The sequence below is a fragment of the Nicotiana tomentosiformis genome, unplaced genomic scaffold (genome assembly GCF_000390325.3).
Source record: "Nicotiana tomentosiformis unplaced genomic scaffold, ASM39032v3 Un00004, whole genome shotgun sequence".
Classification (NCBI taxonomy): domain Eukaryota; kingdom Viridiplantae; phylum Streptophyta; class Magnoliopsida; order Solanales; family Solanaceae; genus Nicotiana; species Nicotiana tomentosiformis.
Genome location: NW_027174563.1, coordinates 977,911 through 1,122,089, shown reverse-complemented (window position 1 = coordinate 1,122,089; position 144,179 = coordinate 977,911).

Here is a 144,179-nt window from a genome sequence, read left to right as displayed (position 1 = left end):
CCAATTCTGCCTACCAAAAGAAAAACTACCATTACCATCTCTAGGAAATGATTGCCATGTTCCAATCTTTCATCCTTGAAACCTAAGTTGCATGAACCACCATCATCAACACAATATTGCCTTGAAAGTTCAACAACCGCTCTGCCCACTATGCTTGCATGTTCAGCAAACTTAGCCGCTGCTTGACTAGCAGAGGTAGCATCCTTAAACTTCATGTTCCAATTCTGCCTGCCAACCGAAAAATTACCATTACCATCCCCAGGAAATGATTGCCCATGTTCCAACCTATCATCCTTGAAACCTAAGTGGCATGAACCACCATCATCAACACAATATTGCCTTGAAAGTTCAACAACAGCTCTGGCAGCTAGGCTTGCATATTCTACAAACTCATCCCGTGCTTGAGCAGCAATGGTAGCATCCTTAAATTTCATGTTTCAATTCTGCCTGGCAACAGAAAAATTACCATTACCATCTCTAGGAAATGATTTCCCATGTTCCAACCTTTCATCCTTGAAACCTAAGTGGCATGAACCACCATCATCAACACAATATTGCCTTGAAAGTTCTACAACAGCTCTGGCAGCTAGGCTTGCATGTTCGTCAAACTCAGCCGCTGCTTGAGCATCAGAGGTAGCATCCTTAAATTTCATGTGCCAATTCTACCTGCCAAAAGAAAAATTACCATTACCATCTCTAGGAAATGATTGCCCATGTTCCAACCTTTCATCCTTGAAACCTAAGCACCATCACCAACACAATATTGCCTTGAAAGTTCAACAACAGCTCTGGCCGCTAGGCTTGCATGTTCAGCAAACTTAGTCGCTGCTTGAGTAGTAGAGGTAGCATCCCTAAATTTCATGTTCCAATTTTGCCTGCCAAAAGAAAAATTACCATTACCATCTCCAGGAAATGATTGCCCATGATCCCACCTTTCATCCTTGAAACCTAAGTGGCATGAACCACAATCATCAACACAATATTGCCTTGAAAGTTCTACAACAGCTCTGGTAGCTAGGCTTGCATATTCTGCAAACTCATCCCGTGCTTGAGCAGCAGTGGTAGCATCCTTAAATTTCATGTTCCAATTCTGCCTGCCAACAGATAAATTACCATTACCATGTATAGGAAATGATTGCCCATTTTCCAACCTTTTATCTTTGAAAACTAAGTGGCATGAACCACCATCATCAACATAATACTGCCTTTAAAGTTCTATAACAGCTCTGGCAGCTAGGTTTGCATGTTCTGCAAACTCAGTCGCTGCTTGAGCAGCAGAGGTAGCATCCTTAAATTTCATGTTCCAATTCTGCCTGCCAACAAAAGAATTAGCATTACCATCTCTAGGAAATGATTGCCCCTGTTCGAACCTTTCATCCTTGAAACCTAAGTGGCATGATCCACCATCATCAACACAATATTGCCTTGAAAGTTCTACTATATCTCTGGCAGCTAGGATTGCATGTTCTGCAAACGCAGTCGCTGCTTGAGCAGCAGAGGTAGCATCCTTAAATTTCATGTTCCAATTCTACCTGCCAACAGAAAAATTACCATTACCATCTCTAGGAAATGATTGCCCATGTTCCAAGGTTTCATCCTTGAAACCTAAGTGGCATGAACCACCATCATCAACACTATATTGCCTTGAAATTTCTGTAACAGCTATGGCAGCTAGGCTTGCATATTCTGCAAACTCATCCGCTGCTTGAGCAGAAGAGGTAGCATCCTTAAATTTTATGTTCCAATTCTGCCTGCCAATAGAAAAATTACCATTACTATCTCTAGGAAATGATTGCCCATGTTCCAACCTTTCATCCTCGAAACCTAAGTGGCATGAACCACCATCATCAAAGCAATATTGCCTTGAAAGTTCTACAACAGCTCTGGCAGCTAGGCTTGCATGTTCTGTAAGCCCAGCTACTGCTTGAGAAGCAGAGGTAGCATCCTTAAATTTCATGTTCTAATTCTGCCTGCCAACCGAAAAATTACCATTATCATCTCCAGGAAATGATTGCCCATGTTCCAACCTATTATCATTGAAACCTAAGTGGCATGAACCACCATCATCAACACAATATTGCCTTGAAAGTTCTACAACAGCTCTGGCAGCTAGGCTTGCATATTCTACAAACTCATCCCGTGCTGGAGCAGCAGTGGTAGCATCCTTAAATTTCATGTTCCAATTCTGCCTGGCAACATAAAAATTACCATTACTATCTCTTGGAAATAATTGCCCATTTTCCAACCTTTCATCTTTGAAAACTAAGTGGCATGAACCACCATCATCAACACAATATTGCCTTTAAAGTTCAACAACAGCTCTGGCCGCTAGGCTAGCATGTTCTGCAAACTTAGCCACTGCTTGAGCAGCAAAGGTAGCATCCTTAAATTTCATGTTCCAATTTTGCCTGCCAACAAAAAAATTACCATTACCATCTCCAGGAAATGATTGCCCATGTTCCAACCTATCATCCTTGAAACCTAAGTGGCATGAACCACCATCATCAACACAATATTGCCTTGAAAGTTATACAACAGCTCTGGCACCTAGGCTTGCATGTTCGTCAAACTCAGCCGCTTCTTGAGCATCAGAGGTAGCATCCTTAAATTTCATGTGCCAATTCTACCTGCCAAAAGAAAAATTACCATTTCCATCTCTAAGAAATGATTGCCCATGTTCCAACTTTTCATCCTTGAAACCTAAGCACCATCATCAACACAATATTGCCTTGAAAGTTCAACAATAGCTCTGGCCGCTAGGCTTGCATGTTCAGCAAACTTAGTCGCTGCTTGAGTAGCAGAGGTAGCATCCCTAAATTTCATGTTCCAATTTTGCCTGCGAACAAATAAAATTACCATTACCATCTCCAGGAAATGATTGCCCATGTTCCAACCTATCATCCTTGAAACCTAAGTGGCATGAACCGCAATCATCAACACAATATTGCCTTGAAAGTTCTACAACAGCTCTGGCAGCTAGGCTTGCATATTCTACAAACTCATCCTGTGCTTGAGCAGCAGTGGTAGCATCCTTAAATTTCATGTTCCAATTCTGCCTGCCAACCGAAAAATTACCATTACCATCTTCAGGAAATGATTGCCCATGTTCCAGCCTATCATCCTTGAAACCTAAGTGGCATGAACCGCAATCATCAACACAATATTGCCTTGAAAGTTCTACAACAGCTCTGGCAGCTAGGCTTGCATATTCTACAAACTCATCCCGTGCTTGAGCAGCAGTGGTAGCATCCTTAAATTTCATGTTCCAATTCTGCCTGGCAACATAAAAATTACCATTACCATCTCTAGGAAATGATTGCCCATTTTCCAACCTTTCATCTTTGAAAACTAAGTGGCATGAACCACCATCATCAACACAATATTGCCTTTAAAGTTCAACAACAGCTCTGGCCGCTAGGCTAGCATGTTCTGCAAACTTAGCCACTGCTTGAGCAGCAAAGGTAGCATCCTTAAATTTCATGTTCCAATTTTGCCTGCCAACAAAACAATTACCATTACCATCTCCAGGAAATGATTGCCCATGTTCCAACCTATCATCCTTGAAACCTAAGCACCATCATCAACACAATATTGCCTTGAAAGTTCAACAACAGCTCTGGCCGCTAGGCTTGCATGTTCAGCAAACTTAGTCGCTGCTTGAGTAGCAGAGGTAGCATCCTTAAATTTCATGTTCCAATTCTACCTGCCAAAAGAAAAATTACCATTTCCATCTCTAGGAAATGATTGCCCATGTTCCAACTTTTCATCCTTGAAACCTAAGCACCATCATCAACACAATATTGCCTTGAAAGTTCAACAACAGCTCTGGCCGCTAGGCTTGCATGTTAAGCAAACTTAGTCGCTGCTTGAGTAGCAGAGGTAGCATCCCTAAATTTCATGTTCCAATTTTGCCTGCGAACAAACAAAATTACCATTACCATCTCCAGGAAATGATTGCCCATGTTCCAACCTATCATCCTTGAAACCTATGTGGCATGAACCGCAATCATCAACACAATATTGCTTTGAAAGTTCTACAACAGCTCTGGTAGCTAGGCTTGCATATTCTACAAACTCATCCCGTGCTTGAGCAGCAGTGGTAGCATCCTTAAATTTCATGTTCCAATTCTGCCTGCCAACATAACAATTACCATTACCATCTCTAGGAAATGATTGCCCGTTTTCCAACCTTTCATCTTTGAAAACTAAGTGGCATGAACCACCATCTTCAACACAATATTACCTTTAAAGTTCAACAACAGCTCTGGCCGCTAGGCTAGCATGTTCTGCAAACTTAGCCACTGCTTGAGCAGCAAAGGTAGCATCCTTAAATTTCATTTTCCAATTTTGCCTGCCAACAAAAGAATTACCATTACCATCTCCAGGAAATGATTGCCCATGTTCCAACCTATCATCCTTGAAACCTAAGTGGCATGAACCACAATCATCAACATAATATTGCCTTGAAAGTTCTACTTATTGTAGTAGCTAGGCTTGCATGTTCTGCAAACTCCGCCGCTGCTTCAGCAGCAGAGGTAGAATCCTTAAATTTCATGTTCCAATTCTTCCTGCCAACAGAAAAATTAATATTACCATCTCTATGAAATGATTGCCCATGTTCCAACTTATCATAATTGAAACATAAGTGGCATGAACCACCATCAGCAACACAATATTGCCTTGAAAGTTCTACAACAGCTCTGGCAGCTAAGCTTGCATATTCTGCAAACTCAGTCGCTACTTGAGCAGCAGAGGTAGCATCCTTAAATTTCATGTTCCAATTCTACCTGCCAACAGAAAAATTACCATTACCATCTCTAGGAAATGATTGCCCATGTTCCAACGTTTCATCCTTGAATCCTAAGTGGCGTGAACCACCATCATCAACACTATATTGCCTTAAAGTTTCTACAACAGCTCTGGAAGCTAGGCTTGCATATTCTGCAAACTCAGCCGCTGCTTGAGCAGTAGAGGTAGCATCCTTAAATTTCATGTTCCAATTATGCCTGCCAATAGAAAAATTACCATTACTATCTCTAGGAAATGATTGCCCATTTTCGAACCTTTCATCCTTGAAACCTAAGTGGCATGAACCACCATCATCAACACAATATTGCCTTGAAAGTTCTACTATATCTCTGGCAGCTAGGCTTGCATATTCTGCAAACTCAGTCGCTACTTGAGCAGCAGAGGTAGCATCCTTAAATTTCATGTTCCAATTCTACCTGCCAACAGAAAAATTACCATTACCATCTCTAGGAAATGATTGCCCATGTTCCAAGGTTTCATCCTTGAAACCTAAGTGGCATGAACCACCATCATCAACACTATATTGCCTTGAAATTTCTACAACAGCTCTGGCAGCTAGGCTTGCATATTCTGCAAACTCAGCCGCTGCTTGAGCAGAAGAGGTAGCATCCTTAAATTTTATGTTCCAATTCAGCCTGCCAATAGAAAAATTACCATTACTATCTCTAGGAAATGATTGCCCATGTTCCAACCTTTCATCCTTGAAACCTAAGTGGCATGACCCACCATCATCAAAGCAATATTGCCTTGAAAGTTCTACAACAGCTCTGGCAGCTAGGCTTGCATGTTCTACAAGCTCAGCTGCTGCTTTAGAAGCAGAGGTAGCATCCTTAAATTTCATGTTCTAATTCTGCCTGCCAACCGAAAAATTACCATTACCATCTCCAGGAAATGATTGCCCATGTTCCAACCTATTATCATTGAAACCTAAGTGGCATGAACCACCATCATCAACACAATATTGCCTTGAAAGTTCTACAACAGCTCTGGCAGCTAGGCTTGCATATTCTACAAACTCATCCCGTGCTTGAGCAGCAGTGGTAGCATCCTTAAATTTCATGTTCCAATTCTGCCTGGCAACAGAAAAATTACCATTACCATCTCTAGAAAATGATTTCCCATTTTCCAACCTTTCATCCGTGAAACCTAAGTGGCATGAACCACCATCATCAACACAATATTGCCTTGAAAGTTCTACATAAGCTCTGGCAGCTAGGCTTGCATGTTCGTCAAACTCAGCCGCTGCTTGAGCATCAGAGGTAGCATCCTTAAATTTGATGTTCCAATTCTACCTGCCAAAAGAACAATTACCATTACCATCTCTAGGAAATGATTGCCCATGTTCCAACCTTTCATCCTTGAAACCTAAGCACCATCATCAACATAATATTGCCTTGAAAGTTCAACCACAGCTCTGGCCGCTAGGCTTGCAAATTCAGCAAACTTAGTCGCTGCTTGAGTAGCAGAGGTAGCATCCTTAAATTTCATGTTCCAATTTTGCCTGCCAAAAAAAAAATTACCATTACCATCTCCAGGAAATGATTGCCCATGTTCCAACTTATCATCCTTGAAACCTAAGTGGCATGAACCGGAATCATCAACACAATATTGCCTTGAAAGTTCTACAACAGCTCTGGCAGCTAGGCTTGCATATTCTACAAACTCATCCTGTGCTTGAGCAGCAGTGGTAGCATCCTTAAATTTCATGTTCCAATTCTGCCTGCCAACATAAAAATTACCATTACCATCTCTAGGAAATGATTTCCCATGTTCCAACCTTTCATCCTTGAATCCTAAGTGGCAAGAACCACCATCATCAACACAATATTGCCTTGAAAGTTCTACTATATCTCTCGTAGCTAGGCTTGCATGTTCTGTAAACTCCGCCGCTGCTTGAGCAGCAGAGGTAGAATCCTTAAATTTCATGTTCCAATTCTTCCTGCCAACAGAAAAATTAACATTACCATCTCTATGAAATGATTGCCCATGTTCCAACTTATCATAATTGAAACATAAGTGGCATGAACCACCATTATCAACACAATATTGCCTTGAAAGTTCTACAACAGCTCTGGCAGCTAAGCTTGCATGTTCTGCAAACTCAGTCGCTACTTGAGCAGCAGAGGTAGCATCCTTAAATTTCATGTTCCAATTCTGCCTGCCAACAGTAAAATTACCATTACCATCTCTAGGAAATGATTGCCCATGTTCCAACGTTTCATCCTTGAAACCTAAGTGGCATGAACCACCATCATCAACACAATATTGCCTTGAAAGTTCTACAACAGCTTTGGTAGCTAGGCTTGCATGTTCTGCAAACTCAGCCGCTGCTTGAGCAGCAAAGGTAGCATCCTTAAATTTCATGCTCCAATTCTGCCTGCCAAAAGAAAAATTACCATTACGATCCCCAGGAAATGATTGCCCATGTTCCAACCTTTCATCCTTGAAACCTTAGTGGCATGAACCACAATCATCAACACAATATTGCCTTGAAAGTTCTACAACAGCTCTGGCAGCCAGGCTTGCATATTCTACAAACTCATCCCGTGCTTGAGCAGTAGTGGTAGCAAATTTAAATTTCTTGTTCCAATTCTGCCTGCCAACAGAAAAATTACCATTACCATCTCTAGGAAATGATTGCCAATTTTCCAACCTTTCATCCTTGAAAACTAAGTGGCATGAACCACCATCATCAACACAATATTGCCTTGAAAGTTCTACTATATCTCTGGCAGCTAGGCTTGCATGTTCTGCAAACTTAGCCGCTGCTTGAGCAGCAAAGGTAGCATCCTTAAATTTCATGTTCCAATTCTGCCTGCCAACAGAAAAATTACCATTACTATCCCTAGGAAATGATTGCCCATGTTCCAACCTTTCATCCTTGAAACCTAAGTAACATGAACAAAAATCATCAACAAAATATTGCCTTGAAAGTTCTACAACAGCTCTGGTAGCTAGGCTGGAATATTCTACAAACTCATCCCGTGCTTGAGCAGCAGTGGTAGCATCCTTAAATTTCATGTTCTTATTCTGCTGGCCAACAGAAAATTTAACATTACCATCTTCAGGAAATGATTGCCCATGCTCCAACCTTTCATACTTGAAACCTAAGTGGCATGCACCACCATCAGCAACACAATATTGCCTTGAAAGGTCTACAACATCTCTGGGGCTTGCAGGTTCTGCAAACTTAGCCGCTGCTTGAGTAGCAGAGGTAGCATCCTTAAATTTCATGTTCCAATTCTGCATGCCAACAGAAGAATTACCATTACCATCTCTAGGAAATGATTGCCCATGTTCTATCCTTTCATCCTTGAAACCTAAGTGGCATGAACAACCATCATCAACACAATATTGTCTTGAAAGTACTACAACAGCTCTGGCAGCTAGGGTTGCATGCTCTGCAAACTCAACTGTTGCTTGAGCAGTAGAGGTAGCATCCTAAAATTTATTGTTCTAATTCTGCCTGCCAACAGAAAAATTACCATTACCATCCCCAGGAAATGATTGCCCATGTTCCAACCTTTCATCCTTGAATCCTAAGTGGCATGAACTACAATCATCAACACAATATTGCCTTGAAAGTTCAACAACAGCTCTGGCCGCTAGGCTTGCATGTTCTGCAAACTTAGCCGCTGCTTGAGCAGCAGAGGTAGCATCCTTAAATTTCATGTTCCAATTTTGCCTGCCAACAAATAAATTACCATTACCATCTCCTGGAAATGATTGCCCATGTTCCAACCTATCATCCTTGAAACCTAAGTGGCATGAACCACCATCATCAACACAATATTGCCTTGAAAGTTCTACAACAGCTCTGGTAGCTAGGCTTGCATGTTCTGCAAGCTCAGCCGCTGCTTGAGCAGCAGAGGTAGCATCCTTAAATTTCATGTTCCAATTCTGCCTGCCAACAGAAAAATTACCATTACCATCCCCAGGAAATGATTGCTCATGTTCCAACCTTTCATCTTTGAAACCTAAGTGGCACGAACCACAATCATCATCACAATATTGCCTTGAAAGTTGAACAACAGCTCTGGCCACGAGGCTTGCATGTTCTGCAAACTTAGCCACTGCTTGAGCAGCAGAGGTAGCATTCTTAAATTTCATGTTCCAATTTTGCCTGCCAACAAAAATTACCATTACCATCTCTAGGAAATGATTGCCCATGTTCCAACCTATCATCCTTGAAACCTAAGTGGCATGAACCCCCATCATCAGCACAATATTGCCTTGAAATTTCTACAACAGCTATGGTAGCTAGGCTTCCATGTTCTGCAAACTCAGCCGCTGCTTGAGCAGCAGAGGTAGCATCCTTAAATTTCATGTTCCAATTCTTCCTGCCAACAGAAAAATTACCATTACCATCCCCAGGAAATGATTGCCCATGTTCCAACCTTTCATCCTTGAAACATAAGTGGCATGAACCACAATCATCAACACAATATTGCCTTGAAAGTTCTACAACAGCTCTGGCAGCTAGGCTTGCATATTCGACAAACTCATCCCCTGCTTGAGCTGCAGTGGTAGCATCCTAAATTTCATCTTCCAATTCTGCCTGCCAACGGAAAAATTACCATTACCATCTCTAGGAAATGATTGCCCGTTTTCCAACCTTTCATCCTTGAAAACTAAGTGGCATGAACCACCATCATCAACACAATATTGCCTTGAAAGTTCTACTATATCTCAGGCAGCTAGGCTTGCATGTTCTGAAACTCAGTCACTGCTTGAGCAGCAGAGATACCATCCTTAAATTTCATGTTCCAATTCTGCCTGCCAACAGAAAAATTACCATTACCATCTCTAGGAAATGATTGCCCATGTTCCAACGTTTCATCCTTGAAACCTAAGTGGCATGAACCACCATCATCAACACAATATTGCCTTGAATGTTCTACAACAGGTCTGGCAGCTAGGCTTACATGTTCTGAAAGCTTAGCCGCTGCTTGAGCAGCACAGGTAGCATCCATAAATATCATGTTCCAATTCTGCCTGCCAACAGAAGAATTACCATTACCATCTCCAGGAAATGATTGCCCATGTTCCAGCCTTTCATCCTAGAAACCTAAGTGGCATGAGCCACCATCAACAACACAATATTGTCTTGAAAGTTCTACAACAGCTCTGGCAGCTAGGCTTGCATGCTCTGCAAACTCAACCGATGCTTGAGCAGCAGAGGTAGCATCCTTAAATTTCATGTTCCAATTCTGCCTGCCAACAGAAAAATTACCATTACCATCCCCAGGAAATGATTGCCCATGTTCCAACCTTTCATCCTTGAATCTTAAGTGGCATGAACCACAATCATCAACACAATATTGCCTTGAAAGTTCAACAACAGCTCTGGCCGCTAGGCTTGCATGTTCTGCAAACTTAGCCGCTGCTTGAGCAGCAGAGGTAGCATCCTTAAATTTCATGTTGCAATTTTGCCTGCCGACAAATATTATCATTACCATCTCTAGGAAATGATAGCCCATGTTCCAACCTATCATCCTTGAAACCTAAGTGGCATGAACCACCATCATCAGCACAATATTGCCTTGAAAGTTCTACAACAGCTATGGTAGCTAGGCTTCCATGTTCTGCAAACTCAGCCGCTGCTTGAGCAGCAGAGGTAGAATCCTTAAATTTCATGTTCCAATTCTGCCTGCCAACAGAAAAATTACCATTACCATCTCTAGGAAATCATTTCCCGTTTTCCAACCTTTCATCCTTGAAAACTAAGTGGCATGAACCACCATCATCAACACAATATTGACTTGAAAGTTCTACTATATCTCAGGCAGCTAGGCTTGCATGTTCTGAAACTCAGTCGCTGCTTGAGCAGCAGAGGTAGCATCCTTAAATTTCATGTTCCAATTCTGCCTGCCAACAGAAAAATTACCATTACCATCTCTAGGAAATGATTGCCCATGTTCCAACATTTCATCCTTGAAACCTATGTGGCATGAACCACCATCATCAACACAATATTGCCTTGAATGTTCTACAACAGCTCTGGCATCTAGGCTTATATGTTCTGCAAGCTCAGCCGCTGCTTGAGCAGCACAGGTAGCATTCTTAAATTTCATGTTCCAATTCTGCCTGCCAACAGAAGAATTACCATTACCATCACCAGGAAATGATTGCCCATGTTCCAGCCTTTCATCCTAGAAACCTAAGTGGCATGAACCACCATCATCAACACAATATTGTCTTGAAAGTTCTAAAACAGCTCTGGCAGCTAGGCTTGCATGCTCTACAAACTCAACGGTTGCTTGAGCTGAAGAGGTAGCATCCTTAAATTTCATGTTCCAATTGTGCCTGCCAACATAAAAATTACCATTACCATCCCCAGGAAATGATTGCCCATGTTCCAACCTTTCATCCTTGAATCCTAAGTGGCATGAACCACAATCATCAACACAATATTGCCTTGAAAGTTCAACAACAGCTCTGGCCACTAGGCTTGCATGTTCTGCAAACTTAGCCGCTACTTGAGCAGCAGAGGTAGCATCCTTAAATTTCATGTTCCAATTTTGCCTGCCAACAAATAAACTACCATTACCATCTCCAGGAAATGATTGCCCATGTTCTAACCTATCATCCTTGAAACCTAAGTGGCATGAACCACCATCATCAGCACAATATTGCCTTGAAAGTTCTACAACAGCTCTGGTAGCTAGGCTTCCATGTTCTGCAAACTCAGCCGCTGCTTGAGCAGCAGAGGTAGCATCCTTAAATTTCATGTTCCAATTCTGCCTGCCAACGGAAGAATTCCCATTACCATCTCCAGGAAATTATTGCCCATGTTCCAACCTTTCATCCTTGAAACCTAAGTGGCATAAACCACCATCATCAACACAATATTGCCTTGAAAGTTCTACAACAGCTCTGGCAGCTAGGCTTGTATATTCTACAAACTCAGCCACTGCTTGAGCAGCAGAGGAAGCATCCTTAAATTTCATGTTCCAATTCTGCCTGCCAACAGAAAAATTACTATTACAATCTCTAGGAAATGATTGCCCATGTTGCAACCTTTCATCCTTGAAACCTAAGTGGAATGAACTACCATGATCAACACAATATTACCTTGAAAGTTCAACATCAGCTTTGGCAGTTAGGCTTGTATGTTCTGCAAACTTCGCCGCTGCTTGAGCAGCAGAGGTAGCATCCTTAAATTTCATGTTCCATTTTGCCTGTCAACAAAACAATTACCATTACCATCTTCAGGAAATGATTGCCCATTTTCCAACCTATCATCATTGTAACCTAAGTAGCATGAACCACCATCATCAATACAATATTGCCTTGAAAGTTCTACAACAGCTCTGGCAGCTTGGCTTGCATGTTCTGCAAGCTCAGCCGGTGCTTGAGCAGCAAAGGTAGCATCCTTATATTTCATGTTCCAATTTTGCCTGCCAACAAAAAAATTACCATTACCATCTCCAGGAAATGATTGCCCATGTTCCAACGTTTCATCCTTTAAACCTAAGTGGCATGAACCACCATAATCAACACAATATTGTCTTGAATGTCCTACAATACCTCTGACAGCTAGGCTTGCATGTTTTGAAAACTTAGCCGCTGCTTGAGTAGCAGAGGTAGCATCCTTAAATTTCATGTTCCAATTCTGCGTGCCAACAAAAAAATTACCATTACCATTTTCAGGAAATGATTGCCCATGTTCCAACCTATCATGATTGAAACCTAAGTGGCATGAACCACCATCATCAACACAATATTGCCTTGAAAGTTCTACAACCGCTCTGGCAGCTAGGCTTGCATGTTCTGCAAACTCAGTCGGTGCTTGAGCCACAGAGGTATCATCCTTAAATTTCATGTTCCAATTCTGCCTGGCAACAGAAAAATTACCAATACCATATCTAGAAAATGATTGCCCATGTTCCAACCTTTCATCCTTGAAACCTAAGTGGCATGAACCACCATCATCAACACAATATTGCCTTGAAAGTTCAACAACAGCTCTAGCAGCTAGGCTTGCATGTTCTGCAAACTCAGCCACTGCTTGAGCAGCAGAGGTAGCATCCTTAAATTTAATGTTCCAATTCTGCCTGCCAACAGAAAAATTACCATTACAATCTCTAGGAAATTATTGCCCATGTTCCAACCTTTCATCCTTGAAACCTAAGTGGCATGAACCACCATCATCAACACAATATTGCCTTGAAAGTTCAACAACAGCTCTGGCAGCTAGGCTTGCTTGTTCTGCAAACTCAGCCACTGCTTGAGAAGCAGAGGTAGCATCCTTATATTTTATGTTCCAATTCTGCCTGCCAACAGAAAAATTACCATTACCATATCTAGGAAATGATTGCCCATGTTCCAACCTTTCATACCTTAAACATAAGTGGCATGAACCACCATCATCAACACAATACTCCCTTGAAAGTTCTACAACAGCTCTGGCAGCTAGGCTTGCATGTTCTGCAAACTCAGCCGCTGCTTGAGCAGTAGAGGTAGCATCCTTAAATTTCATATTCCAATTCTGCCAGCAACAGAAAATTTACAATTACCATCTTCAGGAAATGATTGCCCATGTTCCAACCTTTCATCCTTGATACCTAAGTGGCATGAACCACCATCATCAACACAATATTGCCTTGAAAGTTCTACAACAGCTCTGGCAGCTAGGCTTGTATATTCTACAAACTCAGCCACTGCTTGAGCAGCAGAGGAAGCATCCTTAAATTTCATGTTCCAATTCTGCCTGCCAACAGAAAAATTACCATTACAATCTCTAGGAAATGATTGCCCATGTTGCAACCTTTCATCCTTGAAACCTAAGTGGAATGAACTACCATGATCAACACAATATTACCTTGAAAGTTCAACATCAGCTTTGGCAGTTAGGCTTGTATGTTCTGCAAACTTCGCCGCTGCTTGAGCAGCAGAGGTAGCATCCTTAAATTTCATGTTCCATTTTGCCTGTCAACAAAACAATTACCATTACCATCTCCAGGAAATGATTGCCCATTTTCCAACCTATCATCATTGTAACCTAAGTAGCATGAACCACCATCATCAATACAATGTTGCCTTGAAAGTTCTACAACAGCTCTGGCAGCTTGGCTTGCATGTTCTGCAAGCTCAGCCGGTGCTTGAGCAGCAAAGGTAGCATCCTTATATTTCATGTTCCAATTTTGCCTGCCAACAAAAAAATTACCATTACCATCTCCAGGAAATGATTGCCCATGTTCCAACGTTTCATCCTTTAAACCTAAGTGGCATGAACCACCATAATCAACACAATATTGTCTTGAATATCCTACAATACCTCTGACAGCTAGGCTTGTATGTTCTGCAAACTTAGCCGCTGCATGAGCAGCAGAGGTAGCGTCCTTAAATTTCATGTTCCAATTCTACGTGCCAACAAAAAAATTACCATTACCATTTTCAGGAAATGATTGCCCATGTTCCAACCTATCATCATTGAAACCTAAGTGGCATGAACCACCATCATCAACACAATATTGCCTTGAAAGTTCTACAACCGCTCTGGTAGCTTGGCTTGCATGTTCTGCAAGCTCAGCCGGTGCTTGAGCAGCAAAGGTAGCATCCTTATATTTCATGTTCCAATTTTGCCTGCCAACAAAAAAATTACCATTACCATCTCCAGGAAATGATTGCCCATGTTTCAACGTTTCATCCTTTAAACCTAAGTGGCACGTACCACCATAATCAACACAATATTGTCTTGAATGTCCTACAATACCTCTGACAGCTAGGCTTGCATGTTTTGCAAACTTAGCCGCTGCTTGAGTAGCAAAGGTAGCATCCTTAAATTTCATGTTCCAATTCTGCCTGCCAACAGAAAAATTACCATTACCATATCTAGGAAATGATTGCCCATGTTCCAACCTTTCATTCCTTAAACATAAGTGGCATGAACCACCATCATCAACACAATATTCCCTTGAAAGTTCTACAACAGCTCTGGCAGCTAGGCTTGCATGTTCTGCAAACTCAGCCGCTGCTTGAGCAGTAGAGGTAGCATCCTTAAATTTCATGTTCCAATTCTCCCAGCAACAGAAAATTTATAATTACCATCTTCAGGAAATGATTGCCCATGTTCCAACGTTTCATACTTGAAACCTAAGTGGCATGAACCACCTTCATCAACACAATATTGCCTTGAAAGTTCTACAATAGCTCTGGCAGCTAGGCTTGCATGTTCTGCAAACTCAGCCACTGCTTGACCAACAGAGGTAGCATCCTTAAATTTCATGTTCCAATTTTGCCTGCCAACCGAAAATTTACCATTACCATCTCCAGGAAATTATTGCCCATGTTCCATCCTTTCAACCTTGAAACCTAAGTGGCATGAACCACCATGATCAAAACAATACTACCTTAAAAGTTCAACAACAGCTCTGGCAGCTAGGCTTGCATGTTCTACAAAACTCGCCGCTGCTTGAGCAGCAGAGGTAGCATCGTGTTCCAATTCTGCCTGACAACAAAACAATTACCATTACCATCTCCAGGAAATGATTGCCCATTTTCCAACCTATCATCATTGAAACCTAAGTGGCATGAACCACCATAATCAACACAATATTGCCTTGAAAGTTCTACAACAGCTCTGGCAGCTAGGCTTGCATGTTCTGCAAGCTCAGCCGCTGCTTGAGCAGCAGAGGTAGCATCCTTAAATTTCATGTCCCAATTCTGCCTGCCAACCAAAATATTACCACTACCATCTCCAGGAAATGATTGCCCATGTTCCAACGTTTCATCCTGGAAAACCAAGTGGCATGAACCACCATCATCAATACAAGATTGCCTTGAAAATCCTACAACAGCTCTGGCAGCTAAGCTTGCATGTTCTGCAAACTCAACCGTTGCTTGAGCAGCAGAGGTAGCATCCTTAAATTTCATATTCCAATTATGACTGCCAATAGAAAAATTACCATTACCATCTCTTGGAAATGATTGCCCATGTTCCAACCTTTCATCCTTGAAACCGAAGTGGCATGAACCACTATCATCAACACAATATTGCCTTGAAAGTTCTACAACAGCTCTGGCAGCTAGGCTTGCGTGTTCTGCAAACTTAGCTGCTGCTTGAGCAGTAGAGGTAGCATCCTTAAATTTCATGTTCCAATTTTGCTCGCAACAGAATATTTACAATTACCATCTCCAGGAAATGATTGCCCATGTTGCAATCTTTCATCCTTGAAACCTAAATGGCATGAACCACAATCATCAACACAATATTGCCTTGGAAGTTCTACCACAGCTCTGGCAGCTAGGCTTGCATGTTCTGCAAGCTTAGCCGCTGCTTTAGCAGCAGAGGTAGCATCCTTTAATTTCATGTTCCAATTCTGCCTGCCAACAGAAAAATTACCATTACCATCCCCAGGAAAAGATTGCCCATGTTCCAACCTTTCCTCCTTGAAACCTAAGTGGCATGAACCACAATCATCAACACAATATTGCCTTGAAAGTTCAACAACAGCTCTGGCAGCTAGGCTTGCATGTTCTGCAAACTCAGTCGCTGCTTGAGCAGCAGAGGTAGCTTCCTTAAATTTCATGTTCCAATTCTGCCTGCAAACAGAAAAATTACCATTACCATCTCTAGGAAATGATTGCCCATGTTCCAACGTTTCATACTTGAAACCTAAATGGCATGAACCACCTTCATCAACACAAAATTGCCTTGAAAGTTCTACAACAGCTCTGGCAGCTAGGCTTGCATGTTCTGCAAACTCAGCGACTGCTTGAGCAACAGAGGTAGCATCCTTAAATTTCATGTTCCAATTCTGCCTGCCAACCGAATATTTACCATTACCATCTCCAGGAAATTATTGCCCATGTTCCATCCTTTAAACCTTGAAACCTAAGTGGCATGAACCACCATGATCAACACAATACTACCTTGAAAGTTCAACAACAGCTCTGGCAGCTAAGCTTGCATGTTCTGCAAACTCAACCGTTGCTTGAGCAGCAGAGGTAGCATCCTTAAATTTCATATTCCAATTATGACTGCCAATAGAAAAAGTACCATTACCATCTCTAGGAAATGATTACCCATGTTCCAACCTTTCATCCTTGAAAACAAAGTTGCATGAACCACCATCATCAACACAATATTGCCTTGAAAGTTCTACAACAGCTCTGGCAGCTAGCCTTGCATGTTCTTCAAACTCAGTCGCTACTTGAGCAGCAGAGGTAGAATCCTTAAATTTCATATTCCAATTATGCCTGCCAACAGAATATTTACCATTACCATCTCTAGGAAATGATTGCCCATGTTCCAACCTTTCATCCATGAAACCTAAGTGGCATGAACCACCATCATCAACACAATATTACCTTGAAAGGTGTACAATAGCTCTGGAAGGTAGGCTTGCATGTTCTGAAAACATAGCCGCTGCTTGAGCAGCAGAGGTAGCATCCTTAAATTTCATGTTCCAATTCTGCCTGCCAACGGAAGAATTGCCATTACCATCTCCAGGAAATGATTGCCCATGTTCCAGCCTATCATTATTGAAACCTAAGTGGCATGAACCACCATCATCAACACAATATTGCCTTGAAAGTTCTACAACAACTCTGGCAGCTAGGCTTGAATATTCTGCAAACTCAGTCGCTGCTTGAGCAGCAGAGGTAGCATCCTTAAATTTCATGTTCCAATTCTGCCTTCCAAGAGAAAAAGTACCATTACCATCTCCATGAAATGATTGCCCATGTTCCAACCTATCATCCTTGAAAACTAAGTGGCATGAACCACCATCATCAACACAATATTGCCTTGAAAGTTCTACAACAGCTCTAGCAGCTAGCCTTGCATGTTCTGCAAACTCAGTCGCTACTTGAGTAGCAGAGGTAGCATCCTTAAATTTCATATTCCAATTATGCCTGCCAACAGAAAATTTACCATTACCATCTCTAGGAAATGATTGCCCATGTTCAAACCTTTCATCCATGAAACCTAAGTGGCATGAACCACCATCATCAACATAATATTGCCTTGAAAGGTCTACAACAGCTCTGGCAGCTAGGCTTGCATATTCTGCAAAACTCGCCGCTGCTTAAGCAGCAGAGGTAGCATCCTTAAATTTTGTGTTCCAATTCTGCCTGACAACAAAAAAATTACCATTACCATCTCCAGGAAATGATTGCCCATGTTCCAACCTATCATCATTGAAACCTACGTGGCATGAACCACCATCATCAACACAATATTGCCTTGAAAGTTCTACAACAGCTCTGGCAGCTAGGCTTGCATGTTCTGCAAGCTCAGCCGCTGCTTGAGCAGCAGAGGTAGCATCCTTAAATTTCATGTTCCAATTCTGCCTGCCAACCAAAAAATTACCATTACCATCTACAGGAAATGATTGCCCATGTTCCAACGTTTCATCCTTGAAAACCAAGTGGCATGAACCACCATCATCAATACAATATTGCCTTGAAAATCCTACAACAGCTCTGGCAGCTAAGCTTGCATGTTCTGCAAACTCAACCGTTGCTTGAGCAGCAGAGGTAGCATCCTTAAATTTCATATTCCAATTATGACTGCCAATAGAAAAATTACCATTACCATCTCTAGGAAATGATTACCCATGTTCCAACCTTTCATCCTTGAAAACAAAGTTGCATGAACCACCATCATCAACACAATATTGCCTTGAAAGTTCTACAACAGCTCTGGCAGCTAGCCTTGCATGTTCTTCAAACTCAGTCGCTACTTGAGCAGCAGAGGTAGCATCCTTAAATTTCATATTCCAATTATGCCTGCCAACAGAAAATTTACCATTACCATCTCTAGGAAATGATTGCCCATGTTCCAACCTTTAATCCATGAAACCTAAGTGGCATGATCCACCATCATCAACACAATATTACCTTGAAAGGTGTACAATAGCTCTGGAAGGTAGGCTTGCATGTTCTGAAAACATAGCCGCTGCTTGAGCAGCAGAGGTAGCATCCTTAAATTTCATGTTCCAATTCTGCCTGCCAACGGAAGAATTGCCATTACCATCTCCAGGAAATGATTGCCCATGTTCCAGCCTATCATTATTGAAACCTAAGTGGCATGAACCACCATCATCAACACAATATTTCCTTGAAAGGTCTACAACAACTCTGGCAGCTAGGCTTGAATATTCTGCAAACTCAGTCGCTGCTTGAGCAGCAGAGGTAGCATCCTTAAATTTCATGTTCCAATTCTGCCTTCCAAGAGAAAAAGTACCATTACCATCTCCAGGAAATGATTGCCCATGTTCCAACCTATCATCCTTGAAAACTAAGTGGCATGAACCACCATCATCAACACAATATTGCCTTGAAAGTTCTACAACAGCTCTAGCAGCTAGCCTTGCATGTTCTGCAAACTCAGTCGCTACTTGAGTAGCAGAGGTAGCATCCTTAAATTTCATATTCCAATTATGCCTGCCAACAGAAAATTTACCATTACCATCTCTAGGAAATGATTGCCCATGTTCAAACCTTTCATCCATGAAACCTAAGTGGCATGAACCACCATCATCAACACAATATTGCCTTGAAAGGTCTACAACAGCTCTGGCAGCTAGGCTTGCATGTTCTGCAAAACTCGCCGCTGCTTAAGCAGCAGAGGTAGCATCCTTAAATTTTGTGTTCCAATTCTGCCTGACAACAAAAAAATTACCATTACCATCTCCAGGAAATGATTGCCCATGTTCCAACCTATCATCATTGAAACCTAAGTGGCATGAACCACCATCATCAATACAATATTGCCTTGAAAATCCTACAACAGCTCTGGCAGCTAAGCTTGCATGTTCTGTAAACTCAACCGTTGCTTGAGCAGCAGAGGTAGCATCCTTAAATTTCATATTCCAATTATGACTGCCAATAGAAAAATTTCCATTACCATCTCTAGGAAATGATTACCCATGTTCCAACCTTTCATCCTTGAAAACTAAGTTGCATGAACCACCATCATCAACACAATATTGCCTTGAAAGTTCTACAATAGCTCTGGCAGCTAGGTTTGCATGTTCTGCAAACTCAGTCGCTGCTTGAGCAGCAGAGGTAGCATCCTTAAATTTCATGTTCCAATTCTGCCTGCCAACAAAAGAATTAGCATTACCATCTCTAGGAAATGATTGCCCCTGTTCGAACCTTTCATCCTTGAAACCTAAGTGGCATAAACCACCATCATCAACACAATATTACCTTGAAAGGTGTACAATAGCTCTGGAAGGTAGGCTTGCATGTTCTGAAAACATAGCCGCTGCTTGAGCAGCAGAGGTAGCATCCTTAAATTTCATGTTCCAATTCTGCCAGCCAACGGAAGAACTGCCATTACCATATCCAGGAAATGATTGCCCATGTTCCAGCCTATCATTATTGAAACCTAAGTGGCATGAACCACCATCATCAACACAATATTGCCTTGAAAGGTCTACAACAGCTCTGGCAGCTAGGCTTGCATGTTCTGCAAAACTCGCCGCTGCTTAAGCAGCAGAGGTAGCATCCTTAAATTTTGTGTTAAAATTCTGCCTGACAACAAAAAAATTACCATTACCATCTCCAGGAAATGATTGCCCATGTTCCAACCTATCATCATTGAAACCTAAGTGGCATGAACCACCATCATCAATACAATATTGCCTTGAAAATCCTACAACAGCTCTCGCAGCTAAGCTTGCATGTTCTGTAAACTCAACCGTTGCTTGAGCAGCAGAGGTAGCATCCTTAAATTTCATATTCCAATTATGACTGCCAATAGAAAAATTTCCATTACCATCTCTAGGAAATGATTACCCATGTTCCAACCTTTCATCATTGAAAACTAAGTTGCATGAACCACCATCATCAACACAATATTGCCTTGAAAGTTCTACAACAGCTCTGGCAGCTAGCCTTGCATGTTCTTCAAACTCAGTCGCTACTTGAGCAGCAGAGGTAGCATCCTTAAATTTCATATTCCAATTATGCCTGCCAACAGAAAAATTTACCACTACCATCTCTAGGAAATGATTGCCCATGTTCCAACCTTTCATCCATGAAACCTAAGTGGCATGAACCACCATCATCAACACAATATTACCTTGAAAGGTGTACAATAGCTCTGGAAGGTAGGCTTGCATGTTCTGAAAACATAGCCGCTGCTTGAGCAGCAGAGGTAGCATCCTTAAATTTCATGTTCCAATTCTGCCTGCCAACGGAAGAATTGCCATTACCATATCCAGGAAATGATTGCCCATGTTCCAGCCTATCATTATTGAAACCTAAGTGGCATGAACCACCATCATCAACACAATATTGCCTTGAAAGTTCTACAACAACTCTGGCAGCTAGGCTTGAATATTCTGCAAACTCAGTCGCTGCTTGAGCAGCAGAGGTAGCATCCTTAAATTTCATATTCCAATTATGCCTGCCAACAGAAAATTTACCATTACCATCTCTAGGAAATGATTTCCCATGTTCAAACCTTTCATCCATGAAACCTAAGTGGCATGAACCACCATCATCAACACAATATTGCCTTGAAAGGTCTACAACAGCTCTGGCAGCTAGGCTTGCATGTTCTGCAAAACTCGCCGCTGCTTAAGCAGCAGAGGTAGCATCCTTAAATTTTGTGTTCCAATTCTGCCTGACAACAAAAAAATTACCATTACCATCTCCAGGAAATGATTGCCCATGTTCCAACCTATCATCATTGAAACCTAAGTGGCATGAACCACCATCATCAACACAATATTGCCTTGAAAGTTCTACAACATATCTGGCAGCTAGGCTTGCATGTTCTGCAAGCTCAGCCGATGCTTGAGCAGCAGAGGTAGCATCCTTAAATTTCATGTTCCAATTCTGCCTGCCAACCAAAAAATTACCATTACCATCTCCAGGAAATGATTGCCCATGTTCCAACGTTTCATCCTTGAAAACCAAGTGGCATGAACCACCATCATCAATATAATATTGCCTTGAAAATCCTACAAAAGCTCTGGCAGCTAAGCTTGCATGTTCTGTAAACTCAACCGTTGCTTGAGCAGCAGAGGTAGCATCCTTAAATTTCATATTCCAATTATGACTGCCAATAGAAAAATTACCATTACCATCTCTAGGAAATGATTACCAATGTTCCAACCTTTCATCCTTGAAAACTAAGTTGCATGAACCACCATCATCAACACAATATTGCCTTGAAAGTTCTACAACAGCTCTGGCAGCTAGCCTTGCATGTTCTTCAAACTCAGTCGCTACTTGAGCAGCAGAGGTAGCATCCTTAAATTTCATATTCCAATTATGCCTGCCAACAGAAAAATTTACCACTACCATCTCTAGGAAATGATTGCCCATGTTCCAACCTTTCATCCATGAAACCTAAGTGGCATGAACCACCATCATCAACACAATATTACCTTGAAAGGTGTACAATAGCTCTGGAAGGTAGGCTTGCATGTTCTGAAAACATAGCCGCTGCTTGAGCAGCAGAGGTAGCATCCTTAAATTTCATGTTCCAATTCTGCCTGCCAACGGAAGAATTGCCATTACCATATCCAGGAAATGATTGCCCATGTTCCAGCCTATCATTATTGAAACCTAAGTGGCATGAACCACCATCATCAACACAATATTGCCTTGAAAGTTCTACAACAACTCTGGCAGCTAGGCTTGAATATTCTGCAAACTCAGTCGCTGCTTGAGCAGCAGAGGTAGCATCCTTAAATTTAATATTCCAATTATGCCTGCCAACAGAAAATTTACCATTACCATCTCTAGGAAATGATTTCCCATGTTCAAACCTTTCATCCATGAAACCTAAGTGGCATGAACCACCATCATCAACACAATATTGCCTTGAAAGGTCTACAACAGCTCTGGCAGCTAGGCTTGCATGTTCTGCAAAACTCGCCGCTGCTTGAGCAGCAGAGGTAGCATCCTTAAATTTCATATTCCAATTATGACTGCCACTAGAAAAATTTCCATTACCATCTCTAGGAAATGATTACCCATGTTCCAACCTTTCATCATTGAAAACTAAGTTGCATGAACCACCATCATCAACACAATATTGCCTTGAAAGTTCTACAACAGCTCTGGCAGCTAGCCTTGCATGTTCTTCAAACTCAGTCGCTACTTGAGCAGCAGAGGTAGCATCCTTAAATTTCATATTCCAATTATGCCTGCCAACAGAAAAATTTACCACTACCATCTCTAGGAAATGATTGCCCATGTTCCAACCTTTCATCCATGAAACCTAAGTGGCATGAACCACCATCATCAACACAATATTACCTTGAAAGGTGTACAATAGCTCTGGAAGGTAGGCTTGCATGTTCTGAAAACATAGCCGCTGCTTGAGCATCAGAGGTAGCATCCTTAAATTTCATGTTCCAATTCTGCCTGCCAACGGAAGAATTGCCATTACCATATCCAGGAAATGATTGCCCATGTTCCAGCCTATCATTATTGAAACCTAAGTGGCATGAACCACCATCATCAACACAATATTGCCTTGAAAGTTCTACAACAACTCTGGCAGCTAGGCTTGAATATTCTGCAAACTCAGTCGCTGCTTGAGCAGCAGAGGTAGCATCCTTAAATTTCATATTCCAATTATGCCTGCCAACAGAAAATTTACCATTACCATCTCTAGGAAATGATTTCCCATGTTCAAACCTTTCATCCATGAAACCTAAGTGGCATGAACCACCATCATCAACACAATATTGCCTTGAAAGGTCTACAACAGCTCTGGCAGCTAGGCTTGCATGTTCTGCAAAACTCGCCGCTGCTTAAGCAGCAGAGGTAGCATCCTTAAATTTTGTGTTCCAATTCTGCCTGACAACAAAAAAATTACCATTACCATCTCCAGGAAATGATTGCCCATGTTCCAACCTATTATCATTGAAACCTAAGTGGCATGAACCACCATCATCAACACAATATTGCCTTGAAAGTTCTACAACATATCTGGCAGCTAGGCTTGCATGTTCTGCAAGCTCAGCCGCTGCTTGAGCAGCAGAGGTAGCATCCTTAAATTTCATGTTCCAATTCTGCCTGCCAACCAAAAAATTACCATTACCATCTCCAGGAAATGATTGCCCATGTTCCAACGTTTCATCCTTGAAAACCAAGTGGCATGAACCACCATCATCAATATAATATTGCCTTGAAAATCCTACAAAAGCTCTGGCAGCTAAGCTTGCATGTTCTGTAAACTCAACCGTTGCTTGAGCAGCAGAGGTAGCATCCTTAAATTTCATATTCCAATTATGACTGCCAATAGAAAAATTACCATTACCATCTCTAGGAAATGATTACCAATGTTCCAACCTTTCATCCTTGAAAACTAAGTTGCATGAACCACCATCATCAACACAATATTGCCTTGAAAGTTCTACAACAGCTCTGGCAGCTAGTCTTGCATGTTCTTCAAACTCAGTCGCTACTTGAGCAGCAGAGGTAGCATCCTTAAATTTCATATTCCAATTATGCCTGCCAACAGAAAAATTTACCACTACCATCTCTAGGAAATGATTGCCCATGTTCCAACCTTTCATCCATGAAACCTAAGTGGCATGAACCACCATCATCAACACAATATTACCTTCAAAGGTGTACAATAGCTCTGGAAGGTAGGCTTGCATGTTCTGAAAACATAGCCGCTGCTTGAGCAGCAGAGGTAGCATCCTTAAATTTCATGTTCCAATTCTGCCCGCCAACGGAAGAATTGCCATTACCATATCCAGGAAATGATTGCCCATGTTCCAGCCTATCATTATTGAAACCTAAGTGGCATGAACCACCATCATCAACACAATATTGCCTTGAAAGTTCTACAACAACTCTGGCAGCTAGGCTTGAATATTCTGCAAACTCAGTCGCTGCTTGAGCAGCAGAGGTAGCATCCTTAAATTTCATATTCCAATTATGCCTGCCAACAGAAAATTTACCATTACCATCTCTAGGAAATGATTTCCCATGTTCAAACCTTTCATCCATGAAACCTAAGTAGCATGAACCACCATCATCAACACAATATTTCCTTGAAAGGTCTACAACAGCTCTGGCAGCTAGGCTTGCATGTTCTGCAAAACTCGCCGCTGCTTAAGCAGCAGAGGTAGCATCCTTAAATTTTGTGTTCCAATTCTGCCTGACAACAAAAAAATTACCATTACCATCTCCAGGAAATGATTGCCCATGTTCCAACCTATCATCATTGAAACCTAAGTGGCATGAACCACCATCATCAACACAATATTGCCTTGAAAGTTCTACAACATATCTGGCAGCTAGGCTTGCATGTTCAAAAATCATAGCCGCTGCTTGAGCAGCAGAGGTAGTATCCTTAAATTTCGTGTTCCAATTCTGCCTCACAACAAAAAAATTACCATTACCATCTCCAGGAAATGATTGCCCATGTTCCAACCTATCATCATTGAAACCTAAGTGGCATGAACCACCATCATCAACACAATATTACCTTGAAAGTTCTACAACAGCTCTGGCAGCTAGCCTTGCATGTTCTTCAAACTCAGTCGCTACTTGAGCAGCAGAGGTAGCATCCTTAAATTTCATATTCCAATTATGCCTACCAACAGAAAATTTACCATTACCATCTCTAGGAAATGATTGCCCATGTTCCAACCTTTCATCCATGAAACCTAAGTGGCATGAACCACCATCATCAACACAATATTACACTGAAAGGTGTACAATAGCTCTGGAAGGTAGGCTTGCATGTTCTGAAAACATAGCCGCTGCTTGAGCAGCAGAGGTAGCATCCTTAAATTTCATGTTCCAATTCTGCCTGCCAACGGAAGAATTGCCATTACCATCTCCAGGAAATGATTGCCCATGTTCCAGCCTATCATCATTGAAACCTAAGTGGCATGAACCACCATCATCAACACAATATTGCCTTGAAAGTTCTACAACAACTCTAGCAGCTAGGCTTGAATATTCTGCAAACTCAGTCGCTGCTTGAGCAGCAGAGGTAGCATCCTCAAATTTCATGTTCCAATTCTGCCTTCCAAGAGAAAAAGTACCATTACCATCTCCAGGAAATGATTGCCCATGTTCCAGCCTATCATTATTGAAACCTAAGTGGCATGAACCACCATCATCAACACAATATTGCCTTGAAAGTTCTACAACAACTCTGGCAGCTAGGCTTGAATATTCTGCAAACTCAGTCGCTGCTTGAGCAGCAGAGGTAGCATCCTTAAATTTCATATTCCAATTATGCCTGCCAACAGAAAATTTACCATTACCATCTCTAGGAAATGATTTCCCATGTTCAAACCTTTCATCCATGAAACCTAAGTAGCATGAACCACCATCATCAACACAATATTGCCTTGAAAGGTCTACAACAGCTCTGGCAGCTAGGCTTGCATGTTCTGCAAAACTCGCCGCTGCTTAAGCAGCAGAGGTAGCATCCTTAAATTTCATATTCCAATTATGCCTACCAACAGAAAATTTACCATTACCATCTCTAGGAAATGATTGCCCATGTTCCAACCTTTCATCCATGAAACCTAAGTGGCATGAACCACCATCATCAACACAATATTACACTGAAAGGTGTACAATAGCTCTGGAAGGTAGGCTTGCATGTTCTGAAAACATAGCCGCTGCTTGAGCAGCAGAGGTAGCATCCTTAAATTTCATGTTCCAATTCTGCCTGCCAACGGAAGAATTGCCATTACCATCTCCAGGAAATGATTGCCCATGTTCCAGCCTATCATCATTGAAACCTAAGTGGCATGAACCACCATCATCAACACAATATTGCCTTGAAAGTTCTACAACAACTCTGGCAGCTAGGCTTGAATATTCTGCAAACTCAGTCGCTACTTGAGTAGCAGAGGTAGCATCCTTAAATTTCATATTCCAATTATGCCTGCCAACAGAAAATTTACCATTACCATCTCTAGGAAATGATTGCCCATGTTCAAACCTTTCATCCATGAAACCTAAGTGGCATGAACCACCATCATCAACACAATATTGCCTTGAAAGGTCTACAATAGCTCTGGCAGGTAGGCTTGCATGTTCTAAAATCATAGCCGCTGCTTGAGCAGCAGAGGTAGCATCCTTAAATTTCATGTTCCAATTCTTCTTGCCAACAGAAGAATTGCCATTACCATCTCCAGGAAATGATTGCCCATGTTCCAGCCTGTCATCCTTAAAACCTAAGTGGCATGAACCACCATCATCAACACAATATTGCCTTGAAAGGTCTACAATAGCTCTGGCAGGTAGGTTTACATGTTCTGCAAACTTAACCTCTGCTTGAGCAGCAGAGGTAGCATCCTTAAATTTCATGTTCCAATTCTGCCTGCCAACAAAAAATTTACTATTACCATCTCCAGGAAATGATTGCCCATGTTCCAACCTATCATTATTGAAACCTAAGTGGCATGAACCACCATCATCAACACAATATTGCCTTGAAAGTTCTACTATATCTCTGGTAGCTAGGCTTGCATGTTCTGCAAACTCAGTCGGTGCTTGAGCCACAGAGGTATCATCCTTAAATTTCATGTTCCAATTCTGCCTGGCAACAGAAAAATTACCAATACCATATCTAGGAAATGATTGCCCATGTTCCAACCTTTCATCCTTGAAACCTAAGTGGCATGAACCACCATCATCAACACAATATTGCCTTGAAAGTTCAACAACAGCTCTGGCAGCTAGGCTTGCATGTTCTGCAAACTCAGCCAATGCTTGAGAAGCAGAGGTAGCATCCTTAAATTTAATGTTCCAATTCTGCCTGCCAACAGAAAAATTACCATTACAATCTCTAGGAAATTATTGTCCATGTTGCAACCTTTCATCCTTGAAACCTAAGTGGCATGAACCACCATCATCAACACAATATTGCCTTAAAAGTTCAACAACAGCTCTGGCAGCTAGGCTTGCTTGTTCTGCAAACTCAGCCACTGCTTGAGAAGCAGAGGTAGCATCCTTATATTTTATGTTCCAATTCTGCCTGCCAACAGAAAAATAACCATTACCATATCTAGGAAATGATTGCCCATGTTCCAACCTTTCATACCTTAAACCTAAGTGGCATGAACCACCATCATCAACACAATATTGCCTTGAAAGTTCTACAACAACTCTGGCAGCTAGGCTTGCATGTTCTGCAAACTCAGCCGCTGCTTGAGCAGTAGAGGTAGCATCCTTAAATTTCATATTCCAATTCTGCCGGCAACAGAAAATTTACAATTACCATCTTCAGGAAATGATTGCCCATGTTCCAACCTTTCATCCTTGAAAACTAAGTGGCATGAACCACCATCATCAACACAATATTGCCTTGAAAGTTCTACAACAGCTCTAGCAGCTAGCCTTGCATGTTCTGCAAACTCAGTCGCTGCTTGAGCAGCAGAGGTATCATCCTTAAATTTCATGTTCCAATTCTGCCTGCCAACAGAAAAATTACCAATACCGTGTCTAGGAAATGATTGCCCATGTTCCAACATTTCATCCTTGAAACATAAGTGGAATGAACCACAATCATCAACACAATATTGCCTTGAAAGTTCTACAATAGCTCTGGCAGCTAGGCTTGCATGTTCTGCAAACTCAGTCGCTGCTTGAGCAGCAGAGGTAGCATCCTTAAATTTCATGTTCCAATTCTGCCTACCAAGAGAAAACGTACCATTACCATCTCCAGGAAATGATTGCCCATTTTACAACCTTTCATCCTTGAAAACTAAGTGGCATGAACCACCATCATCAACACAATATTGCCTTGAAAGTTCTACTATATCTCTGGCAGCTAGGCTTGCATGTTCTGCAAACTCAGTCACTGCTTGAGCAGCAGAGGTAGCATCCTTAAATGTCATGTTCCAATTATGTCTGCCAATAGAAAAATTTCCATTACCATCTCAAGGAAATGATTGCCCATGTTCCAACCTTTCATCCTTGAAAACTAAGTGGCATAACCACCATCATCAACACAATATTGCCTTGAAAGTTCTACTATATCTCTGGCTGCTAGGCTTGCATTTTCTGCAAACTCAGTCGCTGCTTGAGCAGCAGAGGTAGCATCCTTAAATTTCATTTTCCAATTCTGCCTGCCAACAGAAAAATTACCAATACCATCTCTAGGAAATGATTGCCCATGTTCCAACCTTTCATCCTTGAAACCTAAGTGGCATGAACCACCATCATTAACACAATATTGCCTTGAAAGTTCAACAACAGCTCTGGCAGCTAGGCTTGTATGTTCTGCTAACTCAGCCACTGCTTGAGCAGCAGAGGTAACATCCTTAAATTTCATGTTCCAATTCTGCCTGCCAACAGAAAAATTACCATTACCATCTCTATGAAATGATTTCCCATGTTCCAACCTTTCATACTTGAAACCTAAGTGGCATGAACCACCATCATCAACACAATATTGCCTTGAAAGTTCTACAACAGCTCTGGCAGCTAGGCTTGCATTTTCTGCAAACTCAGCCGCTGCTTGAGCAGTAGAGGTAGCATCCTTAAATTTCATATTCCAATTCTGTCTGCCAATAGAAAAATTACCATTACCATCTCTAGGAAATGATTGCCCATGTTCCAACCTTTCATCCTTGAAACCTAAGTGGCATGAACCACCATGATCAACACAATATTGCCTTGAAAGTTCTACTATATCTCTGGCTGCTAGGCTTGCATTTTCTGCAAACTCAGTCGCTGCTTGAGCAGCAGAGGTATCATCCTTAAATTTCATGTTCCAATTCTGCCTGCCAACAGAAAAATTACCATTGCAATCTCTAGGAAATGATTGCCCATGTTCCAACCTTTCATCCTTGAAACCTAAGTGGCATGATCCACCATCATCAATATAATATTGCCTTGAAAGTTCAACAACAGCTTTGACAGCTAGGCTTGCATGTTCTGTAAACTCAGCCACTGCTTGAGAAGCAGAGGTAGCATCCTTAAATTTCATGTTCCAATTCTGCCTGCCAACAGAAAAATTACCAATACCATCTCTAGGAAATGATTGCCCATGTTCCAACCTTTCATCCTTGAAACCTAAGTGGCATGAACCACCATCATCAACACAATATTGCCTTGAAATTTCAACAACAGCTCTGGCAGCAAGGCTTGTATGTTCTGCAAACTCAGCCACTGCTTGAGCAGCAGAGGTAGCATCCTTAAATTTCATATTCCAATTCTGCCTGCCAACAGAATATTTACCATTACAATCTCTAGGAAATGATTGCCCATGTTCCAACCTTTCATCCTTGAAACCTAAGTGGCATGAACCACCATCATCAACACAATATTGCCTTGAAAGTTCAACAACAGCTCTGGCAGTTAGGCTTGCATGTTCTGCAAACTCAGCTGCTGATTGAGAAGCAGAGGTGGCATCCTTTAATTTCATGTTCCAATTCTGCCTGCCCACAGAAAAATTACCATTACCATCTCTATGAAATGATTTCCCATGTTCCAACCTTTCATACTTGAAACCTAACTGGCATGAACCTCCATCATCAACACAATATTGCCTTGAAAGTTCTACAACAGCTCTGGCAGCTAGGCTTGCATGTTCTGCAAACTAAGCCGCTACTTGAGCAGTAGAGGTAGCATCCTAAAATTTCATGTTCCAATTCTGTCTGCCAATAGAAAAATAAACATTACCATTTTCAGGAAATGATTTCCCATGTTCCAACCTTTCATCCTTGAAAACTAAGTGGCATGAACCACTATCATCAACTCAATATTGCCTTGAAAGTTCTACTATATCTCTGGCAGCTAGGCTTGCATGTTCTGCAAACTCAGTCGCTGCTTGTGCAGCAGAGGTAGCATCCTTAAATTTCATGTTCCAATTCTGTCTGCCAATAGAAAATTTTCCATTACCATCTCAAAGAAATGATTAACCATGTTCCAACCTTTCATCCTTGAAAACTAAGTGGCATGAACCACCATCATCAACACAATATTGCCTTGAAAGTTCTACTATATCTCTGGCTGCTAGGCTTGCATGTTCTGCAAACTCAGTCGCTGCTTGAGCAACAGAGGTATCATCCTTAAATTTTATGTTCCAATTCTGCCTGCCAACAGAAAATTACCAATACCATCTCTAGGAAATGATTGCCCATGTTCCAACCTTTCATCCTTGAAACCTAAGTGGCATGAACCACCATCATCAACACAATATTGCCTTGAAATTTCAACAACAGCTCTGGCAGCAAGGCTTGTATGTTCTGCAAACTCAGCCACTGCTTGAGCAGCAGAGGTAGCATCCTTAAATTTCATATTCCAATTCTGCCTGCCAACAGAATATTTACCATTACAATCTCTAGGAAATGATTGCCCATGTTCCAACCTTTCATCCTTGAAACCTAAGTGGCATGAACCACCATCATCAACACAATATTGCCTTGAAAGTTCAACAACAGCTCTGGCAGTTAGGCTTGCATGTTCTGCAAACTCAGCTGCTGATTGAGAAGCAGAGGTGGCATCCTTTAATTTCATGTTCCAATTCTGCCTGCCCACAGAAAAATTACCATTACCATCTCTATGAAATGATTTCCCATGTTCCAACCTTTCATACTTGAAACCTAACTGGCATGAACCTCCATCATCAACACAATATTGCCTTGAAAGTTCTACAACAGCTCTGGCAGCTAGGCTTGCATGTTCTGCAAACTAAGCTGCTACTTGAGCAGTAGAGGTAGCATCCTAAAATTTCATGTTCCAATTCTGTCTGCCAATAGAAAAATAAACATTACCATTTTCAGGAAATGATTTCCCATGTTCCAACCTTTCATCCTTGAAAACTAAGTGGCATGAACCACTATCATCAACACAATATTGCCTTGAAAGTTCTACTATATCTCTGGCAGCTAGGCTTGCATGTTCTGCAAACTCAGTCACTGCTTGAGCAGCAGAGGTATCATCCTTAAATTTCATATTCCAATTCTGCCTGTCAACAGAAAAATTACCAATACCGTCTCTAGGAAATGATTGCCCATGTTCCAACCTTTCATCCTTGAAACCTAAGTGGCATGAACCACCATCATCAACACAATATTGCCTTGAAAGTTCAACAACAGCTCTGGCAGCTAGGCTTGTATGTTCTGCAAACTCAGCCACTGCTTGAGAAGCAGAGGTAGCATCCTTAAATTTCATGTTCCAATTCTGCCTGCCAACAGAAAAACTACAATTACAATCTCTAGGAAATGATTGCCCATGTTCCAACCTTTCATCCTTGAAACCTAAGTGGCATGATCCACCATCATCAATACAATATTGCCTTGAAAGTTCAACAACAGCTTTGGCAGCTAGGCTTGCATGTTCTGCAAACTCAGCCACTGCTTGAGAAGCAGAGGTAGCATCCTTAAATTTCATGTTCCAATTCTGCCTACCAACAGAAAAATTACCATTACCATCTCTAGGAAATGATTGCCCATGTTCCAACCTTTCATACTTGAAACCTAAGTGGCATGAACCACCATCATCAACACAATATTGCCTTGAAATTTCTACAACAGCTCTGGCAGCTAGGCTAGCATGTTCTGCAAACTTAGCCGCTGCTTGAGCAGCAGAGGTAGAATCCTTAAATTTCATGTTCCAATTCTGCCTGCCAACTAAAAAAGTACCATTACCATCTCCAGGAATTGATAGCCCATGTTCCAACCTATCATGCTTGAAAACTAAGTGGCATTAACCACCATCATCAACACAATATTGCCTTGAAATTTATACAACAACTCTGGCAGCTAGGCTTGCATGTTCTTGAAATTCAGTCGCTGCTTGAGCAGCAGAGGTAGCATCCTTAAATATCATGTTCCAATTCTGCCTGCCAAGAGAAAAAGTACCATTACCATCTCCAGGAAATGATTGCCCATTTTCCAATCTTTCATCATGGAAAACTGAGTGGCATGAACCACCATCATCAACAATATATTGCCTTGAAAATTCTACTATATCTCTGGCAGCTAGGCTTGCATGTTCTGCAAACTTAGTCGCTGCTTGAGCAGCAGAGGTAGCATCCTTAAATTTCATGTTCCAATTCTGTCTGCCAATAGAAAAATTACCATTACCATCTCAAGGAAATGATTGCCCATGTTCCAACCTTTCATCCTTGAAAACTAAGTGGCATGAACCACCATCATCAACACAATATTGCCTTGAAAGTTCTACTATATCTCTGGCTGCTAGGCTTGCATGTTCTACAAACTCAGTCGCTGCTTGAGCAGCAGAGGTAGCATCCTTAAATTTCATGTTCCAATTCTGCCTGCCAAGAGAAAAATTCCCAATACCATCTCTAGGAAATGATTGCCCATGTTCCAACCTTTCATCCTTGAAACCTAAGTGGCATGAACCACCATCATCAACACAATATTGCCTTGAAAGTTCAAAAACAACTCGGGCAGCTAGGCTTGCATGTTCTGCAAACTCAGCCACTTCTTGAGAAGCAGAGGTAGCATCCTTAAATTTCATGTTCCAATTCTACCTGCCAACAGAAAAATTACCATTACCATCTCTAGGAAATGATTTCCCATGTTCCAACCTTTCATACTTGAAACCTAAGTGGCATGAACCACCATCATCAACACAATATTGCCTTGAAAGTTCTACAACAGCTCTGGCAGCTAGGCTAGCATGTTCTGCAAACTTAACCACTGCTTGAGCAGCAGAGGTAGCATACTTAAATTTCATGTTCCAATTCTGCCTGCCAACAGAAAAAGTACCATTACCATCTCTAGGAAATGATTGCCCATGTTCCAACCTTTCATCCTTGAAACCTAAGTGGCATGAACCACCATCATCAACACAATATTGCCTTGAAAGTTCAACAACAGCTCTAGCAGCTAGGCTTGTATGTTATGCAAACTCAGCCACTGCTTGAGCAGCAGAGGTAGCATTCCTAAATTTCATATTCCAATTCTGCCTACCAACAGAAAAATTACCATTACAATCTCTAGGAAATGATTGCCCATGTTCCAACCTTTCATCCTTGAAACCTAAGTGGCATGAACCACCATCATCAACACAATATTGCCTTGAAAGTTCAACAACAGCTCTGGCAGCTAGGCTTGCATGTTCTGCAAACTCAGCCACTTCTTGAGAAGCAGAGGTAGCATCCTTAAATTTCATGTTCCAATTCTACCTGCCAACAGAAAAATTACCATTACCATCTCTAGGAAATGATTTCCCATGTTCCAACCTTTCATACTTGAAACCTAAGTGGCATGAACCACCATCATCAACACAATATTGCCTTAAAAGTTCTATAACAGCTCTGGCAGCTAGGCTTGCATGAACTGCAAACTCAGCCGCTGCTTGAGTAGTAGAGGTAGCATCCTTAAATTTCATGTTCCAATTCTCTTTGCCAATAGAAAAATTACCATTACCATCTCAAGGAAATGGTTGCCCATGTTCCAACCTTTCATCCTTGAAAACTGAGTGGCATGAACCACCATCATCAACAAAATATTGCTTTGAAAGTTCTACAACAGCTCTGGCAGCTAGGTTAGCATGGTCTGCAAACTTAGTCGCTGCTTGAGCAGCAGAGGTAGCATCCTTAAATTTCATGTTCCAATTCTGCCTGCCAACAGAAAAAGTACCATTACCATCTCTAGGAAATGATTGCCCATGTTCCAACCTTTCATCCTTGAAACCTAAGTGGCATGAACCACCATCATCAACACAATATTGCCTTGAAAGTTCAACAATAGCTCTGGCAGCAAGGCTTGTATGTTCTGCAAACTCAGCCACTGCTTGAGCAGCAGAGGTAACATCCTTAAATTTCATGTTCCAATTCTGCCTGCCAACAGAAAAATTACAATTACAATCTCTAGGAAATAATTGCCCATGTTCCAACCTTTCATACTTTAAACCTAAGTGGCATGAACCACCATCATCAATACAATATTGCCTTGAAAGTTCAACAACAGCTCTGGCAGCTAGGCTTGCATGTTCTGCAAACTCAGCCACTTCTTGAGAAGCAGAGGTAGCATCCTTAAATTTCATGTTCCAATTCTTCCTGCCAACAGAAAAATTACCATTACCATCTCTAGGAAATGATTTCCCATGTTCCAACCTTTCATACTTGAAACCTAAGTGGCATGAACCACCATCATCAACACAATATTGCCTTGAAAGTTCAACAACAGCTCTAGCAGCTAGGCTTGTATGTTATGCAAACTCAGCCACTTCTTGAGAAGCAGAGGTAGCATCCTTAAATTTCATGTTCCAATTCTACCTGCCAACAGAAAAATTACCATTACCATCTCTAGGAAATGATTTCCCATGTTCCAACCTTTCATACTTGAAACCTAAGTGGCATGAACCACCATCATCAACACAATATTGCCTTAAAAGTTCTATAACAGCTCTGGCAGCTAGGCTTGCATGAACTGCAAACTCAGCCGCTGCTTGAGTAGTTGAGGTAGCATCCTTAAATTTCATGTTCCAATTCTCTTTGCCAATAGAAAAATTACCATTACCATCTCAAGGAAATGGTTGCCCATGTTCCAACCTTTCATCCTTGAAAACTGAGTGGCATGAACCACCATCATCAACAAAATATTGCCTTGAAAGTTCTACAACAGCTCTGGCAGCTAGGTTAGCATGTTCTGCAAACTTAGTCGCTGCTTGAGCAGCAGAGGTAGCATCCTTAAATTTCATGTTCCAATTCTGCCTGCCAACAGAAAAAGTACCATTACCATCTCTAGGAAATGATTGCCCATGTTCCAACCTTTCATCCTTGAAACCTAAGTGGCATGAACCACCATCATCAACACAATATTGCCTTGAAAGTTCAACAATAGCTCTGGCAGCTAGGCTTGTATGTTCTGCAAACTCAGCCACTGCTTGAGCAGCAGAGGTAACATCCTTAAATTTCATGTTCCAATTCTGCCTGCCAACAGAAAAATTACAATTACAATCTCTAGGAAATAATTGCCCATGTTCCAACCTTTCATACTTTAAACCTAAGTGGCATGAACCACCATCATCAATACAATATTGCCTTGAAAGTTCAACAACAGCTCTGGCAGCTAGGCTTGCATGTTCTGCAAACTCAGCCACTTCTTGAGAAGCAGAGGTAGCATCCTTAAATTTCATGTTCCAATTCTTCCTGCCAACAGAAAAATTACCATTACCATCTCTAGGAAATGATTTCCCATGTTCCAACCTTTCATACTTGAAACCTAAGTGGCATGAACCACCATCATCAACACAATATTGCCTTAAAAGTTCTACAACAGCTCTAGCAGCTAGGCTTGTATGTTATGCAAACTCAGCCGAGAAGCAGAGGTAGCATCCTTAAATTTTATGTTCCAATTCTGTTTGCCAACAGAAAAATTACCATTACCATCTCTAGGAAATGATTTCCCATGTTCCAACCTTTCATACTTGAAACCTAAGTGGCATGAACCACCATCATCAACATAATATTGCCTTAAAAGTTCTATAACAGCTCTGGCAGCTAGGCTTGCATGAACTGCAAACTCAGCCGCTGCTTGAGTAGTAGAGGTAGCATCCTTAAATTTCATGTTCCAATTCTCTTTGCCAATAGAAAAATTACCATTACCATCTCAAGGAAATGGTTGCCCATGTTCCAACCTTTCATCCTTGAAAACTGAGTGGCATGAACCACCATCATCAACAAAATATTGCCTTGAAAGTTCTACAACAGCTCTGGCAGCTAGGTTAGCATGTTCTGCAAACTTAGTCGCTGCTTGAGCAGCAGAGGTAGCATCCTTAAATTTCATGTTCCAATTCTGCCTGCCAACAGAAAAAGTACCATTACCATCTCTAGGAAATGATTGCCCATGTTCCAACCTTTCATCCTTGAAACCTAAGTGGCATGAACCACCATCATCAACACAATATTGCCTTGAAAGTTCAACAATAGCTCTGGCAGCTAGGCTTGTATGTTCTGCAAACTCAGCCACTGCTTGAGCAGCAGAGGTAACATCCTTAAATTTCATGTTCCAATTCTGCTTGCCAACAGAAAAATTACAATTACAATCTCTAGGAAATAATTGCCCATGTTCCAACCTTTCATACTTTAAACCTAAGTGGCATGAACCACCATCATCAATACAATATTGCCTTGAAAGTTCAACAACAGCTCTGGCAGCTAGGCTTGCATGTTCTGCAAACTCAGCCACTTCTTGAGAAGCAGAGGTAGCATCCTTAAATTTCATGTTCCAATTCTTCCTGCCAACAGAAAAATTACCATTACCATCTCTAGGAAATGATTTCCCATGTTCCAACCTTTCATACTTGAAACCTAAGTGGCATGAACCACCATCATCAACACAATATTGCCTTAAAAGTTCTACAACAGCTCTGGCAGCTAGGCTTGCATGAACTGCAAACTCAGCCGCTGCTTGAGCAGTAGAGGTAGCATCCTTAAATTTTATGTTCCAATTCTGTTTGCCAATAGAAAAATTACCATTACCATCTCAAGGAAATGATTGCCCATGTTCCAACCTTTCATCCTTGAAAACTGAGTGGCATGAACCACCATCATCAACACAATATTGCCTTGAAAGTTCTACTATATCTCTGGCAGCTAGGCTTGCATATTCTGCAAACTCAGTCGCTGCTTGAGAAGCAGAGGTATCATCTTTAATTTTCATGTTCCAATTCTATCTGCCAACAGAAAAATTATCAGTACCATCTTTAGGAAATGATTGCCCATGTTCCAACCTTTCATCCTTGAAACCTAAGTGGCATGAACCACCATCATCAACACAATATTGCCTTGAAAGTTCAACAATAGCTCTGGCAGCTAGGCTTGTATGTTCTGCAAACTCAGCCACTGCTTGAGCAGCAGAGGTAACATCCTTAAATTTCATGTTCCAATTCTGCCTGCCAACAGAAAAATTACAATTACAATCTCTAGGAAATAATTGCCCATGTTCCAACCTTTCATACTTGAAACCTAAGTGGCATGAACCACCATCATCAATACAATATTGGCTTGAAAGTTCAACAACAGCTTTGGCAGCTAGGCTTGCATGTTCTGCAAACTCAGCCACTGCTTGAGAAGCAGAGGTAGCATCCTTAAATTTCATGTTCCAATTCTGCCTGCCAACAGAAAAATTACCATTACCATCTCTAGGAAATGATTGCCCATGTTCCAACCTTTCATACTTGAAACCTAAGTGGCATGAACCACCATCATCAACACAATATTGCCTTGAAACTTCTACAACAGCACTGGCAGCTAGGCTAGCATGTTCTGCAAACTTAGCCGCTGCTTGAGCAGCAGAGGTAGCATCCTTAAATTTCATGTTACAATTCTGCCTGCCAATAGAAAAAGTACCATTACCATCTCCAGGAAATGATAGCCCAGGTTCCAACCTATCATGCTTGAAAACTAAGTGGCATGATCTACCATCATCAACTCAATATTGCCTTAAAAGTTTACAACAGCTCTGGCAGCTAGGCTTGCATGTTCTACAAACTCAGTCGCTGCTTGAGCAGCAGAGGTAGCATCCTCAAATTTCATAGTCCAATTCTGCCTGCCAAGAGAAAAAGTACCATTACCATCTCCAGGAAATGATTGCCCATTTTCCAACCTTTCTTCCTGGAAAATTCAGTGGCATGAACCACCATCATCAACATAATATTGCCTTCAAAATTCTACTATATCTCTGGCAGCTAGGGTTGCATGTTCTGCAAACTCAGTCGCTGCTTGAGCAGCAGAGGTAGCATCCTTAAATTTCATGTTCCAATTCTGCCTGCCAAGAGAAAAAGTACCATTACCATCTCCAGTAAATGATTGCCCATTTTCCAACCTTTCATCCTTGAAAACTAAGTGGCATGAACCACCATCATCAACACAATATTGCCTTGAAAGTTCTACTATATCTCTGGCAGCTAGGCTTGCATGTTCTGCAAACTCAGCAGCTGCTTGAGCAGTAGAGGTAGCATCCTTAAATTTCATGTTCCAATTCTGTTTGCCAATAGAAAAATTACCATTACCATCTCAAGGAAATGATTGCCCATGTTCCAACCTTTCATCCTTGAAAACTGAGTGGCATGAACCACCATCATCAACACAATATTGCCTTGAAAGTTCTACTATATCTCTGGCAGCTAGGCTTGCATGTTCTGCAAACTCAGTCGCTGCTTGAGCAGCAGAGGTATCATCCTTAAATTTCATATTCCAATTCTACCTGCCAACAGAAAAATTACCAATACCGTCTCTAGGAAATGATTGCCCATGTTCCAACCTTTCATCCTTGAAACCTAAGTGGCATGAACCACCATCATCAACACAATATTGCCTTGAAAGTTCAACAACAGCTCTGGCAGCTAGGCTTGTATGTTCTGCAAACTCAGCCACTGCTTGAGAAGCAGAGGTAGCATCCTTAAATTTCATGTTCCAATTCTGCCTGCCAACAGAAAAACTACAATTACAATCTCTAGGAAATGATTGCCCATGTTCCAACCTTTCATCCTTGAAACCTAAGTGGCATGATCCACCATCATCAATACAATATTGCCTTGAAAGTTCAACAACAGCTTTGGCAGCTAGGCTTGCGTGTTCTGCAAACTCAGCCACTTCTTGAGAAGCAGAGGTAGCATCCTTAAATTTCATGTTCCAATTCTGCCTGCCAACAGAAAAATTACCATTACCATCTCTAGGAAATGATTGCCCATGTTCCAACCTTTTATACTTGAAACCTAAGTGGCATGAACCACCATCATCAACACAATATTGCCTTGAAAGTTCTACAACAGCTCTGGCAGCTAGGCTAGCATGTTCTGCAAACTTAGCCGCTGCTTGAGCAGCAGAGGTAGCATCCTTAAATTTCATGTTCCAATTCTGCCTGCCAACTAAAAAAGTACCATTACCATCTCCAGGAATTGATAGCCCATGTTCCAACCTATCATGCTTGAAAACTAAGTGGCATTAACCACCATCATCAACACAATATTGCCTTGAAATTTATACAACAACTCTGGCAGCTAGGCTTGCATGTTCTTGAAATTCAGTCGCTGCTTGAGCAGCAGAGGTAGCATCCTTAAATATCATGTTCCAATTCTGCCTGCCAAGAGAAAAAGTACCATTACCATCTCCAGGAAATGATTGCCCATTTTCCAACCTTTCATCCTAGAAAACTGAGTGGCATGAACCACCATCATCAACGCTATATTGCCTTGAAAATTCTACTATATCTCTGGCAGCTAGGCTTGCATGTTCTGCAAACTTAGTCGCTGCTTGAGCAGCAGAGGTAGCATCCTTAAATTTCATGTTCCAATTCTGTCTGCCAATAGAAGAATTACCATTACCATCTCAAGGAAATGATTGCCCATGTTCCAACCTTTCATCCTTGAAAACTAAGTGGCATGAACCACCATCATCAACACAATATTGCCTTGAAAGTTCTACTATATCTCTGGCTGCTAGGCTTGCATGTTCTACAAACTCAGTCGCTGCTTGAGCAGCAGAGGTAGCATCCTTAAATTTCATGTTCCAATTCTGCCCGCCAAGAGAAAAATTCCCAATACCATCTCTAGGAAATGATTGCCCATGTTCCAACCTTTCATCCTTGAAACCTAAGTGGCATGAACCACCATCATCAACACAATATTGCCTTGAAAGTTCAAAAACAACTCTGGCAGCTAGGCTTGCATGTTCTGCAAACTCAGCCACTTCTTGAGAAGCAGAGGTAGCATCCTTAAATTTCATGTTCCAATTCTACCTGCCAACAGAAAAATTACCATTACCATCTCTAGGAAATGATTTCCCATGTTCCAACCTTTCATACTTGAAACCTAAGTGGCATGAACCACCATCATCAACACAATATTGCCTTGAAAGTTCTACAACAGCTCTGGCATCTAGGCTAGCATGTTCTGCAAACTTAACCGCTGCTTGAGCAGCAGAGGTAGCATCCTTAAATTTCATGTTCCAATTCTTCCTGCCAACAGAAAAAGTACCATTACCATCTCTAGGAAATGATTGCCCATGTTCCAACCTTTCATCCTTGAAACCTAAGTGGCATGAACCACCATCATCAACACAATATTGCCTTGAAAGTTCAACAACAGCTCTGGCAGCTAGGCTTGTATGTTATGCAAACTCAGCCACTGCTTGAGCAGCAGAGGTAGCATTCTTAAATTTCATATTCCAATTCTGCCTACCAACAGAAAAATTACCATTACAATCTCTAGGAAATGATTGCCCATGTTCCAACCTTTCATCCTTGAAACCTAAGTGGCATGAACCACCATCATCAACACAATATTGCCTTGAAAGTTCAACAACAGCTCTGGCAGCTAGGCTTGCATGTTCTGCAAACTCAGCCACTTCTTGAGAAGCAGAGGTAGCATCCTTAAATTTCATGTTCCAATTCTACCTGCCAACAGAAAAATTACCATTACCATCTCTAGGAAATGATTTCCCATGTTCCAACCTTTCATACTTGAAACCTAAGTGGCATGAACCACCATCATCAATACAATATTGGCTTGAAAGTTCAACAACAGCTTTGGCAGCTAGGCTTGCATGAACTGCAAACTCAGCCGCTGCTTGAGCAGTAGAGGTATCATCCTTAAATTTCATGTTCCAATTCTCTTTGCCAATAGAAAAATTACCATTACCATCTCAAGGAAATGGTTGCCCATGTTCCAACCTTTCATCCTTGAAAACTGAGTGGCATGAACCACCATCATCAACAAAATATTGCCTTGAAAGTTCTACAACAGCTCTGGCAGCTAGGTTAGCATGTTCTGCAAACTTAGTCGCTGCTTGAGCAGCAGAGGTAGCATCCTTAAATTTCATGTTCCAATTCTGCCTGCCAACAGAAAAAGTACCATTACCATCTCTAGGAAATGATTGCCCATGTTCCAACCTTTCATCCTTGAAACCTAAGTGGCATGAACCACCATCATCAACACAATATTGCCTTGAAAGTTCAACAATAGCTCTGGCAGCTAGGCTTGTATGTTCTGCAAACTCAGCCACTGCTTGAGCAGCAGAGGTAACATCCTTAAATTTCATGTTCCAATTCTGCCTGCCAACAGAAAAATTACAATTACAATCTCTAGGAAATAATTGCCCATGTTCCAACCTTTCATACTTTAAACCTAAGTGGCATGAACCACCATCATCAATACAATATTGCCTTGAAAGTTCAACAACAGCTCTGGCAGCTAGGCTTGCATGTTCTGCAAACTCAGCCACTTCTTGAGAAGCAGAGGTAGCATCCTTAAATTTCATGTTACAATTCTACCTGCCAACAGAAAAATTACCATTACCATCTCTAGGAAATGATTTCCCATGTTCCAACCTTTCATACTTGAAACCTAAGTTGCATGAACCACCATCATCAACACAATATTGCCTTAAAAGTTCTACAACAGCTCTGGCAGCTAGGCTTGCATGAACTGCAAACTCAGCCGCTGCTTGAGCAGTAGAGGTAGCATCCTTAAATTTTATGTTCCAATTCTGTTTGCCAATAGAAAAATTACCATTACCATCTCAAGGAAATGATTGCCCATGTTCCAACCTTTCATCCTTGAAAACTGAGTGGCATGAACCACCATCATCAACACAATATTGCCTTGAAAGTTCTACTATATCTCTGGCAGCTAGGCTTGCATATTCTGCAAACTCAGTCGCTGCTTGAGAAGCAGAGGTATCATCTTTAATTTTCATGTTCCAATTCTATCTGCCAACAGAAAAATTATCAGTACCATATTTAGGAAATGATTGCCCATGTTCCAACCTTTCATCCTTGAAACCTAAGTGGCATGAACCACCATCATCAACACAATATTGCCTTGAAAGTTCAACAATAGCTCTGGCAGCTAGGCTTGTATGTTCTGCAAACTCAGCCACTGCTTGAGCAGCAGAGGTAACATCCTTAAATTTCATGTTCCAATTCTGCCTGCCAACAGAAAAATTACAATTACAATCTCTAGGAAATAATTGCCCATGTTCCAACCTTTCATACTTGAAACCTAAGTGGCATGAACCACCATCATCAATACAATATTGGCTTGAAAGTTCAACAACAGCTTTGGCAGCTAGGCTTGCATGTTCTGCAAACTCAGCCACTGCTTGAGAAGCAGAGGTAGCATCCTTAAATTTCATGTTCCAATTCTGCCTGCCAACAGAAAAATTACCATTACCATCTCTAGGAAATGATTGCCCATGTTCCAACCTTTCATACTTGAAACCTAAGTGGCATGAACCACTATCATCAACACAATATTGCCTTGAAACTTCTACAACAGCACTGGCAGCTAGGCTAGCATGTTCTGCAAACTTAGCCGCTGCTTGAGCAACAGAGGTAGCATCCTTAAATTTCATGTTACAATTCTGCCTGCCAATAGAAAAAGTACCATTACCATCTCCAGGAAATGATAGCCCAGGTTCCAACCTATCATGCTTGAAAACTAAGTGGCATGATCTACCATCATCAACTCAATATTGCCTTGAAAGTTTACAACAGCTCTGGCAGCTAGGCTTGCATGTTCTACAAACTCAGTCACTGCTTGAGCAGCAGAGGTTGCATCCTTAAATTTCATAGTCCAATTCTGCCTGCCAAGAGAAAAAGTACCATTACCATCTCCAGGAAATGATTGCCCATTTTCCAACCTTTCTTCCTGGAAAATTGAGTGGCATGAACCACCATCATCAACATAATATTGCCTTCAAAATTCTACTATATCTCTGGCAGCTAGGGTTGCATGTTCTGCAAACTCAGTCGCTGCTTGAGCAGCAGAGGTAGCATCCTTAAATTTCATGTTCCAATTCTGCCTGCCAAGAGAAAAAGTACCATTACCATCTCCAGGAAATGAATGCCCATTTTCCAACCTTTCATCCTTGAAAACTAAGTGGCATGAACCACCATCATCAACACAATATTGCCTTGAAAGTTCTACTATATCTCTGGCAGCTAGGCTTGCATGTTCTGCAAACTCAGCAGCTGCTTGAGCAGTAGAGGTAGCATCCTTAAATTTCATGTTCCAATTCTGTTTGCCAATAGAAAAATTACCATTACCATCTCAAGGAAATGATTGCCCATGTTCCAACCTTTCATCCTTGAAAACTGAGTGGCATGAACCACCATCATCAACACAATATTGCCTTGAAAGTTATACTATATCTCTGGCAGCTAGGCTTGCATATTCTGCAAACTCAGTCGCTGCTTAAGCAGCAGAGGTATCATCCTTAATTTTCATGTTCCAATTCTGCCTGCCAACAGAAAAATTACCAGTACCGTCTCTAGGAAATGATTGCCCATGTTCCAACCTTTCATCCTTGAAACCTAAGTGGCATGAACCACCATCATCAACACAATATTGCCTTGAAAGTTCAACAATAGCTCTGGCAGCTAGGCTTGTATGTTTTGCAAACTCAGCCACTGCTTGAGCAGCAGAGGTAACATCCTTAAATTTCATGTTCCAATTCTGCCTGCCAACAGAAAAATTACAATTACAATCTCTAGGAAATAATTGCCCATGTTCCAACCTTTCATCCTTGAAACCTAAGTGGCATGAACCACCATCATCAATACAATATTGCCTTGAAAGTTCAACAACAGCTTTGGCAGCTAGGCTTGCATGTTCTGTAAACTCAGCCACTACTTGAGAAGCAGAGGTAGCATCCTTAAATTTCATGTTCCAATTCTGCCTGCCAAGAGAAAAATTACCATTACCATCTCTAGGAAATGATTGCCCATGTTCCAACCTTTCATACTTGAAACCTAAGTGGCATGAACCACCATCATCAACACAATATTGCCTTGAAAGTTCTACAACAGCTCTGGCAGCTAGGCTAGCATGTTCTGCAAACTTAGCCGTTGCTTGAGCAGCAGAGGTAGCATCCTTAAATTTCATGTTCCAATTCTGCCTGCGTATAGAAAAAGTACCATTACCATCTCCAGGAAATGATAGCCCATGTTCCAACCTATCATGCTTGAAAACTAAGTGGCATGATCCACCATTATCAACTCAATATTGCCTTGAAAGTTATACAACAGCTCTGGCAGCTAAGCTTGCATGTTCTAAAAACTCAGTCGCTGCTTGAGCAGCAGAGGTAGCGTCCTTAAATTTCATGTTCCAATTCTGCCTGCCAAGAGAAAAAGTACCATTACCATCTCTAGGAAATGATTGCCCACTTTCCAACCTTTCATCCTGGAAAACTGAGTGGCATGAACCACCATCATCAACATAATATTGCCTTGAAAATTCTACTATATCTCTGGCAGCTAGGGTTGCATGTTCTGCAAACTCAGTCGCTGCTTGAGCAGCAGAGGTAGCATCCTTAAATTTCATGTTCCAATTCTGCCTGCCAAGAGAAAAAGTACCATTACCATCTCCAGGAAATGATTGCCCATTTTCCAACCTTTCATCATGGAAAACTGAGTGGCATGAACCACCATCATCAACATAATATTGCCTTGAAAATTCTACTATATCTCTGGCAGCTAGGCTTGCATGTTCTACAAACTCAGTCGCTGCTTGAGCAGCAGAGGTATCATCCTTAAATTTCATGTTCCAATTCTGCCTGCCAACAGAAAAATTACCAATACCGTCTCTAGGAAATGATTGCCCATGTTCCAACCTTTCATCCTTGAAACCTAAGTGGAATGAACCACCATCATCAACACAATATTGCCTTGAAAGTTCTACAATAGCTCTGGCAGCTAGGCTTGCATGTTCTGCAAACTCAGTCGCTGCTTGAGCAGCAGAGGTATCATCCTTAAATTTCATATTCCAATTCTGCCTGCCAACAGAAAAACTAGCATTACTATCTCTAGGAAATGATTGCCCATGTTCCAAGGTTTCATCCATGAAACCTAAGTGGCATGAACCACCATCATCAACACAATATTTCCTGGAAAGTTCTACAACAGCTCTGGCAGCTAGGCTTGGATAATATGCAAACTCAGCCGTTGCTTGAGCGGCAGAGGTAGCATCCTTAAATTTCATGTTCCAATTCTGCCTGATAATAGAAAAATTACCATTACCATCTCTAGGAAATGATTGCCCATGTTCCAACCTTTCATCCTTGAAACCTAAGTGGCATGAACCACCATCATCAACAAAATATTGCCTTGAAAGTTCAACAACAGCTCTGGCCGCTAGGTTAGCATGTTCAGCAAACTTAGCCGCTGCTTGAGCAGCAGAGGTAGCATCCTTAAATTTCATGTTCCAATTCTGCCTGCCAACAGAAAAATTACCATTACCATCTCCAGGAAATGATTGCCCATGTTCCAACGTTTCATCCTTGAAACCTAAGTGGCATGAACCACCATCATCAACACAATATTGCATTGAAAGTTATTCAACAGCTCTGGCAGCTAGGCTTGCATGTTCTACAAACTCAGCAGCTGCTTGAGCAGTAGAGGTAGCATACTTAAATTTCATGTTCCAATTCTACCGGCAACAGAAAATTTACAATTACGATCTCCAGGAAATGATTGCCCATGTTCCAATATTTCATCCTTGAAACCTAAGTGGCATTAACCACCATCATCAACACAATATTGCCTTGAAAGTTCTACAACAGCTCTGGCAGCTAGTCTTGCATGTTCTGCAAACTCAGTAGCTGCTTGAGCAGTAGAGGTAGCATCTTTAAATTTCATGTTCCAATTCTGCCGGCAACGGAAAATTTACAATTACGATCTCCAGGAAATGATTGCCCATGTTCCAATCTTTCATCCTTGAAACCTAAGTGGCATGAACCACCATCATCAACACAATATTGCCTTGAAAGTTCTACAACAGCTCTGGCAGCTAGGCTTGCATGTTCTGCAAACTCAGTAGCTGCTTAAGCAGTAGAGGTAGCATCCTTAAATTTCACGTTCCAATTCTGCCTGCCAACAGAAAAATTACCAGTACCGTCTCTAGGAAATGATTGCCCATGTTCCAACCTTTCATCCTTGAAACCTAAGTGGCATGAACCACCATCATCAATACAATATTGCCTTGAAAGTTCAACAACAGCTTTGGCAGCTAGGCTTGCATGTTCTGCAAACTCAGCCACTACTTGAGAAGCAGAGGTAGCATCCTTAAATTTCAAGTTCCAATTCTGCCTGCCAACAGAAAAATTACCATTACCATCTCTAGGAAATGATTGCCCATGTTCCAACCTTTCATACTTGAAACCTAAGTGGCATGAACCACCATCATCAACACAATATTGCCTTGAAAGTTCTACAACAGCTTTGGCAGCTAGGCTAGCATGTTCTGCAAACTTAGCCGCTGCTTAAGCAGCAGAGGTAGCATCCTTAAATTTCATGTTCCAATTCTGCCTGCCAATAGAAAAAGTACAATTACCATCTCCAGGAAATGATAGCCCATGTTCCAACCTATCATGCATGAAAACTAAGTGGCATGATCCACCATCATCAACTCAATATTGCCTTGAAAGTAATACAACAGCTCTGGCAGCTAGGCTTGCATGTTCTTCAAACTCAGTCGCTGCTTGAGCAGCAGAGGTAGCATCCTTAAATTTCATGTTCCAATTCTGCCTGCCAAGAGAAAAAGTACCATTACCATCTCCAGGAAATGATTGCCCATTTTCCAACCTTTCATCCTGGAAAATTGAGTGGCATGAACCACCATCATCAACATAATATTTCCTTGAAAATTCTACTATATCTCTGGCAGCTAGGGTTGCATGTTCTGCAAACTCAGTCGCTGCTTGAGCAGCAGAGGTAGCATCCTTAAATTTCATGTTCCAATTCTGCCTGCCAAGAGAAAAACTACCATTACCATCTCCAGGAAATGATTGCCCATTTTCCAACCTTTCATCATTGAAAACTAAGTGGCATGAACCACCATCATCAACATAATATTGCCTTGAAAGTTCTACTATATCTCTGGCAGCTACGCTTGCATGTTATGCAAACTCAGTCGCTGCCTGAGAAGCAGAGGTAGCATCCTTAAATTTCATGTTCCAATTCTATCTGCCAATAGAAAAATTACCATTACCATCTCAAGGGAATGATTGCCCATGTTCCAACTTTTCATCCTTGAAAGCTAAGTGGCATGAACCACCATCATCAACACAGTATTGCCTTGAAAGTTCTACTATATCTCTGGCAGCTAGCCTTGCATGTTCTGCAAACTCAGCCGCTGCTTGAGCAGCAGAGGTATCATCCTTAAATTTCATGTTCCAATTCTGCCTGCCAACAGAAAAATTACCATTACTATCTCTAGGAAATGATTGCCCATGTTCCAAAATTTCATCCATGAAACCTAAGTGGCATGAACCACCATCATCAACACAATATTTCCTTGAAAGTTCTACAACAGCTCTGGCAGCTAGGCTTGCATATTCTGCAAACTCAGTCGCTGCTTGAGCGGCAGAGGTAGCATCCTTAAATTTCATGTTCCAATTCGGCGTGATAATAGAAAAATTACCATTACCATCTCTAGGAAATGATTGCCCTTGTTCCAACCTTTCATCCTTGAAACCTAAGTGGCATGAACTACCATCATCAACAAAATATTGCCTTGAAAGTTCAACAACAGCTCAGGCCGCTAGGTTAGCATGTTCTGCAAACTTAGCCGCTGCTTGAGCAGCAGAGGTAGCATCCTTAAATTTCATGTTCCAATTCTGCCTGCCAACAGAAAAATTACCATTACCATCTCCAGGAAATGATTGCCCATGTTCCAACGTTTCATCCTTGAAACCTAAGTGGCATGAACCACCATCATCAACACAATATTGCATTGAAAGTTATTCAACCGCTCTGGCAGCTAGGCTTGCATATTCTGCAAACTCAGCAGCTGCTTGAGCAGTAGAGGTAGCATACTTAAATTTCATGTTCCAATTCTACCGGCAACGGAAAATTTACAATTACGATCTCCAGGAAATGATTGCCAATTTCCAATCTTTCAACCTTGAAACCTAAGTGGCATGAACCACCATCATCAACACAATATTGCCTTGAAAGTTCTACAACAGCTCTGGCAGCTAGGCTTGCATGTTCTGCAAACTCAGTAGCTGCTTGAGCAGTAGAGGTAGCATCCTTAAATTCCATGTTCCAATTCTGCCGGTAACGGAAAATTTACAATTACGATCTCCAGGAAATGATTGCCCATGTTCCAATCTTTCATCCTTGAAACCTAAGTGGCATGAACCACCATTATCAACACAATATTGCCTTGAAAGTTCTACAACAGCTCTGGCAGCTAGACTTGCATGTTCTACAAACTCAGTCGCTGCTTGAGCAGCAGAGGTAGCATCCTTAAAATTCATGTTCCAATTCTACCTGCCAACAGAAAAATTACCATTACCATCTGTAGGAAATGATTGCCCATGTTCCAACCTTTCATCCTTGAAACCTAAGTGGCATGAACCACCATCATCAACACAATATTTCCTTGAAAGTTCAACAACAGCTCAGGCCGCTAGGCTAGCATTTTCTGCAAACTTAGCCGCTGCTTGAGCAGCAGAGGTAGCATCCTTAAATTTCATGTTCCAATACTGCCTGCCAACAGAAAAAGTACCATTACCATCTCCAGGAAATGATAGCCCATGTTCCAACCTATCATGCTTGAAAACTAAGTGGCATGAACCACCATCATCAACACAATATTGCCTTGAAAGTTCTACAACAGCTCTGGCAGCTAGGCTTGCATGTTCTGCAAACTTAGTCGCTGCTTGAGCAGCAGAGGTAGCATCCTTAAATTTCATGTTCCAATTCTGCCTGCCAAGAGAAAAACTACCATTACCATCTCCAGGAAATGATTGCCCATTTTCCAACCTTTCATCATTGAAAACTAAGTGGCATGAACCACCATCATCAACACAATATTGCCTTGAAAGTTCTACTATATCTCTGGCAGCTACGCTTGCATGTTATGCAAACTTAGTCGCTGCCTGAGAAGCAGAGGTAGCATCCTTAAATTTCATGTTCCAATTCTATCTGCCAATAGAAAAATTACCATTACCATCTCAAGGGAATGATTGCCCATGTTCCAACTTTTCATCATTGAAAACTAAGTGGCATGAACCACCATCATCAACACAGTATTGCCTTGAAAGTTCTACTATATCTCTGGCAGCTAGCCTTGGATGTTCTGAAAACTCAGTCGCTGCTTGAGCAGCAGAGGTATCATCCTTAAATTTCATGTTCCAATTCTGCCTGCCAACAGAAAAATTACCATTACTATCTCTAGGAAATGATTGCCCATGTTCCAACATTTCATCCATGAAACCTAAGTGGCATGAACCACCATCATCAACACAATATTTCCTTGAAAGTTCTACAACAGCTCTGGCAGCTAGGCTTGCATATTCTGCAAACTCAGTCGCTGCTTGAGCGGCAGAGGTAGCATCCTTAAATTTCATGTTCCAATTCGGCCTGATAATAGAAAAATTACCATTACCATCTCTAGGAAATGATTGCCCTTGTTCCAACCTTTCATCCTTGAAACCTAAGTGGCATGAACCACCATCATCAACACAATATTGCCTTGAAAGTTCAACAACAGCTCTGGCCGCTAGGCTAGCATGTTCTGCAAACTTACACGCTGCTTGAGCAGCAGAGGTAGCATCCTAAAATTTCATGTTCCAATTCTGCCTGCCAACAGAAAAATTACCATTACCATCTCCAGGAAATGATTGCCCATGTTCCAACCTTTCATCCTTGAAACCTAAGTGGCATGAACGACCATCATCAACACATTATTGCCTTGAAAGTTCTACAACAACTCTGGCAGCTAGGCTTGCATATTCTGCAAACTCAGCCCCTGCTTGAGCAGCAGAGGTAGCATCATTAAATTTCATGTTCCAGTTCTGCCTGCCAATAGAAAATTTACAATTACCATCTCCAGGAAATGATTGACCAAGTTCCAATATTTCATCCTTGAAACCTAAGTGGCATGAACCACCATCATCAACACAATATTGCCTTTAAATTTCTACAACAACTCTGGCAGCTAGGCTTGCATGTTCTGCAAACTCAGCAGCTGCTTGAGCAGTAGAGGTAGCATCCTTAAATTTCATGTTCCAATTCTGCCGGCAACGGAAAATTTACAATTACGATCTCCAAGAAATGATTGCCCATGTTCCAATCTTTCATCCTGGAAAACTGAGTGGCATGAACCACCATCATCAACACAATATTGCCTTGAAAGTTCTACAACAGCTCTGGCAGCTAGACTTGCATGTTCTGCAAACTCAGTCGCTGCTTGTGCAACAGAGGTAGCATCCTTAAAATTCATGTTCCAATTCTACCTGCCAACAGAAAAATTACCATTACCATCTCCACGAAATGATTGCCCATGTTCCAACCTTTCATCCTTGAAACCTAACTGGCATGAACGACCATCATCAACACATTATTGCCTTGAAAGTTCTACAACAACTCTGGCAGCTAGGCTTGCATGTTCTGCAAACTCAATCGCTGCTGGAGCAGCAGAGGTAGCATCCTTAAATTTCATGTTCCAATTCTGCCTGCCAAGAGAAAAAGTGCCATTACCATCTCCAGGAAATGATAAAACATGTTTCAACCTAACATCCTTGAAAACTAAGAGGCATGAACCACCATCATCAACATAATATTGCCTTGAAAGTTCTACAACAGCTCTGGCAGCTAGGCTTGCATGTTCTGCAAACTCAGTCGCTGCTTGAGCAACAGAGGTTGCATCCTTAAATTTCATGTTCAATTCTACCTGCCAAGAGAAAAAGTACCATTACCATCTCCAGGAAATGATTGCCTGTTTTCCAACCTTTCATCCTTGAAAACTAAGTGGCATGAACCACCATCATCAACACAATATTGCCTTGAAAGTTCTACTATATCTCTAGCAGCTAGGCTTGTATGTTCTGCAAACTCAGTCGCTGCTTGAGCAGCAGAGGTAGCATCCTAAAATTTCATGTTCCAATTCTGTCTGCCAATAGAAAAATTACCATTACCATCACAAGGGAATGATTGCCCAAGTTCCAACCTTTCATCCTTGAAAACTAAGTGGCATGAACCACCATCATCAACACAATATTGCCTTGAAAGTTCTACTATATCTCTGGCAGCTAGGCTTGCATGTTCTACAAACTCAGCCGCTGCTTGAGCAGCAGAGGTATCATCCTTAAATTTCATGTTCCAATTCTGCCTGCCAACAGAAAAATTACCATTACTATCTCTAGGAAATGATTGCCCATGTTCCAACGTTTCATCCTTGAAACCTAAGTGGCATGAACCACCATCATCAATACAATATTGCCTTGAAATTTCTATAATAGCTCTAGCATCTAGGCTTGCATATTCTACAAACTCAGCCGCTGCTTGAGCGGCAGAGGTAGCATCCTTAAATTTCATGTTACAATTCTGCCTGATAATAGAAAAATTACCATTACCATCTCTAGGAAATGATTGCCCATATTCCAACCTTTCATCCTTGAAACCTAAGTGGCATGAACCACCATCATCAACACAATATTGCCATGGAAGTTCAACAACAGCTCTGGCCGCTAGGCTAGCATGTTCTGCAAACTTACACGCTGCTTGAGCAGCAGAGGTAGCATCCTAAAATTTCATGTTCCAATTCTGCCTGCCAATAGAAAAATTACCATTACCATCTCCAGGAAATGATTGCCCATGTTCCAACCTTTCATCCTTGAAATCTAAGTGGCATGAACGACCATCATCAACACATTATTGCCTTGAAAGTTCTACAACAACTCTGGCAGCTAGGCTTGCATATTCTGCAAACTCAGCCCCTGCTTGAGCAGCAGAGGTAGCATCATTAAATTTCATGTTCCAGTTCTGCCTGCCAACAGAAAATTTACAATTACCATCTCCAGGAAATGATTGACCAAGTTCCAATATTTCATCCTTGAAACCTAAGTGGCATGAACCACCATCATCAACACAATATTGCCTTTAAATTTCTACAACAACTCTGGCAGCTAGGCTTGCATGTTCTGCAAACTCAGCAGCTGCTTGAGCAGTAGAGGTAGCATCCTTAAATTTCATGTTCCAATTCTGCCTGCCAACAGAAAAATTACCATTACCATCTCTAGGAAATGATTGCCCATGTTCCAATCTTTCATCCTTGAAACCTAAGTGGCATGAACCACCATCATCAACACAATATTGCCTTGAAAGTTCTACAACAGCTCTGGCAGCTAGACTTGCATGTTCTGCAAACTCAGTCGCTGCTTGAGCAGCAGAGGTAGCATCCTTAAAATTCATGTTCCAATTCTACCTGCCAACAGAAAAATTACCATTACCATCTCCACGAAATGATTGCCCATGTTCCAACCTTTCATCCTTGAAACCTAAGTGGCATGAACGACCATCATCAATACATTATTGCCTTGAAAGTTCTACAACAACTCTTGCAGCTAGGCTTGCATGTTCTGCAAACTCAGTCGCTGCTTGAGCAGCAGAGGTAGCATCCTTAAATTTCATATTCCAATTATGCCTGCCAATAGAAAAATTGCCATTACCATCTCCAGGAAATGATTGCCCATGTTCCAACCTTTCATCCTTGAAAACTAAGTGGCATGAACCACCATCATCAACACAATATTGCCTTGAAAGTTCTACAACAGCTCTGGCAGCTAGGCTTGCATGTTCTGCAAACTCAGTCGCTGCTTGAGCAGCAGAGGTAGCATCCTTAAATTTCATGTTCCAATTCTGCCTGCCAAGAGAAAAAGTACCATTACCATCTCCAGGAAATGATTGCCCGTTTTCCAACCTTTCATCCTTGAAAACTAAGTGGCATGAACCACCATCATCAACACAATATTGCCTTGAAAGTTCTACTATATCTCTAGCAGCTAGGCTTGTATGTTCTGCAAACTCAGTCGCTGCTTGAGCAGCAGAGGTAGCATCCTAAAATTTCATGTTCCAATTATGCCTGCCAATAGAAAAATTACCATTACCATCTACAGGAAATGATTGCCCATGTTCCAACCTTTCATCCTTGAAAACTAAGTGGCATGAACCACCATCATCAACACAATATTGCCTTGAAAGTTCTACTATATCTTTGGCAGCTAGGCTTGCATGTTCTGCAAACTCAGCCGCTGCTTGAGCAGCAGAGGTATCATCCTTAAATTTCATGTTCCAATTCTGCCTGCCAACAGAAAAATTACCATTACTATCTCTAGGAAATGATTGCCCATGTTCCAACGTTTCATCCTTGAAACCTAAGTGGCATGAACCACCATCATCAACACAATATTGCCTTGAAAGTTCTACAATAGCTCTAGCAGCTAGGCTTGGATAATATGCAAACTCAGCCGTTGCTTGAGCGGCAGAGGTAGCATCCTTAAATTTCATGTTCCAATTCTGCCTGATAATAGAAAAATTACCATTACCATCTCTAGGAAATGATTGCCCATGTTCCAACCTTTCATCCTTGAAACCTAAGTGGCATGAACCACCATCATCAACACAATATTGCCTTGAAAGTTCAACAACAGCTCTGGCCGCTAGGCTAGCATGTTCTGCAAACTTACACGTTGCTTGAGCAGCAGAGGTAGCATCCTTAAATTTCATGTTCCAATTCTGCCTGCCAACAGAAAAATTACCATTACCATCTCCAGGAAATGATTGCCCATATTCCAACCTTTCATCCTTGAAACCTAAGTGGCATGAACCACCATCATCAACACAATATTGCCTTGAAAGTTCTACAACAACTCTGGCAGCTAGGTTTGCATGTTATACAAACTCAGCCGCTGCTTGAGTAGTAGTGGTAGCATCTTTAAATTTCGTGTTCCAATTCTGTCTGCCAACAAAACAATTACCATTACCTTCACCAGGAAATGATTGCCCATGTTCCAACCTATCATCCTTGAAAACTAAGTGGCATGAACCACCATCATCAACACAATATTGCCTTGAAAGTTCTACTATATCTCTGGCAGCTAGACTTGCATGTTCTGCAAACTCAGCCGCTGCTTGAGCAGCAGAGGTAGCATCCTTAAATTTCATGTTCCAATTCTGCTTGCCAACAGAAAAATTACCATTACCATCTCTAGGAAATGATTGCCCATGTTCCAACGTTTCATCCTTGAAACCTAAGTGGCATGAACCACCATCATCAACACAATATTGCCTTGAAAGTTCTACAACAGCTCTGGCAGCTAGGCTTGCATGTTCTGCAAGCTCAGCCGCTGCTTGAGCAGCAGAGGTAGCATCCTTAAATTTCATGTTCCAATTCTGCCTGCCAACAGAAAAATTACCATTACCATCTCCAGGAAATGATTGCCCATGTTCCAGCCTTTCATCCTTGAAACCTAAGTGGCATGAACCACCATCATCAACACAATATTGCCTTGAAAGTTCTACAACAGCTCTGGCAGCTAGGCTTGCATGTTCTGCAAACTTAGCCGCTGCTTGAGCAGCAGAGGTAGCATCCTTAAATTTCATGTTCCAATTCTGCCTGCCAATAGAAGAATTGCCATTACCATCTCCAGGAAATGATTGCCCATGTTCCAGCCTGTCATCCTTGAAACCTAAGTGGCATGAACCACCATCATCAACACAATATTGTCTTGAAAGTTCTACAACAGCTCTGGCAGCTAGGCTTGCATGTTCTGCAAACTTAGCCGCTGCTTGAGCAGCAGAGGTAGCATCCTTAAATTTCATGTTCCAATTCTGCCTGCCAACAAAAAAATTACCATTACCATCTCCAGGAAATGATTGCCCATGTTCCAACCTATCATCATTGAAACCTAAGTGGCATGAACCACCATCATCAACACAATATTGCCTTGAATGTTCTACAATAGCTCTGGCAGCTAGGCTTGCATGTTCTGCAAGCTCAGCCGCTGCTTGAGCAGCAGAGGTAGCATCCTTAAATTTCATGTTCCAATTCTGCCTGCCAACCAAAAAATTACCATTACCATCTCCAGGATATGATTGCCCATGTTCCAACGTTTCATCCTTGAAACCTAAGTGGCATGAACCACCATAATCAACACAATATTGCCTTGAAAGTTCTACCACAGCTCTGGCAGCTAGGCTTGCATGTTCTGCAAACTCAGCCGCTGCTTGAGCAGCAGAGGTAGCATCCTTAAATTTCATGTTCCAATTCTGCCTGCCAACCGAAAAATTACCATTACCATCTCCAAGAAACGATTGCCCATGTTCCAGCCTTTCATGCTTGAAACCTAAGTGGCGTGAACCACCATCATCAACACAATATTGTCTTTAAAGTTCTACAACAGCTCTGGCAGCTAGGCTTGCATGTTCTGCAAACTCAGCCGCTGCTTGATCAGTAGAGGTAGCATCCTTAAATTTCATGTTCCAATTCTGCTGGCTAACAGAAAATTTACCATTACAATCTTTAGGAAATGATTGCCCATGTTCCAACCTTTCATCCTTGAAACCTAAGTGGCATGAACCACTATCATCAACACAATATTGCCTTGAAATGTTCTACAATAGCTCTGGCAGGTAGGCTTGCATGTTCTGAAAACTTAGCCGCTGCTTGAGCAGCAGAGGTAGCATCCTTAAATTTCATGTTCCAATTCTGCCTGCCAACAGAAGAATTGCCATTACCATCTCCAGGAAATGATTGCCCATGTTCCAGCCTGTCATCCTTGAAACCTAAGTGGCATGAACCACCATTATCAACACAATATTGTCTTGAAAGTTCTACAACAGCTCTGGCAGCTAGGCTTGCATGTTCTGCAAACTCAGCCGCTGCTTGATCAGTAGAGGTAGCATCCTTAAATTTCATGTTCCAATTCTGCCGGACCAACAGAAAATTTACCATTACAATCTCTAGGAAATGATTGCCCATGTTCCAACCTTTCATCCTTGAAACCTAAGTGGCATGAATCACCATCATCAACACAATATTGCCTTGAAATTTTTACAACAGCTCTGGCAGCTAGGCTTGCATGTTCTGCAAACTCAGCCGCTGCTTGAGCAGCAGAGGTAGCATGCTTAAATTTCATGTTCCAATTCTGCTTGCCAACAGAAAAATTACCATTACCATCTCCAGGAAATGATTGCCCATGTTCCAACCTGTCATCCTTGAAACCTAAGTGGCATGAACCACCATCATCAACACAATATTGTCTTGAAAGTTCTACAACAGCTCTGGCAGCTAGGCTTGCATGTTCTGCAAACTTAGCCGCTGCTTGAGCAGCAGAGGTAGCATCCTTAAATTTCATGTTCCAATTCTGCCTGCCAACCAAAAAATTACCATTACCATCTCCAGGATATGATTGCCCATGCTCCAACGTTTCATCCTTGAAACCTAAGTGGCATGAACCACCATCATCAACACAATATTGCCTTGAAAGTTCTACCACAGCTCTGGCAGCTAGGCTTGCATGTTCTGCAAGCTCAGCCGCTGCTTGAGCAGCAGAGGTAGCATCCTTAAATTTCATGTTCCAATTCTGCCTGCCAACCGAAAAATTACCATTACCATCTCCAGGAAATGATTGCCCATGTTCCAACCTTTCACGCTTGAAACCTAAATGGCGTGAACCACCATCATCAACACAATATTGTCTTTAAAGTTCTACAACATCTTTGGCAGCTAGGCTTGCATGTTCTACAAACTCAGCCACTGCTTGATCAGTAGAGGTAATATCCTTAAATTTCTTGTTCCAATTCTGCTGGCTAACAGAACATTTACCATTACAATCTTCAGGAAATGATTGCCCATGTTCCAACCTTTCATCCTTGAAACCTAAGTGGCATGAACCACCATCATCAACATAATATTGCCTTGAAAGTTCTACAATAGCTCTGGCAGCTAGGCTTGCATGTTCTGCAAACTCAGCCGCTGCTTGAGCAGCGGAGGTAGCATCCTTAAATTTCATGTTCTAATTCTACCTGCCAACAGAAGAATTGCCATTACCATCTCCAGGAAATGATTGCCCATGTTCCAGCCTGTCATCCTTGAAACCTAAGTGGCATGAACCACCATCATCAAAACAATATTGTCTTGAAAGTTCTACAACAGCTCTGGCAGCTAGGCTTGCATGTTCTGCAAACTTAGTCGCTGCTTGAGCAGCAGAGGTAGCATCCTTAAATTTCATGTTCCAATTCTGCCTGCCAACAAAAAAATTACCATTACCATCTCCAGGAAATGATTGCCCATGTTCCAACCTATCATCATTGAAACCTAAGTGGCATGAACCACCATCATCAACACAATATTGCCTTGAATGTTCTACAACAGCTCTGGCAGCTAGGCTTGCATGTTCTGCAAACTCAGCCGCTGCTTGAGCAGCAGAGGTAGCATCCTTAAATTTCATGTTCCAATTCTGCCTGCCAACCAAAAAATTACCATTACCATCTCCAGGATATGATTGCCCATGTTCCAACGTTTCATCCTTGAAACCTAAGTGGCATGAACCACCATAATCAACACAATATTGCCTTGAAAGTTCTACCACAGCTCTGGCAGCTAGGCTTGCATGTTCTGCAAGCTCAGCCGCTGCTTGAGCAGCAGAGGTAGCATCCTTAAATTTCATGTTCCAATTCTGCCTGCCAACCGAAAAATTACCATTACCATCTCCAAGAAACGATTGCCCATGTTCCAGCCTTTCATCCTTGAAACCTAAGTGGCGTGAACCACCATCATCAACACAATATTGTCTTTAAAGTTCTACAACAGCTCTGGCAGCTAGGCTTGCATGTTCTGCAAACTCAGCCGCTGCTTGATCAGTAGAGGTAGCATCCTTAAATTTCTTGTTCCAATTCTGCTGGCTAACAGAAAATTTACCATTACAATCTTTAGGAAATGATTGCCCATGTTCCAACCTTTCATCCTTGAAACCTAAGTGGCATGAACCACCATCATCAACACAATATTGCCTTGAAAGTTTCTACAATAGCTCTGGCAGGTAGGCTTGCATGTTCTAAAAACATAGCCGCTGCTTGAGCAGCAGAGGTAGCATGCTTAAATTTCATGTTCCAATTCTGCTTGCCAACAGAAGAATTGCCATTACCATCTCCAGGAAATGATTGCCCATGTTCCAGCCTGTCATCCTTGAAACCTAAGTGGCATGAACCACCATCATCAACACAATATTGTCTTGAAAGTTCTACAACAGCTCTGGCAGCTAGGCTTGCATGTTCTGCAAACTTAGCCGCTGCTTGAGCAGCAGAGGTAGCATCCTTAAATTTCATGTTCCAATTCTGCCTGCCAACCAAAAAATTACCATTACCATCTCCAGGATATGATTGCCCATGTTCCAACGTTTCATCCTTGAAACCTAAGTGGCATGAACCACCATAATCAACACAATATTGCCTTGAAAGTTCTACCACAGCTCTGGCAGCTAGGCTTGCATGTTCTGCAAGCTCAGCCGCTGCTTGAGCAGCAGAGGTAGCATCCTTAAATTTCATGTTCCAATTCTGCCTGCCAACCGAAAAATTACCATTACCATCTCCAAGAAACAATTGCCCATGTTCCAGCCTTTCACGCTTGAAACCTAAATGGCGTGAACCACCATCATCAACACAATATTGTCTTTAAAGTTCTACAACATCTCTGGCAGCTAGGCTTGCATGTTCTACAAACTCAGCCACTGCTTGATCAGTAGAGGTAATATCCTTAAATTTCTTGTTCCAATTCTGCTGGCTAACAGAAAATTTACCATTACAATCTTCAGGAAATGATTGCCCATGTTCCAACCTTTCATCCTTGAAACCTAAGTGGCATGAACCACCATCATCAACACAATATTGCCTTGAAAGGTCTACAATAGCTCTGGCAGGTAGGCTTGAATGTTCTGAAAACATAGCCACTGCTTGAGCAGCAGAGGTAGCATGCTTAAATTTCATGTTCCAATTCTGCCTGCCAATAGAAGAATTGCCATTACCATCTCCAGGAAATGATTGCCCATGTTCCAGCCTGTCATCCTTGAAACCTAAGTGGCATGAACCACCATCATCAACACAATATTGTCTTGAAAGTTCTACAACAGCTCTGGCAGCTAGGCTTGCATGTTCTGCAAACTTAGTCGCTGCTTGAGCAGCAGAGGTAGCATCTTTAAATTTCATGTTCCAATTCTGCCAGCCAACAAAAAAATTACCATTACCATCTCCAGGAAATGATTGCCCATGTTCCAACCTATCATCATTGAAACATAAGTTGCATGAACCACCATCATCAACACAATATTGCCTTGAATGTTCTACAATAGCTCTGGCAGCTAGGCTTTCATGTTCTGCAAACTCAGCCGCTGCTTGAGCAGCAGAGGTAGCATCCTTAAATTTCATGTTCCTATTCTGCCTGCCAACCAAAAAATTACCATTACCATCTCGAGGATATGATTGCCCATGTTCCAACGTTTCATCCTTGAAACCTAAGTGGCATGAACCACCATAATCAACACAATATTGCCTTGAAAGTTCTACCACAGCTCTGGCAGCTAGGCTTGCATGTTCTGCAAGCTCAGCCGCTGCTTGAGCAGCAGAGGTAGTATCCTTAAATTTTATGTTCCAATTCTGCCTGCCAACCAAAAAATTACCATTACCATCTCTAGGAAATGATTGCCCTTGTTCCAACCTTTCATCCTTGAAATCTAAGTGGCATGAACCACCATAATCAACACAATATTGCCTTGAAAGTTCTACCACAGCTCTGGCAGCTAGGCTTGCATGTTCTGCAAGCTCAGCCGCTGCTTGAGCAGCAGAGGTAGCATCCTTTAATTTCATGTTCCAATTCTGCCTGCCAACCGAAAAATTACCATTACCATCTCCAAGAAACGATTGCCCATGTTCCAGCCTTTCATGCTTGAAACCTAAGTGGCGTGAACCACCAGCATCAACACAATATTATTTTTAAAGTTCTACAATAGCTCTGGCAGCTAGGCTTGCATGTCCTACAAACTCAGCCGCTGCTTGATCAGTAGAGGTAGCATCCTTAAATTTCTTGTTCCAATTCTGCTGGCTAACAGAAAATTTACCATAACAATCTTTAGGAAATGATTGCCCATGTTCCAACCTTTCATCCTTGAAACCTAAGTGGCATGAACCACTATCATCAACACAATATTGCATTGAAATGTCTACAATAGCTCTGGCAGGTAGGCTTGCATGTTCTAAAAACATAGCCGCTGCTTGAGCAGCAGAGGTAGCATGCTTAAATTTCATGTTCCAATTCTGCTTGCCAACAGAAGAATTGCCATTACCATCTCCAGGAAATGATTGCCCATGTTCCAGCCTGTCATCCTTGAAACCTAAGTGGCATGAACCACCATCATCAACACAATATTGTCTTGAAAGTTCTACAATAGCTCTGGCAGCTAGGCTTGCATGTTCTGCAAACTTAGCCGCTGCTTGAGCAGCAGAGGTAGCATCCTTAAATTTCATGTTCCAATTCTGCCTGCCAACATAACAATTACCATTACCATCTCCAGGAAATGATTGCCCATGTTCCAACCTATCATTATTGAAACCTAAGTGGCATCAACCACCATCATCAACACAATATTGCCTTGAATGTTCTGCAATAGCTCTGGCAGCTAGGCTAGCATGTTCTGCAAACTTAGCCGCTGCTTGAGCAGAAGAGGTAGCATGCTTAAATTTCATGTTCCAATTCTGCCTGCCAAGAGAAAAAGTACCATTACCATCTCCAGGAAATGATTGCCCATTTTCCAACCTTTCATCCTTGAAAACTAAGTGGCATGAACCACCATCATCAACACAATATTGCCTTGAAAGTTCAACAACAGCTCTGGCCGCTAGGCTAGCATGTTCTGCAAACTTAGCCGCTGCTTGAGCAGAAGAGGTAGCATACTTAAATTTCAAGTTCCAATTCTGCCTGCCAAGAGAAAAAGTACCATTACCATCTCCAGGAAATGATAGCCCATGTTCCAACCTATCATGCTTGAAAACTAAGTGGCATGAACCACCATCATCAACACAATATTGCCTTGAAAGTTCTACAACAGTTCTGGTAGCTAGGCTTGCATGTTCTGCAAACTCAGTCGATGCTTGAGCAGCAGAGGTAGCATCCTTAAATTTCATGTTCCAATTCTGCCTGCCAAGAGAAAAAGTACCATTACCATCTCCAGGAAATGATTGCCCATTTTCCAACCTTTCATCCTTGAAAACTAAGTGGCATGAACCACCATCATCAACACAATATTGCCTTGAAAGTTCTACTATATCTCTGGCAACTAGGCTTGCATGTTCTGCAAACTCAGCAGCTGCTTGAGCAGTAGAGGTAGCATCCTTAAATTTCATGTTCCAATTCTTCTGGCAACGGAAAATTTACAATTACCATCTCTAGGAAATGATTGCCCATGTTCCAATCTTTCATCCTTGAAACCTAAGTGGCATGAACCACCATCATCAACACAATATTGCCTTGAAAGTTCTACAACAGCTCTGGCAGCTAGACTTGCATGTTCTGCAAACTCAATTGCTGCTTGAGCAGCAGAGGTAGCATCCTTAAAATTCATGTTCCAATTCTACCTGCCAACAGAAAAATTACCATTACCATCTCCAGGAAATGATTGCCCATGTTCCAACCTTTCATCCTTGAAACCTAAGTGGCATGAACGACCATCATCAACACATTATTGCCTTGAAAGTTCTACAACAACTCTGGCAGCTAGGCTTGCATGTTCTGCAAACTCAATCGCTGCTTGAGCAGCAGAGGTAGCATCCTTAAATTTCATATTCCAATTCTGCCTGCCAAGAGAAAAAGTACCATTACCATCTCCAGGAATTGATAGCCCATGTTCCAATCTATCATCCTTGAAAGCTAAGTGGCATAAACCACCATCAAAACACAATATTGCCTTGAAAGTTCTACTATATCTCTGGCAGTTATGCTTGCATGTTCTGCAAACTCAGTCGCTGCTTGAGAAGCAGAGGTAGCATCCTTAAATTTCATGTTCCAATTCTGCCTGCCAACAGAAAAATTACCATTACCATCTCTAGGAAATGATTGCCCATGTTCCAACGTTTCATCCTTGAAACCTAAGTGGCATGAACCACCATCATCAACACAATAATGCCTTGAAAGTTCTCCAACAACTCTGGCAGCTAGGCTTGCATGTTCTGCAAGCTCAGCCGCTACTTGAGCAGCAGAGGTAGCATCCTTAAATTTCATGTTCCAATTCGGCCTGCCAATAGAAATATTACCATTACCATCTCTAGGAAATGATTGCGCATGTTCCAACGTTTCATCCTTGAAACCTAAGTGGCATGAACCACCATCATCAACACAATAATGCCTTGAAAGTTCTCCAACAACTCTGGCAGCTAGGCTTGCATGTTCTGCAAGCTCAGCCGCTACTTGAGCAGCAGAGGTAGCATCCTTAAATTTCATGTTCCAATTCTGCCTGCCAATAGAAATATTACCATTACCATCTCTATGAAATGATTGCGCATGTTCCAACGTTTCATCCTTGAAACCTAAGTGGCATGAACCACCATCATCAACACAATATTACCTTGAAAGTTCTACAACAGCTCTGGCAGCTAGGCTTGCATGTTCTGCAAACTCAGCAGCTGCTTGAGCAGTAGAGGTAGCATCCTTAAATTTCATGTTCCAATTCTGTCTGCCAACAGAAAAAGTACCATTACCATCTCCAGGAAATGATAGCCCATGTTCCAACCTTTCATCCTTGAAACCTAAGTGGCATGAACCACCATCATCAACACAATATTGCCTTGAAATGTCTACAATAGCTCTGGCAAGTAGGCTTGCATGTTCTGAAAACGTAGCCGCTGCTTGAGCAGCAGAGGTAGCATGCTTAAATTTCATGTTCCAATTCTGACTGCCAACAGAAGAATTGCCATTACCATCTCTAGGAAATGATCGCCCATTTTCCAACCTATCATCCTTGAAAACTAAGTGGCATGAACCACCATTATCAGCACATTATTGCCTTGAAAGTTCTACTATATCTCTGGCAGCTAGGCTTGCATGTTCTGCAAACTCAGCAGCTGCTTGAGCAGTAGAGGTAGCATCCTTAAATTTCATGTTCCAATTCTACCAGCAACGGAAAATTTACAATTACCATCTCTAGGAAATGATTGCCCATGTTCCAATCTTTCATCCTTGAAACCTAAGTGGCATGAACCACCATCATCAACACAATATTGCCTTGAAAGTTCTACAACAGCTCTGGCAGCTAGACTTGCATGTTCTGCAAACTCAGTCGCTGCTTGAGCAGCAGAGGTAGCATCCTTAAAATTCATTTTCCAATTCTACCTGCCAACAGAAAAATTACCATTACCATCTCCAGGAAATGATTGCCCATGTTCCAACCTTTCATCCTTAAAACCTAAGTGGCATGAACGACCATCATCAACACATTATTGCCTTGAAAGTTCTACAACAACTCTGGCAGCTAGGCTTGCATGTTCTGCAAACTCAATCGCTGCTTGAGCAGCAGAGGTAGCATCCTTAAATTTCATATTCCAATTCTGCCTGCCAAGAGAAAAAGTACCATTACCATCTCCAGGAATTGATAGCCCATTTTCCAACCTATCATCCTTGAAAACTAAGTGGCATGAACCACCATCATCAACACAATATTGCCTTGAAAGTTCTACTATATCTCTGGCAGCTATGCTTGCATGTTCTGCAAACTCAGTCGCTGCTTGAGAAGCAGAGGTAGCATCCTTAAATTTCATGTTCCAATTCTGCCTGCCAACAAAAAAATTACCATTACCATCTCTAGGAAATGAGTGCCCATGTTCCAACGTTTCATCCTTGAAACCTAAGTGGCATGAACGACCATCATCAACACATTATTGCCTTGAAAGTTCTACAACAACTCTGGCAGCTAGGCTTGCATGTTCTGCAAACTCAATCGCTGCTTGAGTAGCAGAGGTAGCATCCTTAAATTTCATATTCCTATTCTGCCTGCCAAGAGAAAAAGTACCATTACCATCTCCAGGAATTGATAGCCCATGTTCCAACCTATCATCCTTGAAAACTAAGTGGCATGAACCACCATCAAAACACAATATTTCCTTGAAAGTTCTACTATATCTCTGGCCACTATGCTTGCATGTTCTGCAAACTCAGTCGCTGCTTGAGAAGCAGAGGTAGCATCCTTAAATTTCATGTTCCAATTCTGCCTGCCAACAGAAAAATTACCATTACCATCTCTAGGAAATGATTGCCCATGTTCCAATGTTTCATCCTTGAAACCTAAGTGGCATGAACCACCATCATCAACACAATATTGCCTTGAAAGTTCTACAACAGCTCTGGCAGCTAGACTTGCATGTTCTGCAAACTCAATTGCTGCTTGAGCAGCAGAGGTAGCATCCTTAAATTTCATGTTCCAATTCTGCCTGCCAATAGAAAAATTACCATTACCATCTCTAGGAAATGATTGCGCATGTTCCAACGTTTCATCCTTGAAACCTAAGTGGCATGAACGACCATCATCAACACATTATTGCCTTGAAAGTTCTACAACAGCTCTGGCAGCTAGGCTTGCATGTTCTGCAAACTCAATCGCTGCTTGAGCAGTAGAGGTAGCATCCTTAAATTTCATGTTCCAATTCTGCCTGCCAACAGAAAAATTACCATTACTATCTCTAGGAAAGTATTGCCCATGTTCCAGCCTTTCATCCTTGAAACCTAAGTGGCATGAACCACCATCAAAACACAATATTGCCTTGAAAGTTCTACTATATCTCTGGCAGTTATGCTTGCATGTTCTGCAAACTCAGTCGCTGCTTGAGAAGCAGAGGTAGCATCCTTAAATTGCATATTCCTATTCTGCCTGCCAAGAGAAAAAGTACCATTACCATCTCCAGGAATTGATAGCCCATGTTCCAACCTATCATCCTTGAAAACTAAGTGGCATGAACCACCATCAAAACACAATATTTCCTTGAAAGTTCTACTATATCTCTGGCCGCTATGCTTGCATGTTCTGCAAACTCAGTCGCTGCTTGAGTAGCAGAGGTAGCATCCTTAAATTTCATATTCCTATTCTGCCTGCCAAGAGAAAAAGTACCATTACCATCTCCAGGAAATGATTGTCCATGTTCCAGCCTGTCATCCTTGAAACCTAAGTGGCATGAACCACCATCATCAACACAATATTGCCTTGAAAGTTCTACTATAGCTCTGGCAGCTAGGCTTGCATGTTCTGCAAACTTAGTCACTTCTTGAGCAGCAGAGGTAGCATCCTTAAATTTCATGTTCCAATTCTGCCTGCCAAGAGAAAAAGTACCATTACCATCTCCAGGAAATGTTTGCCCATTTTCCAACCTTTCATCCTTGAAAACTAAGTGGCATGAACCACCATCATCAACACAATATTGCCTTGAAAGTTCTACAATAGCTCTGGCAGCTAGGCTTGCATGTTCTGCAAAGTTAGTCACTGCTTGAGCAGCAGAGGTAGCATCCTTAAATTTCATGTTCCAATTCTGCCTGCCAAGAGAAAAAGTACCATTACCATCTCCAGGAAATGTTTGCCCATTTTCCAACCTTTCATCCTTGAAAACTAAGTGGTATGAACCACCATCATCAACACAATATTGCCTTGAAAGTTCTACTATATCTCTGGCAGCTAGGCTTGCATATTCTGCAAACTCAGCAGCTGCTTGAGCAGTAGAGGTAGCATCCTTAAATTTCATGTTCCAATTCTACCGGCGACGGAAAATTTACAATTACCATCTCTAGGAAATGATTGCCCATGTTCCAATCTTTCATCCTTGAAACCTAAATGGCATGAACCACCATCATCAACACAATATTGCCTTGAAAGTTCTACAACAGCTCTGGCAGCTAGACCTGCATGTTCTGCAAACTCAGTCGCTGCTTGAGCAGCAGAGGTAGCATCTTTAAAATTCATGTTCCAATTCTACCTGCCAACAGAAAAATTAACATTACCATCTCCAGGAAATGATTGCCCATGTTCCAACCTTTCATCCTTGAAACCTAAGTGGCATGAACGACCATCATCAACACATTATTGCCTTGAAAGTTCTACAACAACTCTGGCAGCTAGGCTTGCATGTTCTGCAAACTCAATCGCTGCTTGTACAGCAGAGGTAGCATCCTTAAATTTCATATTCCAATTCTGCCTGCCAAGAGAAAAAGTACCATTACCATCTCCAGGAATTGATAGCTCATGTTCCAACCTATCATCCTTGAAAACCAAGTGGCATGAACCACCATCAGCAACACAATATTGCCTTGAAAGTTCTACTATATCTCTGGCAGCTATGCTTGCATGTTCTGCAAACTCAGACGCTGCTTGAGAAGCAAAGGTAGCATATTTAAATTTCATGTTCCAATTCTGCCTGCCAACAGAAAAATTAGCATTACCATCTCTAGGAAATGATTGCCCATGTTCCAACGTTTCATCCTTGAAACCTAAGTGGCATGAACGACCATCATCAACACATTATTGCCTTGAAAGTTCTACAACAACTCTAGCAGCTAGGCTTGCATGTTCTGCAAACTCAATCGCTGCTTGAGCAGCAGAGGTAGCATCCTTAAATTTCATATTCCAATTCTGCCTGCCAAGAGAAAAAGTACCATTACCATCTCCAGGAATTGATAGCCCATGTTCCAACCTATCATCCTTGAAAACTAAGTGGCATGAACCACCATCATCAACACAATATTGCCTTGAAAGTTCTACTATATCTCTGGCAGCTATGCTTGCATGTTCTGCAAACTCAGTCGCTGCTTGAGAAGCAGAGGTAGCATCCTTAAATTTCATGTTCCAATTCTGCCTGCCAAAAGAAAAATTACCATTACCATCTCTAGGAAATGATTGCCCATGTTCCAACGTTTCATCCTTGAAACCTAAGTGGCATGAACCACGATCATCAACACAATAATGCCTTGAAAGTTCTCCAACAACTCTGGCAGCTAGGCTTGCATGTTCTGCAAGCTCAGCCGCTGCTTGAGCAGCAGAGGTAGCATCCTTAAATTTCATGTTCCAATTCTGCCTACCAACCGAAATATTACCATTACCATCTCCAGGAAATGATTGCCGATGTTCCAGCCTTTCATCCTTGAAACCTAAGTGGCATGAACCACCATCATCAACACAATATTGTCTTGAAAGTTCTACAACAGCTCTGGCAGCTAGGCTTGCATGTTCTGCAAACTTAGCCGTTGCTTGAGCAGCAGAGGTAGCATCCTTAAATTTCATGTTCCAATTCTGCCTGCCAACAAAAAAATTACCATTACCATCTCCAGGAAATGATTGCCCATGTTCCAACCTATCATCATTGAAACCTAAGTGGCATGAACCACCATCATCAACACAATATTGCCTTGAAAGTTCTACAACAGCTCTGGCAGCTAGGCTTGCATGTTCTGCAAGCTGAGCCGCTGCTTGAGCAGCAGAGGTAGCATCCTTAAATTTCATGTTCCAATTCTGCCTGCCAACAGAAAAATTACCATTACCATCTCCAGGAAATGATTACCCATGTTCCAACCTTTCATCCTTGAAACCTAAGTGGCATGAACCACCATCATCAACACAATATTGCCTTGAAAAATTTAAAACATCTCTGGCAGCTAGGGTTGCATATTCTACAAACTCATCCCCTGCTTGAGTAGCAGAGGTAGCATCCTTAACTTTCATGTTCCAATTCTGCTTGCCAACCGAAAAATTACCATTACCATCCCCAAGAAATGATTGCCCATGTTCCAGCCTTTCATCCTTGAAACCTAAGTGGCATGAACCACCATCATCAACACAATATTGCCTTGAAAGTTTTAAAACATCTCTGGCAGCTAGGGTTGCATATTCTACAAACTCATCCCCTGCTTGAGCAGCAGAGGTAGCATCCTTAAATTTCTTTTTCCAATTCTGCTGGCCAACAGAAAATTTACCATTACAATCTTTAGGAAATGATTGCCCATGTTCCAACCTTTCATCCTTGAAACCTAAGTGGCATGAACCACCATCATCAACACAATATTGCCTTGAAAGGTCTACAATAGCTCTGGCAGGTAGGCTTGCATGTTCTGAAAACTTAGCCGCTGCTTGAGCAGCAGAGTTTGCATCCTTAAATTTCATGTTCCAATTCTGCCTGCCAATAGAAGAATTGCCATTACCATCTCCAGGAAATGATTGCCCATGTTCCAGCTTTTCATCCTTGAAACCTAAGTGGCATGAACCACCATCATCAACACAATATTGCCTTGAAAGATCTACAATAGCTCTGGCATCTAGGCTTGCATGATCTGAAAACTCAGCCACTGCTTGAGCAACAGAGGTAGCATCCTTAAATTTCATGTTCCAATTCTGCCTGCCAATAGAAAATTTACAATTACCATCTCCAGGAAATGATTGCCCATGTTCCAATCTTTCATCCTTGAAACCCAAGTGGCATGAACTACCATAATCAACACAATATTGCCTTTAAAGTTCTACAACAACTTTGGCAGCTAGGCTTGCATTTTCTGCAAACTCAGTTGCTGCTTGATCAGTAGAGGTAGCATCCTTAAATTTTTTGTCCTAATTCTGTTGGCCAACAGAAAATTTACCATTACAATCTTCAGGAAATGATTGCCCATGTTCCAACCTTGAATCCTTGAAATCTAAGTGGCATGAACCACCATTATCAACACAATATTGCCTTGAAAGGTCTACAATAGCTCTGGCAGGTAGGCTTGCATGTTCTGAAAAGTTAGCCGCTGCTTGAGCAGCAGAGTTTGCATCCTTAAATTTCATGTTCCAATTCTGCCTGCCAACAGAAGAATTGCCATTACCATCTCCAGGAAATGATTGCCCATGTTTCAGCCTTTCATCCTTGAAACCTAAGTGGCATGAACCACCATCATCAACACAATATTGCCTTGAAAGGTCTACAATAGCTTTGGCAGCTAGGCTTGCATGATCTGAAAACTCAGCCGCTGCTTGATCAGCAGAGGTAGCATCCTTAAATTTCATGTTCCAATTCTGCCTGCCAATAGAAGAATTACCATTACCATCTCCAGGAAATGATTTCCCATGTTCCAACTTATCCTCATTGAAACCTAAGTGGCATGAACCACCATCATCAACACAATATTGCCTCGAAAGTTATACAACAGCTCTGGCAGCTAGGCTTGCATGCTCTGCAAACTCAGCCACTGCTTGAGCAGCAGAGGTAGCATCCTTAAATTTCATGTTCCAATTCTGCCTGCCAACTGAAAAATTACCATACCCATCCCCAGAAATTACTGCCCATGTTCAAACCTTTCATCCTCGAAACCTACGTGGCATGAACCACAATCATCAACATAATATTGTCTTGAAAGTTCAACAACAGCTCTGGCCGCTATGCTTGCATGTTCTGCAAACTTAGTCGCTGCTTGAGCATTCAGAGGTAGCATCCTTAAATTTCATGTTCCAATTTTGCCTGCCAACAAAACAATTACCATTGCCATCGCTATGAAATGATTGCCCATGTTCCAACGTTTCATCCTTGAAACCTAAGTGGCATGAACCACCATCATCAACATAATATTGCCTCGAAAGTTCTACAACAGCTCTGGTAGCTAGGCTTGCATATTCTGCAAACTTAGCCGCTGTTTGAGCAGCAGAGGTAGCTTCCTTAAATTTCATGCTCCAATTCTACCTGCCAACAGAAAAATTACCATTACCATCTCCAGGAAATGAAAGCCCATGTTCCAGCCTTTCATCCTTGAAACATAAGTGGCATGAACCACCATCATCAACACAATATTGTCTTATAAGTTCTACAACAGCTCTGGCAGCTAGGCTTGCATGATCTGCAAACTTAGCCGCTGCTTGAGCAGCAGAGGTAGCTTCCTTAAATTTTATATACCAATTCTGCCTGCCAACAGAAAAATTACCATTACCATCCCCAGGAAATGATTGCCCATGTTCCAACCTTTCATCCTTGAAACATAAGTGGCATGAACCCCAATTATCACCACAATATTGCCTTGAGAGTTCTACAACAGCTCTGGCAGCTAGGCTTGCATATTCTACAAACTCAAGCCCTGCTTGAGCAGCAGTGGTAGCATCATTAAATTTCATGTTCCAATTCTGCCTGCCAATAGAAAAATTACCATTACCATCCCCATGAAATGATTGTCCATGTTCCAACGTTTCATCCTTGAAACCTAAGTGGCATGAACCACCATCATCAACATAATATTGCCTCGAAAGTTCTACAACAGCTCTGGTAGCAAGGCTTGCATATTCTGCAAACTTAGCCGCTGTTTGAGCAGCAGAGGTAGCTTCCTTAAATTTCATGCTCCAATTCTACCTGCTAACAGAAAAATTACCATTACCATCTCCAGGAAATGAAAGCCCATGTTCCGGCCTTTCATCCTTGAAACATAAGTGGCATGAACCACCATCATCAACACAATATTGTCTTGAAAGTTCTACAACAGCTCTGGCAGCTAGGCTTGCATGATCTGCAAACTTAGCCGCTGCTTGAGCAGCAGAGGTAGCATCCTTAAAAATTATGTTCCAATTCTGCCTACCAACAAAAAAATTACCATTACCATCTCCAGGAAATGATTGCCCATGTTCCAACCTTTCATCCTTGAAACCTAAGTGGCATGAACAACCATCATCAACATAATATTGCCTTGAAAGTTCTACAACAGCTCTGGCAGCTAGGCTTGTATGTTCTGCAAACTCAGCTGCTGCTTGAGTAGCAGAGGTAGCATCCTTAAATTTCATGTTCCAATTCTACCTGCCAACAGAAAAATTACCATTACCATCTCCAGGAAATGAAAGCCCATGTTCCAGCCTTTCATCCTTGAAACATAAGTGGCATGAACCACCATCATCAACACAATATTGTCTTGAAAGTTCTACAACAGCTCTGGCAGCTAGGCTTGCATGATCTGCAAACTTAGCCGCTGCTTGAGCAGCAGAGGTAGCATCCTTAAAAATCATGTTCCAATTCTGCCTACCAACAAAAAAATTACCATTACCATCTCCAGGAAATGATTTCCCATGTTCCAACTTATCCTCATTGAAACCTAAGTGGCATGAACCACCATCATTAACACAATATTCCCTCGAAAGTTATACAACAGCTCTGGCAGCTAGGCTTGCATGTTCTGCAAACTCAGCCACTGCTTGAGCAGCAGAGGTAGCATCCTTAAATTTCATGTTCCAATTCTGCCTGCCAACAGAAAATTTAAAATTACCATCTCCAGGAAATGATTGCCCATGTTCCAATCTTTCATCCTTGAAACCTAAGTGGAATGAACCACCATCATCAACACAATATTGCCTTTAAAGTTCTACAACAGCTCTGGCAGCTAGGCTTGCATGCTCTGCAAACTCAACCGTTGCTTGAGCAGCAGAGGTAGCATCCTTATATTTCATGTTCTAATTCTGCCTTCCAACTGAAAAATTACCATTACCATCCCCAGGAAATTATTGCCCATGTTCTAACCTTTCATCCTTGAAACCTAAGTGGCATGAACCACAATCATCAACACAATATTGTCTTGAAAGTTCAACAACAGCTCTGGCCGCTAGGCTTGCATGTTCTGCAAACTTAGTCGCCTCTTGAGCAGCAGAGGTAGCATCCTTAAATTTCATGTTCCAATTTTGCCTGCCAACAAAAAACTTACCATTACCATCTCCAGGAAATGATTGCCCATGTTCAAACCTTTCATCCTTGAAACCTACGTGGCATGAACCACAATCATCAACATAATATTGTCTTTAAAGTTCAACAACAGCTCTGGCCGCTAGGCTTGCATGTTCTGCAAACTTAGTCGCTACTTGAGCATTCAGAGGTAGCATCCTTAAATTTCATGTTCCAATTTTGCCTGCCAACAAAAAAATTACCATTACCATCTCTAGGAAATGATTGCCCATGTTCCAATGTTTCATCCTTGAAACCTAAGTGGCATGAACCACCATCATCAGCACAATATTGCCTCGAAAGTTCTACAACAGCTCTGGTAGCTAGGCTTGCATATTCTGCAAACTTAGCCGCTGCTTGAGCAGCAGAGGTAGCTTCCTTAAATTTCATGCTCCAATTCTGCCTGCCAACTGAAAAATTACCATTACCATCCCCAGGAAATGATTGCCTATGTTCCAACCTTTCATCCTTGAAACCTAAGTGGAATGAACCACCATCATCAACACAATATTGCCTTTAAAGTTCTACAACAGCTCTGGCAGCTAGGCTTGCATGCTCTGCAAACTCAACCGTTGCTTGAGCAGCAGAGGTAGCATCCTTAAATTTCATGTTCTAATTCTGCCTTCCAACTGAAAAATTACCATTACCATCCCCAGGAAATTATTGCCCATGTTCTAACCTTTCATCCTTGAAACCTAAGTGGCATGAACCACAATCATCAACACAATATTGTCTTGAAAGTTCAACAACAGCTCTGGCCGCTAGTCTTGCATGTTCTGCAAACTTAGTCGCCTCTTGAGCAGCAGAGGTAGCATCCTTAAATTTCATGTTCCAATTTTGCCTGCCAACAAAAAACTTACCATTACCATCTCTAGGAAATGATTGCCCATGTTCAAACCTTTCATCCTTGAAACCTACGTGGCATGAACCACAATCATCAACATAATATTGTCTTTAAAGTTCAACAACAGCTCTGGCCACTAGGCTTGCATGTTCTGCAAACTTAGTCGCTGCTTGAGCATTCAGAGGTAGCATCCTTAAATTTCATGTTCCAATTTTGCCTGCCAACAAAATAATTACCATTACCATCTCTAGGAAATGATTGCCCATGTTCCAATGTTTCATCCTTGAAACCTAAGTGGCATGAACCACCATCATCAGCACAATATTGCCTCGAAAGTTCTACAACAGCTCTGGTAGCTAGGCTTGCATATTCTGCAAACTTAGCCGCTGCTTGAGCAGCAGAGGTAGCTTCCTTAAATTTCATGCTCCAATTCTGCCTGCCAACTGAAAAATTACCATTACCATCCCCAGGAAATGATTGCCCATGTTCCAACCTTTCATTCTTGAAACCTAAGTGGCATGAACCACAATCATCAACACCATATTGTCTTGAAAGTTCAACAATAGCTCTGGCCGCTAGGCTTGCATGTTTTGCAAACTTAGTCGTTGCTTGAGCAGCAGAGGTAGCATCCTTAAATTTCATGTTCCAATTTTGCCTGCCAATAAAAAAATTACCATTACCATCTCTAGGAAATGATGGCCCATGTTCCAACGTTTCATCCTTGAAACCTAAGTGGCATTAACCACCATCATCAACACAATATTACCTCGAAATTTCTACAACAGCTCTGGTAGCTAGGCTTGCATGTTCTGCAAACTTAGCCGCTGCATGAGCAGCAGAGGTAGCTTCCTTAAATTTTATATACCAATTCTGCCTGCCAACAGAAAAATTACCATTACCATCCCCAGGAAATGATTGCCCATGTTCCAACCTTTCATCCTTGAAACATAAGTGGCATGAACCCCAATTATCACCACAATATTGCCTTGAGAGTTCTACAACAGCTCTGGCAGCTAGGCTTGCATATTCTACAAACTCAAGCCCTGCTTGAGCAGCAGTGGTAGCATCATTAAATTTCATGTTCCAATTCTGCCTGCCAACAGAAAAATTACCATTACCATCCCCATGAAATGATTGTCCATGTTCCAACCTTTCATCCTTGAAACCTTAGTGGCATGAACCACAATCATCAACACAATATTGCCTTGAAAGTTGAACAACAGCTCTGGCCGCTAGGCTTGCATGTTCTACAAACTTAGTCGCTGCTTGAGCAGCAGAGGTAGCATTCTTAAATTTCATGTTCCAATTTTGCCTGCCAACAAAAAAATTACCATTACCATCTCCAAGAAATGATTGCCCATGTTCCAACGTTTCATCCTTGAAACCTATGTTGCATGAACCACCATCATCAACACAATATTGCCTCGAAAGTTCTACAACAGCTCTGGTAGCTAGGCTTGCATGTTCTACAAACTCAGCCGCTGGTTGACCAGTAGAGGTAGCATTCTTAAATTTCATGTTCCAATTTTGCCTGCCAACAAAAAAATTACCATTACCATCTCCAGGAAATGATTGCCCATGTTCCAACGTTTCATCCTTGAAACCTATGTGGCATGAACCACCATCATCAACACAATATTGCCTCGAAAGTTCTACAACAGCTCTGATAGCTAGGCTTGCATGTTCTGCAAACTCAGCCGCTGGTTGAGCAGTAGAGGTAGCATCCTTAAATTATATGTTCCAATTCTGCATGCCAACAGAAAAATTACCATTACCATCTCAAAGAAATAATTGCCCATTTTCCAACCTTTCATCCTCGAAAACTAAGTGGCATGAACCACCGTCATCAACACAATATTGCCTTGAAAGTTCTACTATATCTCTGTTAGCTAGGCTCACGTGTTCTGCAATCTTTCATCCTTGTAACCTAAGAGGCATGAACAACCATCATCAGCACAATATTGTCTTGAAAGTTCTACAACAACTCTGGCAGCTAGGCTTGCATGCTCTGCAAACTCAGCCGTTGCTTGAGCAGCAGAGGTAGCATCCTTAAATTTCATGTTCCAATTCTGCCTGCCAACTGAAAAATTACCATTACCATCCCCAGGAAATGATTGCCCATGTTCCAACCTTTCATCCTTGAAACCTAAGTGGCATGAACCACAATCATCAACACAATATTGTCTTGAAAGTTCAACAATAGCTCTGGCCGCTACGCTTGCATGTTTTGCAAACTTAGTCGCTGCTAGAGCAACAGAGGTAGCATCCTTAAATTTCATGTTACAATTTTGCCTGCCAACAAAAAAATTACCATTACCATCTCTAGGAAATGATTGCCCATGTTCCAACGTTTCATCCTTGAAACCTAAGTGGCATGAACCACCATCATCAACACAATATTGCCTCGAAAGTTCTACAACAGCTCTGGTAGCTAGGCTTGCATGTTCTGCAAACTTAGCCGCTGCTTGAGCAGCAGAGGTAGATTCCTTAAATTTTATGTTCCAATTCTGCCTGCTAACAGAAAAATTGCCATTACCATCCCCATGAAATGATTGCCCATGTTCCAACCTTTCATCCTTGAAACCTAAGTGGCATGAACCCCAATCATCAACACAATATTGCCTTGAAAGTTCACAACAGCTCTGGCAGCTAAGCTTGCATGCTCTGCAAACTCAGCCGTTGCCTGAACACCAGAGGTAGCATCCTTAAATTTGATGTTCCAATTCTGCCTGCCAACTGAAAAATTACCATAACCATCCCCAGAAATTACTGCCCATGTTCAAACCTTTCATCCTTGAAACCTACGTGGCATGAACCACAATCATCAACATAATATTGTCTTTAAAGTTCAACAACAGCTCTGGCTGCTAGGCTTGCATGTTCTGCAAACTTAGTCGCTGCTTGAGCATTCAGAGGTAGCATCCTTAAATTTCATGTTCAATTTTGCCTGCCAACAAAAAAATTACCATTACCATCTCTAGGAAATGATTGCCCATGTTCCAATGTTTCATCCTTGAAACCTAAGTGGCATGAACCACCATCATCAGCACAATATTGCCTCGAAAGTTCTACAACAGCTCTGGTAGCTAGGCTTGCATATTCTGCAAACTTAGCCGCTGCTTGAGCAGCAGAGGTAGCTTCCTTAAATTTCATGCTCCAATTCTGCCTGCCAACAGAAAAATTACCATTACCATCTCCAGGAAATGAAAGCCCATGTTCCAGCCTTTCATCCTTGAAACATAAGTGGCATGAACCACCATCATCAATACAATATTGTCTTGAAAGTTCTACAACAGCTCTGGCAGCTAGGCTTGCATGATCTGCAAACTTAGCCGCTGCTTGAGCAACAGAGGTAGCATCCTTAAAAATCATGTTCCAATTCTGCCTACCAACAAAAAAATTACCATTACCATCTCCAGGAAATGATTTCCCATGTTCCAACTTATCCTCATTGAAACCTAAGTGGCATGAACCACCATCATCAACACAATATTGCCTCAAAAGTTATACAACAGCTCTGGCAGCTAGGCTTGCATGTTCTGCAAACTCAGCCACTGCTTGAGCAGCAGAGGTAGCATCCTTAAATTTCATGTTCCAATTCTGCCTGCCAACAGAAAATTTACAATTACCATCTCCAGGAAATGATTGCCCATGTTCCAATCTTTCATCCTTGAAACCTAAGTGGAATGAACCACCATCATCAACACAATATTGCCTTTAAAGTTCTACAACAGCTCTGGCAGCTAGGCTTGCATGCTCTGCAAACTCAACCGTTGCTTGAGCAGCAGAGGTAGCATCCTTAAATTTAATGTTCCAATTCTACCTTCCAACTGAAAAATTACCATTACCATCTCTAGGAAATGATTGCCCATGTTCTAACGTTTCATCCTTGAAACCTAAGTGGCATGAACCACCATCATCAACACAATATTGCCTCGAAAGTTCTACAACAGCTCTGGTAGCTAGGCTTGCATGTTCTGCAAACTTAGCCGCTGCTTGAGCAGCAGAGGTAGCTTCCTTAAATTTTATGTTCCAATTCTGCCTGCCAACAAAAAAATTGCCATTACCATCCCCATGAAATGATTGCCCATGTTCCAACCTTTCATCCTTGAAACCTAAGTGGCATGAACCCCAATCATCAACACAATATTGCCTTGAAAGTTCTACAACAGCTCTGGCAGCTAGGCTTGCATATTCTACAAACTCATCCCCTGCTTGAGCAGCAGTGGTAGAATCCTTAAATTTCATGTTCCAATTCTGCCTGCCAACAGAAAAATTACCATTACCATCCCCATGAAATGATTGTCCATGTTCCAACCTTTCATCCTTGAAACCTAAGTGGCATGAACCACAATCATCAACACAATATTGCCTTGAAAGTTCAACAACAGCTCTGGCGCTAGGCTTGCATGTTCTGCAAACTCAGTCGCTTCTTGAGCAACAGAGGTAGCATCCTTAAATTTCATGTTCCAATTCTGCCTGCCAACAGAAAAATTACCATTACCATCTCCACGAAATGATTGCCCATTTTCCAACCTTTCATTCTTGAAAACTAAGTGGCATGAACCACCATCATCAGCACAATATTTCCTTGAAAGTTCTATTATATCTCTGTTAGCTAGGCTCGCGTGTTCTGCAAACTCAGCCGCTGCTTGAGCAGCAGAGGTAGCATCCTTAAATTTCCATGTTCCAATTCTGCCTGCCAACAGAAAAATTACCATTACCATCCCCATGAAATGATTGTCCATGTTCCAACCTTTCATCCTTGAAACCTAAGTGGCATGAACCACAATCATCAACACAATATTGCCTTTAAAGTTCTACAACAGCTCTGGCAGCTAGGCTTTCATGTTCTGCAAACACAGCCGCTGCTTGATCAGCAGAGGTAGCATTCTTAAATTTCATGTTCCAATTCTGCCTGCCAATAGAAGAATTATCATTACCATCTCCAGGAAATTATTGCCCATGTTCCAGCCTTTCATCCTTGAAACCTATGTGGCATGAACCACCATCATCAACACAATATTGCCTCGAAAGTTCTACAACAGCTCTGTTAGCTAGGCTTGCATGTTCTGCAAACTCAGCCGCTGCTTGAGCAGCAGAGGTAGCATCATAAATTTCATGTTCCAATTCTGCCTGCCAACAGAAAAATTACCATTACCATCTCCAGGAAATGATTGCCCATTTTCCAACCTTTCGTCCTTGAAAACTAAGTGGCATGAACCACCATCATCAACACAATATTGCCTTGAAAGTTCTATTATATCTCTGTTAGCTAGGCTCGCGTGTTCTGCAAACTCAGCCGCTGCTTGAGCAGCAGAGGTAGCATCCTTAAATTTCATGTTCCAATTCTGCCTGCCAACAGAAAAATTACCATTACCATCCCCATGAAATGATTGTCTATTTCCAACCTTTCATCCTTGAAACCTAAGTGGCATGAACCACAATCATCAACACAATATTGCCTTTAAAGTTCTACAACAGCTCTGGCAGCTAGGCTTGCATGTTCTGCAAACTCAGCCGTTGCTTGATCAGCAGAGGTAGCATTCTTAAATTTCATGTTCCAATTCTGCCTGCCAATAGAAGAATTATCATTACCATCTCCAGGAAATTATTGCCCATGTTGTGGCATGAACCACCATCATCAACACAATATTGCCTCGAAAGTTCTACAACAGCTCTGGTAGCTAGGCTTGCATGTTCTGCAAACTCAGCCGTTGCTTGAGCAGCAGAGGTAGCATCCTTAAATTTATGTTCCAATTCTGCCTGCCAACAGAAAAATTACCATTACCATCTCAAGGAAATGATTGCCCATTTTCCAACCTTTCATTCTTGAAAACTAAGTGGCATGAACCACCATCATCAACACAATATTTCCTTGAAAGTTCTACTATATCTCTGGCAGCTAGGCTCGCGTGTTCTGCAAACTCAGCCGCTGCTTGAGCAGCAGAGGTAGCATCCTTAAATTTCGTGTTCCAATTCTGCCTGCCAACAGAAAAATTACCATTACCATCCCCATGAAATGATTGTCCATGTTCCAACCTTTCATCCTTGAAACCTAAGTGGCATGAACCACAATCATCAACACAATATTGCCTTTAAAGTTCTACAACAGCTCTGGCAGCTAGGCTTTCATGTTCTGCAAGCTCAGCCGCTGCTTGAGCAGCAGAGGTAGCATCCTTAAATTTCATGTTCCAATTCTGCCTGCCAACCGAAAAATTACCATTACCATCTCTAGGAAATGATTGCCGATGTTCCAGCCTTTCATCCTTGAAACCTAAGTGGCATGCACCACCATCATCAACACAATATTGTCTTGAAAGTTCTACAACAGCTCTTGCAGCTAGGCTTGCATGTTCTGCTAACTTAGCCGCTGCTTGAGCAGCAAAGGTAGCATTCTTAAATTTCATGTTCCAATTCTGCAGAGGTAGCATTCTTAAAAATTACCATGTTCAAGGTAATGGTAATTTTTCTGTTGGCAGGCAGAATTGGAACATGAAATTGAAGGATGCTACCTCTGCTGCTCAAGCAGCGACTGAGTTTGCAGGACAGGCAAGCCTAGCTGCCGGAGATATAGTAGAACTTTCAAGGCAATATTGTCTTGATGATGGTGGTTCATGCCACTTAGTTTTCAAGGATGAAAGGTTGGAACATGGGCAATCATTTCTTGGAGATGGGAATGGTAATTTTTCTGTTGGCAGGCAGAATTGGAACATGAAATTTAAGGATACTACCTCTGCTGCTCAAGCAGCGACTGAGTTTGCATAACATGCAAGCCTAGCTGCCAGAGCTGTTGTAGAACTTTCAAGGCAATAGTGTGTTGATGATGGTGGTTCATGCCACTTAGGTTTCAAGGATGAAACGTTGGAACATGGGCATTCATTTCCTAGAGATGTTAATGGTAATTTTTCTGCTGGCAGGCAGAATTGGAACATGAAATTTAAGGATGCTACCTCTGCTGGTCAAGCAGCGGCTGAGTTTGCAGAACATGCAAGCCTAGCTGCCAGAGCTGTTGTAGAAGTTTCAAGGCAATATTGTGTTAATGATGGTGGTTCATGCCACTTAGGTTTCAAGGATGAAACGTTGGAACATGGGCAATCATTTCCTAGAGATGTTAATGGTAATTTTTCTGTTGGCGGGCAGAATTGGAACATGAAATTTAAGGTTGCTACTTCTGCTGCTCAAGCAGCGGCTGAGTTTGCAGAACATGTAAGCCTAGCTGCCAGAGCTGTTGTAGAAATTTCAAGACAATATTGTGTTGATGATGGTGGTTCATGCCTCTTAGGTTTCAAGGATGAAACGTTGGAACATGGGCAATCATTTCCTAGAGATGTTAATGGTAATTTTTCTGTTGGCAGGCGGAATTGGAACATGAAATTTAAGGATGCTACCTCTGCTGCTCAAGCAGCAACTGAGTTTGTAGAACATGCAAGCCTAGCTGCCAGAGATATAGTAGAACTTTCAAGGCAATATTGTGTTGATGATGGTGGTTCATGGCACTTAGTTTAAAAGGATGAAAGGTTGGAACATGGGCAATCATTTCTTGGAGATGGTAATGGTACTTTTTCTCTTGAAGGCAGAATTGGAACATGATATTTAAGGATGCTACCTCTGCTGCTCAAGCAGCGACTGAGTTTGCAGAACATGCAAGCCTAGCTGCCAGAGCTGGTCTAGAACTTTCAAGGCAATAGTGTGTTGATGATGGTGGTTCATGCCACTTAGGTTTCAAGGATGAAACATTGGAACATGGGCAATCATTTCCTAGAGATGTTAATGGTAATTTTTCTGTTGGCAGGCAGAATTGGAACATGAAATTTAAGGATGCTACCTCTGCTGGTCAAGCAACGGCTGAGTTTGCAGAACATGCAAGCCTAGCTGCCACAGCTGTTGTAGAAATTTCAAGGCAATATTGTGTTAATGATGGTGGTTCATGCCACTTAGGTTTCAAGGATGAAACGTTGGAACATGGGCAATCATTTCCTAGAGATGTTAATGGTAATTTTTCTGTTGGCGGGCAGAATTGGAACATGAAATTTAAGGATGCTACCTCTACTTCTCATGCAGCGACTGAGTTTGCAGAACATACAAGCCTAGCTATCAGAGCTTTTGTAGAACTTTCAAGGCAATAGTGTGTTGATGATGGTCGTTCATGCCACTTTGGTTTCAAGGATGAAAGGTTGGAACATGGGCAATCTTTTCCTGGAGATGGTAATGGTAATGTTTTGGTTGGCAGGCAGAAATGGAACATGAAATTTAAGGTTGCTACTTCTGCTTCTCAAGCAACGGCTGAGTTTGCAGAACATACAAGCATAGCTACCAGAGCTTTTGTAGAACTTTCAAGGCAATAGTGTGTTGATGATGGTCGTTCATGCCACTTTGGTTTCAAGGATGAAAGGTTGGAACATGGGCAGTCATTTCCTGGAGATGGTAATGGTAATTTTTCGATTGGCAGGCAGAATTGGAACATGAAATTTAAGGTTGCTACTTCTGCTGCTCAAGCAGCGGATGAGTTTGCAGAACATGCAAGCCTAGCTGCCAGAGCTGTTGTAGAAATTTCAAGGCAATATTGTGTTAATGATGGTGGTTCATGCCACTTAGGTTTCAAGGATGAAACGTTGGAACATGGGCAATCATTTCCTAGAGATGTTAATGGTAATTTTTCTGTTGGCGGGCAGAATTCGAACATGAAATTTAAGGATGCTACCTCTACTTCTCATGCAGCGACTGAGTTTGCAGAACATACAATCCTAGCTATCAGAGCTTTTGTAGAACTTTCAAGGCAATATTGTGTTGATGATGGTGGTTCATGCCTCTTAGGTTTCAAGGATGAAACGTTGGAACATGGGCAATCATTTCCTAGAGATGTTAATGGTAATTTTTCTGTTGGCAGGCAGAATTGGAACATGAAATTTAAGGAAGCTACCTCTGCTGCTCAAGCAGCAACTGAGTTTGTAGAACATGCAAGCCTAGCTGCCAGAGATATAGTAGAACTTTCAAGGACATATTGTGTTGATGATGGTGGTTCATGGCACTTAGTTTTCAAGGATGAAAGGTTGGAACATGGGCAATCATTTCTTGGAGATGGTAATGGTACTTTTTCTCTTGAAGGCAGAATTGGAACATGATATTTAAGGATGCTACCTCTGCTGCTCAAGCAGCGACTGAGTTTGCAGAACATGCAAGCCTAGCTGCCAGAGCTGGTCTAGAACTTTCAAGGCAATAGTGTGTTGATGATGGTGGTTCATGCCACTTAGGTTTCAAGGATGAAACGTTGGAACATGGGCAATCATTTCCTAGAGATGCTAATGGTAATTTTTCTCTTGGCAGGCAGAATTGGAACATGAAATTTAAGGATGCTACCTGTGCTGGTCAAGCAGCGGCTGAGTTTGCAGAACATGCAAGCCTAGCTGCCAGAGCTGTTGTAGAAATTTCAAGGCAATATTGTGTTAATGATGGTGGTTCATGCCACTTAGGTTTCAAGGATATAACGTTGGAACATGGGCAATCATTTCCTAGAGATGTTAATGGTAATTGTTCTGTTGGCGGGCAGAATTGGAACATGAAATTTAAGGATGCTACCTCTACTTCTCATGCAGCGACTGAGTTTGCAGAATATGCCAGCCTAGCTGCCAGAGATATAGTAGAACTTTCAAGGCAATATTGTGTTGATAATGGTGGTTCATGCCACTTAGTTTTCAAGGATGAAAGGTTGGAATATGAGCAATCATTTCTTGGAGATGGTAATGGTACTTTTTCTCTTGGCAGGCAGAATTGGAACATGAAATTTAAGAATGCTACCTCTGCTGCTCAAGCAGCGACTGAGTTTGCAGAATATGCAAGCCTAGCTGCCAGAGCTATTGTAGAACTTTCAAAGGAATATTGTGTTGATGATGGTCGTTCATGCCACTTAGGTTTCAAGGATGAAAGGTTGGAACATGGGCAATCATTTCCAGGAGATAGGAATGATAATTTTTCTGTTGGCAGGCAGAATTGGAACATGAAATTTAAGGATGCTACCTCTGCTGCTCAAGCAGCGACTGAGTTTGCAGGACAGGCAAGCCTATCTGCCGGAGATATAGTAGAACTTTCAAGGCAATATTGTGTTGATGATGGTGGTTCATGCCACTTAGTTTTCAAGGATGAAAGGTTGGAACATGGGCAATCATTTTTGGGAGATGGGAATGGTAATTTTTCTGTTGGTAGGCAGAATTGGAACATGAAATTTAAGGATGCTACCTCTGCTGCTCAAGCAGCGGCTGAGTTTGCAGAACATACAAGCCTAGCTACCAGAGCTTTTGTAGAACTTTCAAGGCAATAGTCTGTTGATGATGGTCGTTCATGCCATTTTGGTTTCAAGGATGAAAGGTTGGAACATGGGCAATCTTTTCATGGAGATGGTAATGGTAATGTTTCGGTTGGCAGGCAGAATTGGAACATGAAATTTAAGGTTGCTACTTCTTCTTCTCAAGCAGCGGCTGAGTTTGCAGAACATGCAAGCCTAGCTGCCAGAGCTGTTGTAGAAATTTCAAGGCAATATTGTGTTGATGATGGTGGTTCATGCCTCTTAGGTTTCAAGGATGAAAGGTTGGAACATGGGCAGTCATTTCCTGGAGATGGTAATGGTAATTTTTCGATTGGCAGGCAGAATGGGAACATGAAATTTAAGGTTGCTACTTCTGCTGCTCAAGCAGCGGCTGAGTTTGCAGAACATGCAAGCCTAGCTGCCAGAGCTGTTGTAGAAATTTCAAGGCAATATTGTGTTAATGATGGTGGTTCATGCCACTTAGGTTTCAAGGATGAAACGTTGGAACATGGGCAATCATTTCCTAGAGATGTTAATGGTAATTTTTCTGTTGGCGGGCAGAATTGGAACATGAAATTTAAGGATGCTACCTCTACTTCTCATGCAGCGACTGAGTTTGCAGAACATACAAGCCTAGCTATCAGAGCTTTTGTAGAACTTTCAAGGCAATATTGTGTTGATGATGGTGGTTCATGCCTCTTAGGTTTCAAGGATGAAACGTTGGAACATGGGCAATCATTTCCTAGAGATGTTAATGGTAATTTTTCTGTTGGCAGGCAGAATTGGAACATGAAATTTAAGGAAGCTACCTCTGCTGCTCAAGCAGCAACTGAGTTTGTAGAACATGCAAGCCTAGCTGCCAGAGATATAGTAGAACTTTCAAGGACATATTGTGTTGATGATGGTGGTTCATGGCACTTAGTTTTCAAGGATGAAAGGTTGGAACATGGGCAATCATTTCTTGGAGATGGTAATGGTACTTTTTCTCTTGAAGGCATAATTGGAACATGATATTTAAGGATGCTACCTCTGCTGCTCAAGCAGCGACTGAGTTTGCAGAACATGCAAGCCTAGCTGCCAGAGCTGGTCTAGAACTTTCAAGGCAATAGTGTGTTGATGATGGTGGTTCATGCCACTTAGGTTTCAAGGATGAAACGTTGGAACATGGGCAATCATTTCCTAGAGATGCTAATGGTAATTTTTCTCTTGGCAGGCAGAATTGGAACATGAAATTTAAGGATGCTACCTGTGCTGGTCAAGCAGCGGCTGAGTTTGCAGAACATGCCAGCCTAGCTGCCAGAGCTGTTGTAGAAATTTCAAGGCAATATTGTGTTAATGATGGTGGTTCATGCCACTTAGGTTTCAAGGATATAACGTTGGAACATGGGCAATCATTTCCTAGAGATGTTAATGGTAATTTTTCTGTTGGCGGGCAGAATTGGAACATGAAATTTAAGGATGCTACCTCTACTTCTCATGCAGCGACTGAGTTTGCAGAATATGCCAGCCTAGCTGCCAGAGATATAGTAGAACTTTCAAGGCAATATTGTGTTGATAATGGTGGTTCATGCCACTTAGTTTTCAAGGATGAAAGGTTGGAATATGGGCAATCATTTCTTGGAGATGGTAATGGTACTTTTTCTCTTGGCAGGCAGAATTGGAACATGAAATTTAAGAATGCTACCTCTGCTGCTCAAGCAGCGACTGAGTTTGCAGAATATGCAAGCCTAGCTGCCAGAGCTGTTGTAGAACTTTCAAAGGAATATTGTGTTGATGATGGTCGTTCATGCCACTTAGGTTTCAAGGATGAAAGGTTGGAACATGGGCAATCATTTCCAGGAGATAGGAATGATAATTTTTCTGTTGGCAGGCAGAATTGGAACATGAAATTTAAGGATGCTACCTCTGCTGCTCAAGCAGCGACTGAGTTTGCAGGACAGGCAAGCCTATCTGCCGGAGATATAGTAGAACTTTCAAGGCAATATTGTGTTGATGATGGTGGTTCATGCCACTTAGTTTTCAAGGATGAAAGGTTGGAACATGGGCAATCATTTTTGGGAGATGGGAATGGTAATTTTTCTGTTGGCAGGCAGAATTGGAACATGAAATTTAAGGATGCTACCTCTGCTGCTCAAGCAGCGGCTGAGTTTGCAGAACATACAAGCCTAGCTACCAGAGCTTTTGTAGAACTTTCAAGGCAATAGTCTGTTGATGATGGTCGTTCATGCCATTTTGGTTTCAAGGATTAAAGGTTGGAACATGGGCAATCTTTTCATGGAGATGGTAATGGTAATGTTTCGGTTGGCAGGCAGAATTGGAACATGAAATTTAAGGTTGCTACTTCTTCTTCTCAAGCAGCGGCTGAGTTTGCAGAACATGCAAGCCTAGCTGCCAGAGCTGTTGTAGAAATTTCAAGGCAATATTGTGTTGATGATGGTGGTTCATGCCTCTTAGGTTTCAAGGATGAAACGTTGGAACATGGGCAATCATTTCCTAGAGATGTTAATGGTAATTTTTCTGTTGGCAGGCAGAATTGGAACATGAAATTTAAGGATGCTACCTCTGCTGCTCAAGCAGCAACTGAGTTTGCAGAACATGCAAGCCTAGCTGCCAGGGATATAGTAGAACTTTAAAGGCAATATTGTGTTGATGATGGTGGTTCATGGAACTTAGTTTTCAAGGATGAAAGGTTGGAACATGGGCAATCATTTCTTGGAGATGGTAATGGTACTTTTTCTATTGGAAAGCAGAATTGGAACATGATATTTAAGGATGCTACCTCTACTGCTCAAGCAGCGACTGAGTTTGCAGAACATGCAAGCCTAGCTGCCAGAGCTGTTGTAGAACTTTTAAGGCAATAGTGTGTTGATGATGGTGGTTCATGCCACTTAGGTTTCAAGGATGAAACGTTGGAACATGGGCAATCATTTCCTAGAGATGTTAATGGTAATTTTTGTGTTGGCAGGCAGAATTGGAACATGAAATTTAAGGATGCTACCTCTGCTGCTCAAGCAGCGGCTGAGTTTGTAGGACAGGCAAGCCTAGCTGCCGGAGATATAGTAGAACTTTCAAGGCAATATTGTGTTGATGATGGTGGTTCATGCCACCTAGGTTTCAAGGATGAAACGTTGGAACATGGGCAATTATTTCCTAGAGATGTTAATGGTAATTTTTCTGTTGGCGGGCAGAATTGGAACATGAAATTTAAGGATGCTACCTCTACTGCTCAAGCAGCGACTGAGTTTGCAGAACATGCCAGCCAAGCTGCCAGAGATATAGTAGAACTTTCAAGGCAATATTGTGTTGATGATGGTGGTTCATGCCACTTAGTTTTCTAGGATGAAAGGTTGGAACATGGGCAATCATTTCTTGGAGATGGTAATGGTACTTTTTCTCTTGGCAGGCAGAATTGGAACATGAAATTTAAGAATGCTACCTCTGCTGCTCAAGCAGCGACTGAGTTTACAGAATATGCAAGCCTAGCTGCCAGAGCTGTTGTAAAACTTTCAAGGGAATATTGTGTTGATGATGGTCGTTCATGCCGCTTAGGTTTCAAGGATGAAAGGTTGGAACATGGGCAATCATTTCCAGGAGATGGGAATGGTAATTTTTCTGTTGGCAGGAAGAATTGGAACATGAAATTTAAGGATGCTACCTCTGCTGCTCAAGCAGCGACTGAGTTTGCAGGACAGGCAAGCCTAGCTGCCGGAGATATAGTAGAACTTTCAAGGCAATATTGTGTTGATGATGGTGTTTCATGCCACTTAGTTTTCAAGGATGAAAGGTTGGAACACGGGCAATCATTTCTTGGAGATGGTAATGGTACTTTTTCTTTTGGAAGGCAGAATTGGAACATGAAATTTAAGGATGCTACCTCTGCTGCTCAAGCTGCGACTGAGTTCGCAGAACATGCAAGCCAAGCTGCCAGAGCTGTTTTAGAACTTTCAAGGCAATATTGTGTTGATGATGCTCGTTCATGCCACTTTGGTTTCAAGGATGAAAGGTTGGAACATGGGCAATTATTTCCTGGAGATGGGAATGGTAATTATTCTGTTGGTAGGCAAAAGTGGAACATGAATTTTAAGGATACTACCTCTGCTACTCAAGCAGCGACTGAGTTTGTAGAACATGCAAGTCTAGCTGCCAGAGCTGTTGTAGAACTTTCAAGGCAATATTGTGTTGATGATGGTGGTTCATGCCACTTAGGTTTCAAGGATGAAAGATTGGAATATGGGCAATCATTTCCTAGAGATGGTAATGGTAATTTTTCTGTTGGCAGGCAGAATTGAAACATGAAATTTAAGGATGCTACCTCTGCTGCTCAAGCAGCGGCTGAGTCTGCAGAACATACAAGCCTAGCTACCAGAGCTTTTGTAGAACTTTCAAGGGAATAGTGTGTTGATGATGGTGGTTTATGCCACTTAGGTTTCAAGGATGAAAGGTTGGAACATGGGCAATCATTTCATGGAGATGGTAATGGTAATTTTTCGGTTGGCCGGCAGAATTGGAATATGAAATTTAAGAATGCTACCTCTACTGCTCAAGCAGTGACTGAGTTTGCAGAATATGCAAGCCTAGCTGCCAGAGCTGTTGTAGAACTTTCAAGGGAATATTGTGCTGATGATGGTTATTCATGCCACTTAGGTTTCAAGGATGAAAGGTTGGAACATGGGCAATCATTTCCAGGAGATGGGAATGGTAATTTTTCTGTTGGCAGGAAGAATTGGAACATGAAATTTAAGGATGCTACCTCTGCTGCTCAAGCAGCGACTGAGTTTGCAGGACAGGCAAGCCGAGCTGCCGGAGATATAGTAGAACTTTCAAGGCAATATTGTGTTGATGATGGTGGTTCATGCCACTTAGTTTTCAAGGATGAAAGGTTGGAACATGGGCAATCATTTCTTGGAGATGGTAATGGTACTTTTTCTCTTGGAAGGCAGAATTGGAACATGAAATTTAAGGATGCTACCTCTGCTGCTCAAGCAGCGACTGAGTTTGCAGAACATGCAAGCCAAGCTGCCAGAGCTATTGTAGAACTTTCAAGGCAATATTGTGTTGATGATGCTCGTTCATGCCACTTTGGTTTCAAGGATGAAAGGTTGGATCATGGGCAATCATTTTCTGGAGATGGGAATGGTAATTATTCTGTTGGCAGGCAGAAGTGGAACATGAATTTTAAGGATGCTACCTATGCTACTCAAGCATCGACTGAGTTTGTAGAACATGCAAGTCTAGCTGCCAGAGCTGTTGTAGAACTTTTAAGGCAGTATTGTGGTGATGATGGTGGTTCATGCCACTTAGGTTTCAAGGATAAAAGATTGGAATATGGGAAATCATTTCCTAGAGATGGTAATGGTAATTTTTCTATTGGCAGGCAGATTTGAAACATGAAATTTAAGGATGCTACCTCTGCTGCTCAAGCAGCAACTGAGTTTGCAGAACATGCAAGCCAAGCTGCCAGAGCTATTGTAGAACTTTCAATGCAATATTGTGTTGATGATGCTCGTTCATGCCACTTTGATTTCAAGGATGAAAGGTTGGAACATGGGGAATCATTTTCTGGAGATGGGAATGGTAATTATTCTGTTGACAGGCAGAAGTGGAACATGAATTTTAAGGATGCTACCTATGCTACTCAAGCAGCGACTGAGTTTGTAGAACATGCAAGTCTAGCTGCCAGAGCTGTTGTAGAACTTTCAAGGCAATATTGTGTTGATGATGGTGGTTCATGCCACTTAGGTTTCAAGGATGAAAGATTGGAATATGGGCAATCATTTCCTAGAGATGGTAATGGTAATTTTTCTGTTGGCAGGCAGAATTGAAACATGAAATTTAAGGATGCTTCCTCTGCTGCTCAAGCAGCAGCTGAGTCTGCAGAACATACAAGCCTAGCTACTAGAGCTTTTAAAGAACTTTCAAGGCAATAATGTGTTGATGATGGTGGTTTATGCCACTTAGGCTTCAAGGATGAAAGGTTGGAACATGGTCAATCATTTCCTGGAGATGGTAATGGTAATTTTTTGGTTGGCAGGCAGAAATGGAACATGAAATTTAAGGATGCTACTTCTGCTGCTCAAGCAGCGGCTGAGTTTGCAGAACATGCAAGCCTAGCTGCCAGAGCTGTTGTAGAAATTTCAAGGCAATATTGTGTTGATGATGGTGGTACATGCCACTTAGGTTTCAAGGATGAAACGTTGGAATATGGGCAATCATTTCCTAGAGATGTTAATGGTAATTTTTCTGTTGGCAGGCAGAATTGGAACATGAAATTTAAGGATGCTACCTCTGCTGCTCAAGCAGCAACTGAGTTTGCAGAACATGCAAGCCTAGCTGCCAGAGATATAGTAGAACTTTCAAGGCAATATTGTGTTGATGATGGTGGTTCATGCCACTTAGTTTTCAAGGATGAAAGGTTGGAACATGGGCAATCATTTCTTGGAGATGGTAATGGTACTTTTTCTCTTGGAAGGCAGAATTGGAACATAAAATTTAAGGATGCTACCTCTGCTGCTCAAGCAGCGACTGAGTTTGCAGAACATGCAAGCCTAGCTGCCAGAGCTGTTGTAGAACTTTCAAGGCAATAGTGTGTTGATGATGGTGGTTCATGCCACTTAGGTTTCAAGGATGAAACGTTGGAACATGGGCAATCATTTCCTAGAGATGTTAATGGTAATTTTTCTGTTGGCAGGCAGAATTGGAACATGAAATTTAAGGATGCTACCTCTGCTGCTCAAGCAGCGGCTGAGTTTGCAGAACATGCAAGCCTAACTGCCAGAGCTATTGTAGAAATTTCAAGGCAATATTGTGTTGATGATGGTGGTACATGCCACTTAGGTTTCAAGGATGAAACGTTGGAATATGGGCAATCATTTCCTAGAGATGTTAATGGTAATTTTTCTGTTGGCAGGCAGAATTGGAACATGAAATTTAAGGATGCTACCTCTGCTGCTCAAGCAGCAACTGAGTTTGCAGAACATGCAAGCCTAGCTGCCAGAGATATAGTAGAACTTTCAAGGCAATATTGTGTTGATGATGGTGGTTCATGCCACTTAGTTTTCAAGGATGAAAGGTTGGAACATGGGCAATCATTTCTTGGAGATGGTAATGGTACTTTTTCTCTTGGAAGGCAGAATTGGAACATGAAATTTAAGGATGCTACCTCTGCTGCTCAAGCAGCGACTGAGTTTGCAGAACATGCAAGCCTAGCTGCCAGAGCTGTTGTAGAACTTTCAAGGCAATAGTGTGTTGATGATGGTGGTTCATGCCACTTAGGTTTGAAGGATGAAACGTTGGAACATGGGCAATCATTTCCTAGAGATGTTAATGGTAATTTTTCTGTTGGCAGGCAGAATTGGAACATGAAATTTAAGGATGCTACCTCTGCTGCTTAGCAGCGGCTGAGTTTGCAGAACATGCAAGCCTAACTGCCAGAGCTATTGTAGAAATTTCAAGGCAATATTATGTTGATGATGGTGGTTCATTCCACTTAGGTTTCAAGGATGAAATGTTGGAACATGGGCAATCATTTCCTAGAGATGGTAATGGTAATTTTTCGGTTGGCAGGCAGAATTGGAACATGAAATTTAAGGATGCTACTTCTGCTGCTCAAGCAGCGGCTGAGTTTGCAGAACATGCAAGCCTAGCTGCCAGAGCTGTTGTAGAAATTTCAAGGCAATATTGTGTTGATGATGGTGGTTCATGCCACTTAGGTTTCAAGGATGAAACGTTGGAACATGGGCAATCATTTCCTAGAGATGGTAATGGTAATTTTTCTGTTGGCAGGCAGAATTGAAACATGAAATTTAAGGATGCTTCCTCTGCTGCTCAAGCAGCAGCTGAGTCTGCAGAACATACAAGCCTAGCTACTAGAGCTTTTAAAGAACTTTCAAGGCAATAATGTGTTGATGATGGTGGTTTATGCCACTTAGGCTTCAAGGATGAAAGGTTGGAACATGGTCAATCATTTCCTGGAGATGGTAATGGTAATTTTTTGGTTGGAAGGCAGAAATGGAACATTAAATTTAAGGATGCTACTTCTGCTGCTCAAGCAGCGGCTAAGTTTGCAGAACATGCAAGCCTAGCTGCCAGAGCTGTTGTAGAAATTTCAAGGCAATATTGTGTTGATGATGGTGGTACATGCCACTTAGGTTTCAAGGATGAAACGTTGGAATATGGGCAATCATTTCCTAGAGATGTTAATGGTAATTTTTCTGTTGGCAGGCAGAATTGGAACATGAAATTTAAGGATGCTACCTCTGCTGCTTAAGCAGCGGCTGAGTTTGCAGAACATGCAAGCCTAACTGCCAGAGCTATTGTAGAAATTTCAAGGCAATATTATGTTGATGATGGTGGTTCATTCCACTTAGGTTTCAAGGATGAAATGTTGGAACATGGGCAATCATTTCCTAGAGATGGTAATGGTAATTTTTCGGTTGGCAGGCAGAATTGGAACATGAAATTTAAGGATGCTACTTCTGCTGCTCAAGCAGCGGCTGAGTTTGCAGAACATGCAAGCCTAGCTGCCAGAGCTGTTGTAGAAATTTCAAGGCAATATTGTGTTGATGATGGTGGTTCATGCCACTTAGGTTTCAAGGATGAAACGTTGGAACATGGGCAATCATTTCCTAGAGATGGTAATGGTAATTTTTCTGTTGGCAGGCAGAATTGAAACATGAAATTTAAGGATGCTTCCTCTGCTGCTCAAGCAGCGGCTGAGTTTGCAGAACATGCAAGCCTAACTGCCAGAGCTATTGTAGAAATTTCAAGGCAATATTGTGTTGATGATGGTGGTTCATTCCACTTAGGTTTCAAGGATGAAATGTTGGAACATGGGCAATCATTTCCTAGAGATGGTAATGGTAATTTTTCGGTTGGCAGGCAGAATTGGAACATGAAATTTAAGGATGCTACTTCTGCTGCTCAAGCAGCGGCTGAGTTTGCAGAACATGCAAGCCTAGCTGCCAGAGCTGTTGTAGAAATTTCAAGGCAATATTTTGTTGATGTTGGTGGTTCATGCCACTTAGGTTTCAAGGATGAAACGTTGGAACATGGGCAATCATTTCCTAGAGATGGTAATGGTAATTTTTCTGTTGGCAGGCAGAATTGAAACATGAAATTTAAGGATGCTTCCTCTGCTGCTCAAGCAGCAGCTGAGTCTGCAGAACATACAAGCCTAGCTGCCAGAGATATAGTAGAACTTTCAAGGCAATATTGTGTTGATGATGGTGGTTAATGCCACTTAGGTTTCAAGGATGAAAGATTGGAACATGGGCAATCATTTCTTGGAGATGGTAATGGTAATTTTTCTGTTGGCAGGCAGAATTGAAACATGAAATTTAAGGATGCTACATCTACTGCTCAAGCAGCGGCTGAGTTTGCAGAACATGCAAGCCTAGCTGCCAGAGATATAGTAGAACTTTCAAGGCAATATTGTGTTGATGATGGTGGTTCATGCCACTTAGTTTTCAAGGATGAAAGGTTGGAACATGGGCAATCATTTCTTGGAGATGGTAATGGTACTTTTTCTCTTGGAAGGCAGAATTGGAACATGAAATTTAAGGATGCTACCTCTGCTGCTCAAGCAGCGACTGAGTTTGCAGAATATGCAAGCCTAGCTGCCAGAGCTGTTGTAGAACTTTCAAGGCAATAGTGTGTTGATGATGGTGGTTCATGCCACTTAGGTTTCAAGGATGAAACGTTGGAACATGGGCAATCATTTCCTAGAGATGTTAATGGTAATTTTTCTGTTGGCAGGCAGAATTGGAACATGAAATTTAAGGATGCTACCTCTGCTGCTCAAGCAGCGGCTGAGTTTGCAGAACATGCAAGCCTAGCTGCCAGAGCTATTGTAGAAATTTCAAGGCAATATTGTGTTGATGATGGTGGTTCATTCCACTTAGGTTTCAAGGATGAAATGTTGGAACATGGGCAATCATTTCCTAGAGATGGTAATGGTAATTTTTCGGTTGGCAGGCAGAATTGGAACATGAAATTTAAGGATGCTACTTCTGCTGCTCAAGCAGCGGCTGAGTTTGCAGAACATGCAAGCCTAGCTGCCAGAGCTGTTGTAGAAATTTCAAGGCAATATTGTGTTGATGTTGGTGGTTCATGCCACTTAGGTTTCAAGGATGAAACGTTGGAACATGGGCAATCATTTCCTAGAGATGGTAATGGTAATTTTTCTGTTGGCAGGCAGAATTGAAACATGAAATTTAAGGATGCTTCCTCTGCTGCTCAAGCAGCAGCTGAGTCTGCAGAACATACAAGCCTAGCTGCCAGAGATATAGTAGAACTTTCAAGGCAATATTGTGTTGATGATGGTGGTTAATGCCACTTAGGTTTCAAGGATGAAAGATTGGAACATGGGCAATCATTTCTTGGAGATGGTAATGGTAATTTTTCTGTTGGCAGGCAGAATTGAAACATGAAATTTAAGGATGCTACATCTACTGCTCAAGCAGCGGCTGAGTTTGCAGAACATGCAAGCCTAGCTGCCAGAGATATAGTAGAACTTTCAAGGCAATATTGTGTTGATGATGGTGGTTCATGCCACTTAGTTTTCAAGGATGAAAGGTTGGAACATGGGCAATCATTTCTTGGAGATGGTAATGGTACTTTTTCTCTTGGAAGGCAGAATTGGAACATGAAATTTAAGGATGCTACCTCTGCTGCTCAAGCAGCAACTGAGTTTGCAGAATATGCAAGCCTAGCTGCCAGAGCTGTTGTAGAACTTTCAAGGCAATAGTGTGTTGATGATGGTGGTTCATGCCACTTAGGTTTCAAGGATGAAACGTTGGAACATGGGCAATCATTTCCTAGAGATGTTAATGGTAATTTTTCTGTTGGCAGGCAGAATTGGAACATGAAATTTAAGGATGCTACCTCTGCTGCTCAAGCAGCGGCTGAGTTTGCAGAACATGCAAGCCTAGCTGCCAGAGCTATTGTAGAAATTTCAAGGCAATATTGTGTTGATGATGGTGGTTCATTCCACTTAGGTTTCAAGGATGAAATGTTGGAACATGGGCAATCATTTCCTAGAGATGGTAATGGTAATTTTTCGGTTGGCAGGCAGAATTGGAACATGAAATTTAAGGATGCTACTTCTGCTGCTCAAGCAGCGGCTGAGTTTGCAGAACATGCAAGCCTAGCTGCCAGAGCTGTTGTAGAAATTTCAAGGTAATATTGTGTTGATGATGGTGGTTCATGCCACTTAGGTTTCAAGGATGAAACGTTGGAACATGGGCAATCATTTCCTAGAGATGTTAATTGTAATTTTTCTGTTGGCGGACAGAATTGGAACATGAAATTTAAGGATGCTACCTCTGTTGCTCAAGCAGCAACTGAGTTTGCAGAACATGCAAGCCTAGCTGCCAGAGATATAGTAGAACTTTCAAGGCAATATTGTGTTGATGATGGTGGTTCATGCCACTTAGGTTTCAAGGATGAAAGATTGGAACATGGGCAATCATTTCTTGGAGATGGTAATGGTAATTTTTCTGTTGGCAGGCAGAATTGAAACATGAAATTTAAGGATGCTACATCTGCTGCTCAAGCAGCGGCTGAGTTTGCAGAACATACAAGCCTAGCTACCAGAGCTTTTGTAGAACTTTCAAGGCAATAGTGTGTTGATGATGGTGGTTTATGCCACTTAGGTTTCAAGGATGAAAGGTTGGAACATGGGCAATCATTTCTTGGAGATGGTAATGGTAATTTTTCGGTTGGCAGGCAGAATTGGAACATGAAATTTAAGGATGCTACTTCAGCTGCTCAAACAGCGGCTGAGTTTGCAGAACATGCAAGCCTAGCTGCCAGAGCTATTGTAGAAATTTCAAGGCAATATTGTGTTGATGATGGTGGTTCATGCCACTTAGGTTTCAAGGATGAAACGTTGGAACATGGGCAATCATTTCCTAGAGATGTTAATGGTAATTTTTCTGTTGGCGAGTAGAATTGGAACATGAAATTTAATGATGCTACCTCTTCTGCTCAAGCAGCAACTGAGTTTGCAGAACATGCAAGCCTAGCTGCCAGAGATATAGTAGAACTTTCAAGGCAATATTGTGTTGATGATGGTGGTTCATGCCAGTTAGGTTTCAAGGATGAAAGATTGGAACATGGGCAATCATTTATTGGAGATGGTAATGGTAATTTTTCTCTTGGCAGGCAGAATTGAAACATGAAATTTAAGGACGCTACATCTGCTGCTCAAGCAGCGGCTGAGTTTGCAAAACATACATGCCTAGCTACCAGAGCTTTTGTAGAACTTTCAAGGCAATAGTGTGTTGACGATGGTGGTTCATGCCACTTAGGTTTCAAGGATAAAAGGTTGGAACATGGGCAATCATTTCCTGGAGATGGTAATGGTAATTTTTCGGTTGGCAGGCAGAATTGGAACATGAAATTTAAGGATGCTACTTCTGATGCTCAAGCAGCGGCTGAGTTTGCAGAACATGCAAGCCTAGCTGCCAGAGCTGTTGTAGAAATTTCAAGGCAATATTGTGTTGATGATGGTGGTTCATGCCACTTAGGTTTCAAGGATGAAACGTTGGAACATGGGCAATCATTTCCTAGAGATGGTAATGGTAATTTTTTTGTTGGCGGGCAGAATTGGAACATGAAATTTAAGGATGCTACCTCTACTGCTCAAGCAGCAACTGAGTTTGCAGAACATGCAAGCCTAGCTGCCAGAGATATAGTAGAACTTTCAAGGCAATATTGTGTTGATGATGGTGGTTCATGCCACTTAGGTTTCAAGGATGAAAGATTGGAACATGGGCAATCATTTCTTGGAGATGGTAATGGTAATTTTTCTCTTGGCAGGCAGAATTGAAACATGAAATTTAAGGACGCTACATCTGCTGCTCAAGCAGCGGCTGAGTTTGCAAAACATACAAGCCTAGCTACCAGAGCTTTTGTAGAACTTTCAAGGCAATGGTGTGTTGACGATGGTGGTTCATGCCACTTAGGTTTCAAGGATGAAAGGTTGGAACGTGGGCAATCATTTCCTGGAGATGGTAATGGTAATTTTTTGGTTGGCAGGCAGAATTGGAACATTAAATTTATGGATGCTACTTCTGCTGCTCAAGCAACGGCTGAGTTTGCAGAACATGCAAGCCTAGCTGCCAGAACTGTTGTAGAAATTTCAAGGCAATATTGTGTTGATGATGGTGGGTCGTGCCACTTAGGTTTCAAGGATGAAACGTTGGAACATGGGCAATCATTTCTTAAAGATGTTAATGGTAATTTTTCTGTTGGCGGGCAGAATTGGAACATGAAATTTAAGGATGCTACCTCTACTGCTCAAGCAGCAACTGAGTTTGCAGAACATGCAAGCCTAGCTGCCAGAGATATAGTAGAACTTTCAAGGCAATATTGTGTTGATGATGGTGGTTCATGCCACTTAGGTTTCAAGGATGAAATGTTGGAACATGGGCAATCATTTCCTAGAGATGTTAATGGTAATTTTTCCTTTGGCAGGCAGAATTGGAACATGAAATTTAAGGATGCTACCTCTGCTGCTCAACCAACAGCTGAGTTTGCAGAACATGCAAGCCTAGCTGCCAGAGCTATTGTAGAAATTTCAAGGCAATATTGTGTTGATGATGGTGGTTCATGCCACTTAGGTTTCAAGGATGAAACGTTGGAACATGGGCAATCATTTCCTAGAGATGGTAATGGTAATTTTTCTGCTGGCAGGCAGAATTGAAACATGAAATTTAAGGATGCTACCTCTGCTGCTCAAGCAGCGGCTGAGTTTGCAGAACATACAAGCCTAGCTACCAGAGCTTTTGTAGAACTTTCAAGGCAATAGTGTGTTGATGATGGTGGTTCATGCCACTTAGGTTTCAAGGATGAAACGTTGGAACATGGGCAATCATTTCCTGGAGATGGTAATGGTAATTGTTTGGTTGGCAGGCAGAATTGGAACATCAAATTTAAGGATGCTACTTCTGCTGCTCAAGCAGCGGCTGAGTTTGCAGAACATGCAAGCCTAGCTGCCAGAGCTGTTGTAGAAATTTCAAGGCAATATTGTGTTGATGATGGTGGTTCATGCCACTTAGGTTTCAAGGATGAAACGTTGGAACATGGGCAATCATTACATAGAGATGTTAATGGTAATTTTTTTGTTGGCGGGCAGAATTGGAACATGAAATTTAAGGATGCTACCTCTGCTGCTCAAGCAGCAACTGAGTTTGCAGAACATGCAAGCCTAGCTGCCAGAGATATAGTAGAACTTTAAAGGCAATATTGTGTTGATGATGGTGGTTCATGCCACTTAGGTTTCAAGGATGAAAGATTGGAACATGTGGAATCATTTCTTGGAGATGGTAATGGTAATTTTTCTGTTGGCAAGCAGAATTGAAACATGAAATTTAAGGATGCTACATCTGTTGCTCAAGCAGCGGCTGAGTTTGCAGAACATACAAGCCTAGCTACCAGAGATTTTGTAGAAATTTCAAGGCAATAGTGTGTTGATGATGGTGGTTTATGCCACTTAGGTTTCAAGGATGAAAGGTTGGAACATGGCCAATCATTTCCTGGAGATGGTAATGGTAATTTTTCGGTTGGCAGGCAGAATTGGAACATGAAATTTAAGGATGCTACTTCTGCTGCTCAAGCAGCGGCTGAGTTTGCAGAACATGCAAGTCTAGCTGCTTGAGCTGTTATAGAAATTTCAAGGCAATATTGTGTTGATGATGGTGGTTCATGCCACTTAGGTTTCAAGGATGAAACGTTGGAACATGGGCAATCATTTCCTAGAGATGTTAATGGTAATTTTTCTTTTGGCAGGCAGAATTGGAACATGAAATTTAAGGATGCTACCTCTGCTGCTCAAGCAGCAACTGAGTTTGCAGAACATGCAGTCCTAGCTGCCAGAGATATAGTAGAACTTTCAAGGCAATATTGTGTTGATGATGGTGGTTCATGCCACTTAGTTTTCAAGGATGAAAGGTTGGAACATGGGCTATCATTTCTTGGAGATGGTAATGGTACTTTTTCTCTTGGAAGGCAGAATTGGAACATGAAATTTAAGGATGCTACCTCTGCTGCTCAAGCAGCGACTGAGTTTGCAGAACATGCAAGCCTAGCTGCCAGAGCTGTTGTAGAACTTTCAAGGCAATAGTGTGTTGATGATGGTGCTTCAAGCCACTTAGGTTTCAAGGATGAAACGTTGGAACATGGGCAATCATTTCCTAGAGATGTTAATGGTAATTTTTCTGTTGGCAGGCAGAATTGGAACATGAAATTTAAGGATGCTACCTCTGCTGCTCAAGCAGCGGCTGAGTTTGCAGAACATGCAAGCCTAGCTGCCAGAGCTGTTGTAGAAATTTCAAGGCAATATTGTGTTGATGATGGTGGTTCATGCCTCTTAGGTTTCAAGGATGAAACGTTGGAACATGGGCAATCATTTCCTAGAGATGGTAATGGTAATTGTTCTGTTGGCAGGCAGAATTGAAACATGAAATTTAAGGATGCTACCTCTGCTGCTCAAGCAGCGGCTAAGTTTGCAGAACATCCAAGCCTAGCTACCAAAGCTTTTGTAGAACTTTCAAGGCAATAGTGTGTTGATGATGGTGGTTCATGCCACTTAGGTTTCAAGGATGAAAGGTTGGAACATGGGCAATCATTTCCTGGAGATGGTAATGGTAATTTTTCGGTTGGCAGGCAGAATTGGAACATGAAATTTAAGGATGCTACTTCTGCTGCTCAAGCAGCGGCTGAGTTTGCAGAACATGCAAGCCTAGCTGCCAGAGCTGTTGTAGAAATTTCAAAGCAATATTGTATTGATGATGGTGGTTCATGCCACTTAGGTTTCAAGGATGAAACGTTGGAACATGGGCAATCATTTCCTTGAGATGTTAATGGTAATTTTTCTGTTGGCAGGCAGAATTGGAACATGAAATTTAAGGACACTACCTCTGCTGCTCAAGCAGCAACTGAGTTTGCAGAACATGCAAGCCTAGCTGCCAGAGATATAGTATAACTTTCAAGGCAATATTGTGTTGATGATGGTGGTTCATGCCACTTAGTTTTCAAGGATGAAAGGTTGGAACCTGGGCAATCATTTCTTGGAGATGGTAATGGTACTTATTCTCTTGGAAGGCAGATTTGGAACATGAAATTTAAGGATGCTACCTCTGCTACTCAAGCAGCGACTGAGTTTGCAGAACATGCAAGCCTAGCTGCCAGAGCTGTTGTAGAACTTTCAAGGCAATAGTGTGTTGATGATGGTGGTTCATGCCACTTAGGTTTCAAGGATGAAACGTTGGAACATGGGAAATCATTTCCTAGAGATGTTAATGGTAATATTTCTGTTGGCAGGAAGAATTGGAACATGAAATTTAAGGATGCTACCTCTGCTGCTCAAGCAGCGGCTGAGTTTGCAGAACATGCAAGCCTAGCTGCTAGAGCTGTTGTAGAAATTTCAAGGCAATATTGTGTTGATGATGGTGATTCATGCCACTTAGGTTTCAAGGGTGAAACGTTAGAACATGGGCAATCATTTCATAGAGTTGTTAATGGTAATTTTTTTGTTGGCGGGCAGAATTGGAACATGAAATTTAAGGCTGCTACTTCTGCTGCTCAAGCAGCGGCTGAGTTTGCAGAACATGCAAGCCTAGCTGCCAGAGCTGTTGTAGAAATTTCAAGGCAATATTGTGTTGATGATGGTGGTTCATGCCACTTAGGTTTCAAGGATGAAACGTTGGAACATGGGCAATCATTTCATAGAGATGTTAATGGTAATTGTTTTGTTGGCGGGCAGAATTGGAACATGAAATTTAAGGATGCTACCTCTGCTGCTCACGCAGCAACTGAGTTTGCAGAATATGCAAGCCTAGCTACCAGAGATATAGTAGAACTTTCAAGGCAATATTGTGTTGATGATGGTGGTTCATGCCACTTAGGTTTCAAGGATGAAAGATTGGAACATGTGCAATCATTTCCAGGAGATGGGAATGGTAATTTTTCTGTTGGCAGGCAGAATTGGAACATGAAATTTAAGGATGCTACCTCTGCTGCTCAAGCAGCGACTGAGTTTGCAGAACAGGCAAGCCTAGCTGCCAGAGATATAGTAGAACTTTCAAGGCAATATTGTGTTGATGATGGTGGTTCATGCCACTTAGTTTTCAAGGATGAAAGGTTGGAACATGGGCAATCATTTCCTGGAGATGGTAATGGTACTTTTTCTCTTGGCAGGCAGAATTGGAACATGAAATTTAAGGATGCTACTTCTGCTGCTCAAGCAGCGGCTGAGTTTGCAGAACATGCAAGACTAGCTGCCAGAGCTGTTGTAGAAATTTCAAGGCAATATTGTGTTGATGATGGTGGTTCATGCCACTTAGGTTTCAAGGATGAAACGTTGGAACATGGGCAATCATTTCATAGAGATGTTAATGGTAATTTTTTTGTTGGCGGGCAGAATTGGAACATGAAATTTAAGGATGCTACCTCTACTGCTCAAGCAGCGACTGAGTTTGTAGAACATGCCAGCCTAGCTGCTAGAGATATAGTAGAACCTTCAAGGCAATATTGTGTTGATGGTGGTGGTTCATGCCACTTAGTTTTCAAGGATGAAAGGTTGGAACATGGGCAATCATTTCTTGGAGATGGTAATGGTACTTTTTCTCTTGGCAGGCAGAATTGGAACATGAAATTTTAGAATGCTACCTCTGCTAATCAAGCAGCGACTGAGTTTGCAGAATATGCAAGCCTAGCTACCAGAGCTGTTGTAGAACTTTCAAGGGAATATTGTGTTGATGATGGTCGTTCATGCCACTTAGGTTTCAAGGATGACAGGTTGGAACATAGGCAATCATTTCCAGGAGATGGGAATGGTAATTGTTCTGTTGGCAGGCAGAAATGGAACATGAAATTTAAGGATGCTACCTCTGCTGCTCAAGCAGCGACTGAGTTTGCAGAACAGGCAAGCCTAGCTGCCAGAGATATAGTAGAACTTTCAAGGCAATATTGTGTTGATGATGGTGGTTCATGCCACTTAGTTCTCAAGGATGAAAGGTTGGATCATGGGCAATCATTTCCTAGAGATGGTAATGGTACTTTTTCTCTTGGCAGGCAGAATTGGAACATGAAATTTAAGGATGCTACTTCTGCTGCTCAAGCAGTGACTGAGTTTGCAGAACATGCAAGCCTAGCTGCCAGAGCTGTTGTAGAACTTTCAAGGCAATATTGTGTTGATGATGGTGGTTCATGCCACTTAGGTTTCAAGGATGAAAGATTGGAACATGGGCAATCATTTCCTAGAGATGGTAATGGTAATTTTTCTGTTGGCAGGCAGAATTGGAACATGAAATTTAAGGATGCTACCTCTGCTGCTCAAGCAGCGGCTGAGTTTGCAGAATATACAAGCCTTGCTACCAGAGCTTTTGTAGAACTTTCAAGGAGATAGTGTGTTGATTATGGTGGTTCATGCCACTTAGGTTTCAAGGATGAAAGGTTGGAACATGGGCAATCATTTCCAGGAGATGGGAATGGTAATTGTTCTGTTGGCGGGCAAAATTGGAACATGAAATTTAAGGATGCTACCTCTGCTGCTCAAGCAGCGACTGAGTTTGTAGAACATGCCAGCCTAGCTGCTAGAGATATAGTAGAACCTTCAAGGCAATATTGTGTTGATGGTGGTGGTTCATGCCACTTAGTTTTCAAGGATGAAAGGTTGGAACATGGGCAATCATTTCTTGGAGATGGTAATGGTACTTTTTCTCTTGGCAGGCAGAATTGGAACATGAAATTTTAGAATTCTACCTCTGCTAATCAAGCAGCGACTGAGTTTGCAGAATATGCAAGCCTAGCTACCAGAGCTGTTGTAGAACTTTCAAGGGAATATTGTGTTGATGATGGTCGTTCATGCCACTTAGGTTTCAAGGATGAAAGGTTGGAACATAGGCAATCATTTCCAGGAGATGTGAATGGTAATTGTTCTGTTGGCAGGCAGTATTGGAACATGAAATTTAAGGATGCTACCTCTGCTGCTCAAGCAGCGACTGAGTTTGCAGAACAGGCAAGCCTAGCTGCCAGAGATATAGTAGAACTTTCAAGGCAATATTGTGTTGATGATGGTGGTTCATGGCACTTAGTTCTCAAGGATGAAAGGTTGGATCATGGGCAATCATTTCCTAGAGATGGTAATGGTACTTTTTCTCTTGGCAGGCAGAATTGGAACATGAAATTTAAGGATGCTACTTCTGCTGCTCAAGCAGTGACTGAGTTTGCAGAACATGCAAGCCTAGCTGCCAGAGCTGTTGTAGAAATTTCAAGGTAATATTGTGTTGATGATGGTGGTTCATGCCACTTAGGTTTCAAGGATGAAAGGTTGGAACATGGGCAATCATTTCCTGGAGATGGGAATGGTAATTATTCTATTGGCAGGCAGAATTGAAACATGAATTTTAAGGATGCTACCTCTACTGCTCAAGCAGCGGCTGAGTTTGCAGAACATCCAAGCCTAGCTACCAAAGCTTTTGTAGAACTTTCAAGTCAATAGTGTGTTGATGATGGTGGTTCATGCCACTTAGGTTTCAAGGATGAAAGGTTGGAACATGGGAAATTATTTCCTGGAGATGGTAATGGTAATTTTTCGGTTGGCAGGCAGAATTGGAACATGAAATTTAAGGATGCTACTTCTGCTGCTCAAGCAGCGGCTGAGTTTGCAGAACATGCAAGCCTAGCTGCCAGAGCTGTTGTGGAAATTTCAAAGCAATATTGTGTTGATGATGGTGGTTCATGCCACTTAGGTTTCAAGGATGAAACGTTGGAACATGAGCAATCATTACCTAGAGATGTTAATGGTAATTTTTCTGTTGGCAGGCAGAATTGGAACATGAAATTTAAGGACACTACCTCTGCTGCTCAAGAAGCAACTGAGTTTACAGAACATGCAAGCCTACCTGCCAGAGATATAGTATAACTTTCAAGGCAATATTGTGTTGATGATGGTGGTTAATGCCACTTAGTTTTCAAGGATGAAAGGTTGGAACCTGGGCAATGATTTCTTGGAGATGGTAATGGTACTTATTCTCTTGGAAGGCAGAATTGGAACATGAAATTTAAGGATGCTACCTCTACTGCTCAAGCTGCTACTGAGTTTGCAGAACATGCAAGCCTAGCTGCCAGAGCTGTTGTAGAACTTTCAAGGCAATAGTGTGTTGATGATGGTGGTTCATGCCACTTTGGTTTCAAGGATGAAAGGTTGGAACATGGGCAATCATGTCCTGGAGATGGTAATGGTAATTTTTTCAGTTGGCAGGCAGAATTGGAACATGAATTTTAAGGATGCTACCTCTGCTGCTCAAGCAGCGGCTGAGTTTGCAGAACATGCAAGCCTAGCTGCCAGAGCTGTTGTAGTAATTTCAAGGCAACATTGTGTTGATGATGGTGGATCATGCCACTTAGTTTTCAAGGATGAAAGGTTGGAACATGGGCAATCATTTCTTGGAGATGGTAATGGTACACTTTCTCTTGGAAGGCAGAATTGGAACATGAAATTTAAGGATGCTACCTCTGCTGCTCAAGCTGCTACTGAGTTTGCAGAACATGCAAGCCTAGCTGCCAGAGCTGTTGTAGAACTTTCAAGGCAATAGTGTGTTGATGATGGTGGTTCATGCCACTTAGGTTTCAAGGATGAAAGGTTGGAACACGGGCAATCATGTCCTGGAGATGGTAATGGTAATTTTTCGGTTGGCGGGCAGAATTGGAACATGAAATTTAAGGATGCTACCTCTGCTGCTCAAGCAGAGGCTGATTTTGCAGAACATGCAAGCCTAGCTGCCAGAGCTGTTGTAGAATTTTCAAGGCAACATTGTGTTGATGATGGTGGATCATGCCACTTAGTTTTCAAGGATGAAAGGTTGGAACATGGGCAATCATTTCTTGGAGATGGTAATGGTACTTTTTCTCTTGGAAGGCAGAATTGGAACATGAAATTTAAGGATGCTACCTCTGCTGCTCAAGCAGCGACTGAGTTTGCAGAACATGCAAGCCTAGCTGCCAGAGCTGTTGTAGAACTTTCAAGGCAATAGTGTGTTGATGATGGTGGTTCATGCCACTTAGGTTTCAAGGATGAAACGTTGGAACATGGGCAATCATTTCCTAGAGATGTTAATGGTAATTTTTCTGTTGGCAGGCAGAATTGTGACATGAAATTTAAGGATGCTACCTCTGCTGCTCAAGCAGCGGCTGACTTTGCAGAACATGCAAGCCTAGCTGCCAGAGCTGTTGTAGAAATTTCAAGGCAATATTGTGTTGATGATGGTGGTTCATGCCACTTTGGTTTCAAGGATGAAAGGTTGGAACATGGGCAATCATTTACTGGAGATGGGAATGGTAATTATTCTGTTGGCAGGCAGAATTGGAACAAGAATTTTAAGGATGCTACCTCTGCTACTCAAGCAACGACTGAGTTTGTAGAACATGCAAGTCTAGCTGCCGGAGCTGTTGTAGAACTTTCGAGGCAATATTCTGTTGATGGTGGTGGTTCATGCGACTTAGGATTCAAGGATTAAAGGTTGGAACATGGGCAATCATTTCCTAGAGATGGGAATGGTAATTATTCTGTTGGCAGGCAGAATTGGAACATGAATTTTAAGGATGCTACCTCTGCTACTCAAGCAGCGATTGAGTTTGTAGAACATGCAAGTCTAGCTGCCAGAGCTGTTGTAGAACTTTCGAGGCAATATTATGTTGATGGTGGTGGTTCATGCCACTTAGGATTCAAGGATGAAAGGTTGGAACATGGGCAATCATTTCCTGGAGATGAGAATGGTAATTATTCTGTTGGCAGGCAGAATTGGAACATGAAATTTAAGGATGCTACCTCTGCTGCTCAAGCTGCTACTGAGTTTGCAGAGCATGCAAGTCTAGCTGCCAGAGCTGTTGTAGAACTTTCGAGGCAATATTATGTTGATGATGGTGGTTCATGCCACTTAGGTTTAAAGGATGAAAGATTGGAACATGGGCAATCATTTCCTAGAGATGGTAATGGTAATTTGTCTGTTGGCAGGCAGAATTGGAACATGAAATTTAAGGATGCTACCTCTGCTGCTCAAGCAGCGGCTGAGTTTGCAGAACATACAAGCCTTGCTACCAGAGCATTTGTAGAACTTTCAAGGAGATAGTGTGTTGATGATGGTGGTTCATGCCACTTAGGTTTCAAGGATGAAAGGTTGGAACATGGGCAATCATTTCCTGGAGATGGTAATGGTAATTTTTCGGTTGGCAGGCAGAATTGGAACATTAAATTTAAGGATGCTACCTCTGCTGCTCAAGCAGCGGCTGAGTTTGGAGAACATGCAAGCCTAGCTGCCAGAGCTGTTGTAGAAATTTCAAGGCAACATTGTGTTGATGATGGTGGATCATGCCACTTAGTTTTCAAGGATGAAAGGTTGGAACATGGGCAATCATTTCTTGGAGATGGTAATGGTACTCTTTCTCTTGGAAGGCAGAATTGGAACATGAAATTTAAGTATGCTACCTCTGCTGCTCAAGCTGCTACTGAGTTTGCAGAACATGCAAGCCTAGCTGCCAGAGCTGTTGTAGAACTTTCAAGGCAATAGTGTGTTGATGATGGTGGTTCATGCCACTTAGGTTTCAAGGAAGAAAGGTTGGAACATGGGCAATCATGTCCTGGAGATGGTAATGGTAATTTTTCGGTTGGCAGGCAGAATTGGAAGATGAAATTTAAGGATGCTACCTTTGCTACTCAAGCAGCGGCTGATTTTGCAGAACATGCAAGCCTAGCTGCCAGAGCTGTTGTAGAAATTTCAAGGCAACATTGTGTTGATGATGGTGGATCATGCCACTTAGTTTTCAAGGATGAAAGGTTGGAACATGGGCAATCATTTCTTGGAGATGGTAATGGTACTCTTTCTCTTGAAAGGCAGAATTGGAACATGAAATTTAAGGATGCTACCTCTGCTGCTCAAGCAGCGACTGAGTTTGCAGAACATGCAAGCCTAGCTGCCAGAGCTGTTGTAGAACTTTCAAGGCAATAGTGTGTTGATGATGGTGGTTCATGCCACTTAGGTTTCAAGGATGAAACGTTGGAACATGGGCAATCATTTCCTAGAGATGTTAATGGTAATTTTTCTGTTGGCAGGCAGAATTGTGACATGAAATTTAAGGATGCTACCTCTGCTGCTCAAGCAGCGGCTGAGTTTGCAGAACATGCAAGCCTAGCTGCCAGAGCTGTTGTAGAAATTTCAAGGCAATATTGTGTTGATGATGGTGGTTCATGCCACTTTGGTTTCAAGGATGAAAGGTTGGAACATGGGCAATCATTTCCTGGAGATGGGAATGGTAATTATTCTGTTGGCAGGCAGAATTGGAACAAGAATTTTAAGGATGCTACCTCTGCTACTCAAGCAGCGACTGAGTTTGTAGAACATGCAAGTCTAGCTGCCGGAGCTGTTGTAGAACTTTCGAGGCAATATTCTGTTGATGGTGGTGGTTCATGCCACTTAGGATTCAAGGATGAAAGGTTGGAACATAGGCAATCATTTCCTAGAGATGGGAATGGTAATTATTCTGTTGGCTTGCAGAATTGGAACATGAATTTTAAGGATGCTACCTCTGCTACTCAAGCAGCGATTGAGTTTGTAGAACATGCAAGTCTAGCTGCCAGAGCTGTTGTAGAACTTTCGAGGCAATATTATGTTGATGGTGGTGGTTCATGCCACTTAGGATTCAAGGATGAAAGGTTGGAACATGGGCAATCATTTCCTGGAGATGAGAATGGTAATTATTCTGTTGGCAGGCAGAATTGGAACATGAAATTTAAGGATGCTACCTCTGCTGCTCAAGCTGCTACTGAGTTTGCAGAGCATGCAAGTCTAGCTGCCAGAGCTGTTGTAGAACTTTCGAGGCAATATTATGTTGATGATGGTGGATCATGCCACTTAGGTTTCAAGGATGAAAGGTTGGAACATGGGCAATCATTTCCTGGAGATGGTAATGGTAATTTTTCGGTTGGCAGGCAGAATTGGAACATGAAATTTAAGGATGCTACCTCTGCTGCTCAAGCAGCGGCTGAGTTTGGAGAACATGCAAGCCTAGCTGCCAGAGCTGTTGTAGAAATTTCAAGGCAACATTGTGTTGATGATGGTGGATCATTCCACTTAGTTTTCAAGGATGAAAGGTTGGAACATGGGCAATCATTTCTTGGAGATGGTAATGGTACTCTTTCTCTTGGAAGGCAGAATTGGAACATGAAATTTAAGTATGGTACCTCTGCTGCTCAAGCTGCTACTGAGTTTGCAGAACATGCAAGCCTAGCTGCCAGAGCTGTTGTAGAACTTTCAAGGCAATAGTGTGTTGATGATGGTGGTTCATGCAGCTTAGGTTTCAAGGATGAAAGGTTGGAACATGGGCAATCATGTCCTGGAGATGGTAATGGTAATTTTTCGGTTGGCAGGCAGAATTGGAAGATGAAATTTAAGGATGCTACCTTTGCTGCTCAAGCAGCGGCTGATTTTGCAGAACATGCAAGCCTAGCTGCCAGAGCTGTTGTAGAAATTTCAAGGCAACATTGTGTTGATGATGGTGGATCATGCCACTTAGTTTTCAAGGATGAAAGGTTGGAACATGGGCAATCATTTCTTGGAGATGGTAATGGTACTTTTTCTCTTGAAAGGCAGAATTGGAACATGAAATTTAAGGATGCTACCTCTGCTGCTCAAGCAGCGACTGAGTTTGCAGAACATGCAAGCCTAGCTGCTAGAGCTGTTGTAGAACTTTCAAGGCAATATTGTGTTGATGATGGTGGTTCATGCCACTTAGGTTTCAAGGATGAAACGTTGGAACATGGGCAATCATTTCCTAGAGATGTTAATGGTAATTTTTCTGTTGGCAGGAAGAATTGTGACATGAAATTTAAGGATGCTACCTCTGCTGCTCAAGCAGCGGCTGAGTTTGCAGAACCTGCAAGCCTAGCTGCCAGACCTGTTGTAGAAATTTCAAGGCAATATTGTGTTGATGATGGTGGTTCATGCCACTTTGGTTTCACAGATGAAAGGTTGGAACATGGGCAATCATTTCCTGGAGATGGGAATGGTAATTATTCTATTGGCAGGCAGAATTGGAACAAGAATTTTAAGGATGCTACCTCTGCTACTCAAGTAGCGACAGAGTTTGTAGAACATGCAAGTCTAGCTGCCGGAGCTGTTGTAGAACTTTCGAGGCAATATTCTGTTGATGGTGGTGGTTCATGCCACTTAGGATTCAAGGATGAAAGGTTGGAACATGGGCAATCATTTCCTGGAGATGGGAATGGTAATTATTCTGTTGGCAGGCAGAATTGGAACATGAATTTTAAGGATGCTACCTCTGCTACTCAAGCAGCGATTGAGTTTGTAGAACATACAAGTCTAGCTGCCAGAGCTGTTGTAGAACTTTCGAGGTAATATTATGTTGATGATGGTGGTTCATGCCACTTAGGTTTCAAGGATGAAAGATTGGAACATGGGCAATCATTTCCTATAGATGGTAATGGTAATTTTTCTGTTGGCAGGCAGAATTGGAACATGAAATTTAAGGATGCTACCTCTGCTGCTCAAGCAGCAGCTGAGTTTGCAGAACATACAAGCCTTGCTACCAGAGCTTTTGTAGAACTTTCAAGGCAATAGTGTGTTGATGATGGTGGTTCACGCCACTTAGGTTTCAAGGATGAAAGGTTGGAACATGGGCAATCATTTCCTGGAGATGGTAATGGTAATTTTTCGGTTGGCAGGCAGAATTGGAACATGAAATTTAAGGATGCTACTTCTGCTGCTCAAGCAGCGGCTGAGTTTGCAGAACATGCAAGCCTAGCTGCCAGAGCTGTTGTAGAACTTTCAAGGCAATAGTGTGTTGATGATGGTGGTTCATGCCACTTAGGTTTCAAGGATGAAAGGTTGGAACATGGGCAATCATGTCCTGGAGATGGTAATGGTAATTTTTCGGTTGGCAGGCAGAATTGGAACATGAAATTTAAGGATGCTACCTCTGCTGCTCAAGCAGCGGCTGAGTTTGCAGAACATGCTAGCCTAACTGCTAGAGCTGTTGTAGAAATTTCAAGGCAACATTGTATTGATGATGGTGGATCATGCCACTTAGTTTTCAAGGATGAAAGGTTGGAACATGGGCAATCATTTCTTGGAGATGGTAATGGTACTTTTTCTCTTGGAAGGCAGAATTGGAACATGAAATTTAAGGATGCTACCTCTGCTGCTCAAGCAGCAGACTGAGTTTGCAGAACATGCAAGCCTAGCTGCTAGATCTGTTGTAGAACTTTCAAGGCAATAGTGTGTTGATGATGGTGGTTCATGCCACTTAGGTTTCAAGGATGAAACGTTGGAACATGGGCAATCATTTCCTCGAGATGTTAATGGTAATTTTTCTGTTGGCAGGCAGAATTGTGACATGAAATTTAAGGATGCTACCTCTACTGCTCAAGCAGCAGCTGAGTTTGCAGAACATACAAGCCTTGCTACCAGAGCTTTTGTAGAACTTTCAAGGCAATAGTGTGTTGATGATGGTGGTTCACGCCACTTAGGTTTCAAGGATGAAAGGTTGGAACATGGGCAATCATTTCCTGGAGATGGTAATGGTAATTTTTCGGTTGGCAGGCAGAATTGGAACATGAAATTTAAGGATGCTACTTCTGCTGCTCAAGCAGCGGCTGAGTTTGCAGAACATGCAAGCCTAGCTGCCAGAGCTGTTGTAGAACTTTCAAGGCAATAGTGTGTTGATGATGGTGGTTCATGCCACTTAGGTTTCAAGGATGAAAGGTTGGAACATGGGCAATCATGTCCTGGAGATGGTAATGGTAATTTTTCGGTTGGCAGGCAGAATTGGAACATGAAATTTAAGGATGCTACCTCTGCTGCTCAAGCAGCGGCTGAGTTTGCAGAACATGCTAGCCTAACTGCTAGAGCTGTTGTAGAAATTTCAAGGCAACATTGTATTGATGATGGTGGATCATGCCACTTAGTTTTCAAGGATGAAAGGTTGGAACATGGGCAATCATTTCTTGGAGATGGTAATGGTACTTTTTCTCTTGGAAGGCAGAATTGGAACATGAAATTTAAGGATGCTACCTCTGCTGCTCAAGCAGCGACTGAGTTTGCAGAACATGCAAGCCTAGCTGCTAGATCTGTTGTAGAACTTTCAAGGCAATAGTGTGTTGATGATGGTGGTTCATGCCACTTAGGTTTCAAGGATGAAACGTTGGAACATGGGCAATCATTTCCTCGAGATGTTAATGGTAATTTTTCTGTTGGCAGGCAGAATTGTGACATGAAATTTAAGGATGCTACCTCTACTGCTCAAGCAACGGCTGAGTTTGCAGAACATGCAAGCCTAGCTGCCAGAGCTGTTGTAGAAATTTCAAGGCAATATTGTGTTGATGATGGTGGTTCATGCCACTTAGGTTTCAAGGATGAAAGGTTGGAACATGGGCAATCATTTCCTGGAGATGGTAATGGTAATTTTTCTGTTGGCAGGCAGAATTGGAACATGAAATTTAAGGATGCTACCTCTGCTGCTCAAGCAGCGGCTGAGTTTGTAGAACATGCAAGCCTAGCTGCCGGAGCTGTTGTAGAACTTTCGAGGCAATAGTGTGTTGATGATGGTGGTTCATGCCACTTAGGTTTCAAGGATGAAAGGTTGGAACATGGGCAATCATGTCCTGGAGATGGTAATGGTAATTTTTTGGTAGGCAGGCAGAATTGGAACATGAAATTTAAGGATGCTACCTCTGCTGCTCAAGCAGCGGCTGAGTTTGCAGAACATGCAAGCCTAGCTGCCAGAGCTGTTGTAGAAATTTCTAGGCAACATTGTGTTGATGATGGTGGATCATGCCACTTAGTTTTCAAGGATGAAAGGTTGGAACATGGGCAATCATTTCTTGGAGATGGTAATGGTACTTTTTCTCTTGGAAGGCAGAATTGGAACATGAAATTTAAGGATGCTACCTCTGCTGCTCAAGCAGCGACTGAGTTTGCAGAACATGCAAGCCTAGCTGCTAGATCTGTTGTAGAACTTTCAAGGCAATAGTGTGTTGATGATGGTGGTTCATGCCACTTAGGTTTCAAGGATGAAACGTTGGAACATGGGCAATCATTTCCACGAGATGTTAATGGTAATTTTTCTGTTGGCAGGCAGAATTGTGACATGAAATTTAAGGATGCTACCTCTGCTGCTCAAGCAGCGGCTGAGTTTGCAGAACATGCAAGCCTAGCTGCCAGAGCTGTTGTAGAAATTTCAAGGCAATATTGTGTTGATGATGGTGGTTCATGCCACTTTGGTTTCAAGGATGAAAGGTTGGAACATGGGCAATCATTTCCTGGAGATGGGAATGGTAATTATTCTGTTGGCAGGCAGAATTGGAACAAGAATTTTAAGGATGCTACCTCTGCTGCTCAAGCAGCGGCTGAGTTTGGAGAACATGCAAGCCTAGCTGCCAGAGCTGTTGTAGAAATTTCAAGGCAACATTGTGTTGATGATGGTGGATCATGCCACTTAGTTTTCAAGGATGAAAGGTTGGAACATGGGCAATCATTTCTTGGAGATGGTAATGGTACTCTTTCTCTTGGAAGGCAGAATTGGAACATGAAATTTAAGTATGGTACCTCTGCTGCTCAAGCTGCTACTGAGTTTGCAGAACATGCAAGCCTAGCTGCCAGAGCTTTTGTAGAACTTTCAAGGCAATAGTGTGTTGATGATGGTCGTTCATGCCACTTTGGTTTCAAGGATGAAAGGTTGGAACATGGACAATCATTTCCTGGAGATGGTAATGGTAATTTTTCGGTTGGCAGGCAGAATTGGAACATGAAATTTAAGGATGCTACTTCTGCTGCTCAAGCAGCGGCTGAGTTTGCAGAACATGCAAGCCTAGCTGCCAGAGCTGTTGTAGAACTTTCAAGGCAATAGTGTGTTGATGATGGTGGTTCATGCCACTTAGGTTTCAAAGATGAAAGGTTGGAACATGGGCAATCATGTCCTGGAGATGGTAATGGTAATTTTTCTGTTGGCAGGCAGAATTGGAACATGAAATTTAGGGATGCTACCTCTGCTGCTCAAGCAGCGGCTGAGTTTGCAGAACATGCAAGCCTAGCTGCCAGAGCTGTTGTAGAAATTTCAAGGCAACATTGTGTTGATGATGGTGGATCATGCCACTTAGTTTTCAAGGATGAAAGGTTGGAACATGGGCAATCATTTCTTGGATGGTAATGGTACTTTTTCTCTTGGAAGGCAGAATTGGAACATGAAATTTAATGATGCTACCTCTGCTGCTCAAGCAGCGACTGAGGTTGCAGAACATGCAAGCCTAGCTGCTAGAGCTGTTGTAGAACTTTCAAGGCAATAGTGTGTTGATGATGGTGGTTCATGCCACTTAGGTTTCAAGGATGAAACGTTGGAACATGGGCAATCATTTCCTCGAGATGTTAATGGTAATTTTTCTGTTGGCAGGCAGAATTGTGACATAAAATTTAAGGATGCAACCTCTGCTGCTCAAGCAGCGGCTGAGTTTGCAGAACATGCAAGCCTAGCTGCCAGAGCTGTTGTAGAAATTTCAAGGCAATATTGTGTTGATGATGGTGGTTCATGCCACTTTGGTTTCAAGGATGAAAGGTTGGAACATGGGCAATCATTTCCTGGAGATGGGAATGGTAATTATTCTGTTGGCAGGCAGAATTGGAACAAGAATTTTAAGGATGCTACCTCTGGTACTCAAGCAGCGACTGAGTTTGTAGAACATGCAAGTCTAGCTGCCGGAGCTGTTGTAGAACTTTCGAGGCAATATTCTGTTGATGGTGGTGGTTCATGCCACTTAGGATTCAAGGATGAAAGGTTGGAACATGGGCAATCATTTCCTGGAGATGGGAATGGTTATTATTCTATTGGCAGGCAGAATTGGAACATGAATTTAAAGGATGCTACCTCTGCTACTCAAGCAGCGATTGAGTTTGTAGAACATGCAAGTCTAGCTGCCAGAGCTGTTGTAGAACTTTCGAGGCAATATTATGTTGATGATGGTGGTTCATGCCACTTAGGTTTCAAGGATGAAAGATTGGAACATGGGCAATCATTTCCTAGAGATGGTAATGGTAATTTTTCTGTTGGCAGGCAGAATTGTAACATGAAATTTAAGGATGCTACCTCTGCTGCTCAAGCAGTGGCTGAGTTTGCAGAACATACAAGCCTTGCTACCAGAGCTTTTGTAGAACTTTCAAGGAAATAGTGTGTTGATGATGGTCGTTCATGCCACTTTGGTTTCAAGGATGAAAGGTTGGAACATGGACAATCATTTCCTGGAGATGGTAATGGTAATTTTTCGGTTGGCAGGCAGAATTGGAACATGAAATTTAAGGATGCTACTTCTGCTGCTCAAGCAGCGGCTGAGTTTCCAGAACATGCAAGCCTAGCTGCCAGAGCTGTTGTAGAACTTTCAAGGCAATAGTGTGTTGATGATGGTGGTTCATGCCACTTAGGTTTCAAAGATGAAAGGTTGGAACATGGGCAATCATGTCCTGGAGATGGTAATGGTAATTTTTCTGTTGGCAGGCAGAATTGGAACATGAAATTTAGGGATGCTACCTCTGCTGCTCAAGCAGCGGCTGAGTTTGCAGAACATGCAAGCCTAGCTACCAGAGCTGTTGTAGAAATTTCAAGGCAACATTGTGTTGATGATGGTGGATCATGCCACTTAGTTTTCAAGGATGAAAGGTTGGAACATGGGCAATCATTTCTTGGAGATGGTAATGGTACTTTTTCTCTTGGAAGGCAGAATTGGAACATGAAATTTAAGGATGCTACCTCTGCTGCTCAAGCAGCGACTGAGTTTGCAGAACATGCAAGCCTAGCTGCTAGAGCTGTTGTAGAACTTTCAAGGCAATAGTGTGTTGATGATGTTGGTTCATGCCACTTAGGTTTCAAGGCTGAAACGTTGGAACATGGGCAATCATTTCCTCGAGATGTTAATGGTAATTTTTCTGTTGGCAGGCAAAATTGTGACATGAAATTTAAGGATGCAACCTCTGCTGCTCAAGCAGCGGCTGAGTTTGCAGAACATGCAAGCCTAGCTGCCAGAGCTGTTGTAGAAATTTCAAGGCAATATTGTGTTGATGATGGTGGTTCATGCCACTTTGGTTTCAAGGATGAAAGGTTGGAACATGGGCAATCATTTCCTGGAGATGGGAATGGTAATTATTCTGTTGGCAGGCAGAATTGGAACATGAATTTTAAGGATGCTACCTCTGCTACTCAAGCAGCGACTGAGTTTGTAGAACATGCAAGTCTAGCTGCCGGAGCTGTTGTAGAACTTTCGAGGCAATATTCTGTTGATGGTGGTGGTTCATGCCACTTAGGATTCAAGGATGAAAGGTTGGAACATGGGCAATCATTTCCTGGAGATGGGAATGGTAATTATTCTGTTGGCAGGCAGAATTGGAACATGAATTTTAAGGTTGCTACCTCTGCTACTCAAGCAGCGATTGAGTTTGTAGAACATGCAAGTCTAGCTGCCAGAGCTGTTGTAGAACTTTCGAGGTAATATTATGTTGATGATGGTGGTTCATGCCACTTAGGTTTCAAGGATGAAAGATTGGAACATGGGCAATCATTTCCTAGAGATGGTAATGGTAATTTTTCTGTTGGCAGGCAGAATTGGAACATGAAATTTAAGGATGCTACCTCTGCTGCTCAAGCAGCGGCTGAGTTTGCAGAACATACAAGCCTTGCTACCAGAGCTTTTGTAGAACTTTCAAGGCAATAGTGTGTTGATGATGGTGGTTCATGCCACTTAGGTTTCAAGGATGAAAGGTTGGAACATGGGCAATCATTTCCTAGAGATTTTAATGGTAATTTTTCTGTTGGGAGGCAGAATTGGAACATGAAATTTAAGGATGCTACCTCTGCTGCTCAAGCAGCGGCTGAGTTTGCAGAACATGCAAGCCTAGCTGCCAGAGCTGTTGTAGAAATTTCTAGGCAACATTGTGTTGATGATGGTGGATCATGCCACTTAGTTTTCAAGGATGAAAGGTTGGAACATGGGCAATCATTTCTTGGAGATGGTAATGGTACTTTTTCTCTTGGAAGGCAGAATTGGAACATGAAATTTAAGGATGCTACCTCTGCTGCTCAAGCAGCGACTGAGTTTGCAGAACATGCAAGCCTAGCTGCTAGAGCTGTTGTAGAAATTTCAAGGCAATAGTGTGTTGATGATGGTGGTTCATGCCACTTAGGTTTCAAGGATGAAACGTTGGAACATGGGCAATCATTTCCTAGAGATGTTAATGGTAATTTTTCTATTGGCAGGCAGAATTGTGACATGAAATTTAAGGATGCTAGCTCTGCTGCTCAAGCAACGGCTGAGTTTGCAGAACATGCAAGCCTAGCTGCCAGAGCTGTTGTAGAAATTTCAAGGCAATATTGTGTTGATGATGGTGGTTTATGCCACTTTGGTTTCAAGGATGAAAGGTTGGAACATGGGCAATCATTTCCTGGAGATGGGAATGGTAATTATTCTGTTGGCAGGAAGAATTGGAACATGAATTTTAAGGATGCTACCTCTGCTACTCAAGCAGCGACTGAGTTTGTAGAACATGCAAGTCTAGTTGCCGGAGCTGTTGTAGAACTTTCGAGGCAATATTCTGTTGATGGTGGTGGTTCATGCCACTTAGGATTCAAGGATGAAAGGTTGGAACATGGGCAATCATTTCCTGGAGATGGGAATGGTAATTATTCTGTTGGCAGGCAGAATTGGAACATGAATTTTAAGGTTGCTACCTCTGCTACTCAAGCAGCGATTGAGTTTGTAGAACATGCAAGTCTAGCTGCCAGAGCTGTTGTAGAACTTTCGAGGTAATATTATGTTGATGATGGTGGTTCATGCCACTTAGGTTTCAAGGATGGAAGATTGGAACATGGGCAATCATTTCCTAGAGATGGTAATGGTAATTTTTCTGTTGGCAGGCAGAATTGGAACATGAAATTTAAGGATGCTACCTCTGCTACTCAAGCAGCGGCTGAGTTTGCAGAACATACAAGCCTTACTACCAGAGCTTTTGTAGAACTTTCAAGGCAATAGTGTGTTGATGATGGTGGTTCATGCCACTTAGGTTTCAAGGATGAAAGGTTGGAACATGGGCAATCATTTCCTAGAGATGGTAATGGTAATTTTTCTGTTGGCAGGCAGAATTGGAACATGAAATTTAAGGATGCTACCTCTGCTGCTCAAGCAGCGACTGAGTTTGCAGAACATACAAGCCTTGCTACCAGAGCTTTTGTAGAACTTTCAAGGCAATAGTGTGTTGATGATGGTGGTTCATGCCACTTAGGTTTCAAGGATGAAACGTTGGAACATGGGCAATCATTTCCTAGATATGTTAATGGTAATTTTTCTGTTGGCAGGCAGAATTGGAACATGAAATTTAAGGATGCTACCTCTGCTGCTCAAGCAACAATTGAGTTTGCAGAACATGCAAGCCTAGCTGCCAGAGATATAGTAGAACTTTCAAGGGAATATTGTGTTGATGATAGTTGTTCATGCCACTTAGTTTTCAAGGATGAAAGGTTGGAACATGGGCAATCATTTCTTGGAGATGGTAATGGTACTTTTTCTCTTGGAAGGCAGAATTGGAACATGAAATTTAAGGATGCTACCTCTGCTGCTCAAGCAGTGACTGAGTTTGCAGAACATGCAAGCCTAGCTGGTAGAACTGTTGTAGAACTTTCAAGGCAATAGTGTGTTGATGATGGTGGTTCATGCCACTTAGGTTTCAAGGATGAAACGTTGGAACATGGGCAATCATTTCCTAGAGACGTTAATGGTAATTTTTCTGTTGGCAGGCAGAATTGTGACATGAAATTTAAGGATGCTACTTCTGCTGCTCAAGCAGTGGCTGAGTTTGCAGAACATGCAAGCCTAGCTGCCAGAGCTGTTGTAGAAATTTCAAGGCAATATTGTGTTGATGATGGTGGTTCATGCCACTTTGGTTTCAAGGATGAAAGGTTGGAACATGGGCAATCATTTCCTGGAGATGGGAATGGTAATTATTCTGTTGGCAGGCAGAATTGGAACATGAATTTTAAGGATGCTACCTCTGCTACTCAAGCAGCGACTGAGTTTGTAGAACATGCAAGTCTAGCTGCCGGAGCTGTTGTAGAACTTTTGAGGCAATATTCTGTTGATGGTGGTGGTTCATGCCACTTAGGATTCAAGGATGAAAGGTTGGAACATGGGCAATCATTTCCTGGAGATGGGAATGGTAATTATTCTGTTGGCAGGCAGAATTGGAAGATGAATTTTAAGGTTGCTACCTCTGCTACTCAAGCAGCGATTGAGTTTGTAGAACATGCAAGTCTAGCTGCCAGAGCTGTTGTAGAACTTTCGAGGTAATATTATGTTGATGATGGTGGTTCATGCCACTTAGGTTTCAAGGATGAAAGATTGGAACATGGGCAATCATTTCCTAGAGATGGTAATGGTAATTTTTCTGTTGGCAGGCAGAATTGGAACATGAAATTTAAGGATGCTACCTCTGCTGCTCAAGCAGCGGCTGAGTTTGCAGAACATACAAGCCTTGCTACCAGAGCTTTTGTAGAACTTTCAAGGCAATAGTGTGTTGATGATGGTGGTTCATGCCACTTAGGTTTCAAGGATGAAAGGTTGGAACATGGGCAATCATTTCCTAGAGATTTTAATGGTAATTTTTCTGTTGGGAGGCAGAATTGGAACATGAAATTTAAGGATGCTACCTCTGCTGCTCAAGCAGCGGCTGAGTTTGCAGAACATGCAAGCCTAGCTGCCAGAGCTGTTGTAGAAATTTCTAGGCAACATTGTGTTGATGATGGTGGATCATGCCACTTAGTTTTCAAGGATGAAATGTTGGAACATGGGCAATCATTTCTTGGAGATGGTAATGGTACTTTTTCTCTTGGAAGGCAGAATTGGAACATGAAATTTAAGGATGCTACCTCTGCTGCTCAAGCAGCGACTGAGTTTGCAGAACATGCAAGCCTAGCTGCTAGAGCTGTTGTAGAAATTTCAAGGCAATAGTGTGTTGATGATGGTGGTTCATGCCACTTAGGTTTCAAGGATGAAACGTTGGAACATGGGCAATCATTTCCTAGAGATGTTAATGGTAATTTTTCTATTGGCAGGCAGAATTGTGACATGAAATTTAAGGATGCTACCTCTGCTGCTCAAGCAGCGGCTGAGTTTGCAGAACATGCAAGCCTAGCTGCCAGAGCTGTTGTAGAAATTTCAAGGCAATATTGTGTTGATGATGGTGGTTTATGCCACTTTGGTTTCAAGGATGAAAGGTTGGAACATGGGCAATCATTTCCTGGAGATGGGAATGGTAATTATTCTGTTGGCAGGAAGAATTGGAACATGAATTTTAAGGATGCTACCTCTGCTACTCAAGCAGCGACTGAGTTTGTAGAACATGCAAGTCTAGTTGCCGGAGCTGTTGTAGAACTTTCGAGGCAATATTCTGTTGATGGTGGTGGTTCATGCCACTTAGGATTCAAGGATGAAAGGTTGGAACATGGGCAATCATTTCCTGGAGATGGGAATGGTAATTATTCTGTTGGCAGGCAGAATTGGAACATGAATTTTAAGGTTGCTACCTCTGCTACTCAAGCAGCGATTGAGTTTGTAGAACATGCAAGTCTAGCTGCCAGAGCTGTTGTAGAACTTTCGAGGTAATATTATGTTGATGATGGTGGTTCATGCCACTTAGGTTTCAAGGATGGAAGATTGGAACATGGGCAATCATTTCCTAGAGATGGTAATGGTAATTTTTCTGTTGGCAGGCAGAATTGGAACATGAAATTTAAGGATGCTACCTCTGCTACTCAAGCAGCGGCTGAGTTTGCAGAACATACAAGCCTTACTACCAGAGCTTTTGTAGAACTTTCAAGGCAATAGTGTGTTGATGATGGTGGTTCATGCCACTTAGGTTTCAAGGATGAAAGGTTGGAACATGGGCAATCATTTCCTAGAGATGGTAATGGTAATTTTTCTGTTGGCAGGCAGAATTGGAACATGAAATTTAAGGATGCTACCTCTGCTGCTCAAGCAGCGACTGAGTTTGCAGAACATACAAGCCTTGCTACCAGAGCTTTTGTAGAACTTTCAAGGCAATAGTGTGTTGATGATGGTGGTTCATGCCACTTAGGTTTCAAGGATGAAACGTTGGAACATGGGCAATCATTTCCTAGATATGTTAATGGTAATTTTTCTGTTGGCAGGCAGAATTGGAACATGAAATTTAAGGATGCTACCTCTGCTGCTCAAGCAGCAATTGAGTTTGCAGAACATGCAAGCCTAGCTGCCAGAGATATAGTAGAACTTTCAAGCGAATATTGTGTTGATGATAGTTGTTCATGCCACTTAGTTTTCAAGGATGAAAGGTTGGAACATGGGCAATCATTTCTTGGAGATGGTAATGATACTTTTTCTCTTGGAAGGCAGAATTGGAACATGAAATTTAAGGATGCTACCTATGCTGCTCAAGCAGCGATTGAGTTTGTAGAACATGCAAGCCTAGCTGCCAGAGCTGTTGTAGAACTTTCGAGGCAATATTATGTTGATGATGGTGGTTCATGCCACTTAGGTTTCAAGGATGAAAGATTGGAACATGGGCAATCATTTCCTAGAGATGGTAATGGTAATTTTTCTGTTGGCAGGCAGAATTGGAACATGAAATTTATGGATGCTACCTCTACTGCTCAAGCAGCGGCTGAGTTTGCAGAACATACAAGACTAGCTACCAGAGCTTTTGTAGAACTTTCAAGTCAATAGTGTGTTGATGATGGTGGTTCATGCGACTTAGGTTTCAAGGATGAAAGGTTGGAACATGGGCAATCATTTCCTGGTGATGGTAATGGTAATTTTTCGGTTGGCAGGCAAAATTGGAACATAAAATTTAAGGATGCTACCTCTGCTGCTCAAGCAGCGGCTGAGTTTGCAGAACATGCAAGCCTAGCTTCCAGAGCTGTTGTAGAAATTTCAAGGCAATATTGTGTTGATGATGGTGGTTCATGCCACTTAGGTTTCAAGGATGAAACGTTGGAACATGGGTAATCATTTCCTAGAGATGTTAATGGTAATTTTTCTGTTGGCAGGCAGAATTGTGACATGAAATTTAAGGATGCTACCTCTGCTGCTCAAGCAGCGGCTGAGTTTGCAGAACATGCAAGCCTAGCTGCTAGAGCTGTTGTAGAACTTTCAAGGCAATAGTGTGTTGATGATGTTGGTTCATGCCACTTAGGTTTCAAGGATGAAACGTTGGAACATGGGCAATCATTTCCTCGAGATGTTAATGGTAATATTTCTGTTGGCAGGCAAAATTGTGACATGAAATTTAAGGATGCTACCTCTGCTGCTTAAGCAACGACTGAGTTTGCAGAACATGCAAGCCTAGCTACCAGAGCTGTTGTTGAACTTTCAAGGCAATATTGTGTTGATGATGGTGGTTCATGCCACTTTGGTTTCAAGGATGAAAGGTTGGAACATGGGCAATCATTTCCTGGAGATGGGAATGGTAATTATTCTGTTGGCAGGCAGAATTGGAACATGAATTTTAAGGATGCTACCTATGCTACTCAAGCAGCGATTGAGTTTGTCGAACATGCAAGTCTAGCTGCCAGAGCTGTTGTAGAACTTTCGAGGCAATATTATGTTGATGATGGTGGTTCATGCTACTTTGGTTTCAAGGATGAAAGGTTGGAACATGGGCAATCATTTATTGGAGATGGTAATGGTACTTTTTCTCTTGGAAGGCAGAATTGGAACATAAAATTTAAGGATGCTACCTCTGCTGCTCAAGCAGCGACTGAGTTTGCAGAACATGCAAGCCTAGCTGCTAGAGCTGTTGTAGAACTTTCAAGGCAATAGTGTGTTGATGATGTTGGTTCATGCCACTTAGGTTTCAAGGATGAAACGTTGGAACATGGGCAATCATTTCCTAGAGATGTTAATGGTAATTTTTCTGTTGGCAGGCAGAATTGTGACATGAAATTTAAGGATGCTACCTCTGCTGCTCAAGCAGCGGCTGAGTTTGCAGAACATGCAAGCCTAGCTGCCAGAGATGTTGTAGAAATTTCAAGGCAATATTGTGTTGATGATGGTGGTTCATGCCACTTTGGTTTCAAGGATGAAAGGTTGGAACATGGGCAATCATTTCCTGGAGATGGGAATGGTAATTATTCTGTTGGCAGGCAGAATTGGAACATGAATTTTAAGGATGCTACCTATGCTACTCAAGCAGCGATTGAGTTTGTAGAACATGCAAGTCTAGCTGCCAGAGCTGTTGTAGAACTTTCGAGGCAATATTATGTTGATGATGGTGGTTCATGCCACTTAGGTTTCAAGGATGAAAGATTGGAACATGGGCAATCATTTCCTAGAGATGGTAATGGTAATTTTTCTGTTGGCAGGCAGAATTGGAACATGAAATTTAAGGATGCTACCTCTGCTGCTCAAGCAGCGGCTGAGTTTGCAGAACATACAAGCCTAGCTACCAGAGCTTTTGTAGAACTTTCAAGGCAATAGTGTGTTGATGATGGTGGTTCATGCCACTTAGGTTTCAAGGATGAAAGGTTGGAACATGGGCAATCATTTCCTGGAGATGGTAATGGTAATTTTTCGTTTGGCAGGCAGAATTGGAACATGAAATTTAAGGATGCTACTACTGTTGCTCAAGCAGCGGCTGAGTTTGCAGAACATGCAAGCCTAGCTGCCAGAGCTGTTGTAGAAATTTCAAGGCAATATTGTGTTGATGATGGTGGTTCATGCCACTTAGGTTTCAAGGATTAAACGTTGGAACATGGGCAATCATTTCCTAGAGATGTTAATGGTAATTTTTCTGTTGGCAGGCAGAATTGGAACATGAAATTTAAGGATGCTACCTCTGCTGCTCAAGCAGCAACTGAGTTTGCAGAACATGCAAGCCTAGCTGCCAGAGATATAGTAGAACTTTCAAGGCAATATTGTGTTGATGATAGTTGTTCATGCCACTTAGTTTTCAAGGATGAAAGGTTGGAACATGGGCAATCATTTCTTGGAGATGGTAATGGTACTTTTTCTCTTGGAAGGCAGAATTGGAATATGAAATTTAAGGATGCTACCTCTGCTGCTGAAGTAGCGACTGAGTTTACAGAACATGCAAGCCTAGCTGCCAGAGCTGTTGTAGAACTTTCAAGTCAATAGTGTGTTGATGATGGTGGTTCATGTGACTTAGGTTTCAAGGATGAAAGGTTGGAACATGGGCAATCATTTCCTAGTGATGGTAATGGTAATTTTTCGGTTGGCAGGCAAAATTGGAACATAAAATTTAAGGATGCTACCTCTGCTGCTCAAGCAGCGGCTGAGTTTGCAGAACATGCAAGCCTAGCTTCCAGAGCTGTTGTAGAAATTTCAAGGCAATATTGTGTTGATGATGGTGGTTCATGCCACTTAGTTTTCAAGGATAAAAGGTTGGAACATGGGCAATCATTTCTTGGAGATGGTAATGGTACTTTTTCTCTTGGAAGGCAGAATTGGAACATAAAATTTAAGGATGCTACCTCTGCTGCACAAGCAGCGACTGAGTTTGCAGAACATGCAAGCCTAGCTGCCACAGCTGTTGTAGAACTTTCAAGGCAATAGTGTGTTGATGATGGTGGTTCATGCCACTTAGGTTTCAAGGATGAAAGGTTGGAACATGGGCAATCATTTCTTGGAGATGGTAATGGTACTTTTTCTCTTGGAAGGCAGAATTGGAACATAAAATTTAAGGATGCTACCTCTGCTGCTCAAGCAGCGACTGAGTTTGCAGAACATGCAAGCCTAGCTGCTAGAGCTGTTGTAGAAATTTCAAGGCAATAGTGTGTTGATGATGGTGGTTCATGCCACTTAGGTTTCAAGGATGAAACGTTGGAACATGGGCAATCATTTCCTAGAGATGTTAATGGTAATTTTTCTGTTGGCAGGCAGAATTGTGACATGAAATTTAAGGATGCTACCTCTGCTGCTCAAGCAGCGGCTGAGTTTGCAGAACATGCAAGCCTAGATGCCAGAGATGTTGTAGAAATTTCAAGGCAATATTGTGTTGATGATGGTGGTTCATGCCACTTTGGTTTCAAGGATGAAAGGTTGAAACATGGGCAATCATTTCCTGGAGATGGGAATGGTAATTATTCTGTTGGCAGGCAGAATTGGAACATGAATTTTAAGGATGCTACCTATGCTACTCAAGCAGCGATTGAGTTTGTAGAACATGCAAGTCTAGCTGCCAGAGCTGTTGTAGAACTTTCGAGGCAATATTATGTTGATGATGGTGGTTCATGCCACTTAGGTTTCAAGGATGAAAGATTGGAACATGGGCAATCATTTCCTAGAGATGGTAATGGTAATTTTTCTGTTGGCAGGCAGAATTGGAACATGAAATTTAAGGATGCTACCTCTGCTGCTCAAGCAGCGGCTGAGTTTGCAGAACATACAAGCCTAGCTACCAGAGCTTTTGTAGAACTTTCAAGGCAATAGTGTGTTGATGATGGTGGTTCATGCCACTTAGGTTTCAAGGATGAAAGGTTGGAACATGGGCAATCATTTCCTGGAGATGGTAATGGTAATTTTTCGGTTGGCAGGCAGAATTGGAACATGAAATTTAAGGATGCTACTTCTGCTGCTCAAGCAGCGGCTGAGTTTGCAGAACATGCAAGCCTAGCTGCCAGAGCTGTTGTAGAAATTTCAAGGCAATATTGTGTTGATAATGGTGGTTCATGCCACTTAGGTTTCAAGGATTAAACGTTGGAACATGGGCAATCATTTCCTAGAGATGTTAATGGTAATTTTTCTGTTGGCAGGCAGAATTGGAACATGAAATTTAAGGATGCTACCTCTGCTGCTCAAGCAGCAACTGAGTTTGCAGAACATGCAAGCCTAGCTGCCAGAGATATAGTAGAACTTTCAAGGCAATATTGTGTTGATGATAGTTGTTCATGCCACTTAGTTTTCAAGGATGAAAGGTTGGAACATGGGCAATCATTTCTTGGAGATGGTAATGGTACTTTTTCTCTTGGAAGGCAGAATTTGAATATAAAATTTAAGGATGCTACCTCTGCTGCTGAAGTAGCGACTGAGTTTACAGAACATGCAAGCCTAGCTGCCAGAGCTGTTGTAGAACTTTCAAGTCAATAGTGTGTTGATGATGGTGGTTCATGCGACTTAGGTTTCAAGGATGAAAGGTTGGAACATGGGCAATCATTTCCTGGTGATGGTAATGGTAATTTTTCGGTTGGCAGGCAAAATTGGAACATAAAATTTAAGGATGCTACCTCTGCTGCTCAAGCAGCGGCTGAGTTTGCAGAACATGCAAGCCTAGCTTCCAGAGCTGTTGTAGAAATTTCAAGGCAATATTGTGTTGATGATGGTGGTTCATGCCACTTAGTTTTCAAGGATAAAAGGTTGGAACATGGGCAATCATTTCTTGGAGATGGTAATGGTACTTTTTCTCTTGGAAGGCAGAATTGGAACATAAAATTTAAGGATGCTACCTCTGCTGCACAAGCGGCGACTGAGTTTGCAGAACATGCAAGCCTAGCTGCCACAGCTGTTGTAGAACTTTCAAGGCAATAGTGTGTTGATGATGGTGGTTCATGCCACTTAGGTTTCAAGGATGAAAGGTTGGAACATGGGCAATCATTTCTTGGTGATGGTAATGGTAATTTTTCGGTTGGCAGGCAAAATTGGAACATGAAATTTAAGGATGCTACCTCTGCTGCTCAAGCAGCGGCTGAGTTTGCAGAACATGCAACCCTAGCTTCCAGAGCTGTTGTAGAAATTTCAAGGCAATATTGTGTTGATGATGGTGGTTCATGCCACTTAGTTTTCAAGGATGAAAGGTTGGAACATGGGCAATCATTTCTTGGATATGGTAATGGTACTTTTTCTCTTGGAAGCCAGAATTGGAACATGAAATTTAAGGATGCTACCTCTGCTGCTCAAGCAGCGACTGAGTTTGCAGAACATGCAAGCCTAGCTGCTAGAGCTGTTGTTGAACTTTCAAGGCAATAGTGTGTTGATGATGGTGGTTCATGCCACTTAGGTTTCAAGGATGCAACGTTTGAACATGGGCAATCATTTCCTAGAGATGTTAATGGTAATTTTTCTGTTGGCAGGCAGAATTGTGACATGAAATTTAAGGATGCTACCTCTGCTGCTCAAGCAGCGGCTGAGTTTGCAGAACATGCAAGCCTAGCTGCCAGAGATGTTGTAGAAATTTCAAGGCAATATTGTGTTGATGATGGTGGTTCATGCCACTTTGGTTTCAAGGATGAAAGGTTGGAACATGGGCAATCATTTCCTAGAGATGGGAATGGTAATTATTCTGTTGGCAGGCAGAATTGGAACATGAATTTTAAGGATGCTACCTCTGCTACTCAAGCAGCGACTGAGTTTGTAGAACATGCAAGTCTAGCTGCCGGAGCTGTTGTAGAACTTTCGAGGCAATATTCTGTTGATTGTGGTGGTTCATGCCACTTAGGTTTCAAGGATGAAAGGTTGGAACATGGGCAATCATTTCCTGGAGATGGGAATGGTAATTATTCTGTTGGCAGGCAGAATTGGAACATGAATTTTAAGGATGCTACCTCTGCTACTCAAGCAGCGATTGAGTTTGTAGAACATGCAAGTCTAGCTGCCAGAGCTGTTGTAGAACTTTCGAGGCAATATTATGTTGATGATGGTGGTTCATGCCACTTAGTTTCAAGGATGAAAGATTGGAACATGGGCAATCATTTCCTAGAGATGGTAATGGTAATTTTTCTATTGGCAGGCAGAATTGGAACATGAAATTTATGGATGCTACCTCTACTGCTCAAGCAGCGGCTGAGTTTGCAGAACATACAAGCCTAGCTACCAGAGCTTTTGTAGAACTTTCAAGGCAATAATGTGTTGATGATGGTGGTTCATGCCACTTAGGTTTCAAGGATGAAAGGTTGGAACATGGGCAATCATTTCCTGGAGATGGTAATGGTAATTTTTCTGTTGGCAGGCAGAATTGGAACAAGAAATTTAAGGATGCTACTTCTGCTGCTCAAGCAGCGGCTGAGTTTGCAGAACATGCAAGCCTAGCTGCCACAGCTGTTGTAGAAATTTCAAGGCAATATTGTGTTGATGATGGTGGTTCATGCCACTTAGGTTTCAAGGATTAAACGTTGGAACATGGGCAATCATTTCCTAGAGATGTTAATGGTAATTTTTCTGTTGGCAGGTAGAATTGGAACATGAAATTTAAGGATGCTACCTCTGCTGCTCAAGCAGCAACTGAGTTTGCAGAACATGCAAGCCTAGCTGCCAGAGATATAGTAGAACTTTCAAGGAAATATTGTGTTGATGATAGTTGTTCATGCCACTTAGTTTTCAAGGATGAAAGGTTGGAACATGGGCAATCATTTCTTGGAGATGGTAATGGTACTTTTTCTCTTGGAAAGCAGAATTGGAATATGAAATTTAAGGATGCTACCTCTGCTGCTGAAGTAGCGACTGAGTTTACAGAACATGCAAGCCTAGCTGCCAGAGCTGTTGTAGAACTTTCAAGTCAATAGTGTGTTGATGATGGTGGTTCATGCCACTTAGGTTTCAAGGATGAAAGGTTGGAACATGGGCAATCATTTCCTGGAGATGGGAATGGTAATTATTCTGTTGGCAGGTAGAATTGGAACATGAATTTTAAGGATGCTACCTCTGCTACTCAAGCAGCGATTGAGTTTGTAGAACATGCAAGTCTAGCTGCCAGAGCTGTTGTAGAACTTTCGAGGCAATATTATGTTGATGATGGTGGTTCATGTCACTTAGGTTTCAAGGATGAAAGATTGGAACATGGGCAATCATTTCCTAGAGATGGTAATGGTAATTTTTCTGTTGGCAGGCAGAATTGGAACATGAAATTTATGGATGCTACCTCTACTGCTCAAGCAGCGGCTGAGTTTGCAGAACATACAAGCCTAGCTACCAGAGCTTTTGTAGAACTTTCAAGGCAATAGTGTGTTGATGATGGTGGTTCATGCCACTTAGGTTTCAAGGATGAAAGGTTGGAACATGGGCAATCATTTCCTGGAGATGGTAATGGTAATTTTTCGGTTGGCAGGCAGAATTGGAACATGAAATTTAAGGATGCTACTTATGCTGCTCAAGCAGCGGCTGAGTTTGCAGAACATGCAAGCCTAGCTGCCAGAGCTGTTGTAGAAATTTCAAGGAAATATTGTGTTGATGATGGTGGTTCATGCCACTTAGGTTTCAAGGATTGAACGTTGGAACATGGGCAATCATTTCCTAGAGATGTTAATGGTAATTTTTCTGTTGGCAGGCAGAATTGGAACATGAAATTTAAGGATGCTACCTCTGCTGCTCAAGCAGCAACTGAGTTTGCAGAACATGCAAGCCTAGCTGCCAGAGATATAGTAGAACTTTCAAGGCAATATTGTGTTGATGATAGTTGTTCATGCCACTTAGTTTTCAAGGATGAAACGTTGGAACATGGGCAATCATTTCCTGGAGATGGTAATGGTAATTTTTCGGTTGGCAGGCAGAATTGGAACATGAAATTTAAGGATGATACCTCTGCTGCTAAAGCTACGGTTGAGTTTGCAGAACATGCAAGCCTAGCTGCCAGAGCTATTATCAAAATTTCAAGGCAATATTGTGTTGATGATGGTGGTTCATGCCACTTAGGTTTCAAGGATGAAACGTTGGAACATGGGCAATCATTTCCTAGAGATGTTAATTGTAATTTTTCTGTTGGCGGGCAGAATTGGAACATGAAATTTAAGGATGCTACCTCTACTGCTCAAGCAGCGACTAAGTTTGCAGAACATGCCAGCCTAGCTGCCAGAGATATAGTAGAACTTTCAAGGCAATATTGTGCTGATGATTTTGGTTCATGCCACTTAGTTTTCAAGGATGAAAGGTTGGAACATGGGCAATCATTTCTTGGAGATGGTAATGGTACTGTTTTCTCTTGGCAGGCAGAATTGGAACATGAAATTTAAGAATGCTACCTCTGCTGCTCAAGCAGCGACTGAGTTTGCAGAATATGCAAGCCTAGCTGCCAGAGCTGTTGTAGAAATTTCAAGGAAATATTGTGTTGATAATGGTGGTTCATGCCACTTAGTTTTCAAGTATTAAACGTTGGAACATGGGCAATCATTTCCTAGAGATGTTAATGGTAATTTTTCTGTTGGCAGGCAGAATTGGAACATGAAATTTAAGGATGCTACCTCTGCTGCTCAAGCAGCAACTGAGTTTGCAGAACATGCAAGCCTAGCTGCCAGAGATATAGTAGAACTTTCAAGGCAATATTGTGTTGATGATAGTTGTTCATGCCACTTAGTTTTCAAGGATGAAAGGTTGGAACATGGGCAATCATTTCTTGGAGATGGTAATGGTACTTTTTCTCTTGGAAGGCAAAATTGGAATATGAAATTTAAGGATGCTACCTCTGCTGCTGAAGTAGCGACTGAGTTTACAGAACATGCAAGCCTAGCTGCCAGAGCTGTTGTAGAACTTTCAAGTCAATAGTGTGTTGATGATTGTGGTTCATGCCACTTAGGTTTCAAGGATGAAAGGTTGGAACATGGGCAATCATTTCCTGGTGATGGTAATGGTAATTTTTCGGTTGGCAGGCAAAATTGGAACATGAAATTTAAGGATGCTACCTCTGCTGCTCAAGCAGCGGCTGAGTTTGTAGAACATGCAAGACTAGCTTCCAGAGCTGTTTTAGAAATTTCAAGGCAATATTGTGTTGATGATGGTGGTTCATGCCACTTAGTTTTCGAGGATGAAAGGTTGGAACATGGGCAATCATTTCTTGGAGATGGTAATGGTACTTTTTCTCTTGGAAGGCAGAATTGGAACATGAAATTTAAGGATGCTACCTCTGCTGCACAAGCAGCGACTGAGTTTGCAGAACATGCAAGCCTAGCTGCCACAGCTGTTGTAAAACTTTCAAGGCAATAGTGTGTTGATGATGGTGGTTCATGCCACTTAGGTTTCAAGGATGAAACGTTGGAACATGGGCAATCATTTCCTGGAGATGGTAATGGTAATTTTTCGGTTGGCAGGCAGAATTGGAACATGAAATTTAAGGATGATACCTCTGCTGCTAAAGCTACGGTTGAGTTTGCAGAAGATGCAAGCCTAGCTGCCAGAGCTATTATCGAAATTTCAAGGCAATATTGTGTTGATGATGGTGGTTCATGCCACTTAGGTTTCAAGGATGAAACGTTGGAACATGGGCAATCATTTCCTAGAGATGTTAATTGTAATTTTTCTGTTGGCGGGCAGAATTGGAACATGAAATTTAAGGATGCTACCTCTACTGCTCAAGCAGCGACTAAGTTTGCAGAACATGCCAGCCTAGCTGCCAGAGATATAGTAGAACTTTCAAGGCAATATTGTGCTGATGATTTTGGTTCATGCCACTTAGTTTTCAAGGATGAAAGGTTGGAACATGGGCAATCATTTCTTGGAGATGGTAATGGTACTGTTTTCTCTTGGCAGGCAGAATTGGAACATGAAATTTAAGAATGCTACCTCTGCTGCTCAAGCAGCGACTGAGTTTGCAGAATATGCAAGCCTAGCTGCCAGAGCTGTTGTAGAAATTTCAAGGCAATATTGTGTTGATAATGGTGGTTCATGCCACTTAGTTTTCAAGGATGAAAGGTTGGAACATGGGCAATCATTTCTTGGAGATGGTAATGGTACTTTTTCTCTTGGAAGGCAGAATTGGAACATGAAATTTAAGGATGCTACCTCTGCTGCTTAAGCAACGACTGAGTTTGCAGAACATGCAAGCCTAGCTACCAGAGCTGTTGTTGAACTTTCAAGGCAATATTGTGTTGATGATGGTCGTTCATGCCACTTAGGTTTCAAGGATGAAAGGTTGGAACATGGGCAATCATTTCCTGGAGATGGGAATGGTAATTATTCTGTTGGCAGGCAGAATTGGAACATGAATTTTAAGGATGCTACCTCTGCTACTCAAGTAGCGACTGAGTTTGTAGAACATGCAAGTCTAGCTGCCACAGCTGTTGTAGAACTTTCGAGGCAATATTGTGTTGATGATGGTGGTTCATGCCACTTAGGTTTCAAGGATGAAAGATTGGAACATGGGCAATCATTTCCTAGAGATGGTAATGGTAATTTTTCTGTAGGCAGGCAGAATTGGAACATGAAATTTAAGGATGCTACCTCTGCTGCTCAAGCAGCGGCTAAGTTTGCAGAACATACAAGCCTAGCTACCAGAGCTTTTGTAGAACTTTCAAGGCAATAGTGTGTTGATGATGGTGGTTCATGCCACTTAGGTTTCAAGGATGAAAGGTTGGAACATGGGCATTCATTTCTTGGAGATGGTAATGGTAATTTTTCGGTTGGCCGGCTGAACTAGAACATGAAATTTAAGAATGCTACCTCTGCTGCTCAAGCAGCGACTGAGTTTGCAGAATATGCAAGCCTAGCTGCCAGAGCTGTTGTAGAAATTTCAAGGCAATATTGTGTTGATGATGGTGGTTCATGCCACTTAGTTTTCAAGGATGAAAGGTTGGAACATGGGCAATCATTTCTTGGAGATGGTAATGGTACTTTTTCTCTTGGAAGGCAGAATTGGAACATGAAATTTAAGGATGCTACCTCTGCTGCTTAAGCAACGACTTAGTTTGCAGAACATGCAAGCCTAGCTACCAGAGCTGTTGTTGAACTTTCAAGGCAATATTGTGTTGATGATGGTCGTTCATGCCACTTAGGTTTCAAGAATGAAAGGTTGGAACATGGGCAATCATTACCTGGAGATGGGAATGGTAATTATTCTGTTGGCAGGCAGAATTGGAACATGAATTTTAAGGATGCTACCTCTGCTACTCAAGCAGCGACTGAGTTTGTAGAACATGCAAGTCTAGCTGCCAGAGCTGTTGTAGAACTTTCGAGGCAATATTGTGTTGATGATTTTGGTTCATGCCACTTAGTTTTCAAGGATGAAAGGTTGGAACATGGGCAATCATTTCTTGGAGATGTTAATGGTACTGTTTTCTCTTGGCAGACAGAATTGGAACATGAAATTTAAGAATGCTACCTCTGCTGCTCAAGCAGCGACTGAGTTCGCAGAATATGCAAGCCTAGCTGCCAGAGCTGTTGTAGAAATTTCAAGGCAATATTGTGTTGATAATGGTGGTTCATGCCACTTAGTTTTCAAGGATGAAAGGTTGGAACATGTGCATTCATTTCTTGGAGATGGTAATGGTACTTTTTCTCTTGGAAGGCAGAATTGGAACATGAAATTTAAGGATGCTACCTCTGCTGCACAAGCAGCGACTGAGTTTGCAGAACATGCAAGCCTAGCTGCCACAGCTGTTGTAAAACTTTCAAGGCAATAGTGTGTTGATGATGGTGGTTCATGCCACTTAGGTTTCAAGGATGAAACGTTGGAACATGGGCAATCATTTCCTGGAGATGGTAATGGTAATTTTTCGGTTGGCAGGCAGAATTGGAACATGAAATTTAAGGATGATACCTCTGCTGCTAAAGCTACGGTTGAGTTTGCAGAACATGCAAGCCTAGCTGCCAGAGCTATTATCGAAATTTCAAGGCAATATTGTGTTGATGATGGTGGTTCATGCCACTTAGGTTTCAAGGATGAAACGTTGGAACATGGGCAATCATTTCCTAGAGATGTTAATTGTAATTTTTCTGTTGGCGGGCAGAATTGGAACATGAAATTTAAGGATGCTACCTCTACTGCTCAAGCAGCGACTAAGTTTGCAGAACATGCCAGCCTAGCTGCCAGAGATATAGTAGAACTTTCAAGGTAATATTGTGCTGATGATTTTGGTTCATGCCACTTAGTTTTCAAGGATGAAAGGTTGGAACATGGGCAATCATTTCTTGGAGATGGTAATGGTACTGTTTTCTCTTGGCAGGCAGAATTGGAACATGAAATTTAAGAATGCTACCTCTGCTGCTCAAGCAGCGACTGAGTTTGCAGAATATGCAAGCCTAGCTGCCAGAGCTGTTGTAGAAATTTCAAGGCAATATTGTGTTGATAATGGTGGTTCATGCCACTTAGTTTTCAAGGATGAAAGGTTGGAACATGGGCAATCATTTCTTGGAGATGGTAATGGTACTTTTTCTCTTGGAAGGCAGAATTGGAACATGAAATTTAAGGATGCTACCTCTGCTGCTTAAGCAACGACTGAGTTTGCAGAACATGCAAGCCTAGCTACCAGAGCTGTTGTTGAACTTTCAAGGCAATATTGTGTTGATGATGGTCGTTCATGCCACTTAGGTTTCAAGAATGAAAGGTTGGAACATGGGCAATCATTACCTGGAGATGGGAATGGTAATTATTCTGTTGGCAGGCAGAATTGGAACATGAATTTTAAGGATGCTACCTCTGCTACTCAAGCAGCGACTGAGTTTGTAGAACATGCAAGTCTAGCTGCCAGAGCTGTTGTAGAACTTTCGAGGCAATATTGTGTTGATGATTTTGGTTCATGCCACTTAGTTTTCAAGGATGAAAGGTTGGAACATGGGCAATCATTTCTTGGAGATGTTAATGGTACTGTTTTCTCTTGGCAGACAGAATTGGAACATGAAATTTAAGAATGCTACCTCTGCTGCTCAAGCAGCGACTGAGTTCGCAGAATATGCAAGCCTAGCTGCCAGAGCTGTTGTAGAAATTTCAAGGCAATATTGTGTTGATAATGGTGGTTCATGCCACTTAGTTTTCAAGGATGAAAGGTTGGAACGTGTGCATTCATTTCTTGGAGATGGTAATGGTACTTTTTCTCTTGGAAGGCAGAATTGGAACATGAAATTTAAGGATGCTACCTCTGCTGCACAAGCAGCGACTGAGTTTGCAGAACATGCAAGCCTAGCTGCCACAGCTGTTGTAAAACTTTCAAGGCAATAGTGTGTTGATGATGGTGGTTCATGCCACTTAGGTTTCAAGGATGAAACGTTGGAACATGGGCAATCATTTCCTGGAGATGGTAATGGTAATTTTTCGGTTGGCAGGCAGAATTGGAACATGAAATTTAAGGATGATACCTCTGCTGCTAAAGCTACGGTTGAGTTTGCAGAACATGCAAGCCTAGCTGCCAGAGCTATTATCGAAATTTCAAGGCAATATTGTGTTGATGATGGTGGTTCATGCCACTTAGGTTTCAAGGATGAAACGTTGGAACATGGGCAATCATTTCCTAGAGATGTTAATTGTAATTTTTCTGTTGGCGGGCAGAATTGGAACATGAAATTTAAGGATGCTACCTCTACTGCTCAAGCAGCGACTAAGTTTGCAGAACATGCCAGCCTAGCTGCCAGAGATATAGTAGAACTTTCAAGGTAATATTGTGCTGATGATTTTGGTTCATGCCACTTAGTTTTCAAGGATGAAAGGTTGGAACATGGGCAATCATTTCTTGGAGATGGTAATGGTACTGTTTTCTCTTGGCAGGCAGAATTGGAACATGAAATTTAAGAATGCTACCTCTGCTGCTCAAGCAGCGACTGAGTTTGCAGAATATGCAAGCCTAGCTGCCAGAGCTGTTGTAGAAATTTCAAGGCAATATTGTGTTGATAATGGTGGTTCATGCCACTTAGTTTTCAAGGATGAAAGGTTGGAACATGGGCAATCATTTCTTGGAGATGGTAATGGTACTTTTTCTCTTGGAAGGCAGAATTGGAACATGAAATTTAAGGATGCTACCTCTGCTGCTTAAGCAACGACTGAGTTTGCAGAACATGCAAGCCTAGCTACCAGAGCTGTTGTTGAACTTTCAAGGCAATATTGTGTTGATGATGGTCGTTCATGCCACTTAGGTTTCAAGGATGAAAGGTTGGAACATGGGCAATCATTTCCTGGAGATGGGAATGGTAATTATTCTGTTGGCAGGCAGAATTGGAACATGAATTTTAAGGATGCTACCTCTGCTACTCAAGTAGCGACTGAGTTTGTAGAACATGCAAGTCTAGCTGCCACAGCTGTTGTAGAACTTTCGAGGCAATATTGTGTTGATGATGGTGGTTCATGCCACTTAGGTTTCAAGGATGAAAGATTGGAACATGGGCAATCATTTCCTAGAGATGGTAATGGTAATTTTTCTGTAGGCAGGCAGAATTGGAACATGAAATTTAAGGATGCTACCTCTGCTGCTCAAGCAGCGGCTAAGTTTGCAGAACATACAAGCCTAGCTACCAGAGCTTTTGTAGAACTTTCAAGGCAATAGTGTGTTGATGATGGTGGTTCATGCCACTTAGGTTTCAAGGATGAAAGGTTGGAACATGGGCATTCATTTCTTGGAGATGGTAATGGTAATTTTTCGGTTGGCCGGCTGAACTAGAACATGAAATTTAAGAATGCTACCTCTGCTGCTCAAGCAGCGACTGAGTTTGCAGAATATGCAAGCCTAGCTGCCAGAGCTGTTGTAGAAATTTCAAGGAAATATTGTGTTGATGATGGTGGTTCATGCCACTTAGTTTTCAAGGATGAAAGGTTGGAACATGGGCAATCATTTCTTGGAGATGGTAATGGTACTTTTTCTCTTGGAAGGCAGAATTGGAACATGAAATTTAAGGATGCTACCTCTGCTGCTTAAGCAACGACTGAGTTTGCAGAACATGCAAGCCTAGCTACCAGAGCTGTTGTTGAACTTTCAAGGCAATATTGTGTTGATGATGGTCGTTCATGCCACTTAGGTTTCAAGAATGAAAGGTTGGAACATGGGCAATCATTACCTGGAGATGGGAATGGTAATTATTCTGTTGGCAGGCAGAATTGGAACATGAATTTTAAGGATGCTACCTCTGCTACTCAAGCAGCGACTGAGTTTGTAGAACATGCAAGTCTAGCTGCCAGAGCTGTTGTAGAACTTTCGAGGCAATATTGTGTTGATGATTTTGGTTCATTCCACTTAGTTTTCAAGGATGAAAGGTTGGAACATGGGCAATCATTTCTTGGAGATGTTAATGGTACTGTTTTCTCTTGGCAGGCAGAATTGGAACATGAAATTTAAGAATGCTACCTCTGCTGCTCAAGCAGCGACTGAGTTCGCAGAATATGCAAGCCTAGCTGCCAGAGCTGTTGTAGAAATTTCAAGGCAATATTGTGTTGATAATGGTGGTTCATGCCACTTAGTTTTCAAGGATGAAAGGTTGGAACATGTGCATTCATTTCTTGGAGATGGTAATGGTAATTTTTCGGTTGGCAGGCTGAACTGGAACATGAAAATTAAGGATGCTACTTCTGCTGCTCAAGCAGTGGCTGAGTTTCCAGAACATGCAAGCCTAGCTGCCAGAGCTGTTGTAGAAATTTCAAGGCAATATTGTGTTTATGATAGTGGTTCATGCCACTTAGGTTTCAAGGATGAAACGTTGGAACATGGGCAATCATTTCCTAGAGATGTTAATGGTAATTTTTCAGTTGGCAGGCAGAATTGGAACAAGAAATTTAAGGATGCTACCTCTGCTGCTCAAGCAGCAACTGAGTTTGCAGAACATGCAAGCCTAGCTGCCAGAGATATAGTAGAACTTTCAAGGCAATATAGTGTTGAGGATAGTGGTTCATGCCACTTAGTTTTCTAGGATGAAAGGTTGGAACATGGGCAATCATTTCTTGGAGATGGTAATGGTACTTTTTCTCTTGGAAGGCAGAATTGGAATATGAAATTTAAGGATGCTACCTCTGCTGCTCAAGCAGCGACTGAGTTTGCAGAACATGCAAGCCTAGCTGCCAGAGATACAGTAGAACTTTCAAGGCAATATTATGTTGATGATGGTGGTTCATGCCACTTAGTTTTCACGGATGAAAGATTGGAACATGTGCAATCATTTCCCAGAGATGGTAATGGTAATTTTTCTGTTGGAAGGCAGAATTGGAACATGTAATTTAAGGATGCTACCTCTGTTGCTCAAGCAGCGGCTGAGTTTGCAGAACATACAAGCCTAGCTACCAGAGCTTTTGTAGAACTTTCAAGGCAATAGTGTGTTGATGATGGTCATTCATGCCACTTAGGTTTCAAGGATGAAAGGTTGGAACATAGGCAATCATTTCCTGGAGATGGGAATGGTAATTATTTTGTTGGCCGGCAGAAGTGGAACATTAATTTTAAGGATGCTACCTCTGCTGCTCAAGCAGCGACTGAGTTTGTAGAACATGAGAGTCTAGCTGCCAGAGCTGTTGTAGAACTTTCAAGGAAATATTGTGTTGATGATGGTGGTTCATGCCACTTAGGTTTCAAGGATGAAAGATTGGAACATGGGCAATCATTTCCTTGAGATGGTCATGGTAATTTTTCTGTTTGCAGGCAGAATTGGAACATGAAATTTAAGGATGCTACCTCTACTGCTCAAGCAGCTACTCAGTTTGCAAAACATGCAAGCCTAGGTACCAGAGCTTTTGTAGAACTTTCAAGGCAATAGTGTGTTGATGATGGTGGTTCATGCCACTTAGGTTTCAAGGATGAAAGGTTGGAACATGGGCAATCATTTCCTGGAGATGGAAATGGTAATTGTTCGGTTGGCAGGCAGAATTGGAACATGAAATTTAAGGATGCTACCTCTGCTGCTCAAGCAGCTGCTGAGTTTGCAGAACATGCAAGCCTAGCTGCCAGAGTTGTTGAAGAAATTTCAAGTGAATATTGTGTTGATGATGGTGGTTCATGCCACTTAGTTTTCAAGGATGAAAGATTGGAACATGGGCAATCATTTCCTGAAGATGGGAATGGTAATTTTTCTGTTGACAGGATGAATTGGAACATGAAATTTAAGGATGCTACCTCTGCTGCTCAAGCAGCGACTGAGTTTGCAGAACATGCAAGCCTAGCTGCCAGAGATATAGTAGAACTTTCAAGGCAATATTGTGTTGGTGATGGTGGTTCATGCCACTTAGTTTTCAAGGATGAAAGGTTGGAACATGGGCAATCATTTCTTGGAGATGGTAATGGTACTTTTTCTCTTGGCAGGCAGAATTGGAACATGAAATTTAAGAATGCTACCTCTGCTGCTCAAGCAGCGACTGATTTTGCAGAACATGCAAGCCTAGCTGCCAGAGCTGTTGTAGAACTTTTAAGGCAATATTGTGTTGATGATGGTCGTTCATGCCACTTAGGTTTCAAGGATGAAAGGTTGGAACATGGGAAATCATTTCCTGGAGATGGGAATGGTAATAATTCTGTTGGTAGGCAGAAGTGGAACATGAATTTTAAGGAAGCTACCTCTACTGCTCAAGCAGCGACTGAGTTTGTAGAACACGCAAGTCTAGCTGCCAGAGCTGTTATATAATTTTCAAGGCAATATTGTGTTGATGATGGTGGTTCATGCCACTTAGGTTTCAAGGATGAAAGATTGGATCATGGGCAATCATTTCCTAGAGATGGTAATGGTAATTTTTCTGTTAGGAGGCAGAATTGGAACATGAAATTTAAGGATGCTACCTCTGCTGCTCAAGCAGCGGCTGAGTTTGCAGAACATGCAAGCCTAGCTACCAGAGCTTTTTTAGAACTTTCAAGGCAATAGTGTGTTGATGATGGTGGTTCATGCCACTTAGGTTTCAAGGATGATAGGTTGGAACATGGGCAATCATTTCCTGGAGATGGTAATGCAAATTTCTTTGTTGGCAGGCAGAATTGGAACATGAAATTTAAGGATGCTACCTCTACTGCTCAAGCAGTGGCGAAGTTTACAGAACATACAAGCCTAGCTACCAGAGTGGTTGTTGAACTTTCAAGGCAATATTTTGTTGATGATGGTGGTTCATGCCACTTAGTTTTCAAGGATGAAAGGTTGGAACATGGGCAATCATTTCCTAGAGATGGTAATGGTAATTTGTCTATTGGCAGGCAGAATTGGAACATGAAATTTAAGGATGCTACCTCTGCCGCTCAAGCAGCGGCTGAGTTTGCAGAATATGCAAGCGTAGTTGCAGAGTTGTTGTAGAACTTTCACGGCAATAATGTGTTGATGATTGTGGTTCATGCCACTTAGGTTTCATGGATGAAAGGTTGGAACATGGGCAATCATTTCCTGGGGATGGTAATGGTAATTTTTCTGTTGGCAAGTAGAATTGGAATATGAAATTTAAGGATGCTACCTCTGCTGCTCAAGCAGCGGCTGAGTTTGCAGAACATGCAAGCCTAGCTACCAGAGCTGTTGTAGAACTTTCGAGGCAATATTGTGTTGATGATGGTGGTTCATGCCACTTAGGTTTCAAGGATTAAATGTCGGAACATGGGCAATCATTTCCTAGAGATGGTAATGGTAATTTTTCTGTTGGCAGGCAGAATTGGAACATCAAATGTAAGGATGCTACCTCTACTGCTCAAGCAGAGACTGAGTTTGCAGAACACACAAGCCTAGCTGATAGAGATATAGTATAACTTTTAAGGCAATATTGTGTTGATGATGGTGGCTCATGCCACTTAGTTTTCAAGGATGAAAGGTTGGAAAATGGGCAATCATTTCCTAGAGATGGTAATGGTAATTTTTATGTTGGCTGGCAGAATTGGAACATAAAATTTAAGGATGCTACCACTGCTGCTCAAGCAGAGGATGAGTTTGTAGAATATGCAAGCCTAGATGCCAGAGCTGTTGTAAAACTTTCAAGGCAATATTGTGTTGATGATGGTGGTTCATGCCACTTAGGTTTCAAGGATGAAAGGTTGGAACATGGGCAACCATTTCCTAGAGATGGTAATGGTAAATTTTCTGTTGGCAGGCAGAATTGGAACATGAAATTTAAGGATGCCACCTGTACCGCTCAAGCAGCAACTGAGTTTGCAGAACACGCGAGCCTAGATGACAGAGATATAGTAGAACTTTCAAGGCAATATTGTGTTGATGATGGTGGTTCATGCCACTTATTTTTCAAGGATGATAGGTTGGAAAATGTACAATCATTTCCTAGAGTCTGTAATGGTAATTTTTCTATTGGCAAGCAGAAACTGATCATGAAATTTAAGGATGCTACCTCTGCTGCTCAAGCAGTGGCTTAGTTTGCAGAACATGCAAGCCTAGCTGCCAGAGCTATTGTAGAACTTTCACGGCAATACTGTGTTGATGATTGTGGTTCATGCCACTTAGGTTTCATGGATGAAAGGTTGGAACATGGGCAATCATTTCCTGGGGATGGTGATGGCAATTTTTCTGTTGGCAAGTAGAATTGGAAGATGAAATTTAAGGATGCTACCTCTGCTGCTCAAGTAGCGGCTGAGTTTGCAGAACATGCAAGCCTAGCTACCAGAGCTGTTGTAGAACTTTCGAGGCAATATTGTGTTGATGATGGTGGTTCATGCCACTTAGGTTTCAAGGATTAAATGTCGGAACATGGGCAATCATTTCCTAGAGATGGTAATGGTAATTTTTCTGTTGGCAGGCAGAATTGGAACATCAAATTTAAGGATGCTACCTCTACTGCTCAAGCAGCGACTGAGTTTGCAGAACACACAAGCCTAGCTGACCGAGATATAGTATAACTTTTAAGGCAATATTGTGTTGATGATGGTGGTTCATGGCACTTAGTTTTCAAGGATGAAAGGTTGGAAAATGGGCAATCATTTCCTAGAGATGGTAATGGTAATTTTCCTGTTGGCAGGCAGAATTGGAACACGAAATTTAAGGATGCTACCACTGCTGCTCAAGCAGAGGATGAGTTTGTAGAATATGCAAGCCTAGATGCCAGAGCTATTGTAGAACTTTCAAGGCAATATTGTGTTGATGATGGTGGTTCATGCCACTTAGGTTTCAAGGATGAAAGGTTGGAACATGGGCAATTATTTCCTAGAGATGGTAATGGTAATTTTTCTGTTGGCAGGCAGAATTGGAACATGAAATTTAAGGATGATACCTCTGCTGCTCAAGAAGCGACTGAGTTTGTAGAACATGCAAGCCTAGCTGCCAGCGCTGTTGTTGAACTTTCAAGGCAATATTGTGTTGATGATGGTGGTTTATGCCACTTAGGTTTCAAGGATGATAGGTTGGAGCATGGGCAATCATTTCCTGGTGAAGGAAATGGTAATCGTTTTGTTGGCAGGCAGAATTGGAACATGAAATTTAAGGATGCTACCTCTACTGCTCAAGCAGCGGCTAAGTTTGCAGAACATGCAAGCCTAGCTGCCAGAGCTGTTGTTGAAATTTTAAGGCAATATTGTGTTGATGATGGTGTTTCAAGCCACTTAGATTTCAAGGATGAAAGGTTGGAACATGGGCAATCATTTCTTGGAGATTGTAATGGTACTTTTTCTCTTGGCAGTCAGAATTGGAACATGAAATTTAAGGATGATACCTCTGCTGCTCAAAAAGCGACTGAGTTTGCAGAACTTGCAAGCCTAGCTGCCAGAGATATAGTAGAACTTTCAAGGGAATATTTTGTTGATGATGGTTGTTCATGCCACTTAGTTTTCAAGGATGAAAGGTTGGAACATGGGCAATCATTTCTTGGAGATGGTAATGGTAATTTTTCGGTTGGCAGGCAGAATTGGAACATGAAATTTAAGGATGCTATATCTGCTGCTCAAGCAGCGACTGAGTTTGCAGAACATGCAAGCCTAGCTGCCAGAGCTGTTATAGAACTTTCAAGGCAAAATTGTGTTGATGATGGTGGTTCATACCACTTAGGTTTCAAGGATAAAATGCTGGAACATGGGCAATCATTTCCTAGAGATGTTAATGGTAATTTTTCTGTTGGCAGGCAAACATGGAACATGAAATTTAAGGATGCTACCTCTGCTGCTCAAGCAACGACTGAGTTTGCAGAACATGCAAGCCTAGCTGCCAGAGATATAGTAGAACTTTCAAGGCAATATTGTGTTGATGATGGTGGTTCATACCACTTAGTTTTCAAGGATGAAAGGTTGGAACATGGGCAATCATTTCTTGGAGATGGTAATGGTACTTTTTCTCTTGGCAGGCAGAATTGGAACATGAAATTTAAGGATGATACCTCTGCTGCTCAAAAAGCGACTTAGTTTGCAGAACATGCAAGCCTAGCTGCCAGAGATATAGTAGAACTTTCAAGGCAATATTGTGTTGATGATGGTGGTTCATGCCACTTAGTTTTCAAGGATGAAAGGTTGGAACATGGGCAATCATTTCCTTGAGATGGAAATGGTAACTTTTCTGTTGGCAGACAGAATTGGAACATGAAATTTAAGGATGCTACCTCTGCTGCTCAAGCAGGGGATGAGTTTGTAGAATATGCAACCCAAGTTGCGAGAGATATAGTAGAACTTTCAAGTCAATATTGTGTTGATGATGGTGGTTCATGCCACTTATTTTCCAAGGATAAAAGGTTGGAACATGGGCAATCATTTCTTGGAGATGGTAATGGTATTTTATCTGTTGGCAGGCAGAATTGGAACATCAAATTTAAGGATGCTACCTCTGCTGCTCAAGCAACGACTGAGTTTGCAAAGCACGCAAGCCTAGCTGCCAGAGCTGTTGTAGAACTTTCAGGACAATATTGTATTGATGATGGTGGTCATGCAACTTAGGTTTAAAGGATGCAAGGCTGGAACATGGGCAATCATTTCCTGGAGATGGTAATGGTAATTCTTCTGTTGGCAGTGAGAATTGGTACATGAAATTTAAGGATGGTACCTCTGCTGCTCAAGCAGCAGCTAAGTTTGCCAAACATGCAAGCCTACCTGCCAGAGCTGTTGTAGACCTTTCAAGGCAATATTATGTTGATGATAGTGGTTCATGCCACTTAGGTTTCAAGGATGAATGGTTGGAACATGGCAATCATTTCCTGAAGATGGTAATGGTAAATTTTCTATTGGCCGGCGGAAGTGGAACATGAAATTTAAGGATGCTACCTCTGCTGATCAAGCAGCGGCTGAGTTTGCAGAACATGCAAGCCTAGCTGCCAGAGCTGTTCTAGAACTTTAAAGACAATATTGTGTTGATGATGGTGGTTCATGCCACTTAGGTTTCAAGGATGAAAGATTGGAACATAGGCAATCATTTCCTGGAGATGGTAATTCTAAATTTTCTGTTGCCGGCAAATTTGGAACATGAAATTTAAGGATGCTACCTCTACTGCTCAAGCAGCGGCTGAGTTTGCAGAACATGCAAGCCTAGCTGCCAGAGGCGTTGTAGAACATTCAAGGCAATATTGTGTTGATGATGGTGGTTCATGCCACTTAGGTTTCAAGGATGAAAGGTTGGAACATGGGCAATCATTTCCTTGAGATGGTAATTTTTCTATTGGCAAGCAGAATTGGAACATGAAATTTAAGGATGCTACCTCTGCTGCTCAAGCAGTGGCGAAGTTAACAGAACATGCAAGCCTAGCTGCCAGAGCTGTTGTAGAACTTTCAAGACAATATTTTGTTTATGATGGTGGTCATGCCACTTAGGTTTCAAGGATGAAAGGCTGGAACATGGGCAATCATTTCCTGGAGATGGTAATGGTAATTCTTCAGTTGGCAGGCAGAATTGGAACATGAAATTTAAGGATGCTACCTCTGCTGCTCAAGCATCGGCTAAGTTTGCCGAACATGAAAGCCTACCTGCCAGAGCTGTTGTAGACCTTTCAAGGCAATATTGTGTTGATGATAGTGGTTCATGCCACTTAGGTTTCAAGGATGAAAGATTGGAACATGGGCAATCATTTCCTGGAGATGGTAATTCTAAATTTTCTGTTGCCGGCAAATTTGGAACATGAAATTTAAGGATGCTACCTCTGCTGATCAAGTAGCGGCTGAGTTTGCACAACATGCAAGCCTAGCTGCCAGAGCTGTTGTAGAACATTAAAGGCAATATTGTGTTGATGATGGTGGTTCATGCCACTTAGGTTTCAAGGATGAAAGATTGGAACATGGGCAATCATTTCCTGGAGATGGTAAGTGTAAAGTTTTTGTTGAGGGCAGAATTGGAACGTGAAATTTAAGGATGCTACCTCTACTGCTCAAGCAGCGGCTGAGTTTGCAGAACATGCAAGCCTAGCTGCCAGAGCTATTGTTGAACTTTCAAGGCAATATTGTGTTGATGATGGTGGTTCATGCCACTTAGGTTTCAAGGATGAAAGGTTGGAACAAGGGCAATCATTTCCTAGAGTCTGTAATGGTAATTTTTCTGTTGGCACGCAGAATTGGAACATGAAATTTAAGGATGCTACCTCTGCTGCTCAAGCAGCGACTGAGTTTGCAGAACATGTAAGCCTAGCTGCCAGAGCTATTGTAGAACTTTCAAGGCAATATTGTGTTGATGATGGTGGTTCATGCCACTTAGGTTTCAATGATGACAGGTTGGAACATGGGCAATCATTTCCTGGAGATGGTAATGGTAATTTTTTTGGTGGCAGGAGGAATTGGAATAAGAAATTTAAGGATGCTACCTCTGCTGCTCAAGCAGTGGCGAAGTTTACAGAACATGCAAGCCTAGCTGCCAGAGCTGTTGTAGAACTTTCAAGACAATATTGTGTTGATGATGGTGGTCATGCCACTTAGGTTTCAAGGATGAAAGGCTGGAACGTGGGCAATCATTTCCTGGAGATGGTAATGGTAATTCTTCTGTTGCCAGGCAGAATTGGAACATGAAATTTAAGGATGCTACCTCTGCTGCTCAAGCAGCGGCTAAGTTTGCCGAACATGCAAGCCTACCTGCCAGAGCTGTTGTAGACCTTTCAAGGCAATATTGTGTTGATGATAGTGGTTCATGCCACTTATGTTTCAAGGATGAAAGGTTGGAACATAGGCAATCATTTCCTGAAGATGGTAATGGTAAATTTTCTGTTGGCCGGCAAAAGTGGAACATGAAATTTAAGGATGCTACCTCTGCTGA